Source organism: Heterodontus francisci, unplaced genomic scaffold (genome assembly GCF_036365525.1).
Source record: "Heterodontus francisci isolate sHetFra1 unplaced genomic scaffold, sHetFra1.hap1 HAP1_SCAFFOLD_106, whole genome shotgun sequence".
Classification (NCBI taxonomy): Eukaryota; Metazoa; Chordata; class Chondrichthyes; order Heterodontiformes; family Heterodontidae; genus Heterodontus; species Heterodontus francisci.
This window is the reverse complement of record NW_027140940.1, coordinates 4838762-4982940: the sequence shown is the minus strand read 5'-3', so window position 1 is coordinate 4982940 and position 144179 is coordinate 4838762. Positions and strand designations below refer to the sequence as shown.

At 42.7% G+C, this 144179-nt stretch overlaps 1 protein-coding gene across 1 annotated transcript; it reads left to right on the top strand.

Annotated features, from left to right (window-relative positions):
- Positions 1-55438: 55438 nt before the first annotated feature.
- On the top strand, positions 55439-138202 carry LOC137361447 (probable G-protein coupled receptor 139). Its single transcript, XM_068026309.1, has 2 exons — positions 55439-55589; positions 137298-138202. Exons 1-2 carry the CDS (start codon positions 55439-55441, stop codon positions 138200-138202), a joined length of 1056 nt encoding a protein of 351 aa, XP_067882410.1.
- The last annotated feature ends 5977 nt before the right edge of the window (positions 138203-144179 follow it).

The following is a 144179-nucleotide window of genomic DNA, read 5'->3' as shown; positions in this document are numbered from 1 at the left end:
AATCGTAGACTTGAGAATTATCTCTATTTAATTTCTAGGCCCAAAACTTTAGGAAGGATTTGAAAGCAGAGAGGGTATTCAGGGTATCTTCACCAGAATGCTATCAGGATTGACAGAATGTATTGTTTCCGAGAGATTGGGGAGGTTAGCATTATTGCCTTTGGAAAGATTAGATTAAAAGGTGAGTTAATAGAAGTGTTCAAAGTTATACCGGGTTTGGAGTCGATTAGGTGAAAATGTTTTCATTGGCACAAGAGGGCACCTATTCAAGATAATTGGGAATAAAGGTCGAGAAGATTAGTATTTGTTTTTAGTCAGCAATTTGTTGCAATCTGAAGGCACTCCCCTGATTCAATACTAACGTGCAAACGAAATTTACAGATGAAACAAACACAACTATCTGGTGAAAACCGAGGCTGTGGAACGAATCGAGTGCTCTTACAAAGAACGAGAACAGGCACGATGGGACGAATGACCTCCTTCTGTGCTGTATGGTTCCATGATTCTAATGTGTCAGGGAAAGGGATATCTAGGGAGTAAATGGGTTGTGTGACTTCTGGGGAAGTACATTGATCAACAGAATGAACAGTTAATAGGTAATTCAATGGAAGAATAGCTTGCAGACAATCTTTAATATAATCCACGAGGCAATGTGAGCAAGCGTTTGGAATTAAAGCTGCTATTAGTTGGTAAAATACATTGGGAATGATGTTGACCTTGTGCAATTGTGTAAAATAATCAGCAGACGCATTTGCATTTGCATTTCCCATATTTTAAAATTCCATCGAAGACATCGGGAGGGATGCATTTCATAAAATTGCAGAGCCTTTTACACCGCACTAACGGGTCTTTCGGCCCAACTGTTCCATGGTAGTTTTCATGTTCCACACGAGCGCCCTCCCACTTTCCTTCATCTCATCCTATCAGCACATCCTACTTTACCTTATTCTCTCAAGTGCTCATCCAGCTACCCTTTAAATGCATTCATTGGAGAATTGGATAAATGTTTGAACTGAAAAAAATACATGGCTTTGGGGAAAGAATAGAAGAATGGGATTCAGAAGAAAGCTCCACCAAAGCGCCACGATAGACACAATATGAGAATGATCTTTATTGTGCTGTTTCATGGTTGGCAAATAATGGAAGATCACATCTTCATTTTAAAGCTAAGCTAAGTAGATTATATAGGATATGGGACCAAGGCACAGTTATGGCGTTAGTCCATAACCATGACCTCATTGAAAGATGATAATCTTTTACCTATGTTCCTATAAGTCGATTATTCCGTAATTCTATAATATTCTCCTCAACTAGTTCTATGTGGTAGCAAGAACATTGCACTCGTGGCTACACTTCAAAAGTACTTCGTTGTGTGTGAAGCTTTTTCAGAACTCCGGATATCATGAACGGCACACATAAATGAAATATTTTCCCTACGTTCCGCGTAAATGAATTTTACTTTAATTCCACATTGGATTTATTCGTGACTGTATTATATTTAAGGTTTTTGACTCCCCCGCATTTGGCCCCAGTTTGTCGATGTGTACCATATCGAAAGCCTTCATAAATTTGAAGACCTGTATCAGATCGCCACTCAGTCATCTTTTTTTTTTACAGAAAATAGTTCATTCCTGCTCGATACTTTCTCATAGCGATAACTATTCTGTTCTGCTACCATCCCTGTAAATCATTTTTGAACTGTTTGCATTGCATTGATGACCCTTTAGTAATATGTAGATCGGAAAAGAGGATAATGCTCTAAGTCAAGTTCAAACTCGGTTTTGCATCAGTTTAACATAACTTATTTGCTTCTGAATTAAATCTGTGGAAATGTAAAATGGAAGAGATGTAAATCGTGCTCCTTCTTTGGCGGTTCCTCGGGATCATTGGCTTGCTTCTGCATTGATTCATTGGAGTCTGAGGTAACTGATAAGTCCAATGCATAATCTGCAGACTCTGTCACATGTGGGACAGATGGTGCTTGAAAGGTCAGATAGATGACCAGTTTGGAGGTTTCTGCACTTCAACCATGCCTCGACTTCACCTTTGCACATTCCGAATAAATTCCCTCGAGGTGTATGATGCCTTCCGGAATCATCTTTCTCCATCTAGGATGGTCTCGAATCAGGGACTCACTTGTTTCGACAGGGATGTTTCATCTTTTCAGGATACTTTGAGGACATCTCTAAAGCGTTTCCAATATCCTCCTGGGAGTCTCCTGCTGCCACCACTTTCTGAGTAGAGCAGTTAGGTCGGGAGTCTGGTGTCACACACGTGAACTACATGTCTCCTGCCACAGTCTCGTTATTACAGGCTTCACACCATCGCACAAAGTCAACATATACCCCATTAAGGGTCATTGTATCGCTGGACTGTGTTGTAAAAGAAGTTATTATAAATTATCCACCAATTTAACAACCCCGCCCGATCGCCCCTTCCATTGAAGCCAATGGGAGGAATGTAAGGTGGGATGTTGCTTGGAGATCACCATATATACACTATCACAAAATGTCAAGATCTACCCACATTGTAAGAGGCTGAGGAATCCCAGCAGAAGGTAACAAAATGAAGCTGCACATAATCAGCACAGTAGAAAATATCCAAACTGAAGCATTGCTCCTTGCTATTCATAGTTTTATTTAAATAGCGAAGCATTGTTGTGATACTTACAAGGACTGTAGCTGTTATCTGTTCCAGGGCACACCATATGCACCCACAAAGTATAAACTGAAAAAGAGTGACACATCAATTTCCCATGTGAAGCCGATGTACAATTTAATAACTCCGTTAAGCAAATAAGCAGATGTTTATATAAGAATGCTCACAGGCCATGACTAATACTGTCCTTTAGGCCTCAATTTTTCAGTATATCTATCAATGAATTAGATGAAGGCATAGAAAACTAAATACAGAAGTTTGCTGAAGACAGCAATGTAGGTGACAAGTACATTGTGTATGTCGGATCAGAAAGCTGTACAGGAATATTACTAGATTCAGTAAGTTCCAGAAGCTTTGGCAGATTGAAGTCAATATGGACCTGAAAATGGGACAGTGTATTTTCTAAATTATAATACTGTATAGATTGTAGGAGAGCTTATAGATTTAGGCGTTCATGCAAGGAAATCACCAATAAATGAAACTGGTGCGCAATGTCCACAGTGATTTATATGAATGATTTGCACTCGGGATGCTGAAGTACAATTTCAAAATTCTAGACTGAAATCCAGTTTGGGCATTTGGATAATATTGAGGAACACTATGACAAAATACAAAAAAAGGTGAATACATTTGCAGAATGCCCGTCGGAATAAGAGATTACTTTCAACATAGCTAAATGTGAACTGTTATATCTTGGTGTGAGGTCTCTGATGCCGTATACCCATTGGGAAAACAGGATCGGGTAGATAGGGTAGAAGCGTAAAGAGATCTAGGGGCACCGATCCTCAAAACATTAAACGTGGAGATGCAGTTTAACAAAGAAACTAAAATGGAAATATAACAATGGGGTTTATTTCTACATCAATTGAATTTAAAAGAAGAAAGCTTATATTGATCATTTGTGAGACCACACTTAGAATACTGTATAATGTTTTGTCTCCATATTTCAAAAAATGTATTTTACAGCTCTGGCGAAGGTATAAAGCAAGATTAACAATGATGCAACAGCAAAGTGTTTATAACTGTCTGGAAAGACTGAGCAGACTTTGTTTCTTAAACCTAGAAATAATGCGACTGAGGGGTGACCTACTGATGTCCTTAAAATTATGCAGAGTTCCAATAGTGTAAATGTAGTGTAGATGTTTGCACTTGTGGGGAGTCCAAAACAAGCAGTTCTAAATATGAGTTTATCAACAAAAATCCGAGTGACATTGAGAGGAATCTTATTTTACTCAGACATGTGGAAAATCCGGACACATTAAATAGCTCAGATAAAGAACATCGATAAATCCAATCTTCCCATTGCTTTAACGAGGACTTTCCTCGTTTTAAAATACTTGGCTCACTGAAATAACGGTAATTAGAGAAAAATTATAACAAGCCTTCCGTGCAAATGAAATTGGCAAAAACATCCACTGACTCATCTATTCAATACAAAGTAGGAACAAATATCTTTCAAAAATGTTCAGTTAAGGACTTTAGATCGAAACATACCGATAGCCCAATCCACCAATGTGTTCTGTATTCACCTTTCACTGATACGGGACTCAGAAGTAACGATGTCCAGACTATTATAAAACATATTCCCAACACGATCTGAAAAAGCTTAGAAAAGAAGAAATATCGTACTGTGAAAACATGGTAAATATATAAATTCGAACCATATGCATGCATAAATGTGTGACAGAGGGCGAGGAGGTGAGAAAGAGATCAAGAAATTAGATAAATAAAGCTTCCTTAAAAATGATTGAAATCACTAGATTAATACATCTACCCGGAGTCCACCATCAGCATCGATCCCCTCCTGCAGTGTGAACTATATACAGAATGTACTGCAGGAGCTCATCGAGGCTTCTTCGACAGTCTATGTCACACCTGGGTCCTCCGTCATCCAGAAGGACGAGAGCAGTCGATGCATGTTTATTCCATCACATCCTAGTCACCCATCATCCTGACGGGGATATATCATTGTTCTTTGACAGCCGCTGGATCAAAATCCAGGAACCGCGTACCTAACAGCATCTTGGAAGTACTTTCAACATACGGAATGCACCAGTTCAAGGTGATGGTCCCCCACCACCTTTTCAGCGGCAACTAAGAATGGGCAATTATTTCAGGACTTTCCAGAGATTTCCATATCCCGATACAGATTTCAACAACTCATAAAATCTTACGAGCGTATTTCTCGGCTAGTATCTCCCACGAAATCGTGCATTTGACCTTAGTGAAGGGGAATACAATTCACATAACACACTATTAACAGCAACTGCATCAGTGACACAGAGGATTCTGCTCAAATTGTCTATTCCCGCACTTACACCTCACACCATCCTCCTTCATCTCAGCCTATTTTCATGTCCTGTTCTTTTCTCTCCCAGGTGCTGATTCACTTTCGACTTAAATACATAAAATTTGTTGGGAGTAGCAAGTGACATTAATCTTGATCAGTTAATTAATTATGTGCTCATGCATAGTGGCCAGAACTAGTTTTATTCAAGGGGTCGTGAAAGTAAGCAATGACAATTGTGATCTTCTTGAGAAGGAATAAAAAGTTAAATAACAAAAATTGTTTAACCTTACACCCAGTGCTTTCGGTTTTCCCATCTGAATTCCTGGATGGTTCGGTGGTTGTGTCTGGGAGCTTCCCTGATTCTCTGGATCCTCCCTTATCCCAGATTCTGGGCTAATATGGGGCGTGCTGACGCTCGGTTCAATGTTCAGTGAAGTCTCCATGCTGCAAATAAAGACTGGGCAATTAAACCTTAGTGAATGTGAAGGAAGTGACACAGAATTTAATGTGCCAAAATCTCGCTTCATGCTGCCAAACAATGCTCGTTATGATATTGCAGTCTGACAATGACAATTTGTGATATTATCACTCTGTTGTTACCCAATCTATAATCATGCATTTCGAATTAAATTATCTGATCGAAGTTTTAAAGGTGATTTTATTTTTTTCTTTGCATTTAGTTCATTAAGTTATTTTTGTACAACATTGCTTCGTTTTCACCAAACACCTGTTGAAGATTTTAATATTTCAGTTCATAAAAGCCCAAAGAAACGAACCCTTGAGGATAGAATCCTTCCTCAGCCCTGAAATTTACAACAAGAAATCATTTGGACCTCAATCCGACAGAATATTCTTGCTGTGCTCATGTTCTTTCCTAAATAAAAACAAGAAATGCTGGAAACACTCAGCAGGTCTGGCAGCATCTGTGGAAAGAGAAGCAGAGTTAACGTTTCGGGTCAGTGACCCTTCTTCGGGAAGGTGAACAAGGTAAAAGAGACAAACGAAAATCCTGTCGGAGAGAAGAGCAGAACGTCTTCAAGGTAGGCATTCCTGGAAGAGAAGTGGCAGTGAATTAAACACTAAAATAAAAACAAAATACTGCGGATGCTGGAAATCTGAAATAAAAACAAGAAATGATGGAACCACTCAGCAGGCCTGGCAGCATCTTGTTTTTATTTCAGATTTCCAGCATCCGCAGTATTTTGCTTTTATTTTCATGTTCTTTCCTGCCTGGTATCCATCTTGAAATCTCAAGTGGTTTGTTTTACTGGAGATTGCACTAGATTTAACAGTATGATAGTTCATAATCCAGCAAGGCATTAATGTATAAGATTGAACTGTTCATTGATCTCAAAATGAATCTAATTCTATCAATTGAAAAAAAGTGTCCTTATTTAGTTGAACGTATACAAGTCTGGACAATTGATTAAATTCTACATGCTGTTTAATGAAAATGTAATAGTCAGTTGTTAGAAGTAAAGTGACGGGGAAAGTTGATAAGAACATAAAAAATAGGAATTGAAGTAGCCCATTTGGCCCCTCTAGTCTGCTGCACCATTCAATAAGATCATGGGAGATCTGATTGTGGCCTTAACACCACTTTCCTGTCCGTGACAAACCCCACCCCCACTAATTACCCTGCACTCCCTTGCAGATCAAAAATATGACTCACTCAACCTTGAATATATTCAATGACCCAACCTCGACAGCTCTCTGTGCTAAAGAATTCCAAACTTCAGCGACAGCTCTGAGAAAAGAAATTCCTCCTCATCTTCATACTAATTGGGACACTCTTATTTTGAACAAAACCCCCTAGTTCAAGTTTTCCCCACGGCGGCAAACATTCTCACAACATCTGCAAGTCAAGCCTCCTCGAACCTTACATGTTTCAATAAGATCACCTCTTATTCTTATAAACTCCAATGAATATAGGCCCAACTTGCTTAACCTTTCCTCATAAGGCAACCCTTTCATTCCAGGAATTAACCTGGTGAATCTTTTCTGAACTGCCTGCAATGCAAATAAATTCCTCCTTAAATAAGAATGTCAAAACTGTATGCAGCACTCCAGGTAAGTAGTCTCGCTCCCTTTAAATAATGTTCTGCTTTTCTGCTCTTCCCACAAAAGTGGACAACCTCATATTTCTTTCCCACATTATTCTCCATCTGCCATTTTTATTGCACATTCAATTAACCTATCTGCATTCCCGTGCAGACTCTTTGTACCTTCTCACATCTTGCTTCCTACCTATCCTTGCATCGTCAGCAAATGTGGCTACAATAAACTCAGTCCCTTCATCCAAGTCATGAATATAGATTGTAAATAATTGAGGCCCAGTACTGATCCCTGAGGCAACCCAATAGTTACAGTGTGCCAACCTGAAAAAGGTCCATTTTTCCTCACTCTTTGTTGCCTGTTAGTAGTCCAGTCCTTTATTCATGCTAATATATTGCCCCTACGCCATGAGCTCTTAACCTTTGCAATAACCTTTCATGCGGTACCTCATCGAATGCCTTTGGAAATCCAAACACACTACATCTACTGGTTTCCCTTTGTCCAGCCAGCTTATTATATCCTCACATAAATCTAATAAATTTGTCTGATACTACATACCTTTTATTGAAACATGTTGATTCTGTTTGATTGTAGTATGAGTTTGCTGATGTCCTGCCACTATTTCCTTACTAATGGATTCGAAGAATTTCCTAATGACGGCATTAGGCTTGTGTTTAGCTGACAGACATCGATTTTGGTACAGGTAGCTTTGTTCTCTTCTCTTTTAAAAATGCAACATTACCTCAAGCATGTATCTTAAATTATTTCTGATCTTACAAATCCATTCATCCAACAATCAGTTGTATAAATAGAATTGAATAAAAGTTCCAGCAAAAGGAAACAGGCAAGTCGGTCCAAGGAACCGCTCCTGCCCTTTAATCTGTCAGCAAGAAAAATCCAAAAATGTGTGTTTTTTGAGTGAAATTACCCCGTTCAAAACTCTGTATGTAACTGCATTATATTACCAATCCTGAGTTGTTCACCCACTGCTCAGAATTTATTAATAATTGTTAGCCTTGAAAAACCTCATCAGTGCACTTGGGCATTTTATGTAATTGTTGGATTATATTTTAAGATGAGTGTCTCTGAAAGTTTCGGACATAAGACATCTGAAACCCATGAAGATACTTTCATATTTATGCAAAAAATTTATTAAATTTCTATACAGTTTCAATGTGGAGCGACGGTGTACAACGGGCAATAAACGCTCCCAACAACCGCCCCCCTTTCCCGCCTCCCCCCCACACCGCCTCCCACCCGCCCCAGACCAACACACAGATTTCCCTTCTATAGACTTCAATGGAAAGAAAATCTAGCAAGACGTTAACGGGAGGAAAATTCCATAACACACATTGTGCACTATCGCTCATTACTCTCATAATCAATAACAAAAGCTATGTCTCTTTGCTTAAGAAAGTAGATGTAGAATATAACATCAGCGTAACTCACCCGTGGTTATCGATCACCGATCATTACAATGCGCTTTGATTTGGACTTCGAGTGTCTTTATGATGCGACACTCTGGTAATACAGCTGGTGAAAAGGAGATAAAGGATTGGCTAGCATTCCGGGGCAGTTTGGGTAATGTTCACAAGTTTTGAGACATGGTTTCATTGGGCTGACTGGTCTGAACTTATGTTATACTTTTCTTGTATTTTAGGTCACCTACATCTCACAAAATGAGTCCATTCCCTTTATATTCTCTAGGATTGTCCAAGACAGTTCAGTTCTGAGCAGAGCAACAGGTATTTTAAACAGACATCACTGCTGTGTAATGAGAGTCTGTAAATTACATTTACTCCTATCAGAGACAAGATGATTTGGGGGTGAAGTAGAACATGTGGTGAAACGCAAAAAAAGAAGAAGCTGGAATCCCATTTCCGGGCTATTCTCGGTCATCCATCATTCTCAATTCGATTGAAGCCAAACAAACTAAATTCTGTGTGAAATACAACGTCGCGATTCTACCTTAGTTTCCATTCCGGCCCAAGCCCAAATTCACCGCCATCACTCTCCGCTCACTCCACCACCTCGTGCATCCGTATGGAATTCCTCTGATAATGATTCTATTGGAATGTTAAACTTTTCAGAGGAAGAAATTGGTCCCCACACTAAAATTGGAATCAGAATGAATGACTTCAGACTGCACGCACTACTGTTCAAGAACTATTTCCATTCTTTTGCATCGCCGCCTCACATTAATCTCAGCCACATGGCAAGCTTCTGTTTAAATTTGCTTCATTTACTACTCAAACATAGAGCGAATGATCTCTCAGTTTACAATACATAAAACACACAAGTAATCAGCAAACAGTTGGGCTGTGTGCTCTCTAGCTGGGATACAATTGTCGGCATTCTCATAATGGCACCATACCATCTTTTGAGTTTTACTGCTTAGTTTATGTGATTTTTTAGTTTGACAAATAAAATTGACTATTAGCAGTCAATAGGTGGTGTGAAGATGACATTGTTACCAAATAAGTGCATGACTGCAAGTTAGAGTAAATGTTCGTTTTCTTGCTTCCTGTTCTCACATTCAGACCGTGCATTTGATGAGGCAAGAATCCATCTTGGTTTATGTGGTGATCCACAATGCTCATCTCAGACAAGAAGACATGCACATTACCTGCGTCAGAGCTCTACTCTGTAGCAGTTTGTCCACATTGTCAGTAGCAACGAAACCACAATCAGTGGTTTCAGCAGCTGCACATGTGGATGTAAGTTTAAATTATAACACAAGGAGTCTGCTCCCTCTGATTCCATTCTTACATGTCCAAATAGAGCCAAAGTATCTCCAGCAGTGGCTACTCTTCCTACTTCTGTACCGTTAGTTTTACAGTCCCACCAAAGACATAAACTTCTCCATCTCCCCTCTCTCATCCACAACTTTTCGTTGTTATTAGTCCGAGATTGCAAACCAGTGTCCACAGGGCTACATATTAGCACTCGAAAATTAGGCCCCCTGAATAGAGAAGTATACAAGGTTATTTAAAGTCATAGAATAATAGAGCCATTTATGGCATAGAAGGAGAGCATACGGCCCATCAAGTCCATGACAGCTCTCGAGCAATCCAATGACACTCCTCTGCTCGATGACTGTAAACTTGCAAGTTTATTTCCTGCAGTGCCCGTCCAATTTTCTTATTAAACCATTGATTATCTCTGCGTTCACCACCCTCGTGTGCAGCGATTTCCAGGATATTACCACTCGCTGTGTGAGAAAAGTTCTGCCTCACATTCCCCCTGTCTCATGCCCAACATTTTTAATTTGTATCCCCAAGTCCCTGTACAATCAGTTAAATCTGTTAATGAGAACAGTTCTTCCTGCTTGACTTACCAAAACCGGCCATAATCTTGTACAGCTCGATAAGATCTCCCCTCAATCTCCTTTGTGCCCGGAGAATGACCCCAGCTTTCCAAATAACTTTGTGACTAAAATTCCTTACCCCTGGAACCATTCAGGGAAAACTTCACTGCACCCTTTCAAGGATGCTCACATCTTTCCTAAAGTGTTGTGACCAAAACTGGATGCCATTCTCCAGTTGGAGGCTAACCAGAGCTTTATAAAGTTTCAGCGTAAATTCTCTGCTTTGTACTCAATGTGTCTGTTTTTGAAGCCCTGCTCCCTATTCCCTTCATAGATCGATGAATCTGCACCCCCAGGTCCCTCTGATCCTTCACACTCTTTAGAAAAGTGCCATTGAGCCAATATTGCCTCAGCTTATACCTTCTGCCAAAATGCATCACCTCATATCATAGGTGGTATTAAGTTACTGCAACGTGTCAGGTGGCAAACATGCCGGGAATGAGATACTGAGCAGAGCAGCCAGCCCAGCGTGCACTGGTCGAATCCGAAGTGGACAGTAGAGAGACCCAGACTGCGCTGGTGAACAGAGTGGAAGGAACCACAGTGGAGAGAACAATACAGGGGTTTGCAAATACCAAAACGGTACCAACGGTTCATAATTGGGACACCAGGATAATTTGTAACTTCTCTGCAAGTTTAGATTCGAAATTGGATTAAAGTGCCAGGGAATAGTGAAACTCAAGAACTATTTGGTTAAAAATAGAGGACATGATAATTTAGAGAATATACGAATATACAAATTAGGAGCAGGAGAAGGCCACTCGACCCTTTGAGCCTACTCCACCATTTAATAAGTTCATATCTGAACTAATGTCTCCACATTTCCACTTACCCCCAATAACCTTCCACCCCCTTGCTTATCAAGAATCTAGCTACTTCTGCCTTAAAATGTTTCAAAGATTGCTACCACTGCCTTTTGAGGAAGAGAATTTCAAAGACTCACGACGCTCTGAGAGAAAGAAATGCTCCTCATTTCTGTCTTAAATAGGCGATACCTTATTTTTCAACAGTGACCCCTAGTTCTAGGTTCTCCCATAAGGAGAAACATCCTTTCCACATTCACCCTGTCAAGAGCCCTCAGGATATAACATGTTTCAATCAAGTCGCCTCTTACTCTTCCAAACTCCAGCAGATACAAGTCTAGCCTGTCCAATCTTTCCTCATAAGACAGCCCACTCATTGCAGGGATTAGTCCAGTAAAACTTCTCTGTACTGCTTCCAACTAATTTACATCCTTCTTTAAATAAGGAGACTAGTACTGTACGCAATACTCCAGATGTGGTCTCACCAATGCCCTGTATAGCTGAAGCATCACTTCCCTACATTTGTATTCAATGCTTCTCCCAATAAACGATAACATTCCATTAGCTTTCCTAGTTCGGTGCTGTACTTGCATACTAACCTTTTGCGATTCATGCACTAGGACACCCAGATCCGTCTGCAGCTCAATAGTGAAGACCGCTGCAAAATATCTGTTCAAGTCATCTGCCATCTCCTTTTTTTTTTACCGTTATTAATTCCCCAGACTCACTTTTTATAGGAACAACGCTCACTTTGTTATCACTTTTCTTTTTAAAAAATCGATAGAAACTACTACTATATAAAATCTATACAAACTGTCTTTATATTCCTAAATGGATTTCTATTGCACTCTAACTTTACCTTCCTTATCAATTGTTTAGTCATTCTTTGCTGTTTTTTATATTCTGTCCAATTTTCTGACCTGCCTCCTATCTTTGTTTAATTATAGGCTTTTTTCTTTAGGCTTGATACTATCTTTAACATTTTTAGTTAACAACGGATGGTGGGTCCTACCCTGAGAATTTTTCTTTCTCGTTCAACTGTATCTATTCTGTGTATAATGGAATATCCCATTAAATGTCTGCCACTGCATCTCTATTGACCTATCCCTTAACCTGATTTGCCATTTCACTTTTGCTAGCCATGCTTTCATACCCTCATAATTGCTCTTATTTAAGTTTAAAATACTAGACTTGGGCCCACACTTCTCTCCCTCAAACTGAATGTAAAATTCAGTCATATTATGATCGCTGCTGCCTAGGGGTGCCTTACTGATGAGGTCATTAATTAATCCTATCTCGTTGCACAATACCAGGTCCAGTATAGCCTGCTCTCTGGTTGGATCCAGAAAGTATTGTACCAAGAAATTATCCCGAAAACATTCTGTGTACTCCTCATCCAGGCTACCTCTGCCCATCTGATTTTTCCAGTCTATATGTAAGTTAAAATCCCCCATAATTATCACTGTCCCTTTCTGACAAGCTGCCATTATTTCTTCATTAATACCCCGTCCTATAGTGTGGTTAATGTGAGGTGGCCTGTACACCACTCCCACAAGTGACTTCTTGCTTTTATGATTTTTCATCTCTAGCCAAGCTGCTTCTATATCCTGGTCTCCTGCACTTAGGTCACCCCTCTCTATTGCACTAATACTGTCATTAATTAACAGAGATACTGCCCCCCTCCACCTTTTCCTAGCGGTATGCCCTTCCTAAATGCCATGTACCCTTCAATATTCAGGTCCCAATGTATGTCGTCCTGCAGCCATATCTCTGTAATGCTATCTTATCATACTTATTTATTTCTATTTGCACTCTCAGTTCATCTGTTTTGTTTCAAATGTTATGTGCATTCAATTGCCTTTAGTTGTGTCTTTTTATTATTTTGTAACCTCTAGTCTTATCTGTTGATTTACTCATAGATTTGTCCGCTCTGTCCCTTCCTGTCACAGTCTGTTTTATCATTTCCCATATTAATACCTTTCTTTCTTGCCTTGTCGCTACTCCTTGATTTACCACATCTTCCCAAATTAGACCCCATGCCCCGCCCCCCAATATCAATTTTAAACCCTCTCTGCTTCCTGAGTTAAGTGGCTCGCTAGAACACCGGCTCCAGCATGGTTCAGATGTAAACCATCCCAAAGGTACAGCCGCCACTTTCCCTCGTACTGGTGCCAGTGCCCCATGAACCGGAACCCACTTCTACCACACCAGTCTTTGTGCCATGCATTAATTTCTCTAATCTTATTGGCCCTATGCTAATTAGCGCATCGCTCAGGTAGTAATCCAGATATTATTACCTTTGAGGTTCTGCTTCTTAATTTGGAGCCTAGTTTCTCATACTGACTATAAAGAACCTCTTTCATTGTCCTGCCGATAACCGACATGGACCGCGATGGCTGGTTCCTCCCCCTCCCACTGTAAGTTCTTCTCCAGCCCTGAGCAGATGCCCCGAACTCTGACACCAGGCAGGCAACACAGCTATCTGGACTCTCGCTCTTTGCTGAAGAGAACACTGTCAATCTCCTTAACTATACTGTCCCCTATAACCACGACAGTCCATTTTTCTCCCTGCACTTGAATGCTTTCCTGTTCCATGGTGCCAATGTCAGGTTGCTCATCCACCCTGCAGCCCCCACTCTCATCCAAACAAGCTGAAAGAACCTCAAACCTGTTCGCCAATCGCAAAGGCTGAGGCTCCTGCACTTCTGCCCTCTGGGTCTCCTTACCTGCCTCAGCTGCAGCCACTCTCCTGTTCCTAACCACTGACGAAATCAGAAGACCCTATCCTAATGGGTGTCACCGTCTCCTGGTACAAAATGTCCAGGTAACTTTCCCCCTCCCTGATGTGTCGCAGTGTCTGCAGCTCGGACTCCAGTTCAATGAGTCTGAGCCGAAACTCTTCGAGCCGCTAACACTTACTGCAGACATGTTTTTTAACCCGGATCATACTGGTATCCAGGAGCTCCCACATGCTGCAGCCCTGACACATCACCTGTCCTGCCATCTTTAATGTGTTTTAATTAACTACTTAATTATTATATTTTATTATTTATTTTATTTTCCTTTTATTAATGTATTTTATAAAGCTTACCACTAGTTCCTTTATTATTTTAAACGTTAGAATTAATCACTTGCCAGATGCTCAACAAACAGGTAACTTCTTCCCTGTTCTCTCAATTGATTGTGACATCACTCTGATGCCTCTCTCCCGCTCTGTCTCCGGTCGCCGAGTCTGGACTTTTGGTGCACCTTTTAAACCTCCCTTCGGCGGTGCTCCTCTCTCTCTCTCTCCCACTCTGTCTGTCTCCGGTCTCCTGTAAATGGCTATTTTCAAATAGAGAGCAGCGAAATTTAAAAGAACACAGGGGTTCTTTATTTAGAAATAGAGAATGGAGGAACCTTGGGGGCACACAGTAGTCTTATGATCAGAAATGTAAAGCAGAGGAATTTAAGCAAATTAAATCCACCCTATGAGAAGAAACGGGGACCAACTGAATGCCATAAACGTATTTAGAAATAGCAAACAGGGCAAGACAGTGATTGTGAAGTTGTAAACCGAGGAATGCAAGGGAACACAACTGTTTAATTGGTAATGGGAGGCACAGAATCACAACCATATGGGATTGAATTTGCATTAATTTGATTTGCTTTATAATTTAAATGTCGATATTGAATTATGTGTTTGATTAAGCATCATCTTTATAGGATTGAAGCTGGGTGAAGCTGCATCGCTGATCATGTAATTGAAATCTCTGCCGTCTGCCTGACTCATCCTTTAAATAATCATGATCGCCTGAATCAGCTTAAGTGAGAATATGTCTTTGACCCAGAAATTCCCGGAACTCATCACCACTTCCCCAGCAGCTGGATGCCAGCAGGTTTAGCAGAGCCAGGGCTGAAAGATCATTGACTTGAAATGTTAACTTTGTTTCTCACTCCATAGATGCTGCCAGACCTTTTGAGTATTTCCAGCATGTTCTGTCTTTATATTAAATAATTTGTCATCAGCATCATATAGCTGTCTCCATCTGTTGCATTGTGCAGATCTCCAGAACCATATTAAGCAATTCATGTGATAGCTTTGTCCATGGCTTGGACCTGTTCCTCGTGCATGTTCGTCATGGATATTGCACGCTTCATGTGTAACACATTGCTTCTGCAAACTCAATGGTATCCCTAGGTTAAGCAACAGAAGACATCGATATACGTACTTTTTCCACTTTCTGACCATTTGTCAATTATCGCGGTGTCTGTGGGCATTTGATTAGAATCACCTTGGTAATGTCCCGAGGTCTCGGGCAGTGGCCAAGCTGTCAAATATATTGTTTTCTATTATTGTTCAATATAAACGAGATGCAATTTTTGTGAAGAGAATGCTATCAGTTAACTATCCGAACTATATTTTCCTGACTCTGAATTGATGCCAAGCTAGCAGTTGAATTTTTTGGGTGCGTCATGCTCAGGTGATTTAAAGTGAGAATGTTAAGAATAGCATAGATGCTTCTGTCAATTGAGGTATTTTGAATGAAAGGCCATAGATAGAGGAGGGGCCCCTACCAGTAATGTCAATGTAGAACTAGCAGCAGTAAAGTCAGAGTAGGTTCAGCAGCAGTAATGTTAAGATGCATTCGCCACCAGTTAAGTTAGTGTACAGTCACAGCCATTAAAGTTTTAATTGATTCACCATTGGTAATGATATTGCTGAGTCAGCACAATTAATATTTGTGTAGGATCACCAGCAGTATTACAAATGTAACGTCACCACCCGGTAATGTCTGAGTTGGTTCACTACAGGTAATGTTACAGTAAGATCAACACCACTAACATCAGTGCAGGCAGACAGAATCACAGATTGGTTCCAGCGCATAAGGACATTCAGCCATCGTGTCAGAACTGGCTCTCTGGAAGAGAAACTCCGTCAGTCCCATTCCCCTGCCTTCTCCCCATAACCCTGCACATTCTTCCTTTTCATAAAGCTGTCTAGCTCCCTTCGGAATGCTTCAGTTGAACCTGCCTCCACCATTTTGTCGGGAAGCGCATTCCAGAACTTGAACCATTCACTGCATGAAAAAAAGTTTTTCCCCTTGTCATTTTTGCTTCTCTTACCAAATGCTTTAAATCTGTGCCCTCTCGTTCTCGATCCTTTGACGAGTGGGAATGATTTCTCTCTATCTACTCTATCCAGACCCCTCATGATTTTGATTACCTCTATCAAACACATCTCAGCCTTCTCTTCTTCAAGGAAAACACTCCTAATTTCTCCAATCAATACTCATAACTGAAATTCCTCATCACGTGAACGATTCTCGTGAATCACTTCTGTACTCTCTCCAATGCCCTCGCGTCCTTCCTCAAGTGCAGCACCCAGAATTGGACACACTACTCCAGCTGAGGCCAAACAAGTTCAACATAACTTCCTTGCCCTTATACACTATGCCCCTATTAATAAAGCCTCTGTGCTTTATTAACTGCTCTCTCAAACTGTCCTGCCAACTTTAATGACATATGCACATATACACCCAGATCCCTCTGCTCCTGCACCCGCTTTAGAATTGTTTTCTTTATTGTATACTGTCTCTCCATGTTCTTCCTACCAATATGAATCACTTCACATTTCCCTGCATTGAACTTCATCAGCCACCCGTCTGTCCATTCAACCACTTATCTATGTTCCTTTTGAAGCTCTACACTATCCTCCTCACAGTTCACAATGCTTCCATGTTTCGTTTCATCTGCAAACTTTGAAATTGGGCCCTGTAAACCAAGGTCTAGGTCATTAAAATATATCAGGAAAAGCAAGCGTCCCAACACTGATCCCTGGGGAGCTCCACCACAAACCTTCCTTCAGCTCGAAAAACATCCATGAACCACCACTCTTTGTTTCCTGCCACTCAGCCAATTTCGTATCCATGTTGTTACAGTCCCTTTTATTCCATGAGCTACAAGTTTGCTCTCAAATCTGGCATTGTATCAAATGTCTTTGAAATATCTGCGCAGTGAGCGAGTGAGCTTCTCTATGGCTCATACACGCTCATACAGCAGTTTCCTGCACATTCAGAGTTGCTAGGTAGTCAAAGGTAACATTCCGGTGTTTGGGCCAGGCTCGGATCAGGTCGGGCGAAGAAAAAAGTGGAGGAACTTGGGCCGAATCAGGCTTGGATCCCATGTGGTTCTGTCGGGTTCGGGTCGGGTTTTTTCCCCCTGACCTGAGCAGGCCCTTATGGCACCAGCGCTGAGTCTAAGGAAAGCAGAGAAATTCTGGCCAGTGCCTCTGCGATTTCCACTCTCAATACCCTCAGTATCCTTGAATGCATGTCATCTGGCCCTGGTGTTTTATCCACTTTAAGTACAGGCAGCCGATCAAATACTTTTTCTTTGCCAATTTTAAACTCCTCTATTGTCTGAATTACCTCTTCTTTCAACATTGCTTGGGTTGCATCTTCTTCCTTGCTAAAGTCAGATGCAATGTATTCATTTTATACCTTGGCTATGCCATCTGCCTCCATGTGTAAATCCCCTTTCTGGTCGCTAATCCGGCCCACTCCTCCTTTTACCACCCTTTTACTATTTATATGTCTCCAGATATGTTGGATAAGAATCACCATCAGTAAAGTTAGAGAAGTGATACCACCACTATTATTATAGTAAGGTATCCATTATTGTTTTTACTGGTGCATCACCAGTAGTATATTCAGCGCAATTTCCCCTAGTTGTATTAGCGTAATTAAGCTTCAGTGAAATTAGGCTAAGACCGCCAGTGTTGCGTTGCCATCCGTAATTTTACAGCACCATTAACACCAGCAATGTTTATAATGTTACTGCATTGTCACCAGAGACAATGTTAAAATAGGATTGACGGTAATGTTAGGGTGGTGTCATCTGCAGTTATTTCAGAAAAGTGTTATCAGTAGTAATGATGCAGCATGGACACCACAATTGAAATTATATTTTGGTCAACAGCATTGATGTCAATGCAGGGATAAACCAATGATGTTAGAGTAGGCTCTTGATCAGTATCGTTAGAGTAAGATCATCCCTAGTAATGCTACTGTCGGATGACAAGCAATAATTTGATGCATGTTCACCTTCAGTAATATTAGAGTAGGGTGATCACCTACACTGTCAGAGTAGGGTCACCACCAGCAATGCGAGTGTAATGTCAGCATTAGTAATGTTAGGATAGGATCAATAGCAGTAAAGTTATAGTGGATCATTACCAGCAATGTTAGAGTCATTTCATCATCCATGATTTTTAAAGGTGTCGTTATCAGCAATACTATAGCACAGTCATCACCAGTAACTTTAGTTTATCATCATCACCAGGCATTATCACAATACAAAGCACAGTTTATTATTTAATGGTTAAGTGAGGGTTTCACCAAATTAATATGTGACCCAAAGAGCCTAACATGCTGTCTAGGAGGAATGTTCCCTTCAAGGAGCAGAAGACGTGCATAAAGCATATTCTCTCAGGAATTACTCAACACTCGTTAATTTAATCAACATAATTTCATGGAAGCTTCCCATTGGCATCCTGCGCGCATTGTCATTGTAAACCTAGTCTTGTTTGTTAAGTGACTGTAGGTATGATAACATCAATTATGGTATGACCTGCTTTTCTCATGGGGCGCCAGTTATACTATTAAAGGGGAAGCATTTACTGTTAGAATTAGAATTAGAATATTACAGCGCAGTACAGGCCCTTCGGCCCTCGATGTTGCGCCGATCATCTGACCTACACTATTCCATTTACATCCATATGTCTATCCAATGACCACTTAAATGCCCTTAAAGTTGGCGAGTCTACTACTGTTGCAGGCAGGGCGTTCCACGCCCCTACTACTCTCTGCGTAAAGAAACTACCTCTGACATCTGTCCTATATCTTTCACCCCTCAACTTAAAGCTATGTCCCCTCGTGTTTGCCATCCTCATCCGAGGAAAAAGACTCTCACTATCCACCCTATCTAACCCTCTGATTATCTTGTATGTCTCTATTAAGTCACCTCTCCTCCTCCTTCTCTCTAACGAAAACAACCCCAAGTCCCTCAGCCTTTCCTCGTAAGACCTTCCTTCCATACCAGGCAACATCCTAGTAAATCTCCTCTGCACCCTTTCCAAAGCTTCGACATCCTTCCTATAATGCGGTGACCAGAACTGCACGCAATACTCCAGGTGCGGCCTCACCAGAGTTTTGTACAGCTGCATCATGACCCCGTGGCTCTGAAACTCGATCCCCCTACTAATAAAGGCTAACACACCATATGCCTTCTTAACAGCCCTATTAACCTGGGTAGCAACTTTCAGGGATTTATGTACCTGGATACCAAGATCTCTCTGCTCATCTACACTACCAAGAATCTTCCCATTAGCCCAGTACTCTGCATTGCTGTTACTCCTTCCAAAGTGAATCACCTCACACTTCTCCGCATGAAACTCCATTTGCCATCTCTCAGCCCAGCTCTGCAGCCTATCTATGTCCCTCTGTACCCTACAACACCCTTCGACACTATCCACAACTCCACCGACCTTCGTGTCATCCGCAAATTTACTAACCCACCCTTCTACACCCTCATCCAGGTCGTTTATAAAAATGACAAACAGCAGTGGCCCCAAAACAGAACCTTGCGGTACACCACTAGTAACTAAACTCCAGGATGAACATTTGCCATCAACCACCACCCTCTGTCTTCTTTCAGCTAGCCAATTTCTGATCCAAAGCTCTAAATCACCTTCAACCCCATACTTCCGTATTTTCTGCAATAGCCTACCGTGGGGAACCTTATCAAACGCCTTACTGAAATCCATATACACCACATCCACGGCTTTACCCTCATCCACCTGTTTGGTCACCTTCTCGAAAAACTCAATACGGTTTGTGAGGCACGACCTACCTTTCACAAAACCGTGCTGACTATCGCAAATGAACTTATTCTTTTCAAGATGATTATAAATCCTGTCTCTTATAACCTTTTCCAACATTTTACCCACAACCGAAGTAAGGCTCACAGGTCTATAATTACCAGGGCTGTCTCTACTCCCCTTCTTGAACAAGGGGACAACATTTGCTATCCTCCAGTCCTCCGGCACTACTCCTGTCGACAATGACGACTTAAAGATCAACAACAACGGCTCTGCAATCTCCTCCCTGGCTTCCCAGAGAATCCTAGGATAAATCCCATCTGGCCCAGGGGACTTATCTATTTTCACTCTTTCCAAAATTGCTAACACCTCCTCCTTGTGAATCTCAATCCCATCTAGCCTAGTAGGCTGTATCTCAGTAATCTCCTCGGCAACATTTTCTTTCTCTACTGTAAATACTGACGAAAAATATTCATTTAACGCTTCCCCTATCTCCTCTGATTCCGCACACAACTTCCCACTACTATCCTTGATTGGCCCTGTTCTAACTCTTATCATTCGTTTATTCCTGATATACCTATAGAAAGCCTTAGGGTTTTCTTTGATCCTATCCGCCAATGACTTCTCGTGTCCTCTCCTTGCTCTTCTTAGCCCTCCCTTTAGATCCTTCCTGGCTAGCTTGTAACTCTCAAGCGCCCTAACTGAGCCTTCACGTCTCATCCTAACATAAGCCGCCCTCTTCCTCTTGACAAGCGCTTCAACTTCTTGAGTAAACCACGGCTCCCTTCTCAGGCATGCTCCAGTTGAAGCATTAAAGCTGGACAAAATTCACACATTCTTCATAAAAATGGTACGTCCAACAATTCTACAGACAAAATAGATTAGCTACCCCATTCTCGCAATCTTTGGTGTTCCTGGTAAGTCAACATACCATTTTGCTTTGTACCTGGTTACTATCTGACAGGTAATGATAAATATAAAAAGATTCTGAGAGTATCCTCATTGCAGAAACGTTTATCCACTGAGAGAGAGGCTAGAATTCTTCATTGGGGCGGCACAGTGGCACAATGGTTTGCACCGCAGCCTCACAGCTCCAGCGACCCGAGTTCAGTTCTGGGTACTGCCTCTGTGGAGTTTGCAAGCTCTTCCTGTGACTGCGTGGGTTTCCACTGGGTGTTCCAATTTCCTCCCACCGCCAAAGACTTGCAGATTGAAAGATAAATTGGCCATTGTAAATTGCCCATAGTGTAAGTAGGAGAATGGTAGGAAGTGTGGGATTAATGTAGGATTAGTATAAATGGGTGGTTGATGGTCAGCACAGACTCGGTGGGCCGAAGGGCCTGTTTCAGTGCTGTATGACTGTAAGATGTACGTCTGCACGGTCAGTGCATCGGGGCTCTGGTTGGTAGGTTGTGGGCAGCGGCTGTGCAACTTTCATCCCTCGACCACTGCAACAGTAAATAGATCACTAACGAATGTGTTGTTTTGTGCCTCATGAATACTGTTGCTCTCTGCTCACTTTTACTTGATAGTTGCTCAGACTGCAGCTACCTTCAACGAACAGGGTACTTTGGAAGATATGTTGAGAAATAATTGACGCTCAGAAGCTGTTACCCTGCCTTTGACTGCAAAGAGCCTCTGCGTTTCTACACCACCCTATTCTGATACAGAGCCACGGGGAAATTATAAACAAGTAACATTGGTTATCAACTTAATTTGACTGTGTTAATCGCAGATGAATATTTTATTTCAATTTATATCTTTGAGTGTTTGTAATGAAATTGTGTTTAATACATCACAATGTATGACTGAAAATATACTGGAAGGAAGGATGATTCTCAATGTCCCTATCCTGAGTGTATTTTTTATTTTAAACAGAAACGTTTTCATCATTTAGCTGTATTATAAAAGAAAAAACGCCCTGCCTCACCCTAATTGGCAACATATTCGTACATTGCTCACAAAATGCTGCGAGATTTATCTGTGTGTCCCTGTACTTACCTCTTCTCTCTCTTTCCTACATGACAACAGGGAGACTTCATTTCAAAAATTGACGTTTGGTTGTTGTAACAGGCTCCACATAAATGCAAGAGTTTTTTCTCCTTTCATTCTTTTTTTCTTACAGCAAACATAATGAGCATTGTGATTCTCTCCAGAGGAAGTTGCAGTCTGTTCAAATGTATCTCTGTCTACATGGCGGCCATGGCAAGAGCAGATCTGCTGGTCATGATCTTCAATACAGTAACTTACCACATTTTACATTGTTATTTTCCACAATAATTCCTGTCCTACACTGCCGTTTGTAAGTCAATTGTCTACATGAATTGTACCACTGTGGATATGCCAGTGTGGTTTACAGTGTCATTTACATTTGACCGATTTGTTGCTATATGTTGTCAGAACTTTAACACAAAGTATTGCACAGTGAGAACATCTACCATGGTTATTACAATTGTCTCTGCCCTGATCTACTTAGAGAATATCCCCTTTTGGTTTGCCGTTGAACATAAGCGAATAATTAATAATGTTCCGAAGAAGGGTCACTGACCTGAAATGTTAACTCTGCTTTTCTTTCCACAGATGCTGCCAGACCTGCTGAGTGATTCCAGCATTTCTTGTCTTTGTTTCAGATTTCCAGCATCTGCAGTATTTTGCTTTAAATTAATAATGTTCACTGGGGTTGCCTTGCCAGTGTGGAATTCTTTCATTCTCCTGCTGGCACAGCGCATTTCTGATTACAAAGTATTTTCGTTCCATAGATTCCCTTTGCTTTAATATTACTGTTTAATTGTTTGACAATAAAATGTATTTTAGGAGACAGTGGTGCCCGCAGAGATCTCTGGGGACACAACAGTGGAATCGGAGCGACCCAGAAGTGGAGAATCGAAAGAAATCCATCATTTTACTGTTCACTGTATCAAGCAGTTTTATACTGTTGTGGCTGACAGCGGCCGTGAGCTTTTTAACTAACAGACTAGCAAACACCGTGCATTACAAAGGCGATCATGGAAAACCTGCCTATATCGGCACTGAAAGCGGGTATCTGCTTATGCATTTCAGCTCCTGTACAAACACGTGTATTTATGTAGCTACACAAATTAAATTCAGGGAAGCGTTAAAGAAGCTGGTGAAATTACCTTGCACATTTATACTGCATTGGATACAAAAAAGAATAATCAAACAAATACCTTCCTGTGTTAACTAGAGCTCCATGACAGCCCGTGTTTTCCTTTAGAAAAGACGCTTTCTTGTTAGGACCATTGTTGTTACTAAAATGAACACACATCAAAAATATCTATTGCACTTTTTGCCATGTGTTTGTGGACTGACATTAATTGTTTCCTGTTCAAGATTGAAAGAGAACGATTCTGCCTGAGCTTCAGCAGTGGAGTGAAACATGTGAATGCCTGCGTTAAGTGCCTTACTTCGCAGCTACTGGAATGAGATATGTCTGCTTAATTAATAATAAAGGTTAGTTTATTGTAGAAGCAATGTGTCACAATCGTAGTTATTTGTAATTGATTTTAAAATCTTGGTGTGAATGCTGCAGGCACTTTTCATCTGAACAAATTCCACCCCATTGTCTCCTACACCAAAGGAACTGGGCCCTGCCTCCTCATCTGATCCTGATGATGGAGGCAGGAATTTGCCTCCTCAATGTGACATTATATATTTTTATTTACAAATATTTGCTTAATATCTCAACTGGGCATCAAAATATTGGAATGTGATAACAGGAGAAAAGATTATCGGATCTACCCAGCCCTCAGAGGCATTTACCCTCCATCGAGTAAATAGTTCCAAAAACTAAATGACTCAATGTATCTTCAAGCTGTTTAATATATCATTTCTACCTAATCTTGAATACTGAAGTAAGTGTTACATCTGTTAATGCAACTACCTCCGAACTCTCCAGGTAAAGAGGTGTCTCCAGTTATCAGTTCTAACTCTCTTACATCTACTTTTTAATCCAGGGCCATTATTTCCAACTAATAGAAGCATCCTGTTTTTCTCATTCCTTTCCGGGTTCTGCTTAGCTTAAATCACCCAGGTAGGGCAAGCTAAAATGTATTAAACTGGTATCGATGCACAATCTATTAAAGCTCAGGAAAGTGTACTATAAATCGATACTTATAGTTGTCTGTTGGAAACGGTTGTGCACTAGCTGGTATTGAGCATTAAGAAAAATCTATTTGATAACTTGGTCAGCACGTGAACAGCGGGACATGCAGGCGAGATTCTAATCAAACACCTCCAGATCATCCCACTCCACCTGCCCCCGGCCCCAACCATTGATAGATAGCTAGAAAGAGCTGGGATGGTTTGCGTGTTTGTATAATCTGGGGACATTGCTGTGTTTGCGGTAGGAATATGTTATCCAGGAACAGAATTGCATGTCATCAGCCATTAGGAAAATGGCCTGAGGAAAACTGGGATACCTGATAAAGGAAAATAAGTCAAATTCTCCTAAAATGAAGCCGATTTTAACTTTTATATAATTGTTCAATACAGAATGAAGTGGATTATCACTTAGAGGAATTGAAAAAATGGATAAACTATTTACAATCAGTATTTGTAATTTTTTAGAGCCGAACATACTGTAATGGAACTGTCACACGTTTGAATCCCCAAACAACAATCATTCCGCGTGAATGTAGTTTGTATCTTTCAATTATATGTTTAAATACCATTGCATGTACTACAGGATCAATACATCTATGCAACCTCACTTCAATGCTCAGGAACCCTATGGAAAGCGTTACATTAACATTAGTATTAGCACTTGACATATGAATGGGCTTTATTGGATGATTGTGATCAAATTTCCTCTGTATTAGTCACTTTTTTTAAAGTTCCACTTCTTCCTTAGGTTTAAAATGCCAAACTCCATGCGGTTTCATTTCCCGATAAATCCCAGGCTCGGCAAATGCAACTGGCATCTAGATATTATGAACTGAGGGAAATGTTTGCATTGGCACATTCTTGGTTAACTGAATTCAGACGAACAACAGTATTTAAGTCAAGAATCAGGCAACAGATAGAGGTTTCAATTCCATCAGTCAGAAATGCATCCACACTCAGCCTCAAGCTGCTAAAATTCCTCCAACTTATAGCAAACTTTCAAGCTCTCAGTATCACAGAATCTCCCCACCAGTAATGGCTCAGCATCTATAATCCTCAATTCTTTTAAAAAGGTGTCTGGACATGCAGCTGAAGTGCTGTAACCTGCAAAGCTACGGATCAGGTGCTGGAATGTGCAACTAGATTGATTGGCTAGTTGTTTTCGGCCGGCATGGACAGGATGGGCTGAATGGCCATCTTCTGGGCTGTATTTTTCTATGGTTCTATTGCCATCTGCTGGTATCCCGGTCTCACCGCACTCAGTTAATCCACCCTCTCAACATCTCCATCTGTTGTTGTCCCTGTCTCACTGCACTCAGTTGCTCCCACTTCACCATCTCCATCTGCTGGTGTCCCTGTCACACTGCACTCAGTTACTCCCCCCTCACACCAACTCCATCTGCTGGTGCCCCTGTCTCACTGCACCCAGTTACTCCACTCTCTCACCATCACCATCTGCTGATGTCTCTGATGCACAGTGAATCCGAAAGCAAAACCGCTCCACGCTGCGGAGACACTCTGGGCACTTCAGTGAAGCATTATGCCCGATGTTAAGGGTTAACAGCGAAACCAAAAATCTGTCCTGTGTAAGAAAAAAAGGTGGAGACATACAGAACATAAAAATATTGCTGTTTCAGACATTGGAATATGTTTAACTTGAACTGAGAAGGTGTACAGATGCCCACACCATACCACAGTTATCTTTAAAGGAATTTGAGGAAATTAGAATTAGAATTAGAACATTACAGCGCAGTACAGACCCTTCGGCCCTCGATGTTGCGCCGACCTGTGAAACCATCTGACCTACACTATTCTATTTTCATCCATATGTCTATCCAATGACCACTTAAAGGCCCTGAAAGTTGGCGAGTCTACTACTGCTGCAGGCAGGACGTTCCACGCCCTTACTACTCTCTGAGTAAAGAAACTACCTCTCACATCTGTCCTATATCTATCACCCCCCAACTTGAAGCTATGTCCCCTCGTGTTTGCCATCACCATCCGAGGAAAAAGACGCTCACTATCCACCCTATCTAACCCTCTGATTATCTTATATGTCTCTATTAAGTCACCTCTCCTCCTCCTTCTCTCCAACGAAAACAACCTCAAGTCCCTCAGCCTTTCCTCGTAAGACCTTCCCTCCATACCAGGCAACATCCTAGTAAATCTCCTCTGCACCCTTTCCATAGCTTCCACATCCTTCCTATAATGCGGTGACCAGAACTGCACGCAATACTCCAGGTGCGGTCTCACCAGAGTTTTGTACAGCTGCAGCATGACCTCGTGGCTCCGAAACTCGAACCCCCTACTAATAAAAGCTAACACACCATATGCCTTCTTAACAGCCCTATTAACCTGGGCAGCAACTTTCAGGGATTTATGTACCTGGACACCAAGATCTCTCTGTTCATCTACACTACCAAGAATCTTTCCATTAGCCCAGTACTCTGCATTCCTGTTACTCCTTCCAAAGTGAATCACCTCACACTTTTCCGCATTAAACTCCATTTGCCATCTCTCAGCCCAGCTCTGCAGCCTATCTATGTCCCTCTGTACCCTACAACATCCTTCGGCACTATCCACAACTCCACCGACCTTAGTGTCATCTGCAAATTTACTAACCCACCCTTCTACACCCTCTCCCAGGTCATTTATAAAAATGACAAACAGCAGTGGCCCCAAAACAGATCCTTGCGGTACACCACTAGTAACTGAACTCCAGGATGAACATTTGCCATCAACCACCACCCTCTGTCTTCTTTCAGCTAGCCAATTTCTGATCCAAAGCTCGAAATCACCTTCAACCCCATACTTCCGTATTTTCTGCAATAGCCTACCGTGGGGAACTTTATCAAACGCCTTACTGAAATCCATATACACCACATCCACTGCTTTACCCTCATCCACCTGTTTGGTCACCTTCTTGAAAAACTCAATAAGGTTTGTGAGGCACGACCTACCCTTCACAAAACCGTGCTGACTATCTCTAATGAACTTATTCTTTTCAAGATGATTATAAATCCTGTCTCTTATAACCTTTTCCAACATTTTGCCCACAACCGAAGTAAGGCTCACAGGTCTATAATTACCAGGGCTGTCTCTACTCCCCTTCTTGAACAAGGGGACAACATTTGCTATCCTCCAGTCTTCCGGCACTATTCCTGTCGACAATGACGACATAAAGATCAAGGACAAAGGCTCTGCAATCTCCTCCCTAGCTTCCCAGAGAATCCTAGGATAAATCCCATCTGGCCCAGGGGACTTATCTATTTTCACACTTTCCAAAAGTGCTCACACCTCCTCCTTGTGAACCTCAATCCCATCTAGCCTCGTAGCCTGACAAATGACAATGTTCAGGGTGAGTGTGAACTTATTTGCTCGATTATTAATGGAGTGAAAGAAAGAATCTTATTGTGCTCAAAAGAAGTCTTTTGGGTGCAAAAATTATTCTGAACTAATGTAATGATGAACAGAAGCCTGTTAGTAATTTGCTGAACCTGCAGGAAACTGAGACCAAAATGAAACAATGGAGTATAATTATGGTAGAGCATTTAAAATTAATTACTAATGCGTTCTACTCGAACATTATACTGAGTGAACTGGGGAGTAGTTCTGTTTACGAATCTAATTGGTGATATGACTGGATCGGAATAAAAATATATTCAATGAATGTATATGTAAAACTGCTGAAAAACAGTTTGCAATTTTTGAAACACATTGTAACCCTAGATTGATTAGGGACAGGAAAAGCCCCTTTATCCCCAATACGTGTGTCCTTGTTACAGAACGGAGCCCACCTACCCTTCCTCTCAATGCATTTACCAAAACATGCATTCACTTCCCTCCAAATCCCAGTTAATACGACAGCCTCAGTGTCCTGCCTTGTAACGGAACCACGCTTTAACATCCTTTGGGTGAAAACAATAGCCTGATTTCCCTTCTTGCTCCTGACTTTCAATTTTCTTGGTAATTTATTGTTTCGCTTATGGTGAGCATATTTCGTGTACTAATGTTGTGAATGCCTGATTTGTTAATCGATGAGATGGTCTTCACAGGACTCTCCAGAAAAAAGATTGCATTTAAGACTGGAGATTTAGAAACATACGAACATACAAAAAAAGGAGCAAAAGTAGGCCATTCGGCCCCTCTAGCCCGTTTCACCATTCAACAGGATGTTGGCTAATCTATTTGTGTCGCGAATTCCAAACTCCCATCTACCACCACCACTACCAGCGCCCCCCGCCCCATAACCTTTGATTCCCTTGTTTACCAAAAATCTATCTACCTCCGCTTTAAAAATTTTCAATTACCCCGCCTCCACCACTTTCTGAGGCAGAGAATTCCAAAGTTGCACAACCCTCTGAAAGAAAATAAAATCTCCTCATCTCTGTCGTAAAAGGTCGACGCCTAATTTTAAAATAGTGTCCCCTAGTTCTGGACTCACCCACAAGAGGAAACATCCTTTCCACATCCACCTTGTGAAGCCTGCTCAGGATCTTAGAAACTGCCATCAAGTCTCCCCTCACTCTTCTAATCGCCACTGAAAACAAGCCCAATCCGTCCAACAGTTTTTTCTTATTAATTCATGGGATGTGGGCATCGCTGGCTCGGCCAGCATTTATTGCCCATCCCTAGTTGCCCTTGAGAAGGTGGTGAGTTGACTTCTTGACCGCTGCAGTCCATGTGAGGTAGTTACATCGACAGTGCTGTTCGGAAGGGAGTTCCAGGATTTTGACCCAGCGACAGTGAAGGAACGCTGATGTAGTTCCAAGTCAGGATGGTGTGTGGCTTGGAGCGGAACTTGCAGCTGGTGGTGTTCCCATGAATTTGCTGCCCTTGTCCTTCCAGTTGGTAGAGGTCGCAGGTTTGGAAGGTGCTGTCGAAGAAGGCTTGGTGCATTGCTGCAGGGCATCTTGTAGATGGTACACACTGCTGCCACTGTGCGTCAGTGGTGGAGGGAGTGAATGTTTGTGGATAGGGTGCCAATCAAGCGGGCTGCTTTGTCCTGGATGGTGTCGAGTTTCTTGAGTGTTGTTGGAGCTGCACCCATCCAGGAAAGTGGAGGGTATTTCATCACACTCCTGACTTGTGCTTTGTAGATGATGGACTGGCCTTGGGGAGTCAGGAGGTGAGTTACTTGCCTCAGGATTCCTAGCCGCTGACCTGTTCCTGTAGCCACGGTATTTATATGACTGCTCCAGTTCAGTTTCTGGTCAATGGTAGCCCCTAGGATGTTGATAGTGGGGGATTCAGCAATGGTAATGCCGTTGAATGTCAAGGGGAGATGGTTAGATTCTCTCATGTTGAAGATGGTCATTTCCTGACACTTGTGTGGCGCGAATGTTACTTGCCACTTATCAGCCCAAGCCTGGACATCGTCCAGGTCGTGTTGCATTTCTACATGGACTCCTTCAGTATCTGAGGAGTCTCAAAATGTTCTGAATATTGTGCAATCATCAGCGAACATCCCCACTTCTGACCTTATGACTGGAGGAAAGCCATTGATAAAGCAGCTGAAGATGGTTGGGCCAAGGACACTACCATGAGGAATTTCTGCAATGATGTCTTGGAGCTCAGATGATTGACCTCAAACAGCCACAACCATCTCCCTTTGCGTTAGGTATGACTCAAACCATCATAGCTTTTTCCCGCTGATTCCCATTGACTTCAGTTTTGTTAGGGATCCTTGATGCCATACTCGGTGAAATGCTGCTTTGATGTCAAGGGCAGTCACTCTCGCCTCACCTCCTGAGTTCAACTATTTTATCCATGTTTGAACCAAGACTGTAATGAGATCAGGAGCTAAGTGGCCTTGGTGGAACCCAGACTGATCGTCATTGAGCAGGTTATTACTAAGCAAATTCTGCTTGATGGCACTGTTGATGACACCTTCTCCCACTTTACTGATGATTGAGAGTAGACTGATGGGGCGGTAATTGGCTGAATAGGACTTGTCCAGCTTTTTGCGTGCAGGACATACCAAGGCAAGTATCCACATTGGTGGGTAGATGCCAGTGTTGTAGCTGTACTGGAACAGCTTGGCTAGGGGCACGGCAAGTCCTGGAGATCCGGTCTTCAGCACTATTGTCGGAATATTGTCAGGGCCCATAGCCTCATAAGACAACGCACTTATTCCAAGGATCAATCTAGTAAACCTCCTTTGAACCGTCTCCAACGCATTTACATCACTCCTTTAAAAAGTGACCAAAACTGAACACAGTATTCGAGATGTTGTCACACTAATGCCCTGTAAAACTGAAGCATAAACATAATTTCTTTTATTTTCAATTCCCCTCGTAATAAAGAATAGCATTCCATTAATTTTCTTTCTTACTGATGCACCTGCAAACTAACCATTTTGTGATTCATGCACTGGAACACCCCGATCCCTCGGTACCCCAGAATTCTGCAGTAGTTCTCCATTTAAGTAATATTCTGCTTTATTATTCTTCCTTCCAAAGTGAACAACTTCACATTTTCCCACATTATACTGAATCTGCCAGATCTTTGCCCATTCACTCAACCTATCTACACCTGTCTGCAACCTCCTTATGTTCTCTTCACAACACACAATTCTACATATATTTGTGTCATCTGCAAATGTATCTATCATGCCATCACTCCCCTCATCTAACAGAAAGAGAGAGAGTGTGTAATGGAAAGAGAGAGAGAGAGAGAAGGAGGGAAAGGGAAAGAGAGACGAAAAGAGAGGATAGAAGAGAGAGAGATAGAGACAGATACAGACAGAGAGAGAGAGAGTGGGCAGCAGAGAGCGAGGGAGAGGAATAACTTCTCCATGTCTACCCTGTCCCATCAATCACTCTCAGAGAAGATGCCGAGTGACAGAAACACACACTCTTCCGCTCTATGCATAAAGTAGAAAGAACTCACCCTCTACATATAAAATGGAGGGAGCTCCTCTTCTACGTATAAAATGGAGGAAATTGTCCCTCTAAGTATAAAATGGAGAGAGCTACACGACTGTGCAGAAAATAGTGGGACACCCTCTCTATGTATAAAATCGAGGGAGTTCCCCCTCTACATATAAACTGGAGGGAGATCCCCCTCTATGTATAAAATGGTGAGAGTTCCCCCTCAGTCTCAAAGACTCTCTCACACACTTGGTCTATCTTATTTTTTTCACAGCATTGGTCTTGCACTTTCTGTCTCTCACATTCCTCATCACACATTCTCATTCGCATGCTCAGTCTCTCACATGCTGTTTTGCACCATCTGACTTACACCCTTTATCTTTCATCCCCATTGCTCTGACTAGTGTTCTCTATCTTGTACCCTCTTCCACTCACCCTTTATCTTGTACCCTTTGCCTTTCACCCTGTGCCTCTCACATGCCATGTCATGCACCCACTTCCGCATCTTCTGTCTCTCACATTCTGCCTCGAAAACTGTTTTACAGCTTTTTCCTCGCCAGCAATAGTACTAATGTTACAGCACAAACAATCCAGAGGCGCAGACTACTGCTCCAGAGACATGAGTTCAACTTCCACCACGTCAGCAGGGGGACTTTAAATTCAATTAACTGATAAATCTGGAATAGAATGCCAGCCTCATTATTAATATTCATTAAAATACTGAATTTTTATGAATTTATGTTCATAAATACCGTTGAGTGGAGGAAATCTAGCATCATTATGCTGTCTGGCCGAAATGAAACTCCAGACCCACAGCAATGCTGCTGGCACTTAACTTCCCTCTAAACAGGCCTAATAAGCCATTCTGTTCAAGGGCAACTAGGGATAGTAATAAATTCTGGCATTGGCACCGATGCTCACATTCCAAGAGCGGGTCTCGCACCCTATGTCCATTTCCCTCGGTCTTGCATCCACAAGTGCTTTATCTCCCACAGCATCTCTGTATTTCTATCATTTGCTGCCACTATCCCTCACATGTTATGCTGATTTCCCCACTTGTCAGCTCTCTCTCCCTCACCTGCCATTTTACCTCTTCCTCGCACGGTATCTCGTGCTCTCTCCATCACACACTGTTTCTCTCCCTCTCCATCAATCCCTCTCTCACTCTCTCCCATCACATGTAATGTCTCTCACTCTCCGACATGCAACCTCTTCTCCTTAAACAGTCGCTTGGGATTGAGGATGGATTGCTTCGACTCTGGTTTGGTGGTTTGAGATGGTTGTTAAGTCTAATGCGTTATCTGCAGACTCTGCCACAAGAAGGGTAGGTGGTGCCTCACCGGTCAGGAAGATGATTAAATTAAGGTTCGTGCATTCCTTTCAGCAACTTGACATCATCTCTGCATGTTCCTGATGTGTTCCTTCAATGTGTCCGATGCCATCCTGCATGAGTTTTCTCCATCTATGATAGTCACGAGCCAGGGACCCCCATGATTTACGAGGGATGTTTGATCTATTCAGAGATGCTTTGAGAACATCTCTAAAGTGTCACCGCTGTCCTTCCAGGAGGTTCATGTCGCGACCATGTTCTGAGTAGAACAGCTGCTTTAGAAGTCTGGCGTCAGGCATGTGATTGACATGTCCCAACCAGCGGAGCTGGTCTTGCATGATTAGAACACAGATCCTGGGCAGGCTGGCTCGGAGAGGACACTTTTTGGGACCACATTTCTTGCCACCGTATTTAGAGAATCTTGCTGCTCTCTTACGTGCAATGTTTCTCGCTCACACACTGCCGTTCTCGCATATACTCTGTACCCTGATATGCTGTCTCTCTTCATTTATCTCCTCACACATTTTTCTCCACACACTGTGCCACACTCAATCTGTTTTTCTCCATCATGTATGCTCTGTCTATCTCATGCACAGTCTCTCTTTTAGCACTGTCTCCCTCTCATAGAAATGGCTCCCGTTTTCAGTCTGTCTCTCCCTCTCTCTCTCAAGTGAAAAACTGTGTTACTTATATACTATATCCTTTGCACCCTCTTTCGCCCTTTGTCTCTCAAACACATTATCACTGACTCTCACTCATTCCCAAAGACAAATGTTTTCTCCCCAGCACTATCTCTCTCACAACTGGCACTCTCCCCATCGCACATCTGCTCACTAATACATTCCCTCTCACACGTGAAGACAATCTGCCACCTCACACATGCCCCTCGCTCACTGTACCTCACACAATCACGCACACACTCCTTTTCATACTGTCTCTCTGTCACACATAGTTGCTCTCACACTTTCTCTCTAGCTCTCACGCACACATTCGCTCATGCACATGATCTGTCTCTCACGAACACACAAGATCTTACATAAGCTGGCTATATTGCCCTCACTATGTTACACACTCAAGTGCACACTCAAGTTGCTCATTCATTCTCATTTCTCTCCCTCACAAAACTGTCCCACTCACACACACCGCTTATCATTGTGCCTCTGTCTGTCTCACAACTTTTCACTCTCACACGCATTGTCTCTGTCAGATTCAATATTTCACTAACACACTTTCACTCGCAAACACTCTCACACACTCTCAATCACATATACTGTCTTACACTGTTTCTCAGACACTATCTCTGTCTCTCCCACACACTAATATACACACTGACGCACACCCTACAACTTTCAGGCACATCGTCTCTCCATCCATCAATCCCTCTCCCTCACTTTGCATCTCACACTGTCTCTCACTCTCTCTAACGCACACTCCCTCTTCACATATACATACAGTCTCCCATACACTCATTACCTCTCTCACTATTTATCTGCCTTAATCGCTGCCTCTCGCTTTCCTTCCTATATGTTCAATTGCTATATCTCACCGGCACACTGTAACTATGAAACAACTACTCTTTCAACTTCGCTCTTTAAAAACCTTGTTTTGACGCTTTCTCTCTCTCTCTCTCTCTCGTGCGCTGTGTGTCTCTCTCTTGTCCTCAATCTCTCAAACTCCCACTTTGCTCTTGCACCATGCCTCACTATCTCACAGCCTGCTTCTGTCTTGCACAGTCTGTCTCACTCACACACGATGTCTCCCTCTCGCACACTCTGCCTGACTCTGGTACTTTTCCTTGCACTCATGCATTTTGCTTCGTCCTCACAGACCTGCTTCCATCGCGCACATGCCTTGCTCTCACACGCTTTGCCTCGATCTCTAACTTCGATTTGCTTTCACACACCCTGTCTCACTCTCTCCCCGCATCCTTCCTCATGAACGCATACTCTACCTTCGTCCAACACAACCCGCCTCTCTGTCCACACTCAGACTCGTTTGCCCATTCTCTGTCTCGCTTTCGCACACCATGCTTCACTCTTCATTATCATGCTCCATCACAGACACTCTGAATGGCTGTAACACTCTACTTCACTCTTGTACAGCCTGCCTCACACACGTACTTTGCCTTAAAGCACACACTGCAATCTCCCTCACCCTTTATCTCGATTCCAAAACTTCCTACCTTGCTCTCAGAAACGCTGTATGATTCTTCACATTTTAAAAATTGTTTTACGGGATGTGGGCATCTCTGGCAATGCCAGCATTTGTTGCCCACATCTAATTGTCCTTGGCAATGTAGAACACAGGAGGTGGAAGGGTTACTTAATTGAGGTATAGAAGGTTAAGAGGGGCCTAGAGAGAGTAGACAGGAAGGACCTGTTTCCCCTAGTGGAGAGGTCAATTACCAGGGGGCGCAGATTCAAGGTGATGGGTAGAAGGATTATGGAGGACATGATGAAAGTCTTTTTCAATCAGAGGGTGTTGGGTGTCTGGAATTCACTCCAGGAACGGTGGTGGAGGCAGTAACCCTCAATTCTTTTAAAAGGCACCTGGACATGCACCTGGAGTGTTGAAACCTGCAAGTGTTGGAAGGCGGGATTAGATTGCGTGGCTAGAAGTCTGGATTGCTAATTCAGTGACATTACCACTACACTACAATCAGAGTTTCAGTACGTCTACCACTAGATTACAAGGATGTCTGAAGCACCACTACAGAGGATTGACTATGGCAACACGAGCACCAAGTGGACGCCCTCTCTCAAGAAGGCAGCATCTGTTCTCCCACACCTGTAACACTGCCAATGCATTTGCTGTTGATTGTCATCCAGCCTGCCCAGCCTGCTGCTGCCCATGCCTAAATGATGCAAATCTAAGATGATCGAGATCATTCAACAAAGCCATCTTCAGTCTCCCCAAGTAAAACTCAGTCGCATTTCACCAGGCATGCTGCAGTCTTAGGGGTAACCCTGCATAGGAACAATTGGAAAAACAAAGGCATACAGAAGACAGGCACTAATGCAATGCATAATGGTGATTAGCTGACCTTTATATAGTACATGGAATGATTTGCTTAATGAATTTGAAGTGTAATGATTATTTTGTGCTGTGGTCAGTAAGCAAAGGAGGGTAAGGTGAGGGAATGTAGGTCAATTGGGAATTGGGTTTGTTGTAACTGGTACTAAATTCTGATGAATTTTTTGCGGGAAATCAGGGATGATTGCAGCGATGATAGCTACTGGCTACCCGCACTACGGAGCTGGAGCAGTGGCTGGATTCACTGTGGAGCATCTGAGATGCTCAGAAAGTCGTGGATAGCACGTTTAGCGAGGTGATAACACAGCAGGTAATGGCTGTAAAGGCATAAAGGGGATGGGTGACCACCAGGCGGAGTAGTAGCCGCAGGCAGGTAGTGCAGGAGTCCCCTGTGGCCATCCCCCTCTCAAGCAGATCCACTGCTTTGGTTACTGTTGTGGCGGGGTGGGGGGGGGGCGCTCCCAAGGGAAAGCAGCAACAACCAAGTTCGTGGCAGCAAGGATGGCTCTGCTGCACAACAGGGGAGGAAAAGAAGTGGAAGAGCTATAGTGATGGAGGATTCTACCGTATGCGGTACTGATGGACGTTTCTGTGGCCACAAACATGACTCCAGGATGGTATGTTGCCTTCCTGGTGCTAGGGTTAAGCATGTCACGGAGCAGCTGCAGGACATTCTGAAGGGGGAGGGTGAACAGTCAGAGGTCGTAGTGCACATTGGTACCAACGACATAGATAAAAAGAGGGATGATGTCCTACATCAAGAATTTAGGGTGCTAGGTAGCAGATGAAAAAGCAGGACCTCAAAGGTTGTAATCTCTGTATTACTCCCTGTGCCACGTGTTAGTGAGTATAGGAATAGGAGGATAGAGAAGATGAATGCGTGGCTGAAGAAATGGTGCAAGAGGGAGGGCTTTAGTTTCCTGGATCACTGGGTCCATTTCTGGCAAATGTGAGACCTGTATAAGTTGGACGGGTTGCACCTGAACCAGAACGGGACCAACATCCTTGCTGGGAGGTTTGGTAGTGCTGTTGGGCGGGGCGTGGTTAAACTAATTTGGCATGGGAATGGGATACAGAGTGGAGGTACAGTAAGGGGTGATGCACATTCAGATATAGAAGAGAAATTGAGTCAGTCTGGAACGTAGAGCAATTATAGACCTGTTAAAGCACAAGTGAATAATACAAGGCTCGATTGCATCTATTTTAATGCAAGGAGTCGTACTAGTAAAACAGATGAATTGAGGGCGTTGATTAGCACATGGGATTATGATATTGTTGCTATCACAGAGACATGGTTGAGGGAGGGGCAGGGCTGGCAGCTCAATATTCCAGGGTATAGAATCTTCATACGTGAAAGAGGAGGGGATAAAAGAGGAGGTGGCATTGTACTGTTAATCAAAGAGTCAATTATTGCAGAAAGCAGGGATGATATCTTAGAAGGCTCTTCAAATGAGGCCATATGGGTAGAAATTAAAAAACAAAAAGGGGGCAATCACTTGGCTGGGAGTGAACTATAGGCCTCCAAAAAGTAAGGGAGAGATAGGGCAGCAGATATATAGGCAAATCTCAGAGAAATGCAAAAATAATAGGGTAATAATAGTAGGGGATTTCGACTTACCTAATATCAACTGGGATAGTCTCAGTGTAAAAGTCTTAAAGGGGGCAGAATACTTAAAATGAATACAGGAGAGCTTTTTGAGCCAGTATGTAGAAAGTCCGACATGATAAGGGACAGAACTGGACCTGATCCTAGGGAATGAAGCTGGACAAGTGGTAGAAGTGTCAGTTGGGAAGCATTTCGGGGATAGTGACCATAACTCAGTAAGATTTAAGATAGTTATGAAAAACGGCAAAGAGGGACCAGAAGTAAAGGCACTGAATTGGTTGAAGGCCGATTTTGATATGATTAGACAGGATCTAGCCAACGTGGACTGGGAGCAGCTACTTGTAGGAAAGTCTACAGCAGACCAGTAGGAGTCATTCAAAGAGGAAATAGTGAGGGTCCAGAACCAACATGTACCCGTTAAGGTGAAGGGTAGGACCAACAAGTCCAGGGAACCCTGGATGTCAAGGGATATAGAGGATTGAATCAGGAAAAAAGGAGGCTTATGGCAGATACGGAGTGCTGAAAACAGCAGAGGCACTAGAGGAGTATAGAAAGTGTAGGGAGGGGGGTACTAACAAAAGTAATTAGGAGAGCAAAGAGGGGACATGAAAAAACACTGGCAGACAAGATAAAGGAAAATCCTAAGTCATTTTATAAGTATATTGAGAACAAGATGATAACCAGGGAAAGAGTGGGGTCCATTAGGGACTAAAGTGTCAACCTGTGTGTGGAGCTGGAGGACATAGGTGAGGTTTTAAATGATTGCTTTGCATCTGTGTTCACTATGGAGAAGAACGATGTAGGTGTAAAGATCAGGGAGGGGGATTGTGATATACTTGAACATATTAGCATTGAAAGGGAGGAAGTATTAGCTGTTTTAGCGGACTTAAAAGTGGATAAATCCCCAGGCCCAGATGAGATATATCCCAGGCTGTTGTGTAAGGCAAGGGAGGAGATAGCAGGGGCTCTAACATAAATTTTCGAATCCTCTCTGGCCACAGTAGAGAAACGAGAGGACTGGAGGATAGCGAAAGTGGTACCCTGATTCAAGAAGGTTAGTAGGAATAAACCAGGTATTTACAAGCTGTGGAGTCTAACATCAGTGGTTGGGAAAATATTGGGAAAGATTCTGAGGAATAGGATTAATCTCCACTTGGAGAGGCAGGGATTAATCAGGGATAGTCAGCATGACTTTGTCAGGGGGAGATCGTGTCTAAATAACTTGATTGAATTTGTCGAGGTGGTGACTAGATGTGTAGTTGCAGGTAAAGCAGTTGATGTAGTCTACATAGACTTCAGTAAGGCTTTTGATAGGGAGATTGGATAAAACGGTAAGAGCCCATAGGACCCAGGGCAATTTGGCAAATTGGATCCAAAATTGGCTTAGTGGCAGGAGGCAGAAGGTGATGTTTTTGGGAGTACTAACAAGGCAAGGGAATATACAATAGATGTAGGACCCAAGGACGTACAAAGGAGGGTCACAGGGAACTTGGTGTACTTGTCCATAGATCACAGAAGGCAACAGCACAGGTAAATAAAGTAGTTAGGAAGTCATATGGGATATCTGCCTTCTTCAGCCGAGACATAGAATATAAGAGCAGGGAGGTTATGATGAAGCTGCAAATAACACTTGTTAGGCCACATCTGGAGTACTATGTATAGTCCTGGGCACCACACTACAGGAAGGATGTGATTGCATTGGAGCGGGTGCAGAGGAGATTCACCAGGATGTTGCCTGGGCTGGAGCATTTCAGCTATGAAGAGAGACTGAAAAGTCTAGGGTTGTTTTCCTTAGAACGGAGAAGCCTGAGGGAGGACATGATTGAGGTATACAAAATTATAAGGGGTATTGATAGGTATCAAGCCTGTGCCCTCAGCACCTTGCTCTATGGCAGCGAGGCCTGGACAGCGTATGTCAGCCAACAGCGACGTCTCAATTCGTTCCATCTTCGCTGCCTCCGGAGAATACTTGGCATCAGGTGGCAGGACCGTATCTCCAACACAGAAGTCCTCGAGGCGGCCAACATCCCCAGCTTATACACACTACTGAGTCAGCGGCGCTTGAGATGGCTTGGCCATGTGAGCTGCATGGAAGATGGCAGGATCCCCAAAGACACATTGTACAGCGAGCTCGCCACTGGTATCAGACCCATCAGCCATCCATGTCTCCGCTTCAAAGACGTCTGCAAACGTGACATGAAGTCCTGTGACATTGATCACAAGTCGTGGCCAGCATTCGCCAGAGCTGGCGGGCAGTCCTAAAGGCGGGGCTAAAGTGTGGCGAGTCGAAGAGACTTAGCAGTTGGCAGGAAAAAAGACAAAAGTGCAAGGGGAGAGCCAACTGTGTAACAGCCCCCGACAATCCAATTTTTCTGCAGCACCTGTGGAAGAGCCTGTCACTCTGGAATTGGCCTTTATAGCCACTCCAGGCACTGCTCCACAAACCACTGACCACCTATAGGCGCTTACCCATTGTCTCCCGAGACAAGGAGGCCAAAGAAGAGATTGATAGGTTAAATCGTGTGCAGCTGCAGACATGAGCCCAGGATGGTATGCCACCTTCCTGGTGCCAGGGTTAAGGATGCCACTGATTGACTGCAGGACATTCTGAGGGGTGCTGGTGAAAAGTCATGGTTGGTGGTTCATGCCATCATTAATGGCATCGGAAGCAAGAGGAATGAGATACTAAAGGCAGAGTTCAGAGAGCTAGGAAACAGATTGAAAAGCAGGAACTCAAAGGTAGTTATCTCTGAATTAATCCTTGTGTCACGTGCCGTTGAGTATACCAATAAGAAGATGGAGCTGACAAATACTTAGCTGCATAGAAGGATCAGGAAGGACAGCTATAGATTTCTGAGGCATTGGGTCCGCTTCTCGCAGAGATGGAGCCTGTAAAAGTGGGAGGATTGAAAATCGACTGGGCTAGAATCAGTATCCTCGCAGGGGGCGTGATAAGTGCTTTTGTGAAGGGTTTAAAATCGCTACGCATGGAAATGGGAACATAAGAGTAGTTTCGGAAGGGAGAGAAGAAAAGTTGGTGAATTAAAGCAGACAATTAGCAATTGTGCTTTGAAAGGAGGGGAAACAAAGCTCAACAAGAAATCTACTGGATAAGGCAGATGAGCTGAGAGCACAGATCGACAAGTGGGAGTATGATATTATAGTTATCACTGAGACATGGCTGAAAGAAAGGCACGAATAACAGCTCAACATTGCTGGATTTTCAGATGAGATAGTGTTGGATGGGATAAAAAGAAGGCGGTCACAATATGAATACAATGATCAGTTGTAGGTGTGAGGAGGTATGATATTGTAGGAGGATCATCAAATGAGGCCATAGGGGCTGAACTGAAGTGCTAAAAAGGGCAATCACACGACTGGGAGTGTACTATAGGTCCGCAAACATTCAGAGGGAGATAGCACAGCAAATATATAGACACGTCTCTGAGAAGTACAAAAGAATAGGACAGTACTAATGAGGTATTTCGACTACCCTAAAATTAACTGGGATGGAATTCGTCTGAAAGGCACAGAGGGAGCAGAATTCTTAAAATGCACTCAGTGTTTGTTTTTGCTTAGTGCAGAACAAGCCCATCAAGACGCGTGATGGTTCTGGATAAATTTAGCAATGAAGCTGGGCAGGTGGAATGTGTATCAACTGCCGAGCACTTTTGTGGAAGTGATCATAATTCTGCTAATTTTAACGTAGTTATGGAAAAGGACAAAGAAAGACCAGGAATACAAGTTCAATCACTTGGACAAAAGCCAATGTCATTAATCTGAGATATGCATTAGCTCAGGTGGACTGGAAATTGCCACTTCCAGGGAAATTCGCGCCGAATCAGTGGGAGCTATCAAAGGAAGAGTTGGTTAATGGAAAGCATGTTCCCTCAAAAAAAAGTATGAGACTAATTGTCATGCAGGCTCCCACCTGCCAAGAATGAGGCACACATTATTTTGCCACATGAACATTAAAACTTAAAATTGTTGCTGGGAAGAAAAGAGGGCCTATCATAAGGAATAGCCAGGCTTCTCGCCGGAAAGACTTTTTTTGCATACTAGCAGATAGTGTTGGAACAAAGGAATAAGTTCCTGCTTGCCCAATACACAGAAGAAGTTGTGAGACCCTTTTAGTCACATGACTAACTGGCTGTTGGAGCTTTTTTGAATTTTAACTTGCCACAGAGTTTTAAAACTCAGAAAGGTATTTGCTCCTGGACTGAGAGCATGTCTCTCCTGTCTGCTACCATCTCTTTCTCAAGGAACTAAAGACTCATTGAAGACACACGAACACCAAGAGAGAATAGTCTCCTACAGTGAACAAGGTTTAAGAAGAATACTGCACCCCAACGAAAAACAGGAATTACCCACAAGCAAGAACTAACTACAAAAGGACTACAGTGAGCTCGAAGCACAGTAACAAGAAACTCTTCTGATATTGCCTCAAACCTCTCCACTTTATTTTTTCTCTGCTCTCTTCTGTTTCTATTTGCATGTGTGTATCGAAAATTCATGCTCACATGGGGTGCAGCATGTATCCCAGTCATTAACCGAATCACAGTTTAAGTTTAAATTTTAATAATTTTCACTTTTCTTCTTTAAACCTAAGAAAGCCTCTTTATGCTCAGTTCTTTGCCTTATAATTGCAAAGTGGTGAACAAGAGTTCACCAAAGGGGGAGATCCAAACAGCGTGCGTTACAAATTTAAATTCTCTTACAATAAGATCAGGTGAAGGCTGAAAGAGACCCTCAGCCACCTTTCTCACCTGGTCATAAGAATAATACATCCAAAACTGCGTGGATGTCAAATGGTCTAAGGGAGACGATAAAAGGGAAGCTTATGACAGATACTGAGTGCTAAATACTGAAGAAAATCTAGAGGAGTATAAAATAGGGAAAGGTGAAATTAAAAGGGAAATTGGGAAAACAAAGAGAGGGTATGGAAAATATTCGCAAGTAAATTCAAAGAGCACCCAAACGTTTATATGCATTTCATGTTCAACCAGTGGATGATCCATCTCAGCCTCTTTCTGAGATCCCTACCATCAGAGATGCTAGCTTTCAGTCAATTCAATTCAATTCACTCCATGTGATATCACAAAATTGCTGAAGGCATTCAATACAGAAACTGCTACTGGCCGTGATGACATCACGGTTGCAATACAAAGATGTGCTCCGGAACTAACAGTGCCCCGAGCCAAGCACAAGTCTAGAATGTGATGGAATACTCCCCACATGCATCGATGAGTGTAGCTCCAACAACTGTCAAGAATTTTGACAGAATCCAGGATACAACACCACACCCTCACCTTAAACATTCACTTCCTCCAACACCAGTACACTGTGGCAGCAGTGTGCAGTTATGGTGATCTGCCCAAGGAAGGTCCTCTGCACAATTTGCCACACCTCACGGTCCTGTGCGTTCCTCTTCAGTTGTTCATGTGTGCTTTAAAGTACACACAAGTCCTTTTCCCCAAAGTTCCTACTACTGTAAGCAGCTGTTCTTCCTCGATGTTCGAGTGCATTTGCCATCACCACAGAAGATTCTGTCATGGATCGTAACCCTGAGCACGTGATTTTCTCCTGGGACTGGGGGGCTAACCGAAGAGCAGAGACGATCACCCCACTGCCCTCTCAAATGACCTTGCTACCCCAGTGTGTGCCATTTACAAAATGTACTGCATCAACTTGCCAAGTCTCCTTCGACAGCACCTTCCAAATAAATAACGTCTACCACCTTGAAGGACAAGGGCATCGGACGCATGGAAACACCAAGAATTGCAAGTTCCCGACCAAGGCAGACAGCAAACTGACTTGGAACTATATCACCTTTCCTTCACCGTCGCTGGGTCAATAACTTGGAACTTCCTTCCAACTCGAACTGTGGGTGCACCTAAACCACAAGGACTGCAGCTGTTCAAGAGATTGTGAGGTGATGCATTTTGGGAGAACTAACAAGGCAAGGGAATATACAATGGATGGTAGGACCCTAGGATGTACAGAGAGTCAGAGGGATCTTGATGTATTTGTCCATAAATCACTGATAGATCACAGGTAGATAAGGTGGTTAGGAAGGCATATGGGATACTAGTCTTTATTAGCTGAAGCAAAGAATATAAGAGCAGGGAGGTTATGATGGAGCTGTATAAAACGCTAGTTAAGCCACAGCTGGAGTACTGTGCACAGTTCTGGGCACCCCACTATAGAAAGGATGTGATTGCACTGGAGAAGATGCACAGGAGATTCACCAGGATGTTGCCGGGGCTGGAGCATTGCAGCTATGAAGATAGACTAGATAGGCTAGGGTTGTTTTCCTTAGAGCAGAGAAGGTTGAGGGGAGATATGATTGAGGTATACAAAATTATGAGGGGCATTGATATGTTAGATAGGAAGAAACCTTTTCCATTAGCAGATGGGTCAATAACCAGCGGGCATAGATTTAAGGTAAGGTTCAGGAAATTCAGAGGGGAGTTGAGGAAAAAAAAATTCACCCAAAGGGTAGTTGAAATATGGAACGCACTGCTGGAAGAGGTGGTAGAGTCAGGAACCCTCACAACATTTAAGAAGTATTTAGATGAGCACTTGAAACGCCATAGCATCCAAGGCTACGGGCCAAGTGCTAGAAAATGGGATTAGAATGGGTAGGTGCTTGATGGCCGGCACAGGCACGATGAGCCGAAGGGCCTGTTTCTGTGCTGTACAACTCTATGACTCTATGACCTTCAACTTCGGAAAGACAATTCGGGATCTGTAATTTATTCTGTCCTGTCCAGCGACTTTCACATCCCAGCAATGCATTAAAAAGAAAGAGCAGGAGGATAATTAAATAATAAGTTCGGCCTATTAGGACTATAAAGTAAGCATATGTGTGAAGGCGATGAACGTTGCTTGGCTCCCAATGAATATTTTGTGTCTGTTTTCACAAAAATAGAGGCACATTACATATATTGCAATCAGGGCGGAGGCGTGTGAAATAGTAGATGAAATTAACATAATGAGAGAAGAAGTATTTAAGGTTTTAACATCTTTGAAAATGGATAAATCCCCAGGGCCGAAAGTAACATGTAATAAGCTTTCAAAGGAAGCAAGAGAAGAAATAGCAGAGGCTCTGACGATCATTTTCCAATCCTTTCTGGCTGCAGGTGTGTGGTGTCTGAGGACTGGAGGATAGCTAACGTTGAACCACTATTTAAATGCAGAGAAAGGGTGGACAAAGTAATTAAAGCCAAACCTCTGTGCTGGTTAAATTATTTGAAAATTCCTGAAGGACATGGACAAATCTTCATTTGATAAAAAGAAAGGTACTGATCAGTCAAAGAGAGTCAGCAATGATTTGTTAACTTTGTGTCTGACAAAAATTATCGATTTTTTTGAGGAACAAACATGGGAGGGTCTCTGAGGGTCGCGCATTTGATGTCGTCTATATGGATTTTTGCAAGAGTTTTGTTCATGTCCCACACGGATAACTGGTCGGGAAAGTAAAAGCCCATGACATCCAAGACAAAGTGGCAAGTTGTATGCAAAATTGCTCAGAGGCAGGAAACAAAGGTCCATGGTTGTCTGTGACTTGAACGCTGTTTACAGTGGGGTGCTCATACAGTCATAGAGAGATACAGCACTGAAACAGGCCCTTCGGCCCACCGAGTCTGTGCCGACCAACAACCACCCATTTATACTAATCCTACATTAATCTCATATTCCCTACCACATCCCCACCATTCTCCTCCAACCTACCTTCACTAGGGACAATTTACAACAGCCAATTTCTGCAGGTCTCAATACTATGCCCCTTGCTTTGTGTGGTATGTATCAATAATTTGGAATAGCAGGTATGATAAAGAAGTCTTCTGACGAAACATAAATTAGCCCTGTGGATGACAATGAAGAGAAAATCTGTAGACTGAACGAAGACATAAGTGGACTAGTCAGATCAGCAGAACGCTGGTAAATGGAGGTCAATCCGGAGATGTGTAAGATAAGGCATCTGAGGAAGACTAACAAGGCAAGGGAATGCATAATAACTGGTAGGTATTGAGAAGTGTAAAGGAACAGAAGGACCTTAGAGTCCGTATACATAGATTCCTGAAGGTGGCTGCACAAGCAGAGAAGGTGGTCAAGAGGAAATACAGGATACATGTCTTTATTTAACGAGGCATAACATATAAGAGCTTGGAGGTTATTCTGGAACTGTATAATTGAATAGTTAAGCCACAGCAGGAGTACTGCATCAAATTCTCTTCACCACATTATAGGAAAGATGTGATTGCACTAGAGAAGGTACTGAGGAGGTCTATGAGTATGCTGCTTGGGTAGAAGAATGTCAATAAAGTGGAAAGATCGCATTCAAAGAATCACAGAATTATTACAGCACAGAAGGAGGCCATTGAATCCATCATGTTTGCACCAGCCTTCAAATAAGTAATTCACCTAGTGCCATTCCCCTGCCTTCGCCCCAGAACCCTGCACATTCTTCCTTTTTAGATAACAGTCTAATTCTCTTTTGGATGTTTCGACTGAGCATGCCATACCAAACTCTCAGGCCGTGCACTCCAGACCTGAATGACACACTGTGTAAGAAAAGTTTGTTCTCATGCTCTTTTTCTTATTTGGCCAATTAATTTAAATCTGTGCCTTCTCGTTCATGATCCTCTCACAAGTAGGAACGGTTTCTCCCTATCTGCTCTGTCCAGACCCATCACGCTTTTGCAGAACTCGATCAAGTCATCTCTCAGCCTGCTCTTCTCTCAACAAAACAGTCCCAACGGGCGGCGTAGTGGTTAGCACTGCAGCCTCACAGCTGCAGCGACCCAGGTTTAATCCTGGATACTGTCTGTGCAGAGTTTGCAAGCTCTCCCTGTGACCATGTGGGTTTTCGTTGGGTGCTCTGGTTTCCTCCCACAGCCAACGGCTTGCAGGTTAATAAGTAAATTGGCCGTTATAAATTGTCCCTAGTGTAGGTAGGGGAGTTGAGAGAAGATGGGGTAGGAATATGGGATTAATGTCGAATTAGTAAAAATGGGTGGTTGATGGTCGGTGCTGTATCACTAAATGAGTAAAAAAGCTTCTCCAGTCTATTTTCAAAAGTGAAATTCATCATACCTCAAACCAATCTCGTGTATCAGGAAGAGAAAAGTGTCAATGTCTGCAAGGTCGAGATACAGTGGATTGGAAGGCCCTACGCAGTTACTTGCAGCGTCCATAACTAGAGGATTTTTTTCATCTGGAGGGTGGTTGGAATCTGTAACTTACATCTTGCCAATCAGAAAATGACTCATTTATGCCTACTCTCTGTTTCCTGTTAGATAGCCAATCTTCGATTACAAGACTTTGTTAAGGCAAATAGGATTTGTACATTCAAGGGAATCTAGACAAGTACTTAATTATGCTATTCTAAGGTTCAACATGTTCTTAGGCCCCCTCCTCTCCGTGGCTTCCAACTGCCACAGGCCCTCCAACTGACACAGTCCCTCCCACTGGCACAGATCCTGTAGGTGATACAGATCCTCCAACTAAGGCTTCCTCTAAATTCTCTCCTATTGCAGCACATTTCATTGACTAGACAAGTTGAAAAATGAATCCTTCGTTACAGGCATACTTGGAGGCGGGACATCCTGCATCAGAAGGCGCACATCACAATATCAGGCAATTAATTGCCTGAGCCACGCAAAATTGCGACATGGCATGCAGGGCCGTCGGGCCAGCGCCTCCTCATTAAATCCTGACCCCACAGTTTAACCACTCTCTTGATAAATACATTTCTCCTATATACTTTATTGGATTTGTTATTGTCTATCGCATATTCATGGTCCCTTGATTTGGAGTTCCCCACAGGGGAATAATTGTTCCACGTGAACGCACATCATCAAACCCTCAGTATCAATATCTTTAATATCATTCTGAAGGGGGAGGGTGAACAGTTAGAAGTCGTGGTACACGTTGGTACTAACAACATAGGTAGAAAGAGTGATGAGGTCCTGCATCTAGAATTTAGGGAGCTCGGGAGCAGATTAAAAAGCAGGATCACAAAGGTTGTAATCTCTGGAATACTCCGCTGCCACGTGTGAGTGAATACAGGAATAGGAGGATAGAGCAGATGAATGCGTGTCTGAGGAGATGGTGCAGGAAAGAGGGCATTAGTTTCCTGGATCACTGGGTCTGTTTCTGGCGAAGGTTGGACCTGTCCAAGTTGGACGGGTTGTAATTGAACCGGAACAAGACCAACATCCGTGCTGGGAGGTTTGCTAGTGGTGTTGGGGGTGGGGGGGGGGGGGTGGTGGGTGCGGTGTGCAGAGGGCAGTTTAAGTAATTTGGCAGTGGGTGGGATACAGAGTAGAGGTACATTAGGGAGTGATGCATCGTCAAATATAGAAGAGAAAGTGAGTCAGTCTGGAAGGCAGAGCAAATATAGACCTGTTAAGGCACAAGTGAAAAATGCAAGGCTGGAATACATCTATTTTAATTCAAGGCGTTTTACTAGTAAGGCAGATGAATTGAGGGCGTTGATTAGCACATGGCATTATAATAGTATTGCTATCACAGATACATGGTTGGGGGAAGGGCAGCACTGGCAGCTCAATATCCAGGTTATAGAATCTTCAGACAAGACTGGGGAGGGGGTAAAAGAGGAGGTGGCATTGCACTGCTGATCAAGGAGTCAATTACTGCAGTAAGGAGGGATGATATCTTAGAAGGTTCTTCAAATGAAGCTTTATGGGTAGAACGTAAAAACAGAAAGGGGACAATCACTTGGCAGGGAGAGTACTGCAGGCCTCCAAACAGTCAGGGAGATATCGAGGAGCAGATTATGTGGACAAATCTCTGAGAAGTGTAAAAATAATAGGGTAATAATAGTAGGGAATTTCAGATTCCCCCATACCAACTGCAAAAGGCTTAAAGAGAGTGGAATTCTTAAAATGCATGCAGGATAACTTTTTGAGCCAGTACGTAGAAAGTCCTACAAGGGAAGGGACGGCGCTGCATCTAATCCTAGGTAATGAAGCCGGACAAGTGGTAGAAGTTTTGGGGGTGTGGGGGTCATTTCGAGGATAATGACCATATCTCTGTATGATTTAAGGTCGCTATGGAAAAGGACAAAGAGGGACTGGAAACAAAGGTACTGAATTGGTGGAAGGCCGATTATAAGATGATAAAACAGGATCTGGCCAAAGTGGAATGGGAGCAGCTACTTGTAGGAAAGTTTACATCAGACCATTGGGAGTTTGGCAAAGAGGAAATAGTGAGAGTTCAGAGCCAACATGCACCCGTTAAGGTGAATGGTGGGACCAACAAGTTTAGGGAACCCTGGATGTCAAGAGATAGAAAGGATCGGATCAAGAAAAAAAAGAGGCTTATGGCATATACAGAGGGCTGAAAACAACGGAGGCACAAGAGGATTATAGAAAGTGTTTGGGTACTTAAAAAAGTAATTAGGAGAGCGAAGAGGGGACATGAAAAAGCACCGGTAGGCAAGATAAAGGAAAATCTTAAGGCATTTTATAAATATATTAGGGGCAAGAGGATAACCAGGGAAAACTTAGGGCCCATTAGGGACCAAAGTGGCAAACTGTGTGTGGAGCTGGAAGACTTGGTGAGGTTTCAAATGATTACTTTTTGCCTGTGTTCACTAGGGAGAATGATGGTGTAGGTGTAGAGATCATGGAGGAGGATTGTGATATACGTGAATACATTAGCATTGAAAGGGAGGAAGTATTAGCTGTTTTAGCGGGTTTAAAAGTGGATAAATCCCCAGGCCCAGATGAGATGTATCCAAGGCTGTTATTGTGAGACAGGGGAGGAGATAACTGTGGCTCTGACTCAAATGTTCGAATCCTCTCTGGCCGCGGGAGAGGTACCAGAGGACTGGAGGACAGCAAATGTGGCACCATTATTCAAGAAGTGTAGCAGGGATAAACCAGATAATTACAGGCTAGTGAGTCTAACATCAGTGATTGGGAAACTATAGGAAAAAATTCTGAGGGACAGGATTGATCTCCACTTGGAGAGGCAGGGATTAATCAGGAATAGTCAGCATGGCTTTGTCAGGGGGGGGGGGATCGTGTCTAACTAATTTGATTGAATTGTTGAAGGCGGTGACTTTATGTGTCGATGAGGGTAAAGCAGTAGATGTAGTCTACATGAACTTCAGTAAGGCTTTTGTTAAGTTTCCGCATTGGAGTTTCGTTAAGAAGGTAAGAGCCCATTGGATCCATGGCAATTTTGAAAATTGGATCCAAAATTGTCTTGGTGGCAGAAGGCATAGGGTGATAGTCGAGGGTTATTTTTGTGAGTGGAAGCCTGTGACCAGTGATGTATCACAGGGATCTATGCTGGAACCCTTGCTGTTTGTAAAGCACATTAATGATGTAGACGTCAACATCGGAGGCATGATCAGTAAGATCGCAGATGGCATGAAAATTGGTGGTATTGTAAATAGTGAGGAGGAAAGCCCTAGGTTGCAGGACGATATAGATGGACTGGTGAAATGGGCGGAGCAGTGGCAAATGGAATTTAATTCTGAAAAGTTTGAGGTGATGCATTTTGGGAGGACTAACAATGCAAGGGAATATGCAATGAATGGTAGGACCCTAGGAAGTACAGAGCGTCGGGGGAATTTGGTGTACTTGTCCATGGATCACTGAAGGCAGCAACACAGGAAGATAAGGTGGTTAGGAAGGCATATGGGATATTTGCCTTTATTAGCTGAGTCATAGACTATAAGAGCAGGGAGGTTATGATGGAGCTGTTTAAAACGCTGTTTAGGCCACAGCTGGAGTACTGTGTACAGTTTTGGTCGCCACACTATAGGAATGATGTGATTGCACTGGAGAGGACGCAGAGGAGATTCACTAGGATGTTTCCTAGGCTGGAGCATTTCAATGAAGAGAGACTAGATAGGCTAGGGTTGTTTTCCTTAGAGCAGAGAAGGCTGAGGGGGGACATGATTGAGGTGTACAAGATTATGAGGGGCATTGATATGATAGATAGGAAGAAACATTTTCCCTTAGCAGTGGGGTCAATAACCAGGGGGCATAGATTTAAAGTAAGGGGCAGGAGGTTTAGAGGGGATTTGAGGAAAAATTGTTTCACTCAGTAGGTGGTTGAAATCTGGAACGCACTGCCTGACGAGGTGGTAGAGGCAGGAACCCTCACAGCATCTAAGAAGTATTTAGATGAGCACTTGAAACGACACAACGACACGGGCCAAGTGCTGGAAAATGGGTTAGAGTAGTTAGGGGTTTGATGGCCGGTACAGACACGATGGGTCAAAGGGCCTGTTTCTGTTCTGTATAACTCTATGACTCTATCGGACCACCCCTACACCTTCTATGATCTAACGAAACGAGCTCCCGCCTGCTCTGCCTTTCCTGATAGCTTGAACCTCTAAGTTATGCTATCATCTTGTAAACTGTTTGCACATTTTCTGGAGCCTCACATTCAGTTTAAATAATGTGGAGATCAGCATTGGACACAGTACTCTTAGTGTTGTCTAACAATTGTTCTGCAGAGTGTGGGGTCTGCTAAGACACCTACTATGTTCCTGATTTTCAATTATAACCACTACGAGTCTGAACTATCAAAGTGAACTGTTTAATACAATGCAGCATGGCACCAGGATTTTAACTCCATTGGGTACAGCGTCTTATTCCGAGGCAGCCTCATACGTGTTGGCCTTGTTATATTGCTCGTTTCACCACCAGATAACCTAATCTTCATGTCGAGATTTCCAAAAGGACCCTCTTATGCAACATTTGTTTAGTTAATTGCTTCTTCCTTCTGAATACCTCTCACTGGGTTGCATTTCAACAGTACCTGCAAAATCTGCGCCCTACAGCATCCAGAAGGGCAAGGGCAGCATATGCATGGGAACATCGTCATGTCCAAGTTCCCGCACTTGGGCATTTGATACTTTTCCTCGACACCGGATCAAAATCAAAATGTAAATCTCCACCGAGCAACACAGTGGTAATCCTTTTTGCACACGGACTGTAGCACTTCAAGTTGAATGCCCACTACAAGCTTCTCAATTGCAACTAAAGATGTTCAATAAGATTAGAGATACAGCACTGAAACAGGCCCTTCGGCCCACCGAGTCTGTGCCGAACATCAACCACCCATTTATACTAATCCTACGCTAATCCCATATTCCTACCAAACATCCCCACCTGTCCCTATATTTCCCTGCCACCTACCTATACTAGTGACAATTTATAATGGCCAATTTACCTATCAACCTGCAAGTCTTTTTTTGGCTTGTGGGAGGAAACCGGAGCACCCAGAGAAAACCCACGCAGACACAGGGAGAACTTGCAAACTCCACACAGGCAGTACCCGGAATCGAACCCGGGTCCCTGGAGCTGTGAGGGTGCGGTGCCAATAAATGCTGGACTTGACAGTGCCACACGTATCGCAGCGTTTGCGATGCATAACAGTGCATAATTTAACAGAGATATGCACTCTTTGCATCAAGTTATGTCTAAACTGAATTAGCAGGAAAGTGAATTTCACACCAGCAATCCCCTTCTTTACCTGATATGCCAAAGTGAAAATTCAGCATTAAATCTGGGGTTTGGAAATAAATCCTCTGCTGATTTTTTTTTTTTGCAACTTTGTTTGATTCAGTTAGTAAAAGCCTCAGTCCTCCTCTTGTGGAATTATCACTCGTCAGTAAAAGCATTAACAATTGTCATTAAGTTGCCAGCATTTCACGGCATAACAAAACCAACAGAACAATTTCTAATTGACTGTTTCATTTATTTAACCTCGGATCCGCTAACAATGCCAATGCTATCACTTGATCAAATGGACTTTGGTTAAATTAGAAGAAGAGACAGTCACCATTACCTGTACTCTGAACAGAGAGAATCGGTGCCTGATCTACTTCCACAAAGATAATCAATGTTGGGACTCTCGCCAAATCGTTGCAAAGGACAACATTGGGACATTCACGGTAACCAGTACAAATCAAAGACAGCGGCATGAATGCCAATATAGAACTTCTATGCCTGTGAAGGCATCTGTAGCAGGAGAGTTGACGCAGAGCAGTAGCTGTTAATATGTCGATTAAACATTCTTGGTATAGTCAGAAAAGCATCCTTTTTTCAATGTAGCAATGCTTGATTATCACGGATTGAGTCTCTGGGCATAGCTCTTTTCTGTAACGGTTGAATCTGAACAGACAGACTGACGTTTGACTGCCAGGGTCAGTATTAATCATGGAATCATAACATGATACAGCACAGCAGCAGACCATTCGGCCCATCATGCCTCTGTCGGTTGTTTGAAAGACTGAGTTTTTAATATCTGCCGATGTAAATGCATTCAGTATCTTCCCTTACGACTCACCCCATAACATCTCAACCGATTATATCTGAACTTTTTCACCGTTTTTGGTCTGAACAAAGAGCGTTGTAATCACGGCTTGCAACTGAACCCTGAGAAATCAAATGCCATGCCTGTTCCCGGCAGCAAGTTTTCCTGTTACATCTATTTGCAAAATCATGTGGAACTAGATTCAACCTTGAACAAAATCTGGCTTCACATTAAATCAAAATAAACACTGTTTAAAATGGAGAATTCTCTTTTTCTCTATAAAACTGTAAATACAGACACATTTGTTGGATTGATGTGTGTGATCCTCTCCTAGTCAGAATCCAATATGAGCATCAATGAGCAGGTTATTTGCGAGTATATGCTGCTTGACAGCTTTGTCGATGACTGCTTTCATCATTTTTCCTGATGATGAATAGGCTGATGATCTGGCAGTAGAGAGAATCTTCCCGGGCAATTTTCTAACTCACCCGGTGGACGCCAGTTTTGTAGCTGTACTGGAATAGCTTGACTAGGTGCACAGAAGTTCTGGAGTGCTAGTAATCAGTACTACAGCCGGGATGGTAACAGAGCCTAAAGCCTCTGCAGCATCCGGGGCCCTCAAGAGGGTAATAAATCGAACTGACGAAAGAATGGCAGCAGTGATGATGGAGACGTCAGGATGAAGTGACATCTACTCGGCAATTCTGGCTGAACATGGTTACAAATGCTCCAACCTTGTTTGTTGCATGGATGTGCTGGGTTCTGCCATCAGTGAGGATGGAATGGTCCGTAGCAGGCCTGCAGATCTTTGATATTATCCCTTGGTTGTAGAATCACTTAGCTCTTTCTATACAATGTGTCATGGTCCTGTCGGGTTTTTTTTGGAAATATACGGTTTGCCTTTAAGGCTTGCAAGGGATCTGTATTGCTTTATGAACCAGCAACCCTCAGGAGTTATAGAAAGCTGTATTTTCGGCTGCCATTGGAAACAGCCATTTGGAGACTGCGATTCATAGGGGTTAGAATTGAAATCAGGTGCCAACCAAGCAGAGATAATTGACGTAATAGCCGAACATCTGCATTCTCGTTACCATAGATACAGCCACTGGGAGTGAGTAACAAGTGATGCATTTGTTGCAATTCAATTCTGAACTGGCTTTTAGTTGAAGACAGTTTGTTCGAACAAAACACACAGACAGAGGACACAGACAGCTATGGTGTTCAGCATACATAAAAACGAGCTTTCAACCATTTAAATCGAAGAATAGGATTTTTCTCTGTTTATTATTATCTCTCAAAATTCTAAAAAAAATGTCAAGCCAAACTAGAGATCTCTGGCAATTTAAATTCAAGACAGGGAAGTTAGACTGTGACAATCTTTTATCCCTCTGTTGAAAGTGTTTGCAAGTCGTTAATTGTTGAAATTCGCTGGAGAAGGAAAGCAACATTATGTGAGGACTTCAAGCAAAATTCTGTGAGGACTTCAAGCAACATTCTCTGAGGACCTCAAGCAACATTGGACTGTAAATATGCAAGGACTCTTTTTTATTCTATTTTAAATGTTGTTTATATCTTCATAGCGTTTCAGAATTTAGTTCTTCTAATCAAAGCGTTAATTTGTTGCTTTAAGGACACCTGGTTTGGTCAGCCTCATTCGGGGGTCAATAGATGGTACAATTTGGCAGGGTCTTTCTTTCATTTGGAAAGTTTTAAATGATCTGTTAGACGATCTGTGGAGTGACAGGATTGAATTATCAGTGCGTTTCTCCCACCACAATCAGCATTGTATATTTTGATTGGGGGCTTTGACTGGAGCGGTCAGTCATAACATATTTATTGGGGGCACGTCCCGAAATTTGAATAAAATTTAATTGGGTGCTCATTCGAGATTTGTATCACATATTTATTGGGTTTCTCGTCTGGGATTTGAATCATATTAATTAGGGTCTCGCTCAAGATTTGAATTACATATTAATTGGGTTTCTGGATTTGAATCATATCTTAATTGAGGGCTCGCTCACAGTTGCACCATATTTAATTTGGTGGCTCGCATCAGGGTTCAGAATCAGACTAATTTGGAGGGCTCACGTTTGGAATCATAGCAATTACTCGACTCTGGGATAGCATATTTAAATCGGGGTCCTGCGTTTTGCATCAGATTAATTGTTACCGAGTCTGGGATCTTATCAGTTAGAAACTTGATTGTTGGGATCTAAATCCGACACTAATTACAAAGAAATTAAAAGAACCAGGTATCCCGTATAATAAGGCACAATCTATACCATTGTTATGGCATCAGTGGTTGTAGCAGAGGTTTTGGGAAAGTAGAATATTTCCCTGAGTGATCTGATAATTTTAACGAAGAACAAATTAAAAGAATTGGCAGCGCAACTGGGGCTAGAATTGAAATCAGGTACAAAAAAAACAGAGATTGGCATCATAGCCAAAAATCTGGAATTGGTAGAAGGAGATCATGATAGTAGTACAGAGGAAGGGCAACACGAGGAACAAGAAAGCGAATACGAAAGACATGATGGTAGTAGATCCGAAAGTGATGAAGTGGAATTGGCTTGGACTCAGTTAGAAAAGGAGAAAAAAACTGGAACTTCAGCAGGAAAAAAGAAAAAGCAATCGCAATAAGAAAACTTGAATTGGAGGAAAGGGAGAAAGAGAGAGCATTTCGAAGAGAAAGTGAGAGAGAAGAGAGGGAATTTAGGTTAAAAGGGATGGAACTAAGACAAAGGGGTAAACTCAAATCCAGGGAAAATTCGGGTCAGGAAGAATCTGAATTTAGACCAGGACCCAGCGAGAAGTTTTTTTTAAATTTATGCAGGCACTTCCAAAGTTCGAGGAAAGGGATGTAGAGGCATTTTTTGTAACTTTTGAAAAAAAAATAGCCAAACAGATAAAATGGCCAAAGAAAGCTGGATATTACTCATGCAGGGCAGGCTGGCAGGCAGAGCTCATGAAGTTTATGTCACGCTTTCTGAACAGGATTCAGCAGGTTATGAGATGGCAAAAAAAGGTGATTCTCTCTGCGTATGAGTTAGTCCCTGAAGCTTACCGTCAGACATTTAGGAACTTACGGAGATTGACTGGGTGGACATATTTAGAATTTGAGAGGGTGAAGCAAATGAATTTTGACCGTTGGATACGGGCATTAAAGATAGAAACCACATATGAGATCCTTCGAGAATTGATTATCTCAGAAGAGTGTAAGAACTCCATTCCTTCAGTCGTGAAAACTCATATAGATAAGCTAAAAGAGCTAAACCTTTTTGAAAGTTAGGCAAGTAGAGATGCTGATGCTTTTGCGCCTTTCAATAAGCCAATCTATTTTGTCCATCACCCCCATAAAACTGATAAAGAGAGGAAGTGGGTGAGCGAAAGGAACTCAAGTAGCCGGGGGCAAGAAGGAACAGCTGGGAATGCCCCAGCAGCACCTCCTCAGGTCAGAAAGGAAGGTATTGATGGTGGAAGTGAGATTCGCAAGCCAAAGTGTTACCATTGCAACAAAAGGGGTATCTTCTTTCAGAGTGCTGGAGGTTGTGAGGTAAACTCATAGGACCTGTTGGGGTATGCAAAGTTAATGCAGAGGAAAAGACTCTGACTGAGAGTACAGTAGACCAGGCTATCGCTTTAACGACAGCTATGAATGTGAAATCTGACACTAACTAAGAGGAGTGTAGAGGCTAAGAATGAACTACCTGAGAGTTATATGGATTTTTGTCAAAGGGGAGAGTAACTCCGTATCCTGTAAGTGAGGCAAGGAAACCTATGATCACAATCAGGGATACAGGAGCGACCCAAACACGCTTGCTGGGGTAAGATATGATGTTTCCACCAGAGAGTGCCGTAAACAGTATCGTTTTATTTCATGGAATTGGCGGGGCGTGTATACACGTAACCGTGTATTAAGTATGCCTAAAGAGTGACTTAATAACTGGTGTTGTCACAGTCGGTGTTGTCCACTGTTTGCCAGTCAAGGGAATTGAGCTACTCCTAGGAAATGATTGGGTGGGATCAAACATGCCAGTTTATCCTTTGGCTGCAGAAATGGAGCACTTACAGGAGCAAGTCCCTACAATATTTCCTGCATGTGTAGTTATCCGAGCAATGGCTAAACAGGACCCATTGTTGGAGGCAAAAGGGGCGCCACAAATAGATAATCAGGCATCTGAAACCTTATTTGGTGATTTTGATAATCCAAATAAGATGTTTAACAGATCGTCTATCATGCCAGCACAGCAAGCTGATCCAGAGATCTACCAAATAGCACAGACGGCTCTGTCAGAAGCTGAGGTAAAACGAGTTCCAGAAGGCTATTATATGGAAAATGGGGTTTTGATGAGGAAATTGAGACCGCCTCATAGACCTGCCGACGTAGACTGGATAGTTGTTGAACAGATAGTGGTGCCACCTAAATATCAACAAGGATTATTAAGGTGAGCACACGACATTCCCTTTTGAGGACATAGGGGAGTTCGGAAGACCAAAACACATATAAGCAAACATTATTACTGGACAGGTCTTACAAAGGATGTGACACACTTTTGTAGGGCATGCCACACCTGTCAAACGGCGGGAAACCAATGCCAACCATAAAACCCGGGGATGAAGTATTAGCGTTGTTATCATCAAAGGGATAACCAGTGAAAGCACGCTTCAGTGGCCCATATAGAGTGAACAAAAGAGAGGGCAAGGTAGATTACTTGATTGACACCCCTGATCACTGGATGAAGAACCGGTTGTGTCACATTAATTTGCTCAAACCTTATTACCATAGGGAGGAGGATAAGCCAGTACAGGCATGTCAGGTAATCGGGACTGCGGAGAAGGTAAAGGATAGTGAGGATGAGGCCGACGTAGGCTGAGGAAATTCTCAGATTGAACCTCCAACTATCCAATCAGCGAATGCAGAATGTCTAGGAAAATTAAACAATAGGCTTTTAAAATTAGAGACAAAACAGCGTGAAGTTCTAACCAGGGTTTTCACAATGCTTCAAAAGTTTGTAGGGAGAAGCCAGGATGTACAACCTTAGCCACAGACGATGTTGGTACAGGGGGAGCCATTCCTATAAAATGACATCCTTGTCACGTAAGTCCAGGTAGACAGGCCAAAGTGGAAGCAGAGGTACAATGCATGCTGAAGGGTAGCTTAGATGAACTTAGTCAGGACAGCTGGAATTCGCAGATGTTCTTGATGACTAAACCTGGTGGGACGGCTCATAATTGCATATCTCTCGAAAAGTCACTGTGGTAATGAAGGCAGATTCCTACCCAAATTCTCATTTAAATGACTGTATGGACAGGGTAGGTAACACAATATGTCTTAAAGAGACAGATGTGTTGGATGGAGACTTTCAAATTCCTTTGACACCCCTGGGTAAGACAAAAATCCACTTCTGTAACAGCCGACAAGGTTTTCCAGTGTCAAGTGATGCCACATAGGTTAAGGGGTACTCGAGGAACTTCTCAGAGAATAGTGAACCCGGAAGTGGTCAGTGCTCCTAGCTGTTCAGCTCACCTGGCTGAGGTGATGGCCAATAGGGATACTTGGAAGGAAAACACGAAACAGTTGGAAGACTATGCTTGTAAATTTGAAATGGGTTAATTGGAACAACTTTTTGTAAAGTTAAAGCCGAGATGTTCTGGTGGAACTTGCTGCTGTAGTCTAAACTTGTTTTTTAGAAATGTGTATCTCTGTAAATGCATGAAAACAATTTTCGTGCTTATTAAATTTGTATTTCTTTACCCATTGTAATGACACGCATTTCAGAAATGGCGTTTCATTCCGCGAGGGGCAGAGGTGTCATGGTCCCGATGTTTTTTTTTTCTGGATATGCGATTTGCCTTTAAAGCTTGCTTTTAGAACCAGCAAGTCTCAGGAATTATAGAAATCTGCATTTTCAGTTGCCGTTGGAAACAGCCATTTGGAAATGGCGATTTAAAGGGTGCATTCTCGTTACCATAGATGCAGCCACTGGGAGTGAGCGGCAAGCAATATATTTGTTGCTATTTAAATTGAACTGGCTTTTAGTTGAAGACAGTTTGTTCTAACAGAACACACAGACAGAGGACACAGACCGCTGTGGTGTTCAGTAGACCTGAAAAAGAGCTCTCAACCATTTAAACTGAAGAATAGGATTTTTGTCGGTTTATTATTATCTCTCAAAATTCTAAAACAAAACGTCAAGCCAAAAAAGAGATCTCTGGTAATTTAAATCTACGAAAGGGAAGTTAGACTGTGACAATCATTTATCCCTTAAAAGCTCTAAAGTCAGATTGATTCTGTTGAAAGTGTTTGCAAGTCGTTAATTGTTGAAGTTCACTGGAGAAGGAAAGCAACATTCTGTGAGGACTGCAAGCAACATTGTACTGGAAATTTGCAAAGACTCTTTTTTTTCTATTTCAAATGTTGTTTATATCTTCATACTGTTTAAGAATTTAGTTCTTATAATTAAAGAGTTAATTTGTTAATTTAAAAACAACTGGTTCGGTTAAGTAAAAACAAGAAATGCTCGAAATGCTCAGCAGGTCTGTCAACATCTGTGGAGACAGAATCAGAGTTAACTTTTCAGGTCAGTGACCCTTCTTCAGAATTGACAAATATTAGAAAAGTAAAAGATTTTAAGCAAGTAAAGCAGGGGTGGGGCAAGAGATAACAAAAGGGAAGGTGTTGATAGGACAAGGTCACAGAGAATAGCTGACCAGAGGGTCATAGAACAAAGGCAAAAGGTATGTTAATGTTGTTCTGAAAAACAAAGCATTAGTACGGAAAGGATGTGACCAGATTGTAAAGCGCAAAGCACTCCAATCAAAAACATTCTTTTGAAAACAAAATAGAAACATTGGGTAGGCACAGTACAACCAAACTAAACACACAAAAAAAACTAAAATAAAATAACAAAATAAAAACGACCTAAAATAAAATAATAAAATAGTGGGGTGGAAAGTGTGGACAAGGGGAACCCTGTCGCGGTTCTGGGAGGGAGGGGAAGGGGTGCGGGTAGAGATGTGGGTAATGGGCTGTACATGGTTGAAGGCCCTGACAACCTCAGTGGTGGAGGGGGTGGGGGTGAAATCCTAGGTTGAAAAAAAATGGAAGACATATCAGAAGCACTTTCATGGAAGGTAGCATCATCAGAGCAGATGCGTTGGGATGGAGAAACGGGGAGTATGGAATGGAGTCCTTACAGGAGACAGGGTGTGAAGAAGTTTATTCTAGGTAGCTGTGGGAGTCAGTGGGCCTATAATGAATATTAGCAGGCAGCCTATCGCCAGAGATAGAGACAGAGAAGTCGAGGAAGGGAAGGGAAGTGTCGGATATGGACCATGTGAAGGTGAGAGAAGGGTGGAAATTAGAAGTAAAGTTCATAAAGTATTCCAGTTCCGGGCGGGAGCAGGAAACGGTACCGATGCAGTCATCAATGTACTAGAAAAAGAGTTTGGGGAGGGTGCCTGAGTAGGACTGGAACAAGAAATCTTCAACATATCCCACAAAAATACAGGCATAACTAGGACCCATGTGGGTACGCACAGCAAAACCTTTTACTTGAAGGAAGTGAATAGGGTTGAAGGAGAAGTTGTTCAATGTGAGAACAAGTTCAGCCAGGCAGATGAAGGTAGTGCTGGAGGGACTGGCTGGGCTTCTGTTCAAGGAAGAAGTGGAGAGCCCTCAAACCGTCCTGGTGGGGGATGGAGGTGTGGAGAGACTGGACGTCCATAGTGAAGAAGAGGCAGTTAGGGCCAGGAAACTGGAAATTGTCAAAATGACGTAGGGCGTCAGAACAGTCACGGGTGTAGGTGGGAAGAGACTGGCCCAGGGGAGAAAATATAGAGTCAAGAAAGGAAGTAATATGTTTACTGGGTCAGGAACAGGCTGAAATAATGGGTCTGCCGGAACAGTCATGATTGTGGATTTTGGGAAGGAGGTAGAAGCGGGCTGTCTGGGGTTTCGGGACTATGAGGTTGGAAGCTTTAGAGGAAAGATTTCCAGAGGAGATGAGATCAATGAGAGTCCTGTAGACAGTAGCTTGTTGTTCTGTGGTGGGGTCAATGTCCAGGGCGAAGTAGGAAGAAGCGTCTGAGAGTTGGTGCTGAGCCTCAGCAAGGTAGATGCAGGTACGCAACACAACAGCAGCACCCTTATCTGCAAGTTTGATGACAATGTCGAGGTTAGATCTGAGAGAACGGAATATGGCAAGTTCACAGGTGAGCAGGTTAGAGTAAGTGAGAGGGTCAGAGAAATTAAGATGACCGATGCCTCGCCGACACTTTTCAATGAAAAGATGAAGACCATATAAGAGGCCAGAGGGAGGGGTCCAGGTAGAGGGGGTATGCTGGAGGCATTTGACTGGGTCAGCTTGTCGGGGGAGGACTCCTGGTCAAAGAAGTGAGCCAGGAGGCGATGGAAGAAGTGCTCAACATCATGCTGAGCATGAAATTCTTTGAGGTGGGGGAGTGAGGGGATATAACTGAGTCCTTTTCTGTGTACAGAACGTTCAGCGTCAGAGAGGCGAAGGTCAGAGGGAATAGTGAATACACGGCAAGGGGTAAGATCATATGGGGTGATGTCAGAGAGAAATGAAGGGCAAGAAGGATCTGGAGGGGCATTAGTCACCATCAGCTGCTGGAGCTTGTGTTCCTTAAGACTGAAAGGAAGACAAAACGTTTTTTGTTAATGCATTGAACAAGACGAAGGATGAAATGAAACAGAGGAGTGGAACAGCTTTGAGATAAGGTGAGGTGGTGCTTCTGGAGAGGGAGGTCCAGTGTATACATGTGGTGGCACATGAGACTGACTGTGGATCTCAGGATGCGGCGAGAATAGCAGTCAGAGGAATATTGTATTTCGTGGGGATATCTATAATTTTGGGTACTTTGGTTAGCCTCATTCGGGGCTTAATAGACGGCACAATTGGCTGGGTCTTTCTTTAATTTGAAAAGTTTTCAATGAAATGTTAGGCGATCTGTGGAGTGACAGGATTGAATTATCAGTGCGCTTCTGTCATCACAATCAGAATCGTATATTTTGATTGCGGGTTTAACTGGAGCAGTCTGTCGTAACACATGCTACCGACAGGTTATGTGTTTATATCTGTTAGTGCAGAAATGGTATTGTAAGATTAAATTGATGGTTCTAATAGACAGAGGCACAGTATTAATTTGAGGTGTTTTTCAAATTGAACCTGCTGTATTAACATGAATGGTTGTATTAGTATGAAGGGCTGTATTATTTTGAGGGGCAGGATTAGTTTTAACTGCTCTATCAGTTTGAGAAGCTGCGCTATTTTCAAGGGGCTGTATATGATTGAGGATCCATGATATTTTGATCTGCGGTGTTATTTTATGGTTCTGTATTAGTTTGTACAGCTTTGCTTATTTTCAAGTCTATTAATTTGTGGTCTGTATTAACTGGAGGTGCTGTATTCTTTGAGGTGCTTTGTTAGTTTAAGGTGATTTATAATGTTGAGGTGCTGTATTAATTTGAGATGCTCGATTAGTTTTATGCTACTGATGTTTTATTACCGCCTGATGAAATATTGGGAAGACTGAATTCAATGTTTTCCTTCCCAACTCCAAAGTCCATTCCCTGCATACTGACACCATCACTCTCGCTGGCAACCATTTGAGTCCATCTGATTGCTTGCAACTTTGATGTCATATTTGACTCCGTGTTGAGCTTTTGACCACACGTTTATCACTCAGACAGCCTATTGGATGCTCAAGCTCGCTTTGATGCCTTTCTGACCTCCAGACTAGATTATTTAAATGCACTCCTAGCTGGTTTTGCACATTCTATCCTTCAGCGTCTTGAGATCACCCAAATCTCTTCTTCCACTCTCCTTACTCAGACGAAGTCCTGTTGCCTTAACTGGCCGATGATCATTGAACTCCATTGGCTCCAGGTCAAAGAATGTGTTCGATTCTAAATGTATCATCCTTGTTTTCAAATCTTTCCATGGTATTGCCTCTCCCCATTTCTGTAATCTCCTCCAGCCTCACAAACATCTGAGATGCCTGTGCTCAATTACATCTGACGTCTTGAACAATCCCAAATTTAATTGGTGGTGTTTTTGTGCACGCATTTTCAGTTGACTCGGCTTTAAACTCTGGAATTCACTCCCTACACCTCTGCGCCTCTCTATCTCCCTTTACTCATTGAAGACAACACTTAAAACAAAACTATTGGACCCAGCATTTGTTCATCTTAACTAGTACCTCCTTATGTGGCTCAGTGTCAGTTATTATTTTGTAATGCTCCTTTGGAACTTCTTGGGACGTTTCATTACGTTTAAGGCGTTATGCAAATATAATTTGTTGTTTTGATGATGTGCTCTAGTAGACTGACGTGTTATTTTAGTCTGACAACTGTATTAATGTGAGTAGCGCTGTTAGTTTATATAGGGGCCTAAGAAATAGGAGCAGGAGAAGATGATACAGCGTTCAAACCTTCTCCATCATTGAATATTATCTTCTGCCTCAACGCCACTTTACTGCCCTTTCCTCATATCCCTTTTTTCCTGTGAGACCAACAATCTCTCTATCTCAGTCATAACTATACTCAACGAAACATATAGATACATATGGAGTAGACGATACTGAAGATTCACAACCCTCTGAGTGCCTCCGTGTTCCAGATTCCCCAAGCCAGGAGAAACAACGTCTCCATATCTACAATACCAAGCCCCTTCAGAATTTGTATGTTTCAATGAGATCACTTCACAGTTTCTAAACTGCAAAGAGCATCAGCACAATTTACTGAGGCACTCATCATATTACAAACGTTGCATCCCAGGAACCATCACTGGACTGCCTCCAAGGTAAGTATATACTGACTTAGATATTAAGACCAAAATGGAGCACAGTACTCCAGGTGTGGTCTCAACAAAGCCTTATATAATTGCATCAAAGCTTCCTTACACTTTTACCCCAATGCCATTGCAATAAAGGCCAATATGCCAGTTGCTTTCCTAAGTGCTTGCTGTACCTGCATGGTAACTTTCGGTATTCCTTGTACGAGTCCAGCGAAGATTCTCTGAACAATAACATTTAGAAATGGTCATTCATATAAAACAAAAAATCTTCCATTGAGTTCTTACCACCAAAATGAATAAGCTCACACGCCACCACATTATTTTTCCTCTGTCACCTTGTCGGCCATTCACTTAAACTGCCTATATCTTTTTGCAGCCTCTTTGCCTCTTCCTCACAGATTGCATTCCTATGTAAATTGGTAGCCTCAACAAACTTAGGCAATCACTCTCAGTCTCTTCGTGTAAGTCATTAGTATAGATTGCACTCTCGGTTTGAGGTGCTTTATTAGTTTAATCTGCTGTATCAGCATAAGCTGTTGTATTAGTGTGAGCTATTAAATGATATGAGGTCCTGTATCAGATTGAGATGCTATATCCGTATGAGATGTTGCATTAGTTTGAAGTGCTGCATTAGATTGCGTCACTATATGAATTTGAAATGCTGTAGTACTAATGGCGTTTCATTATTTCGAGGATTATTAATTTGATATGCCATATTAACTTAAGGTACTGCATTAGTTCAGATGCTGTAATAGTTTGCCTTTCTTCGTCAGATTGAGTGTCTACGTTGTTTTGAACGGTCTACGTTTGTTTAAGGGGTTGCATTAGCTTGCGGGGCTATTATAGTTGAGAGCTGTATTATTTTAGTGACTGCATTATGTTGATGCGCTGTGATTTTTTTTGGTTTTAGTAGCTCTGGGGCTTAAATCATTTGTGGTGCTGTGATAGTTTAAGATACCATATTAGATTGAGGGCTGTGCTCGATAGAAATACTGTCTTAGTTTGAAAGGCAGAAGTAGTTTGAAGTTCTGGAATAGTTTGTTGTGTTAGTTTGAGCTAAATTAATTCTGATGAAAGGGCATCGACCTGAAACGTTAACAACTTTTTCTCTCTCCAGAGATGCTGCCTGATCTGCCGAGTATTTCCAACACGTTTTTTTTTGCAGATTTCCAACATATGCAGTATTATACTTTTGTGTTGGTTTGAGGTGTTGCATTAATATGAATTGCTGTGGAAATGTTACGATGTTTCACTAGTTTGAGGTGTGGTCTTAGTTTGAGGAGCTACATTATTCTGAATGTCTGTAATGGTTTTTGATGCTGCATTTCTTTGAGCCGTTGTGTGATTTTGAGGGTCTATGTTTATTTGAAGTGCTGTGTTAGTTCGAGGTATGTATTCGTGTGAAGTGTTTTGTCAGGTTGAGCTGTTGTATTAGTTTGAAATGTTATATTAGATTAAAATGCTGTATTATATTGATGTGCTGTGTTATCTTGAGAGCTGTATTAATTCAACTGGCTGTATTAGCTTTAGTTGCTGTGAAAGTTTCTGGGTTTTATTTGTTTGAGGGGTGATACCTGCTTCTGCAATTATGATCGTTTGAAATGCTTTATTATATTGAGAACCTGTATTAGATAAAGGTGCATTATGGATTTGACGGACAGTATTAGTTTGAAGCGTTGTAATACTTTGAGGTGCTGTGTTAGACTGAGGTGCTGTAATAGTTTAAATGCTATATTATTTTTAGGTTCTGTATTGGTTTTAGGTTCTGTATTATTTTTACCTGCTCTGTTCGCTTGAGGATCTATTTTTGGCTGTTTTCTTTGAATGGGTTGTATTGCTTTGAGGGGTTTGTTGTATTGGGAGACTTTGTTGGTTTGAGCTGTTGTATTAGTTTTAAGGCAGCACTGTACGTGAGTCTTTCTTCGTTGAGGCGCTGTATTAGCAACGCAACATTCTTAATTTGAGAGCTGGATTTGATTAAGTAGCTGTGTTAACTTGAGGGACTGTATTAGTTTGTTGTGATATATTTTTAGGGATGTTCGTTGTTTGATGGGTTTCATTAGATGTATCTGCTGTATTATTTTGAGGTGATGTATTGTCTGGAGCTGACACATTATTTGAAGATGATGCATTAGTTTGTGATGCTATATTATTTTGAGTGACTGCATTATTTTGAGGAGCAGCATTAGTTTGAGGTTGTGTAGCTGTTTGAGCTGCTGTTTCAGTTCGAGGAGCTTTATGAATTTGATGTGCTGTATTAGTTTAAGTTTCCATATTAGTTTGATGTTCTGTGTTAATTTTGAATGCTGTATTAGGTGATGCACCGTATTGGTTTGAAGTGCTGCATTAATTGGAGGAAATGTGCTTGTTTGAGGGGCTGCAATCGTTTAGTTGCCTGTATTCGTTCGAAGGATTTATTGGTTCGTGGCCGGGATTAATTCGATATGGTATAATTTATTTGTGTTATTAGTTTGAGGCGCTGTGATAGTTTGAATGACTGTATTACTTTGAGATACTGCATTATTTTTAGGGGCTGCATTGAGTTGAGAGGCTGTATTAATCTAATTTGCCTCATTGGTTTGATCTGCTAAATTAGTTTGAGTGGCTGTTTATGTTTGAGGATTGTCTTAGTTTGGTGTTTAGGAATAGTTTGAGGGGACTTATTAGTGAAGGGTTGTTTCGGTTTAAGAGACTGTATTTTGTTTAGGGCATTTTTAGCTTGAGGTGATGTATTAGTTTGAACTGTTGTACTCATTGATCGGCCGTGTTATTTTGAAGCATCATGTTGTTTTGAACTATTATTTCAGTTGGAGGCTTTGGATTATTTTAATGTACTGCATTTTGGAGTGACGTTGCATTGGCTTGTGATGATGTATTACTTTGTGGTGAATTGTTATCTTTTGGGCATATATTAGTTCGTGGAGATCTATTAGTTTGAATTGAAAGTCAGCGATAGTGTGAGGTGATCAATTAGTTTGAAACAAATTCCCCACTTCAATTGTTCAACTGAATGACCACAGTTATATAGGTCTGCCACATACCAGAGTACAGGAATGCAGCCCTAAGATGGTGCTTAACATTTGAAATCTCATTTCTGAATAAACATTGCAGAATGGAGAACATCACTGAAATAACACGCGATGTTGAGATGTTCGAGGGAACAAACCTACTGTTGGGGGAAAAGGGATTTCAATTTATATTTGTTAATTAATGTGACGACACTTGTTCTGTCTTGGTATTTGACAATTCAATCTCAGCACAAAAGTATTCACTCCCAACAGGAGCTTAACTATCCTATTCAATCACACACCTTGAGGATTGGACAGACAAGTTGGGACACTCGGCATACCTCAGCAAAATCGACCTTTTCAAAGGGTACTGGCAAGTCTTCTTGACCCCCTAAGCGAGAGAACTCTCAGCCTTTGTCACCCCGGATAGCCTATATTAGTGTAGTTTGCTCTACGAAACGCCCCAGCAACGTTTCAGAGTTTGACAAACCAGGTACTGGCTGGACTTAGCAATTGTGCTATGTACCTGGACGATCTGATTATTTACAGTAACACCAGAGAAGAGCATTTAAACCACCTGTAGGTTGTGCTGCAGGGCCTGAAAAGGCAAACCTTGTGCTGAACTTGGAAAAAAGCGAGTTCACTAAGGCCAGAGTGACTGGAAAGATCGTGTAGTGGGATAGGGAACTGTGTTCCACCGCAAAGCCAAAGTAGGTGCTCCAGCCAACTTCCCTACTCCTATGAAACAGTGGGAAATCAGGCGATTCCCTGGGATGTGTGGGTTTTACAGAACGTTTGTCCCAAAATTTAACACCCTAGCCAAAGCTAGCACACTAACAGAAGCCCTGAAAAAAATAAACAAAGACAAAGGTGTGATGGACAGAGGTGTCCCACAAGGCCTTTGCAAAATTGAAAGCCATGCTGGTGAATCTGCCCATATTAGCAGTTCTAGACTTCAGCAAAACCTTTAGAGTGTCATTGATGCCAACGATTTAGGAGTGGGAGTAGTCTCACTCCAGGTAGACGACTCTGGGGAACCTTGCACGGGGCTGGAATCTTCGGTCAGTCACTCCATTGAAGTCGATTCCTCCGTACACTTCAGTGGTTGATTAGTCCACTCCAGCTGCAGCCCGAATGTTGGATGCTGTGCCACTTTAATTCCAATTCCTGGCTCCATTTCAGCTTCTCCAGGTTTCCATTCAGACTTTCTGAAAACAAAGCTCGAACAGCCATGTGCCCTTATCAAATTCTTCTGACAGACACTTCGAAATCGTTCAGGATGTTTGCATATCCTTCGATGGAGTCTCTCATGTGCCAAGAATTAAACTACTCTGTCCATCAATTAAACTCCATCTTCTGCCTCCACACCATAGTGGACCACCAAATGTGCAAGGTTATCCATTGTCCTGGCTTGTAGTTCAAGGGTCATCGAATATCGTTTAAATTGACTTATGTTTGAACAATAAGAAAACAATTGTTTAGCAGTACAGAACTTGAGTATTGCTGAAAATGGACAACATGTCTCTATTTTAAGCAAAACAAATGTTATTTTAAAGAAGTTAGAAACAGTAGTTTAGAGAAAACAATAGCAGTGCATGACCTGACCTGACCAGCACAACAAAAGGAAGAAGTGTGAACGCAAGTTCATATTTAATAATAAACAATTTATCACATAACTGATTAATGACTTGACTCATGGCACACTTGCACTTAGTTTTAAATCAATGCCTACAAAATGCCCTGTAACAATTCACTTCAGGTTTAATACAGTTTTTTAAAGTCAAACGCAAAGCACAAACCAAGCAGAAGTAACATGCAAAACTATAAAGAAAGTACAAAAAGTAGTGGCTGCAGGCTTCACGCTTGCAGATCTGGGTGTTGAAAATCACGAGAGGGCTAGACAGAGTAGATAGGGAGAAAATGTCCCCATTGGCTGAAGGGACCAGAACTAGATGATGCTGATTTTAAGCTAATAGACAAAAGAAAGAAAAGCGACATGAGGAATATCTTTTTTTCACACAGCAAGCGGTTAGGGTCAGGAAGGCACTGCCTGAGACAATAATGGAGGCAGATTCAATCGTGACTTTAGAAAGGGAATTGGGTAATTCGTTCATGGGATGTTTCTGGCGCTGGCAAGGTCAGTCGTTGTTACCCATCCCGAATTGCGTTTGAACTGAGTGGTTTCCTGGGCCAATTCAGAGGGCAGTTAAGAGTCAAACACGTTGCGGTGGGGCTGGAGTCACGTGTTGGCTAGACTAGGTAAGGAGGGCAGCTTGTCTTCCCTAAAGGACAATAGAGAACGAGATGGGTTTTTACAACAATCGGTGATAGTTTCATGGCACCATTAGTTAGACTTTTTTCCAATTCCAGATTTTCTTATTGATTAATTGAATTAAAATTCTCCCAGCTGAAGTGGTGGAATTTGAACCTGTGTCCCAAGGAAATTAGCCTGGGCCTCTGGATTACTTGCAGTTAGCTGTGGATGATAGGTGGTGGGGGTTGGGGGTGGGGAACATCCATTCTGCTTGGCGCTGAATGGATTAATTCGTCCAGACATATCTGACAATTCAGAAACTTAAAATTTCATAATACCACACATATATACATTTTCATTTAGCAAGCTAATAGTTGCGGTGAGCGAAGCTGCTAGCAGAAAGGGTTAACTTCTCTGCTAGTTTTAAAAGGGGGAGTTGCTAAGATCTCAGATGGGTATGATAACATCATTCAAATCTGTCTTTTTAGGCAGGGCAACTCTGATCCTTTTGTATGTAAAAAAAAGAGAGAAAAGGGGAATTTTCAGATAAAGTTGTTCTCTTTATTGTAAAAACAAACTGCTGTAATTTGTATTTTAAAGGGAGCGGACGGGGAGGATGTAGGACTGAGGCTTGCAGGCACTTGTTTTTGAACTTTATGGTTTTGCATTTTGTTTCTGCCTTTACTTTGCTTTGCTTTTGACTTAGAAAAACCTCTATTAAACCTGTAGTGAATTTTAAAGGTTATTTTGTAGCCATTGATTTAAAACTAAGCGTGAGTGTGTTCTCAGTCAAGTACTTAATCAATTCTGTATTCAATGGTGTATTGTTAATTGTGAACTTATGTTCTCACAAGAACATCTTCCTTTTGTTGTCATATTGGTCAGGCCAGGCCAGGCACAGCTGTTATAAAAGCAAAATACTGCGGATGCTGGAAGTCTAAAATAAAAACAAGAAATGCTGGAAATACTCAGACCCGAAGAGTTCCAAAGAAGGGTCACTGACCCGAAACGTTAACTCTGCTTCTCTTTCCACAGATGCTGCCAGACCTGCTGAGCATTTCCAAGCATTTCATGTTTTTATTTCAGGCACAGTTGTTGTTTTGTTTAAGCTGCTGTTTCTAGCGGCACAGTGGCGCAATGGTTAGCACCGCAGCCTCACAGCTCCAGCGACCCAGGTTCAGTTCTGGGTATTGTCTGTGTGGAGTTTGCAAGTTCTCCCTGTGTCTGCGTGGGTTTTCTCCGGGTGCTCCGGTTTCCTCCCACAGCCAAAAGACTTTGCAGGTTGGTAGGTAAATTGGCCATTATAAATTGCCCCTAATATAGGTAGGTGGTAGCGAAATATAAAGACAGGTGGGGATGTGGTAGGAATATGGGATTACTGCAGGATTAGGATAAATGGGTGGTTGATGGTCTGCACAGACTCGGTGGGCCGAAAGGCCTGTTTCAGTGCTGTATCTCTAAACTAAACTAACTTCTTAAAAATAATAGTTGCTTTCTTATTGTTAAACAGAAGTCAGTTTAAATGATATTCAATGACACTTGAACTACTATCTCGGACAATGGATAACCATGCACATGGCGTGCTCTGCTATGGGGTGGAGGCAGAAAATGGAGTTTAATTGATGAACAGTATAATCTAATTGATGGCAGGTGAGAGACATAATCAAAGGATGTGCAAACAGCCTGAACGGCATCGCAGTGCCTGTGAGAAGAATTTGAAAAGGCCTCATGTCTGTTGGACATTTGTTTTGTCTGAATGTAAACCTCGAGATGCTGGAATGGAGTGACAAATTGGACTTAAAAGGACACAACATCCAGCGTTCAGGGCTGCAGCTGGAGTGGACTAATCAACAACTGAAGACAGCGGAGGAAGGGACGTCGGTGGAGTGATTGACCGAAGAGTCCATCCCAGTGCAAGGTTCTCCAGAGACTTGGTGATGTATATACCAAGAGGGAATGGTACCACTTTAGGGAGCTGCCGTGAACCGACTAATGCAGTGTTATAGCAGTCTACTATAAGGTTATTTTGTCTTTCTATTCGCTTTTCATTCTTTTTTTAGAAAGTAAAGTTATCTTTCTTCTTTTTCATCATTAATAATTAGTTAATAATTACTCAATACAATTCCTGCTATCACACATTATTTGGTGTAGAATCACTCATTCCTGTTATATCTAGAGTATGACTCCAAACGTAAGTGAGACTCAGTAGGGGACTCTCACGCCCTACAATCAAACCTCCTCGTAGTCTTTTCTTCTGCAAGGGGAACAGTCCCAGCTTCACCAGCCTATCCATGTAACTGAAGTTCCTCATCTCGAGAATGTTTTCTACACCCTCTCTGAGGTCTTCACATCATTCCAAAAGTATGGTGCCCAGAACAGGTCACAATACTGCAGTTGAGGCTGGTTTATATATTTATAAAGCTCAGGATCCCAAATGCTCTATATGCTTACTCAATCTGCGCTGACACCTTAAATGATTTGCACACATATAGCCCCAGGTCCATCTGCTTCTGAACCCATTTAATTTGTGCCCTTTAATTTATATTGCCTCTCCTCACACATCCTACCAAAGTGAATCCCTTCACGCTTTCCTGTATTAAATTTCATCTGCCATGTGTAAGCCTATTGTGTCAGCTTGGTTAAGTCCTCTGAAACTTCATCTTTAGCGTGAAGCTTGGGTTAGTGATAGAATCCCAGTTAAGTATAGGGGTTTGGATTTATGTTTACAGATTTTGAATGAGGGAATAAACTTAGGAACAAAAACAAGAAATGCTGGATTCACTCAGCAGGTCTGGCAGCATCTGTGGAAAGAGAAGCAGAGTTAACGTTTCAGTCAGTGACCCTAGTTCCGAAGAAGGGTCACTGACCCGAAACATTAACTCTGCTTCTCTTTCCACAGATGCTGCCAGACCTGCTGAGTGAATCCAGCATTTCTTGTTTTTGTTTCAGATTTCCAGCATCCGCAGTATTTTGCTTTTATTTTAGTGAATAAACTTAGGAGTTGTACTTCAGGGTGCCGGTTGTGGTTTGAGGTTGGAGTAATGGTGTCAAGATTAAACTAGTGTTATGGTTAGGGTTTCAGCGAAGTTTAGGATTAGAGTTACTGCTATTGTTAGGTTTACTTTTAGTTTTAGGTTTGGGGCTACATTTAAGGGATTCGACTCGGGTTAGGTTTGCAGTTATGGTTAGTTTATGCCTAGGTTTAGGCTCATCCAGCTGTTGGTCACCTCTTGCTCACTGGTGAAAACAAAATACTACAATCTCGGACTTAAAACAATGGGACGTGCCTCTGGGCTGCTCTCAGTTGAACAGTTCATTCATTAATTGAATAATTGATGTAATTGGATATTTTCCCATGTTCTTGATCTGCTCTCTGAACTTGGACTGAGTCACCCCATAAATAAATGCATTTGTGCAGCAACTTAAAGTCAGCAACATAAATCCGACTTCTCAAAATATAGTTTCAGACTCGCTGTAATCCCTGAAATCTGTGATGATATAATATAAAAATTCTATAACATACACCAGCCACAGAAGTATGAAGTTGCCGGATACAGCAAAGAGTAAAATCACAGACTTCCTTCTGCTCTCCATCTCTGAGTCTCTGCAATTCTCTCCTTTGCTCTGACCCCGCAGTCCCTTACGAACTCGACTGGCCACTAGAATGTGCCTGACTGTCAGAGCGTTGAGCAACAGAATTAAAGCAAATGGGAGCAATGGTGTTAAAATCTTATCAAACCAATTAAATCCCACCCATCCAGGCTCAGTATAATAGCTTGGAATTAGATAACACATCCATGCTACATTGTCAATTATTTCTACAGTTTCATATGCAAAGTAGAAGGGGATGTTTTTCAAACAGAGCAGAATGCAGACTGCTGCTATAACCACAGCTGCAGTTTTCTCAGTGCAATATTTTGTTTTCAGCTTCAGGCAACAAATGGCCACAAATCGATCAAAGGTGAAAGTGACAGTGAACCAGACTGAATAGTCTGTGGCTGCAGTAATCAGGACAGGAAGAAAATTACATACAGAGGTGATGCCCAGGAAAGATCCAGGGAAATAATAATAAATTATCACATACATTATGACCTGAGAGATAATTGACAGTAGATCCACCGTTGCCATGGCCAACAGGTAGCGAGTGGTGCAGGTGGAGAGGCCGCACTTTCCCCGGGACAGGATCACAATCACCAATAAATTAGCTGTAATAAGAAAAGGGAGGAGGGAATGGAAATTACTTATCAAACATTCTCTGTGTCTGACCCAGAAGCTTAAGGCAGGATTTTAGCATCAAAAACACGTGTTTTTAAAATTCCTTTTCATGGGATGTGGGTGTGACTCGCTAGGCCAGCATTTATTGTCCATCCGTAATTGCCCTTGTGAAGGTGGCGGTGAGTCATTGATATTTAATTTTAAAATCTCAACACCGACCTCAAACTACCTTCGACCTGCCCACTTCCGGGTTTGTTGGATTTGCGACAGGGACGGGCAGTCAACCATTCCCAGGAGCTGTATTGGCAATTTAATGATTTGAATGAGATTGAATGTCTCTGATTTAATCTGTTTTACAAGTTTAACTCTGGCTGGCCAAGTTTCCCCATTCGAACCGATGCCACATGCAAGAGCACCTGGGATAGACATTTGAAATAATCATTTTCTCCATGATCTGACTTCTCATCGGGACATAGGAGCATAAGAGCAGGAGTAGGCCATTCAACCTATCAAGCATATCCCGCCATTCAATATTTTCATGGCTGATCATCCACTTCAATGCCTTATACCCGCACTATGCTCATATCAAGACATCTGTCAATCTCTGCTTTAAACACACTCAATGACTGAGCTTCCACAACCCTCTGGGGTAGAGAATTACAAACATTCACAACCTAGTCAGTTGGAATTGGAGCCCCCACCCCTAGATCTGACTGCACACCCAAATGTTGGATATCATCACCCCAGGGATTGGAACCAAAGCCAGCATGATCGGACTGCCCCCGCCCCCAAGCACTGGATCCGACTCACCTCCCTGCATCAAACCCTCCCAATTGCTTGAATTTTTCCCACATTTGGAAAGATTGATGACCCACATAGTGTCTTAGATCAGATAACCCCCTGCCCCCATACCCTAATAGGCCCCAGACCACGCGCCAGGATATGACAACCCCTCCCTGGGGTTGGCTATCGACAGCCCAGTGATCATAGATGTTAGAGCAGGGAACCTGTCAAGGATAAAGGGGACAGTCTGTGGGGTTAAAGCTGTGAAACTCCCAGCTATTTCCCTCACCGTTGTTCATATCCAAGCTTAAACATTGGAATATAAGCAAAATTCTGTAAATCTGATAAAAATTAGGAAGATATTGAACACACGCAGCAGGCCAGGCAGCATCTGCGGAGATAAAAACAAGATTTTACCTTTCAAGCTGATAGCTTTTCATCGGAGCTGTAAGATTTCAAAGCAATGACAGAGCCGGTGAAAAGTGGGGTACAGGGAATGAAAGAACAAAGGGTAAGGTCTGTGATCAGGTGCAGGTCACGGGTGATTCAACGACATATCAGATGATGGTGCAAGACAAATGGGATAATTAAAGAACAGAGGATGGGTCCAAAGGAGGGGTAAAGTTTACAGCAGAATAACAAGAGGGGAGCATGGGAAATCTGGAAAAGAAAAGGCACCACCCATCCAGAGAAGTGAGAGACATTAGTGGGTAGAATCCAATTGTATGGACCAGCCTACTAGCTGTGTACCAGTAGAACAATCCCCACTGCAAGAACCAGCCTACACCCCTCCACACCATGTGACTGTGCTTTAACCATCCTCCATTGCGAGCACAGACCATCAAAGGAAATGGCAGCTGTAGTTATAATCTGAAGTGTTTATTCGCAGTTTTGAGTACAACAGACAATAAAAAGCCGAGCTGAAAAAAATCTACACTGTTCCTCACTGAGCTTCAGTGGAATAGGAGGTCGAGGACAGTGGGATATAGAATTAAAGTGGCAAGTGACCAGGGTTGCACTTGCAGACTGAATGGAAGAGATCCGCAAAGCAACCACTCAATCTGCATTTGCTACTCTCCCAATGTACAGAAGACTCCATTGTGAGCAGTGAATACTGTCAATAAATTGTAAGAAGTACAAGTAAATCACTGTATCACCAAGGAGGAATGTTTGGGCCTTGGACCGGAGGAAAGGAGGAGGTGAAAGGTCAAGTGTCACATCTCCTGCACTTGCACAGGAAGGGAAGGGGGCTTTGCTGTTAACTGAGGAGGGGACAATGATGTCACAAAGTGATGGACGTGAAGAACAGGATACAAGTAGAATTTATGGTAGGTGATAGACTTAGCTGGATGTGGGAGAAGTGTGGGAGGATGCTGCTTTGAATGTGATGGTTGGTGAGATGGAAGGTGAGGACAAGAGGGAAAATAATTGTGGTGCTGGAAGGGAGGGGAAGGAGTGAAGACAGTCATCAGCGTAATGGGATAGACATCGTCGAGTGCCCTGTTAACCACAGTGGAGGGGAATCTTCAGCTGAAGAATAATGAAGACATTTCAGAAGCATTGGTGTGGAAGGTAACATTGGAACAGATGGAACAGAGGTGGAGAAACTGTGAGAATGGAGCAGAGACTTTCCAAGAAGTGGGGTGGAAGGAAGTTTAATCATGGTAGCTGTGAGAGTTGGTGGGTTGTAGCAGATATTGGTGGACAGCCACTTCCCTGAAATGGTGTTCGAGACGTTGAGGGAGGGAAGGGAATGGTTAGAGATAGACCATGTGAATACAAGGAGGAGGTGGAAATGAGAAGAAAAGTTAATGACATTTTCCAGTTTAACGCAAAAGAATGAACGACATCGGCACAGTCATCAAATTATCAGAAGAAAATGTGGATGAGGAATAGGATTAATCAAAGAATGGTCCACGTATTGAACACGAAAGCAGCATAGCTAGGATCATATAGCTCCCTTAGCGACACCACTTGATTGTGGAATATCCCAATGTTTAAACTTGAGGTCCACACACAAATACTTTACACAGGGATCAGGATCTGGAACCTATGAAGGGTTCATTCCCATACCAGAACAAGAGGGAAGATCGGGGGAATGGCTTGTGAATGAAAGAAAATGAATTGATTACAAATGGGGCCCTTGGAATGTACCAGCAGACGATGGTGAAGGAAAATTGTTCGGGAAATGGCCAGGGGTCGGCAATATGTCTGTACACTGACACCAGTGACCGTGGTAATACATTCTGTTGTCCATACTGGTAATTTCATGGAAACGAAATTTTCTCTTGGCTTCTTCTTCCAGACCAGTCCGACTTAAAAAAAAATCACGGCCCTCAGTTTCACAGCTGACAGATGCTTAGAGGAGAAACAGCATGTTTGAACCTCAGCCAAGTTCATGATTTCTGGCGGGTTCCAATTTCTTTTTTTAAAGTCTGCGGAAAACAACGGAGTATCTGAAGTTTGGAAGCACTGTCTCTGTTCGAAGCACCTGTCAGCTGTGAAACTGATGGCAGCGAATTTTTTTATGATGAAGGATCAACCACATAACACTCAGCTCAGAGGTCCTGCCTTCAGCAACTGTCAGAGTGGTGTGGGGGGGTAGGGGGGGGGGGGCTGGTGGCAGACATAGATAGAGGGACAGAAACGGAGAGAGAAGGGACAGACAGAGAGAGGGCAAAGAGAGAGGGCAAAGAGAGAGGGGGTAGAAAGAGACTTATAGAGTGGTCAGAGAGGGAGAGAGGGAGCAGGCAGAGAACGAGCATTGAATAGAGAGAGAGGGAGGCAAGGAGAGAGAGTATGGGATAGAAAACGAGATAGAGGGACCAAGGGGACAGAGAGAGAGGGGCACAGAGCGAGGGGATGTGAGGGAGAGAGGGAAGCAGTGAGAGAGGAGACACAGAGAGGTGGAGGGGACATGCGGGGTATAAGAAACAGGGGAGGGGGGACGACAGAGAGGAGTGGACACTGTAGATACGGGGGACCACAGAGAGGAGAGAACGCAGAGAGGGGGATCAGAGAGATAGGCGTAAACAGACAGGGAGGGGAACAGAGAGAGAGACAGAGAGAGAGTCAGGCACAGGGAGAGAGAAAGAGGAGGGAAAGCGATCATGATCACTCCTGACAGATAGACATCTGTCCGGATACTCTGCATCACTGCAACAAGTGTGAGGGCAAACAGTGACTACTTCTGCAAGCAAAAGCTTCTTCATAAAACTGCACATGTGTTGTTGTTTGATTAACAGTAAGATACACGTTAATGCCTTTATCTTCACAAAATTATATCATCCGCCCCCTATATAAGACAAAAATTGGAATGCAACCCCCAGGCGAAAAGGTTGGATACCCCTGCTTCAAACCTTTAACATTTTGTTTGTAAAAAAAACTAGCAGCTAGGTTATTTTCTCACTCACGTTTAAAGGCTTGTGTTTTATAAACTCACTGTAAAATGGTAAAATTCACTTCGGGCATGTCTCGATTTCTGTGCCTGGGCCACAAGCTGAATGACATGTTGAATGTTGCTGGATTTTTACTTCTAAATGAATGTCACAATTCCGCTGCTATTCATCTGGAATCACATTGTTCCAGAACTTGTATTGAGCAGAAAACAGACAAGAAAATCCAAGGAATCTCCAGAAGTCAACACTGTAAGTTCCTCATGAGTACAGTGTAATGGGACTAAGCGATACTGGCACAAAAGGAGCTGCTGATCCATATACAGTAGTTAGTAAATACAATATAACGGATAGTGTTAACAAACCTTTATCGAGGATGAACTGTCTATGATTCTGAACGAATTATATATGTTGCATTTGAAGTTTTAAAATCTGTCTAGGAAGGCATAATACAAATTTATTATGTTTCTGTGATCATGTTGGAACCATTCATGAACTGATTATTTTTGCTGTCAGTTGGAATAAAGGACACGTTTTGCATGTATGCCAAATTTCAGTAACTGCATTGTGCACCATTTACGATTCCATTTTGAGGGCAGGTATCCTGAGTTGCCAATGTCATTTGAAAGTTTTCTGTATAAGATAATTGCATTACGTTAAAAGTGCTCCATTGGTAACAGGTAATAGGTTTGGTTTTTGCATAAATTGTTAGTCTGGAGCACAAACTTACTGATACTGACTAAACATTTTGTAACCGAATAATACATGAAAAAATAACAGCTCAATTTTTGTAGAACAGCTTTATGTTAATAATTGTTTTGTCAAAGCTGAATAGGATTTGACAGTGATTGATTGAGATATAGTGATAAGTGAATTTAAAAGAATCGCTTTTTCTGAGGAACTGAAGGGCGCGCTTCAATTGTAATTGTATTTATCAAATTTTGGACTAGCTTTGATGAGCAAATGACAATTTGTCTATGGGCGACTGCTATTTCTCTATATTACACTCCAGGACCTGGTTTAACAGACTGTCAAGATGAATAAACTAGCCTTGGCTACCTATCGTTAATCTTGCTGCCCCTTCCTGTCCCAGTCTGCTTTTCTGTTTTACATGACTCATATGAAGTACTATCTGATTCACCTGATAAAATTTTCCTGATTTGGAGATCTCTGCCTTTTTTGTTGGCTGTCCTGTCTTCAGACAAGCAGCTGAAGATGTTGTACAAACAGAGACTATCACGGGGTAAAATGTCTTGTGACAACACCAGTTTGAGAAATGGTCTATCTTCCAGTTGCTGAGTTTTCTACTGCCTCACCTCAATGATAATGATAACAATCCTCTCCTTGAGTTTTGTGATTTATTGGATGAATTTGCACTCTTGACACAGTGTGAATCCACAATGGTCATCCAATAAGTTCTGTCTATCACCCCGTGACATGTTGTGGCTAACGATATTCTTTCAACAAAAGAAATTTGCATTGACATAGCATGCTATTTTGCTTGCTTGCTAGCGAATGCAGTTGTGTTACTCTCCATTGATGTTTGTATGCTTAGCGAAGTTATTTATAGGGAAAATGAGTTTTAATTCCGATTGTGTTTTGATGGCATCAGATTAGCTATAAAATTTAAATTCAAATTAATTGCTCCCATGTCCGTGGCTGGGTCAATAATTTTGTCAAATTTTGTGGTGCAACATGTCGGTGCCTATCCATGGAAACGACCTCATGGTGTCTTTCTGGCAGATCCCATCAACAGTGATTTGAGGACAGCTCATGGTAATTGCCTTTTGAGCAAAGAGGGGCAGACTGAAATGTACAGAAATTGAAATCGAATTTTGAATCACAGCTCCGAGCACAGAAGGAAGGAGGTCTCGTCTGTTGTGGGAGTGTCGGGGCAGAATGAACCAGTGGATGAAAATTCAGAGCCTGAAGAAGTGAGCAAAATCTCTGAGGGGAGGAGCCAACCTGTCAAATAATAGTCAATAAATTCAATGAAATACTTTAAGGTACTTAAGGTAGCAGGGGACAGATATTTGATGCCGTAATTAAAGAGAGGATAAACTCTCTGGTTCAGATGGATTACATCCACACATACTAAAAAGAGAAAGGTAGAGAAGCAGAGACACGATAATCTGTTCATTCATAATCATCAGAATTGGGAGTAGAGCAAAAGGACTGACGGACAGATAAAGTGATTCTTGTCTTTAAAACTGAAGTTTGAACAAATCCAAGGAACTATATACCAGATAGCATAACGTCAGTGGTAGGAAAGATAATGTAACCCTTATTCAAAAATGTAACTGAAAAACTGAATGAAGAGTCATAATATATTCCAAAGGGAAAATCATACTTAACCAATCTTAAAGAATACTTTTAATAATATCAGAAAGACATAATACAGTTGATGAAATATACATTGATTTTCGAAAAGTCTTCGAAAGGGAAGCACGCAGCAATTGGACTTCGGGGACAAGCAATAGAATGGACAGCAAGTTGGCTGCAGTAACAGAAAACAGGGAGTAGGGATTAAAAGTATTCACTCATATTGGTGGGAAGTGAGAAATCGTGATACACTCGGTTCAGTTCTGGGAACACCGTCGTTCACCATTTAAATAAAAGATTCGGACTCGGGAAGCAGAAGCAATATTTCAAAATTTACAAGGAAAGCCAAATTGAGAGAACAGTTAGTATAGAGGAAGAATGCAGCAACAAAACTGAAGATATTGTTAATGATAATTTATACACTTGCACAATGTAATTTAAATGGTAAATTATTTTCAATATATCTAAGCGTGAGCTGCTGAATTTTGGTGAAAGATATATCTTCCCAAATATTCCTTCGAAAGTAAGTCTGTGAATGAGGAAGAGGGGAAAGGGGTTCAGAGGGCAGATTCACAAATCATTGAAAGCAGCAACATAGGTTAATAGGGCAATACATGTGAAAATAAAACACTGGAATTCATTTCTAGAGGAATGGAAACGAAAAAGCAAAGATGTTTTATTAAACTAATGTAGTACCTCGGTTATGCAACACTTAGCATATCATGCACAATTCTGGTCCCCATTTTACCAAAAAAGAGAAAGTGGAGGCGGTGCAATTATTCTAACCAGGATGATACCAGAACTGAGAGAAGTTTAGTATTTATTTCAGCATTAAGAGTTCACTAATGTTATTATTTACTCTCCTCAGTCTGATCTCTGCATTATGAACACCCGAAAATAGGTTCCTCAATTATAGATGTCGCTTTTCACAGGCATGCGTCTCAATGGGCTCAGATTGGTGTCAAGATTCAGAATCATAGATGGGAACTAGTCCATCCAAATGTAATCAGTTACAGAAGTGGATGATTCAAATAACAGAGCCCAATATTTAATCGGTGTATCTGCAAGATAATAAAATTCAGCATCATGAGCAACAGATTCTCAGGACTGTGTTTCAGGAAGGGGATTAATCAACATTAAACTAAAGTGCTTACAGTAGTTATACTCAGAATATGTCATTATTTGGAGGATTTCAATACTGTAAGTGCTGTCCTGATGATTTTTTTAGCTGTCAGTAAATGTTTTATCTCTGTTTCTGTTGGAGGAGCTCAATAGGAAACAGAGAAATATCAATGCAATTGAGTTTATACACTTCTTACCGAACATCAACAAATATCTTCCACTTTTCAACTAATTGCATTCGTAGAACACGGAGACAGCTCAATGGAGTGGAGACATCAGTTACCTGAAACAATCATTTCAAAAGAGAATGGACTGGGCACCTATACTCAGTGCAATCCAATAGTGACAGATTCTCCCAGTAATACATAGCTCCGGGGTCAGGTGTTTCACTCAGCCCAGTGACCACACTCATTACAGTTCTACGGTGACGGATGCTCCAGTAATGCATGGTCACTGGGGTCAGATGTTTCCCTCCAATTAGTGAAGCACACTGATTTTGACTTTACAGTAACTGATACTCCCACGAATGTCTTCAATAAGAGAGTTGATTTTGCCGGGGACTATACAACATCACTGCATTCCACCAAATGCAACAACGTGATAATTCAGAGAGTCTGTCAGTTACAAACTGAAGTTTATTATCAGTTGAGACAATAGAATGAAACCATAGAGAAATTCAAGATATTTGACTTAAAATGATGTCACTGATCGGTTGTCTTGACAGTAGTGCCTACGAGACCAGCATATAACATTATCAGTCACAGAGTAAAACCATACAGCAGCTCACATACAGTTTTAAACAATTTCTGTAATTATAGTCACTTACCAGGTACACCAACGACGGCAAGAAATATGTAATATATTTTTTTGATACTGTCAATTGGCTGATCAATTTTATCTGAGTGATCTGTCAGTTCATGCTGCAGGCAATTTTTGTGAATTAAACTCTGAAGCAATACATTCCCAGACACTGTAATTTATACCCTGTGGAATCTCCACAGGGATCCTGAGGTTGCCATATTGTTCAAATTTCTTTTTCCCTAATTGAACAGATTACAGCATCAAGTCCAGTCCATGTTGTGATAGAATATATTAATTTATGAGTTTGACTGGAAAATTTCAAAGGCTTCACAATTCTGATTAAATTAATTGACTGATTAAAACTCGAAGCTGTTTTCTCCCAACAATGAGGTTGTTCTTTCAAACACCATCAGTTCCATCTTTCGATCTCAAGCTGTTTCATTGATATCCTCACTCGATTGCAGTTTGCCTACTAAAGAGCAGATTGCGGCCATCATCCGTCTGTGCCTTGAGCTGCACGTGCTCATTGTGAAGCACTGAAAATTAAGATTGGAGGCAGCGAAAATCCAGGAATCCTTCACCGTCTCATTGGCAAGAGTTTTCAGATGTTCCCTGGAAGTGCAGAGTGGGGAGTAGACACCAGAAATGGACAGGCAAACCAGAGAGAGAAATACACTATCTCACACCATATCTGAACAATCAGAATAAATTCAGCAACAGGAGCCTATTGAGCTCCGCCAGCCTGTTACACAGACACAGGAGGCGGCCATTTAGCCCTTCAAGTATCCCAGAGAGGAACAGGAGGAGGCTACTAAACCCCTCGAACCTGTTACACAGGAACAATAGGAGGCCAATCCAGCTCCTCGAGTCTGTTAGGGGAACAGGAGGAGGCCTTTCAGTCCACTCGAACCTTTAATGCAGAAACAGGTGGAGGCCATTCTACCCCCTTTAGCCTGTTAAACGGAAACTGGAGGTGGCATTCAGTCCCTCGACCCCGTTAAACAATAACAGGAGGTGGCCATTCAGCTGCTCGTGCCTGTTAGACATAAACAGGAGAAGCACTATTCAGACACACAAGCCTGTTACAGAAGACAGGGAGGAGGTCATTCAGCCCACTCGATCCTATTACATAGGAAAAGAGGAGACCATTCAGCCCCTCCAGCTTGTTACTAAAGAATACAGCAGGCTATTCATCCCCTCGAGCCTGTTACACAGGTTCAACAGACAAACACTTAACCCCTGGAGCCTGCTCCATCTTTTGATGGAAGCTGCCGGGGGAAAGGAAGAAATTGCGGGATAGATGAGTGTTCTAATGCGACAGAGGGTCTCTCGGCAGGAAGGAGTGGCCATGGATTTTTTTGCCTCCTTCTGCGAGGGCAAACCCGACTTTGGTATAATACATCAGTACTGACCCTCTGACAGTGTAGTGTTCCCTCAGTACTACATCTTTAACAGTGCAGCACTCCCTCAATACTGACACTCTTACAGTGCAGCATTCCCTCAGTACTGACCCTCCAATAGTGCAACACACCCTCAGTACTGACCCACATACAGTGCATTACTCCCTAAGTTCTGCCCTCTGCCGATGCAGCTCTCCCTCTGCGTTGAACCTCCGACAGTGTAATTCTCTCTGAGTGATGACCCTCCAACTGTGAAGCACTCCTTCAGTACAGACGCTCCTTCAATGCATCACTCCCATGGTACTAACCCTCTGACAATGTGAGAATCCCTCAGTACTAATTATAATGGTAAACCTAAAACTGGGGAGATTTGTACACAATACATTGAATGTGGCAGGCCAGGTAGAGAGTGCTGCTTAAAATGCATACTGGATCCTAAGATTGATAAATAGAGCAACACCTTGCAAAAACATGAAAATTATACTAAACATTAATAAAACACTGATTATGTACTGCTGGATTATTGTATCCAATTTAGGAAGGATGTCAAATTCATGGAGAGGGTGCGAGATGAGATTGGCCAGAATGATTCCAAGGATGAGAACATTCAGTTAATATAGAGAGACTGGATACTCTGGGACTGTTCTCCTTAGTAGAGATGGTTAAGAGGAGATTTAATGGAGGCTTACAAAATCATGAGGGGTCTTGACAGAGTAAATAAGGATAAACTGCTTCCAGTGAAAGGATGGTCAGTAACCAAAGGACACAGATTTAGGATAATTGGCAAAAGAACCAGAGGGGGAGATGAGGAAAATTCTTTTATGGCGAATTGTTGTGATCAGGAATGTATCGCTTCAACGAGTGGTGGAAATAGATTCAGTAGTAACTTTCAAAAGAGGAATTGGATAAACTTGAACGTGAAAAATCGACAGTGCTATGGCGGGAAATCATTGGAAGTGTGAGAGGAACTGAATAGCTCTTTCAAAGAACCAGCACAGGCTCACAGGGCTAAATAAGGTATGATTCAGCTTTTGGGTATATTAATAAGCGTGAGAGAGAACTCTGGGTTCAAAGTGACACACCCAAGGCAGGGACTAGTGGAGGACTCAATTTTGAGTGACACACTAGTTGTATATGGTGAGATCAGGCAGAGGTGAAGATTAAAGTGGAGGGTTCCCAGTGCAACCGCCTTCGGAATCACTGAACCCGCACAGCCACTGAACAAACCATGCAATATCTCACTCCACGCACCCTCTCAAAGTTCTGCAGTACACATAATTAGTAATACTTCATCGCATTGATGGTCACGGTTGCACCAGACAGATTACTATCCCAAGTAAGCATTGTAACCGTTCAGTTTCGAAAGTGGTATCTGTACAAGACGGACGGATTGCACCTGAACAGGAACGGGACCAACATCTGTGCAGGGAAGTTTGCTGGTGCTGCTGGTGGTGGGGTGGGGTCGGGGTGGGGTGGGGGGTGGGGTGCGGTGGGTTAAACTAATTTGACAGGGGAATGGGATACAGAGTGGAGGCACAGTAGGGAGTGAATCACAGTCAAACATACAGGAAAAACCAGATCATTCTGGAAGGCAGAGAAAATATAGACTTGTGAAGGCACAAGCGAATAATGCAAGGCTGGATTGCATCTAGTTTAACGTAACGAGTCTTACAGGTAAGGCAGATGAATTGAGGGTGTTGATTAACAAATGAGAACATGACATTATTGTTATCACAGGACATAGTTGAAGGAAGTGCAACTCTGGAAGCTCAAGTTCCAGGGAATAGAATCTTCTGGCATGAGTGGGGAGGGCGGGGTGGGGGGGGGGGGGGGTGGTGGTGGGGTGGTAAAAGGGGATGTGGCATTACACGATTGATCAAGGAGTCGATTACTGCAGTAAAGAGGGATGATATCTCTGAAGGTTCCTCAAATGAGGCCAAATGGGTAGAACTTAAAAGACAAAAATCACTTTTCTGGGAGTGTACAACAGGCCTTCAAACAATCAGGGAGACATAGAGGAGCTGATATGTAGGCAAATCTCAGAGAGGTGCAAAAATAATAGGGAAATAATAGTACGACAGTTCAACTTCCCAATATCAACTGGGATCGTCTTAGTGCAAAAGACTTAAAGGGGGCAGAATTCTTAAAGTGCATTCAGGAGAGCTTTTTGAGCCAGCACGTAGTAAGTCCAACAAAAGAAGGGGCGGTACTGGACCAAATCTTAGGAAATGAAGCTGGACAAGTGGTAGAGGTGCCAGTGGGAGGACGGAATTTTGGGGAATTCAATTTAATTAATAAATTTGGAATTAAAAGCTAGTCTAATTAAGGCCATGAAAACATTGTCGATTGTTGTAAAAACCCATCTGATTCACCAATGTCCTTCAGGGAAGGAAATCTGCTGTCCTGGTCTGGTCTACATGTGACTCCAGACCGACAGCCACGTGCTTAACCTTTACTTGCCCTCTAAACTTGCCGAACAAGCCACTCAGTTGTACCTAACCGCTCCGAATCCAATAAAAAGGAAGGAAACTGGATGGATTACCCGGCATCGATTTAGTCACTGGAAATGACAACAGCAAACCCAGCTCTGTCTACCCTGCAAAGTCCTACTTACTAACATCTCGGGGCTTGTGCCAAAGTTGGGAGAACTGTCGCACAAACCGGTCAAGCAACAGCCAGACATAGACACACTCAAGGGATCATACTTTACAGACAATGTCCCAGATAATGCAATCACTATCCCTGGGTATGTCCTGTCCCACCGGCAGGACAGACCCAGCAGAGGTGGTGGCACAGTGGTAAACAGTAGGGAGGGAGTTGCCCTGGGAGTCCTCAACATCGACTCCGGACCCCATGAAGTCTCATGGCATCAGGTCAAATATGGGCAAGGTAACCTCCTGCTGATTACCACCTACCGTCCACCCTCAGCTGATGAGTCAGTACTCCTCCATAATGAGCACCATTTAGAGGAAGCACTGAGTGTGGCAGGGGCGCAAAATGTATTCTGGGTGGGGAACTTCAATGTCCATCATCAAGAGTAGCTCGGTAGCACCACTACTGACCGAGCTGGCCGAGTACTAAAGGACATAGCTTCTAGACTGGGTCTGTGGGAGGTGGTGGGGGAACCAACACGGGGGAAAAAACATACTTGACCTTGTCCTCACCAATCTGCCTGCTGCAGATGTCCATGACAGTATTGTTAGGAGTGACCACCTCACAGTCCTTGTGGAGACAACGTCCTGCCTTTACATTGAGGATACCGTCCATCGTGTTGTGTGGCACTGTCACCGTGCTAAATGGGATTGATTTCTAATAGATCTAGCAATGCAAAACTGAGCATCCATGAAGTGCTGTGGGCCATCAGCAGCAGCAGAATTGTACTCAACCACAATCTGTAACCTCATGGCCCGGTATATCCCCCACTCTACCATTACCATCGAACCAGGAGACTGGTTCAATGAAGAGTGCAGGAGGGCATGCCAGGAGCAGCACCAGGCATAGCTCAAAATGAGGTGTCAACCTGGTGAAGCTACAATCCAGGACGACTTGCATGCCAAACTGCATAAGCAGCAGGCAATAGACAGAGCTAAGCGATCACATAACCAACGGATCAGATCTAAGCTCTGCAGTCCTGCCACAGCCAGTCGTGAATGGTGGTGGTCAATTAAACAACTAACTGGAGGAGGTGGCTCCACAAATATCCCCATCCTCAATGATGGGGGAGCACAGCACATCAGTGCGAAAGATAAGGCAGAAGCATTTGCAACAATTGTCAACCAGAAGTGCCAAGTTGATGATCCATCTCAGCCCCCTCCTTAAGTCCCCAGCCTTACAGATGCCAGACATCAGCCAAATCGATTCACTCTGCGTGATATCAAGAAACAATTGAAGGCACTGGATACTGCAAAGGCTATGGGTTCTGACAATATTCCGGCAATAGCACTGAAGACCTGTGCTCTGGAACTTGCTGCACCCTAGCCAAGCTGTTCCAGTATAGCTACAACACTGGCATCTACCCTGTAATGTGGAAAATTGCCCAGGTATGTCCTGTACCAAAAGCAGGACAAGTCCAAACCGGCCAATTACCGCCCCATTAGTCTACTGTCAATCAGCAGTAAAGTGATGGAAGTTGTCATCAACACTGCCATCAAAAAGCACTTGCTTAGCAATAACCTGCTCAGTGATACTCAGTTTGGTTCCGCCAGGGCCACTCAGCTCCTGACCTCATTACCGCCTTGGTTCAAACTTGGATAAAAAAGCTGAACTCAAGAGGTGAGGTGATAGTGACTGCCCTTGATATCAAGGCAGCATTTGACAGAGTATGGCATCAAGGAGCCCCAGCAAAATTGAGGTCAATGGGAATCAGGGGAAAACTCTGCTGGTTGGAGTCATAGCTAGTGCAAAGGAAGATGGCTGTGGTTGCTGGAGGTCAATCGTCTGAGCTCCAGGACATCACTGCAGGAGTTCCTCAGAGTAGTTTCCTAGGCGCAACCATCTTCAGCTTCTTCATCAATGACCTTTTTCAATCATGAGGTCAGAACTGCGGATGTTTGCTAATGATTGCAGAATGTTCAGCATCATTCATGACTCCTCAAATACTGGCGCAGTCCGTGTAGAAATGCAGCAAGACCTGGACAATATCCAGGCTTGGGTTGATAAGCGGCAAGTTAAATTCGTGCCACACAAGTGCCAAGCAATGACCATCTCCAACAACAGAGAATCTAACCGTCTCCCCATGGCATTCAATGGCATTGTCATCGCTGAATCCCCCGCCATCCGCATCCTAGGGGCTACCATTGACCAGAAACTGAATTGGAGTAGCCATATAAATACCGTGGCTACGAGCAGGTCAGAGACTAGGAATCCTGTGGCGAGTAACTCACCTCCTGGCTCCCCAAAGCCTCTCCACCATCGACAAGGCACAATTGAGCAGTGTGATGGAATACTCTCCGCTTGCCTGGATGGGTCCAGCTCCAACATCACTCAAGAAGCTCGACAGCATCCAGAACAAAGCCTGCTTTATTCGCACACCATCCACAAACAATCACTCCCCTCACCACAGACGCACAGTGGCAGCATTGTGTAACGTCTGCAAGATGCACTGCAGCAAGACACCAAGGCTCCTTGGGCAGCACCTTCCAAACCCGCGACCTCTTTTACCTCGAAGGGCAAGAGCAGCAGATGCATGGGAACATCACCATCTGCAAGTTTCCCTCCAAGTCAGACACGATCCTGACTTGGAACTATATCGCCGTTCCTTCACTGTCGCTGGGTTAATATCCTGGAAATCCCTTCACAACAGCACTGTGGGTGTACCTACCCCACATGGACTGCAACGGTTCTAGAAGGCAGCTCACCACCACCTTCTCAAGGGCAATGAGGGACGGGCAATAAATGCTGGCATAGCGAGTGACGCCCACATCCCATGAATGAATTAAAAAAGGGATAGTGACCATAATGCTGTAAGATTTAAGGTAATTATTGAGAAGGACAAAGATGGAGGGGAAATAAAGGTACTGAATTGGGGGAGGCCGATCTCAATATGAGAAAACAGGATCGGGCCAAAGTCGACTTGGACCAGCTACTTGTAGGGAAATGTACATCAAACCAGTGGGAATCATTCAAAAAGAAATTAGTGAGAAATCAGAGTCTATATGTTCCTGTAAAGTTGGAGGGTAGAACCAACAAATCCAGGGAATGCTGGATGTCAAGGAGATTCGAGGATTGGATATGGAAAAAAAAGGAGCCTTATGACAGATTGTGAGAGTGAAAAGCTGTAGATTTCCTAGAGGAGTATAGCAAGTGTGTGTGTGTGTGGGGGGGGGGGGGCGGGTGTGATGGGGGGGGGGAGAGTGGCGGGGGAGCGGTGGGGAGGTGCTTAAAAAAGAAATTAGGGGAGCGAAGAGGCGCCATGATAAAACACTGGTGGACAAGATAAAGAAAAATCTCAAGGCATTTTATGGGTATATTTAAGGCAAGCGGATAACCAGGGAAAGAGTAGGGCCCATTAGGGGCCAAAGTGACAACCTGTGTGTGGAGCCAGAGGACGTAGGTGAGGTTTTAAATGATTACTTTACATCTGTATTCACTTTGGTGAAGTACGATGAAGGTATAGAGATCAGGGAGGGGGATTGTGATATACTTGAACCAATTAGCGTTGCAAGGGAGGAGGTATTAGCGGTTTTAGCGGGCTTAAAAGTGTATAAATCCCCAGGCCCAGATGAAATTTATCCCAGGCTGCTTTGTCAGGCAAGGGAGGAAATTACAGGGGCTCTGACACAAAGTTTCAAATCCTCTCTGGCAACAGGCGAGGTGCCAGACGTCTGGAGGACAGTGAATATGTACTATTGTTCAAGAAGGGTAGTAGGTATAAACCAGGTAATAACAGAGCAGAGAGTCCAACATCAGTGGTAGGGAAACGATTGGAAAAAATTCTGAGGGACAGGACTAATCTCCATTTGGAGAGGCTGGAATTAATCAAGAATGGTCAGCAAGGTTTTGTCAGGGGGATATCAGTCTAACAAATTTGATTGAATTTTTCAAGGAGGTGACTAGTGTGCAGATGAGGGTAAAGTGGTTGAAGTAGTCTAGATGGACTTCAGTAAGGCTTTTGCTAAAGTCCCGCATGGAGATTGGTTATGAAAGTATGAGTCTATGGGATCCAGGGCAATTTGGCAAATTGGATACAAAATTGGCTTCGTGGCAGGAGGCAGAGGGTGATAGTCGAGGGCTTTTTTTTGATTGGAAGCCTGTGAGCAGTGGTGTGCGCAAGGAAAAGCGCTGGGACCCTTACTGTTTGTAGTGTACATTAATGCTTTAGACGTGAATATAGGAGGTATGAGTAACAAGTTCACAGATGACACCAAAATTTGTGGCGTCATAAATAGTGAGGAGGAAAGCCTTAGATTACAGGACAATATGGATGGTCTGGTAAGATGGGTGGGGCAGTGGCAAATGGAATTTAATCCTGAGAAGTGTGAGGTAATACATTTTGATAGGACTAACAATTCAAGGGAATATACAATGGATGGTGGGACCCTCGGAAGAACAGTGAGTCAGAGGGACCTTGGTGCACTTATCCATATATCACTAAATGCAGCAGAGGTAGCTAAGGTCGTTATGAAGGCATATGGGATACTTGCCTTTATTAGCTGAGGCTTAGAATATAAGAGAGGAGAGGTTATGATGGAGCTGTATAAAATTCTTGTTTGGCCAGAGCTGTAATATTGTGTACAGTTCTGGTCGCCAAACTGTCAGAAGGATTTGATTACAGTGGAGACGGTGCAGAGGATATTCACCAGGATGTTGCCTGGTTTGGAGTATTTCAGCTTTGAAGAGAGACTTGATAGGCTGGCATGGTTTTCCTTAGAGCAGGGAAGGCAGAGTGGGGACCTGATCGAGTCATATACAAAATTATGATCGACATAGATATGATAGATAGGAAGAAACTTTTTTTCCCTTAGCGGAGGTGTTATTGACAAAATTTAAGGTAAAGGACAGGAAGTTTAGAGGAGATTTGATGAAAGCAGTTTTCACACAAAGGGTGGCTGGAATCTGGAACACACTAACTGAAGGGGTGGCAGAGGCAGGAACTCTCACAACATTTAAGATGTCTTTCGATGAACATTTGAAACATCATAGCCCACAAGGCGACGGGCGAAGTGCTGGAAAATCGGATTAAAATAGATAGGTGCTTGATGCCCGGCACGATGGGCCAAAGGTTTCCGTGCTGTATAACTCGAAGACTCTAATTTCACCTGGAGCGGGAAATAAAGAGAGAGAGTCACAATAAGACTGTTCCCCCCCTTTTTTGATGGAGACAGCGTAGAGGGAGCTGAACTCTGCATGTAACCGTTTATTTTAATTTCTGTCCCTGCCCCAGAAGTGCTTGATGTGACAGTCTGGAGGGAGCTTTATTCTGTTGTTATGGAAGTGAATCTATTTTTAAAATTTTTTTGAGGATTCCTATGTTAGAATTGTGGACATTGGTTTATTTGGGAAAACTGAAAATACTCCATTGATCTTTTTTTAAACAAGGGTCATTTGTTTGAAAACAAACCTTTTTTACTGGATATTTCATGCCTTACGTTCAATAAACAACAGAAACCTCAGTGATTTTGGGAGAGAGGTTTACCAAGAAGTGACGTGCCAAGATTTAAAGTGGTCAGGAGGTTCTGTCTTGCTGTTTGGGATTTTTCTTCTGAGATATTGTTTCATTCAATGGCGGTGTGGACAGTGCTTGAAGGCAGTTGGAAATCTGCCTGCTGAACAGATAAGAAGCCAGTTCATCTTTCTCTACCTGTCCGAAAAATCTGTGGATCCAGTGTTGAAAAATTGATGCCCCTGATGCCACAGTTCTCCTGGAAAGACTATGAGACTTCTTCGAGAACTCTCCAGAATGAACTGCTCCAGACAGGATCCTCGTGAACAGTCTCTGTATATCCAGACACCAGACCAAAAGGAATAACTAACTTCCTTACATATTCTTTCTTTGTTTCATCAAGAATTAGCAGATATTTGGCCAAAGAATATTTCTTGTACAAGAGACCTGCACAGAAAATGTCTTTATTTGTCAGTTCGTTGGTGTGCCTGTGTGTGTGAGGGGTTCAGGTAAAGAAAAAAGAACTTTCACATTTCAATCTGTGTGTGAATGCTTTGCTTCATGACTGGATAAGCCTTGCTTTACAATAAACTGATAATTTTGTTGTTTATTAAAGAAACCTGGTTGGTGTATTTTATTCAGCGATAGAGAGTAGTGTAAATGATTGACCATATCAGGATCTGGGTAAAGATCTACATTTATCTTTTAACCTGTGGAGAAGTGGAACTAGAAAAGGCAGTGCACTCTTCCCACCCTGGTTATAACATATAATTGGGGCTGTGTGCGTTACAACCCAAAGCCGACGACATTCAATTGTATGTGGGATAACAATAGTTGAATAGAGGAAATGTTAAAAACCACCTTTCTTGTGCATTAAGGTAAAGTTTACACAAACACGATGCATTTGTCAGTTGCCTCGACCTTGCTGGGGAAGGAACATTTATCCCTGTGTTGTCTGACATATTTAACCAAGGATAGTTGAAAGGAATTGATAGAAATGTTGCTGTTAGAGTTAAAATCAGGGTCTAAGAAAGCAGACATGATTGAGGTAACGGCTCAACATTTGAAATTGGAAGAAGGAAAAGGCAATCCTGATGGTAGTTTAGTTGAACTTGCTAAAATTCTGTTGCAGATTTTTTCTTTTATTCATCTGGAGGACGTGGGCGTCGCTGGCTAGGCCAGAATTTATTGCCCATCCCTAATTGCCCTTGAGAAGGTGGTGGTGAGCTGCCTTCTTGAACCGCAACAGACCTTCGGGTGTACTGTTCGGAAGAGAGTTCCAGGATTTTGCCTCAGCAACAGTGAAGGAACGGCGATATAGTTGCAAGTCAGGATCATGTGTGGCTTGGATGGAAGCTCGCAACTGGTGGTTTTACCATGCATCTGCTGCCCTTGTCCTTCTCGGGGTGGTAGAAGTTGCGGATTTGTGAGGTGCTGCTAAATGAGTCTCGCTGAGTTCCACAGTGCATCTTTTAGATGGTACACACTCCTGCAAATGTGTGTCTGTAGTGGAGCGAGTGACTGGCGAAGGTGGTGGATGTGGTGACAACCAAGTGGACTGCTTTATCCTGGATGGTGTCGACCTTCTGGAGTGTAGTTGGAGCTGCATCCATCCAGAAAAGTGGAGAGTATTCTATCACACTCATGACTTGTGCCTTGTAGATGATTGACGGGCATTGGGGAGACAGGAGGTGAGTTACTCGCCGAATAATTCCCAGCCACTGACCTGCTCTTGTAGCCATAGCATTTATGTGCCTGGTCCCGTTCTGTTTCTGGTCAAAAGTGACCCCCAGGATGTTGAGAGTGGGGGTTTGGCGATAGTAATGCCATTGAACATCAAGGGGAGAGGGTTAGATACACTTTTGTTTGAGATGGTCATTGCGTGGCACTTGTCTGGCATGAATGTAACTTTCAACGTATCAGCCGAAGCCTAGATGTTGCCAAGGTCTCGCTGCATATGGACACGGGCTGCTTCAATATCTGAGGAGTGGTGAATGGTGCTGAACATTGTGCAATCATTAGTGAACATCCTCACTTCTGACCTTATGACTGAAGGAAGGTTATTGATGAAGCAGCTGAAGATAGTTGGGCCGAGGACACGACCCTGAGCAACTCCTTCAGTGATATACTGGAACGGAAATGATTGGCTTCCAACAACCACAACCATCTTCATTTGTGCTGGGTATGGCTCCAACCAGCTGAGAGTTTTCTCCCTGATTCCCATTGACTCCAGTTTTGCTCGGGCTCCGTGATGCCATTTTCGATAAAATGTTGCCTTGATGTCAAGGATAGTAACTCTCACCTCAGTCCCACATGTTGGTGAGCAGGACTTTGCTGGCAGGGTCGACTTTGCCGTTGTCATTGCTGAGTTTGCCATTGTCATTTCCAGTGATGAAGTCGATGATGGGTGGTCCATCCAGTTTCATTCCTAATTGTCTTCATAGCAGTTAGATACAACTGAATGTCTTTCTAGGCCATTTCGGAGGGCTGTTAAAAGTCATCAACATTGCTGTGGATCTGGAGACACATGTAGGCTTTACCAGGTGAGGGCAGCAGATTTCCTTCCCTGAAGGACATTAGTGAACGAGACTGGTTTTTACAGCAATTGGCAGTGGTTTCATGGCTAGTTTTTTAATTCCAGATTTATTATTTGAATTCAGATACCACCATCTGCCGCGGTGGAATTCGAACCCATTCCCTCAGAGTTATAACTTGGGTATCTGGATTATTAATCCAGTGACAACAGCAGGACGCGATCGCCACCCCTTGTTGTTGACCATTCAGTGAAAGGACGCTGGTATGTTGTTTAAAAACAGCCTTACTGGAAGTCATGTGCTTTGAGCAATAACCAGCAGAAAACTTGTTGACCTGGGAAGATATTTTACAGAGAAGTGACAGATCAAGATTTATAGGGGTCGGGGGCTTGGCTCTTCAGATTTTCTTTTTTATTTGTTTCGCTTTGGATCATGTGTTGGCGCGTGAACTGTTCTGAAGACACTTGTAGAAAAGCTGCCAAGAGAGCTGCCGCTATCAGTTCACCTCTTCCATCTCTTTGAGAGCTTTCTGAAAATTAAGGGGAAGAAATAGAGAAACAGATGCTGCATTTCTCCCGGAAAGCCTGCCAAACTGGTCGTCAATGTTGCCTGAAAGGAACTGCTTTAGAAAGAACCCAGTGACAGCAGTATCTGCATAATGAGGACGCCAGACCTAAAAGGGACAACTGACATCGTTGCATATTTTCTCTTTTTCTCTTCATGAATTAGCAAGTATTTGGCCAAAATATTATTTTCTGTAACAGACCTCTTCAGGCAGAATCTTTGTATGTTTTAAGTGTGTGTGTGAGTTTGTATTTGGGGAGTTTAAAAAGGGAATTTTCATATTTCAATCTGTGTGTTTATGCTTTGCTTCATAACTGGTTAAGTCTTCTTTTATAATAAACTGATAATTTTGTTGTTTATGAATTAAACCTAATTGGTGTATTTTATTCTGGGATAAAGAGTAGAGTATATGATTGACCACTACGGTACGCTATGACCTGTGGACCAATGGAACTAGAAAAGGCAGTGCACTCCTCCTGTCTCGATCCTAACAGCACAGAGGTACAGGGTCAACCACTCGGGCATACAGAATCAGACACATAGAGATAGAGTTATGCACAGAAATACACGGTTAAATGCAGTTAGATAGAGGGTAAGGGGCACTCGAATACAAAGTAATGCACACTGGAATACAGAGGCAGATACACCAACACACATAGTCAGACACACAGGGATACAGTGTCAGACCTACCTGGTTACAAATCCAGGGCTACCGCGTCCGGCCCATGGTATTAAATAGACTGGCTGGGCTGCTGATGCAGACACACAAGAATAAATAGTCAGAAATACTGAGAGACAGTGTCATTGACAGATACACAATCAGATGTACCACGATACAAAGACAAACACATAGCGATAGAGTCACATAGACAGGTACAACAGGAGTCAGGCACAAAGAGAGAGAGAGAGATTCAGGCTCACTGGGACACAGAGTCAAACACACTGAGATACAGTCAGGTGCACAGGGTTCAGAGTCAGCTGCGCTGGATGCAGAGTCACAAATATCAGTACATGGAGTCAGAAACTCAGAGACAGAGTCAGACTCCTGGGATAAATCTTCAGACGTACTAGGCTAAAGAGTCAGACACATAGCGATACAGAGTCGGACAGATTGGGATCCAGATTCAGATAAACGGGATACAGACTCAGGTACACATGATACACAGTCAGCATGACATATTTAGTATCCTGACACAAAGCTTTACAGAGGCAATCACTCACAGATACAGAGACTGACATTGGCATGGAAGAGATACTAATAGATACAGAGACATACATATAGGTACAAAGTCATACACATGGGGTAAATATTCAGTAAAATTATATACAATGTCAGATACCTCAGAATGCAGAATCTGACACACAGGGATGCAGAGTCATGCAAACAGGAATACAAGTGTAAGGCGGGTAAGGATACACAGTCAGACACACAGGGACAGGGTTAAGCACACATGGATGGGGAACCAGAGACAAAGAATACAGTTAGACACATTAGTTATAAAGTCACACCCAGTTCAACGCACTGCATGAAAACTGATACATGAGCCAGAACCTGACGAAGTGACAATCACTTAAACCACCACGCATCCACTAACGAAACATCCAGAAACTGAGAAAGTGATGAGCTCTAACTCAGCACTAGCTAAATTTCTGAGCCTGAATAAAATGGCCAGGTATCCATTACCTAGCCTTACAACAGTAACCAGATCTATTTCCACAAACTGACCATGTGTGACCATTCAATAATCCAGCAGAAATAAACAGTCCAATCAACTGAACAAGCCACCGATATCTAACCCAAAATACTTAAACTGATGCATCATAAAGAGACTGACCAAGTGGCAATCACCTAACCCAATAGGCATAAATTAATTCATCACCCAGGAAGAGACCAAGTAACGATCACCGAACAAAGAACAGGTGAACTAACAAAACATTTAGGAACTGATCAAGTGACCATCAACTAACTAAACACTTATCAACTAGCCAAGTCACCAGAAACTCAGAGAGTGGGAAACAGAGAAAGTGGAGTGAGCAGGAGGCCAGGCAAGCTGAGTTTGAAAACAAAGTGAACAGTGACATCACAGGAAAGCTGCAAGGAGATTGGTTGGTGAGTAACTCTGTTAGGGAGTATCTGTAAATCGTTGGGTTAGTACACTGCAGTTAGAGTGTGTGTATAAATAGCTGGGTTATAGGGTCTCAACAACTAACAGGATAAGAAAGAGTATAAATTAAGTATTAATAATAGGGAACAAGCGAGTAGCTGGTGAGTGTTTTTATTGAATAAGGTATACTTTAACTAGTGAACTTTATTGATATTTAGTAGGATTTATCAGTACAAGTAAGGTTTTATTAATAATTCTGAAGTGTTGTAGAGTTGATACGTTTTTTTAACAGTAGCAAACTGTCAACTAATACATAAGGAATGGCAGGGTACTTCATCTTGGGAAATACACCTCCTATGCTATGTTGGAGCTCAAGGTTGCTTCCCGTATCCTGGAGAACCATTTATGGAGGAAGTGTTGTCAATTGCAGCAGCTTGAGCTCTGGGTTTTGGAACTTGAGCGGCAGCTGGCGACACTGTGGTGCATTCGTGAGAAAGAGAACTACGTGAATAGCATGTTTGTAGATGTGGCTACCCCACAATTTAAGAATATGGAGGGAGAGAGGGAATGGGCGACCACCAGGCAGCCAAAAAGAATCAGGCAGGTCATGCCGTGAGTGCTTCTCACTCTCCAACAGGTATTCACTCCTGAATGCTGAGGACAGTCATGCTTTACCTGAGGAGAGCAACCAGAGCCAATTACATGGCATCACGGGTGGCTCAGCTGCACAGTGCGGTACAGAGAACACTGGAAGATCCATAGTGATCGGTGATTATTAGTCTGGAGAACAGACAGGCATTTCCGCGGCTGCAGACATGGATCCAGGATGGTGTGTTTCCTCCCTGGTGCCAGGGTCAAGCATGTCACTGAGCGACTGCAGAGCATCCTGAACGGGGAGGGTGAACCACCAGAGGTTGTGGTCCACATCAGAACCAACGACATACGTAGAAAGATGGATGTGATCATGCATCATAATTTAGGGAGCTAGGTAGGAAGTTAGCAAGTAAGACCCCAAAAGTAGTCATCTCCAGATTACTCCCAGTGCCACGTGTAAGTGAGTATAGAAATAGAAGGATAAGGCAGATGAATGCGTGGTTGGAAAGATGGTGCAAGAAGGAGGGTTTTAGATTCCTGGGACATTGCGACGAGCTTTGGCAGACAGGGGATCTAAAAAATCTGGAGGGGTTGCACCTGAACAGAGTCGGTACTGAGTTCCTTGTGGGACATTTTGCTGGTGCTATGGGAGGAGGGGGGTGGTGATGGTGGCGGGGGGGGGGAGGGTAGATTTAAATTAGTTTGGCAGGGGGATGGTGAGCTGAGGGAAGACTCAGTTGGGAAAAAATCAGAAATTAAAATGGAAGGCAGAAAATTAATGGATGAATCTGGAAGACAGAGGAAACAAAGGTTAGAAAATTTAAAGAAAGTGTTTGGGAGTGCTCAAGGGTATCTATTTCAATGCAAGAAGTATAGCAAATAAAGCAGATGAGCTGAAGGCACAGATAGACACGTGACAGTATGATCTCATAGCTATTACAGTAACAGAGTGGCAGCTCAATGTTCCTGGTTACAGGGTTTTCAGACGTGGTAGAGAGGGAAATACGAAAGGAAGGGGAGTGGCAATTTTGGTCAAGGAAACTATTATAGATGTGGGGAGGGCTGATATGTTGGGAGGTTCATCAAATGAGGCCGTATGGATCGAACTAAGGAACAAAATGATTTGGACGTAAATGTAGTGGGCATGATCAAGAGATTTGCAGATGACACAAAGATTGACCGTGTGGTAGATTCCCAGTAGGATAGCTGCAGGAAGATATTGATGGTCTGATCAGCTGGGCAGAAAAGTGTCAAATGGAACTTAACTTAGAAAAGTGTGAGGTGATGCATTTGGGAAGGTCAAACAAGGCAAATGAATACACGATTAATGGGTAAATACTGAGAAGGGTAGAGGAATGAGGGACCTTGGAGTGAATGTATACAGATCCCTAAAAGTAGCAGGATAGGTCGATAAGGTGGTTAAGAAGGCACATAGAATCACTTCCTTAATTAGCCGAGGTGTAGAATATAAGAGCAGGGAGGTTATGCTGGAACTGTGTAACTTATTATTTCGGCCACAACTTACGTACCGTGTGCAGTTTTGGTGACCACTTTGCAGAAAGGAGGTAATTTCACTAGAGAGCGTACAGAGGAGATTTAAGAGGATGTTGCCAGGACTGGAAAAATGCAACTTTGAGGAAAGATTGGATAGGCTGGCATTGTTCTGCTTGGAACAGAGAAGGCTGAGGGGAGGTTTGATTGAAATGAATAAAATTTTGAGGCTGAATAGAGTGGAGGTGAAGGGTCTATTCACCTCAACAGAAAGGTCAGTGATGAGAGGGCATAGTAAAGTGATAGGTAGAAAAATTAGAGGGGAGATCAGGAAAAAACTTTTCACCCAGAGAGTGCTGGGGATCTGTACCTCACTGTCTGAAAGGGTAGTTGAGGAACAAACCCTCAACTCATTCAAAAGAAGTCTGGATATGCACCTGAAGTGCCATAACCTGAAGAGCTCCGGACCAAATACTGGAAGGTGGGATTAGAATAGGTGAATTTTTTTTCGGCTGGCACAGACTCGATGGGCCAACTGGCCTCTTTTTGTGCCTTAATCTTTCTAAAACTGACCAAATGATCATCGCCTAACCCAGTACAGGGAAAGCAACCCAGCTTCCTGAAACTGAGCAGGACATATTACTTTATCCAAGGATATGGAAAGCAACCCAGCTCCTGCAAACTGAGTAGGAGATATTAATGGAACCCAGAACACGGAAAGCAACTCAGACCTTGGTACTGGCCTGGTGATTTTCACTTAGCCCAGCACATGGAACTGACAGCGCACCTGGAAATGAGCAAGTGACCATCATCTCACAGAACACGTAAACAGACCCATAATCCAGAAACTGACCATGTGCCCACCATATAATCCAGCACACATTAATGGAGCCAGCACACATAAATTTCCTCTGTAACAATTAACTAAATCGAAAACCTTAAAGCGACTGTTTGCCTGAAAAAAGCTGACATGGCACAGTCTGAGTCAAAATCTTCAAATGTTCCATGAATACATGACTGATGTTGGAGCTTCATGCAATATACTGGTCCGAATAAAGAGATCACATGGAATCAATAGCAAAAGAACAAAGCATGATATTCTTGGCACGGACATCGCTAAATAGGCACCTGTACGGGAAGGAACTCAGAACAAAAGGGTTGATTCCTCAGCAGACTGGAACACAGCTGCTGTGGGATATATATTTAAACATTTAACGAGTGAACAGTAATATTATTCAAAACCCTGTTTGATGAGATAAGGTAGAAATCATCCCCAGTCGAAGTAACTATTTTATCTGGCCCTATTTCGTCTGAGAAATATGATTCTGGTTCGTCTTCGTGAAGCAGATTGTAGGTTTACTGGACGCCTGGTTTGCACACAAAGGAAATTTGCACTGATACACTGAGAATTTATTATCCTATGAGGACCAGTCAGTTACACAAAGCAGCATGTGTTTCTCATAACCAAAGAAGAACAGGGCATGTTTAAATAGATATATTAAACAGAGGAACTGAGGACATTCCAATAATGCAATCCTGGTCACTTCAGTCAACAAACTGCCTGGTTTGCAGGAAATTCCTGAGCGCAAAGTACTGGATTTTGGATAAGGTATCTGACAAATTAAAGCCAATGGAGGGCTCGGGGGAGCTGGTGGTGAGGTACTGCTAGATATTTTCACTGTATGTATGGAAAGTGACTTCGTGGTGTCAGATAATGTCGCTGAACAACAGCATGTAGATGCAAAACAGGGGTAGGCTAATAATAGATTCTTGGGGAAAACCAAATGTAATGGTGTGGAATCTAGAAGAAAAGCCATTGTGGGTGATTCTTCAGCTTTAACCTCAGTCTTTACTGAGCGATTTCTGGTGGAGCTGTGTAAACTCTGTGTCACATACACATGGAATAAGGAAATATATTCACATCTGTGCACCTGTGTTTCAAAGTAGTACCGAAATGCTTATTGATGAAAATCGCAAAGCAGCACACTGGGACTGTACATAAAACACCTCTGGAGATGTCTCCATTCCACGTTTTGAGGGAGTGGCTTTAAAGCACCATTACGAAAATTCCCATCTGAGCAAGAGGACCATTCATCAAATAAAGAATAATTTATCTATCAAATAATAAAGGATTGTCCAAATTCATCTTCAAAGAAAACTCTCTGCAAAGGATAAGGGGCTATGGATTCCTCTGGAGCAATGGGTATTCAAATGATAAAGAATCGTCTATAAATATTCTTCAGCTTAATCTGCATACAAAACAAAATAAAGCTTTGCGACCGGGGTATGTCTGTCAACCCTGGGCAACATAACACCCCTAAAAATGAAATGAAGAATGGTCATTGACCTGAAACGTTAACTCTGATTTTTTCGCCACAGATACTGCCAGACCTGTTGAGTATTTCCAGCATTCATGTTTTTATTTTATCCCTAAAAATGATTATTGTTTTTAAAATGATCAATTATCTTTCTTTCTTTGCAAACAGTCCGTATTTTAATCCTGACCCGTAAGGATGTTTATTTGTTGAAATTTATTATTTCTTTTTGACCCTCAGAAAGATGCCAGCCACTGAGAGGCAATGGGACCAACCATGGCACCATTGTTATGAAGGTGGATCCACAAGGATTCAAGAGGGAACCCAAAGTATCTGTCTCCACAAACAGCGTCAGTGGGAGCTTTTGGCAAATGAGCTGCAGCAATCAAATTGTTTTCTTATCAAAGAAAGAAATATGAAAGAAAATATATTATTTTTGTTTTCCAGCAATTTATTCCCTAGCTTCCTGAATTCGGTTGGCCTTGTCTTCAGTTGTGAGTTTTGGAAGGATATTCGATCACGGAAGTCTGTGCAACTGGGCAAGATTTTGGAACGCCCTCAGTAGCAGCAACTGTGCGAGCTCCATAACCAGAAGGGATAGCTTCTGATTCAGAATAAAAGGCCCAAAGTACCTTCTCAAGGGGCAATTATTGCCAGCATTGGCAGTCGCACCCATACCCTGAAAATGAATCTGTACAGTAAACACATACTGGAAACAGATGACAATTTTGTTTCATGGATTTTCAAAGACCATGATGAGTGGGGAATTATCTTGTAATATGTATTCTAGGTCTGTGAGTATGTTTGTGCGGTTTATGTATGGGTTAATGTGCAGTGCATGAACAATTAGATTGTTCTGTTTCCAAAGGGACCAGTAGTGTTGGATTGTTCAGAATCCGAGAGGAGATTCCAATACCCATCGGTCACATCTGGTTCATCTCCAACCTTTTCTCAGCAGCAACCCCCTCCCCACCCCAATCCTGCTTCCCGACCTCCACATTCCCTCTCCATTCCTCTCTCAGGGGAGCTTTTGTTACATAGATTGTGAGACCTTGAGCTTGCTGCTCAACTGGCAGGAGAGGTGGAAGTGAAAGGCAGTGGAGAAAACATTTTCCTCTTTGATTAGATCTGTGGCCCAGACCTGCACGTTTATTTCAAGACTACCTATTTCCACCTATTCTCACCTCCACACAATGGCCCATCTTATCCCCAGCCTCTGCCGATCTGCTGCTGAAATCTCATCCATGCCTTCGTTAACTACAGACTTCATTATTTCAATCCTCTCCTTACTGGCCACCCAGCTTCCATCCTCCATAAACGTTAGCTCATCCTACTCTCTGCAGCCTCATACCCTGACTCGCAGTAAATCTTGTTCATCCATCATGCTGACGTTCACAAACCAACATTGGCTCTCCATGTGTCAGCAACTTAATTCTAAAATTGTCATCCTTGTGTTTGAATCCCTCCATGATCCCACGCCCTCCCTCCATCAGCAACCTCCTCCATGCCTGCAAATCTCTGTAACCTCCACCATCCCCTTCAACATTCCCTCTCTCTGTCACCTTATTCAGTCCCTACAATCCTACCTATCTCTGTAACCAACTCCTGCCCTTACAACCCTCCCTAACTCTGTAACTTCCTCCAGCCTCTACAAACCTCCCGATCTCTGTAACCTCTTCCAACCCTACAGTCCTGTGATCTCTCTGTATTCATCCAATTCCAGCCTCTTGCACACGAGCACCACCCACGCCCCCACCCCCAAGATCTAATTACAACATTCCACCATTGGCCTTCAGATGTCTGGATTCTAAGATTTGGAATCCCCCCGCTTTCCCGCCGCCCCCTCTCCCCAAACAAAAAGTCACTGCCTATCTCTCACTCTCCCCTCCTTCAAGACACTACTGAAAACCTACATCTTTGGTTTTGGTCACCTGTTCTAATAATCGCTCCTGTGAGGAACCTTGTGACTTTTTACCACTTGTGAACAAATTGTTATTGTTGTTGTTGATCGCCAGGCTTTGACAGCTTTTGGGATGTGACGTTTATCGGGGTCCTGTCTGCGCTCTCAAATGGACATAGACAATCCCATGGCCAATGTTGGAAAAAGAGCAAAAGGGAGCTCTTCCCATTATCCTGGCCAGTATTGATCACTTAACCACAATCACCTTAACAAAACAGAATATCTGGTCATTATCTAATTGCTGATTCTGGTATCCTACTGATCACATATCAGCTGCCACATTTAATACCTTACACCAGTGATGACACTTCAAACAGACATTTCATTGGCTGTAAAGTTTAAAGTCTGTGCACAGTTTTTTCTCCATATTATAAAAATGATACAGAGGCATTGGAGAAATTACAAGAAAGATTCATAAGGATGACACAAGAACATCATGAAAGGCTGAACAAAATGGGGTTCCTTTTTCCAATAAAATGAGAAGATTGTGGGATGACCTGATAGATGTCTTTAAGATTCTGAAAGGATTTGATAGGGTAGATGTACAGAAGCATTTCTCCACTTGTCGGGGTGACCAGAGTAATAAAATATTTAGCAATTGCCCAATCTGGAATTCATGAGAAACTTCTTTACCTAGCGAGTGGTGAGACTGTGGAACTCGCTAACACAGGGAGTGGTTGAGGTGAATAGTGTAAATCTATTTTAGGTAAAGCTGGCTAAATGAATGACAGAGAAAGGAACAGATGGATATACAGATAGGGTGAGAGGAAGAGGAGGTGGGAAGAGGCTGGTGTGGAGCATAAACACCATCATGTACTTGTTGAGCTGAATGACCTGTTTCTGTGTTGCAAATTCCATGTATTTCCATGTGACACGCTTTGGGACGTCCAGAAGTCGTGAAAGGCGCTGCACTTGAAAGGAAAGTTCATTCAAGTGCCTCCAAAAAGGGATAGGATTGAACTGTGCCTTCAGCTGCCTGGGCCCTAATTCTGGAATTCCCTCCCAAAACCTCTCTCTCTCTCTCTCTCTCTCTGTCTCTCTCTTTAGGCTCCACCTTAAAACATACTTCTTTGAGCCAGCTTTTGGTCAAATGCCCTATCCACATATCTCTCAATTCCCCTAGTGCACAAAAATCTATAAATATTACTCTTGAGTGCGCTCAGTGATAGAATATCCACAGCTGTCTGAGAATTCCAAAGATTCACAACCCTCTGAGTCTCAGTTCATGTATGATCATCGTCTGGTCGTCTCCATCAGCCCAAGGGTGCCTTGTAAAAATGTATACAGCACCATGGTAGTCTGGGACACCAAGGAAGCATCCCTGGTTTCACCCAACTGATCCTGGCCAGTATCTCATGAGTAGGATCAGTGTTCAGCTTGAGGGCCGTGTTCTGTTCAGAACAGGGCTCGCATTCGTTTCCATTCAAGTTAGGTAGATATGTGGCATTTAGGTTTTGGTTTAGGATTAGGGTTAAGGTAGCTGTCAGGGTTAGGAGTGGTGTTTGAGTTACGTTTCTGGTTACAGTTTGTTTTAATTTCAGGGTCAGAGTAAGGGTTAAAGTTACAGTTAGGTTTGGGGTTTGTGTTAGAGTTGGCTTTATGTAGTTTTAGGGTTAGATTTACAGTTAGCATTAGTTTTAGGGTTAGGCTGACGGTCAGGATTAGGTTTAGTATAAGGGTTAATTCTGGCTACTTAGGGAAGGGTCACAGGTAAGTTTAAGGTAACAGTCAGCATTCGGACTAGGAAAGATTTAGGGTTAGAGTTTGGGTTAGCGTTAGTATTAGGATTACAGTTGGGTTTAGGATTAGGGTTAGTAATGATTCGGGTTAGTTTTAATCTTACAGTTGATTTTAGGATTTTATTTATTATTAGGGTTAACAGTTTAATGTTGGGATTCCAGTCAGGATTAGGGTTACAGTCACTTTTTTAAGTTAGGTTTGGGGTTAGGGCTGAGATTTGGGTTTGGATTAGGGTTGATGTTGACTTTATGGTTGACTTATGTGTACTGTTCAGGGTAGCCTTAGGATTAGTGTTAATTTAATGTTTCAGTTAGGATTAGAGATATAGTTAAGTTTACGTTAGATTTACATGTGAGTGTTACATTTCTGTTTATGGCTCGGGTTATAATTCAGAATTTGTGTCAAGATAAGTTTATGGATAGTTAGTGTTAGGGTTAGATTAAGTTTAGGAATGTATTGGGTATAGGTTTAGTGTTACAGTTCGTTTAGGATTGCAAAAGATGTACTGAGAGAGAGAGAGAGAGCTAGCAGCAACAACATTTGATATTTATGTCGTGCCTGTATCATAATAATACATCTCATTAAATTTCACAGGAGCAATAGGCTGCAAAATGTGGCATGAGGCCACAGAGCGTGATATTTGAACACGTGGATAAAGGCTTGGTGAAAGCGTTGGTATGATGGGGTAAATTGAAGAAGGAGAGAGCGTGACAGGGATGGCGAGGTGTAGAGGTTTAGGGAGGAACCACCAGGGCATCTGCCCAGGCAGCGGAAGACATGATGTTGAAGTCGGGGATATGCATGAGGCCAGCATTATAGGAGCCCAGAAATCTTGGAGCGTTGTAAAGGTTCAAGAAAGGTACAAAAATAAGGATGATTCCAGGGCTGGAGCAGACTGCAGAAAAAGGGAGGAGCGAGCCCGTGGAAGGATTTGAAAACAGGATGAAAATGTTAAATGCAAGACGTTGCTTGCCTGGGCTACAGTACAGCTCAGTAAACACAGGGGGTTATGGGTGAACGGGAGGTGGTGCAAATCAGGACATGGGTCGCAGGATTTAGGGTAGTGTCAAGTTTATGGAAGGTAGAATGTGGGAGGCCAGCCAGAAGTGCGTAGGAATAGTCTAGAGATAAAAACAGATGTATGATTGAGGTTTCAGCAGCAAATAAGCTGAGGCAGAAGAGGAGTCGGACGATGTTACAGAGGTCGAAATAGACACTCTTAGAGTCGATGCAAAAATGTGGACGAAAGCACATCTTGGGGTCAAATATGACACCAAGGTTGAGGACCATCTTCTTTGGACTCAGACAGTTGCCAGGGAGACTGATTGTATTTGTATCTAGGGAACAGAGCTCGTGGCAGGGATCAAAGGCAATAGCTTCAGTATTCCAAAAATTTAAATAGAGGAATTTACTGCTCATCCACTACTGGGTGTCGGATAAGCTTTTTGACCATTTAGAGGCAGTGGAAGAACTGAAAGAAATGCTGGTGAGACAGAGTTAGCTGCCATCAACATACATGTGAAAAGTAACACTGGGCTTTCCGATGATATCGCCAAGGGGCAGGGTGTAGTTGGGAAACAGGAGGACGCGAGGAAAAATCCTTAGGGAAGATCAGATGTAACGATGTGGGAGCGGGAAGAGAAGCCATTGATGGTGATTCTCTGGCTACGATTAGATAGATTAAAATGGACCAAGGTGAGAGCTGCCCCCCCTAAGCTGGACGACAGTGGAGAAGTTTTGAAGAGGATGTAGTGGTCAACTGTATCAAAGGCTGCTGGCAGATCGAGAAGGACAAGGAGGGATAATTTACCTTTGTCACATGCACGTAGGTTTCATTTGCGACTTTGATAAGAGCTGTTTTAGTACTGTGGCAGGGGAGGAAACCTGATTGGATGGATTCAAACATGGAGTTCTGAGAAAGATTGGCACAAACTTTGCAGGGACAACACGGTCAAGAATTTTGAAAAGGAAAGGGAGGTTGGAGATTGGGCAGTAATTTGCAAGGGCGGAGGGGCCAAGGGTAGGATTGTTTGAGGAGAGGGGTGATGACGACAGACATGAAGGAGAGATGGGCAGAACCTGAGGAAAGGGAACTGTTAACAATATTAACTAACATGGAAGCCAAGAAGGGACTCAGCCACGCCCATCCGAGAAGCTACCAAGCTGAGGAACTGGGGCTGAAGATATTGTGCCATGTCCGGCTCCACTCCCTCACCTAAGGTTTCTACACTTAGCTACATATAGCTCCTAGACTAGGCTTGGTCACACCAACCACCACCACCAGCCCCTGCCCCGCATAAAGACCACTGCCTGACTCGGGGAGAGAGAGCAGGAGAAAGACAGCAACGACAAGGTGGGTGGATGGAAGTGAGAGGAACAGAATAACGTGTTTAAAAAAGTAAAAGAAAATAACACGATATGTTTCCCAGCATCTGTAGAAATTTGATCTTGTACGAATACGTTTATTTCTTTCTGAGAAAAGGTGAAGAGCTGAGACTCAAGGATGTGGAGGTGGAGGAGCGACTCTGGCTCCTTTTTCCATCCTGCACTGTAGGGGATTTTCTGACTCTTCACCTGCTACTTGTCAATCGGTCCTCCAAAGGTCACCTCTTGTCCATCGCCTCGCTGCTCTTTGGCATGTGTTACTTGATTGCGTCATGCCCAGCAATGTATTTCCTTCCAGTCAGCTGTCAATCACCTCTTGCCATCCACCAAGCTGCTCTTTGGCGAGTGTGACCACCGCCCACACCCTTCACGGCACCTATGTTTTTGTTCATTCAGCTGTCGGTTACATCTTGCTCACCGGCCCATTGCTCTTTGACATATGTGATCACCAATAGTACTCACCTGCCAGTGTATTTCTTGTCTTCCAGTTGTCAATCACCTCGTACCCATTAGGGTTAAATATTACATTCATGTAATTGAAGCACCGGGAACCACCTCTGGGCTACTGCCAATTGTTTTGTTTATTCGTTAATTGAATAATTGATTTGACCAAATATTCCACTGCACTCTTGAGCTGCCTTGGGATCCTTGGGAACTGTTCTAATATCAAAATCGTATGACATACACGAACCACAGAAGTATGAAGCTGCAAGATATGGTGAAGAGTAAAATCACAGAATAACTTCTGCTCTCCATCACTGGGTCGGTGCATTTCCCTCCTTTGCTCTGACCCCTCAGTCTCTTATGAACTCGACTGGCCACTAAAATATGTTTCACTGTCTGAGAGTTTGGCAATAGTATTAAAGCGAATGGGAGCAATGAGGTTAAAACCTTTTCAAACCAGTCAACTCCCATCCATCTGGAATCAAAAGAATACCTTGGAATTGGATAACAACCCCATGGAACATTGTCAATTATCTCTCCAGGTTCACATGCAAAGTAAAATGGGACTTTTTTTTAAATAGAGCAGAATGCAGGTTGTTACTAGAACCACAGCCAGAGTTTTCTCAGAGCAATATTTTGTTGTTAGCTTCTGGGAACAAATGGCCACAAATAGATCAAAGGAGAAAGTGACAGTGAACCAGAGAGAACAATCTGTGGCTGCACGAGTCAGGACTGTGATAACACTACACACAGGCCTGATGTTCAAGAAATATCCTCGAAATAATAAAAACTGATCTGCCATAGTATGACCTAAGTGGTAATGACCAGTAGATCCGTAGTTGCCATTTCCACCAGGTAGAGAGTGGTGCAGGGGGAGAGGCCACACTTCCTCCAGCATCAGATCACAGTTTCCAGTAAATTAACTTAAGACAGAGAAAGGAAAAGAGATGGAAAATTCTGATCAAACATTCTCCATGTCCAACCCAGACAGTAGGGACAGGGTTTTAGCACAAAAAACAGGTGGATTTGTGGGTGAGTAAGAGGTTAAAATTAAAATTTTCAACCCTCAACCAACAATGCTCCCACTTCTAGATTCAGTGGAGTTGGGACAGGAGGCAGGCAGACTATCGCACCCAGGAGGCGGGTTGGCAAGTTAAATATTTTAATGAGACTAGAAGTCTCTGATTTAATCTGTTTCACCTGTTTAACTCTGGCCGACTGGGTTTCCCTGTTATAACCCACAGAACATACAAAGGTCATGCTTGCAGGCTGAATGGAGGTGCTTAGCAAAGTAATCACCAAATCGGTGTTTGGTCCTCTCCCACACAGAATAGACTTCAATTACAGTTACTAAATTGTAAGAAGTACATGTCAATTTCTGTGTCAACAGGAAGGAGAGTTTGAGGCACTCAACACTGAGAAGGAAGGAGGTGAAAGAGTTATCTCTGGCGCCTGCATAGGAAGGTGCTGGGGGAAGGTAGTGTTGGAGGTGAGGACCAGGGTGACACGAGGTGTGGGTGATGGGAGGGGAGGAGTTATTTGGTGGTGGCCTTAGCTGGAAACGTTGGAGGATGCCGCTTTGCATGTGAAGGCTGTTCAGGTGGAATGTGAGGACATGGGGAACCTTTTTGTGGTTCAGGAAGGAATGGGAAGAGGTGAAGGTGGCAATGTGGGAAATGAGATGGACGTGGTCGAGGGCCCTGTTAACCATAGTGGAGGAGAATCCTCGGCTGAGGAATAATGAAGTCACTGATGTGAAAGGTAGCAACGTTGGAACAGATAGAACAAAGGTTGAAAATCAGTGAGAATGGCACAGAATCTTTCCCAAAATGGGGAGGGAGGAAGCATTATCAACGTAGCAGTGGGAGACAGTGGAATTCTAGTAGATATTGGTGGACAGCCAGTCCCCTGCACTGGCCGTAGAGAAGTCGAGGAAGGGGAGGGAAGTGTCAGAGACGCACCATGTGAAGGCAAGGGAGGGGTAGGATTGAGAAGCAATGTTGATTACATTTTCGTGTTCAAGGCAAAAGAAGGAAATGCCACCAGAACAATCATCAAAGTATCAGAAAAAATATGTGAACGCGGAGACCAGAGTTGGATTGAAACAAGAAATGGTCCATATATCCTAAAAAAGATGCTGCATAACTGGGACCCAAATGGGCTCCCATAGCGACATCATTTCGGTGTGAAATATCTCATTGTTTGCACTCGAGGTTATCACACCTATACTTTGGAACAAGGTCCTTGCACAGGGGTCAGGATTAGAAACTTGCGAGGGTTTACATTCCAGATCAGAGGAAAAGAGGAGAGCCAATGAGAATGGCGAGAGAATCAAACAAAAGAAATCCATTTCAAATGCGACCCTCAGAAAGTACCAGCTGGAGAGGATGGAGGGAAATTGGCTGGGAAACAGCCTCATGGTGTCTGACAGGCTAAATCCCATCAACTGTGAGTTTAAGAATAGCTCGGGTTTACTAAAATTTGGATCAGGCAGGGGCAGACTGACGTAGACAGAAATATAAATGGAATTCTGGATCGTAGCTCCGAGCTCAGAAGGAAGGAATTCTCATGTGCTCTAGAATAGTCGGGACAGAATGACCCAGTGGATGTGGATTGAGACACTGAAGAAAGGTAATAAATCTCTGAGAGGAGGAACGAAACTGTCGAGTAATAATGAATACATTCAACAAAACAGCTTCAAGACATTTAAGATAGAAAGGGGGAAGAGAATATTTGATGAAGTAATGAACGAGAACGTAAACTCTGATTTGGATGAATTGCATCCATACATACAAACAAGCGATAAGGAAGAGAGAGCACTGGCACAGTTATTTGTTCATTAATTATCAGAATAGGGAATAGTGTCAGAAACTTATGGATGGCTAATTTGATTCATTTATTTAAAACAGAAGATACAACGACTCCAAGGAACAATAGGCCAGTTAGGATAATTTCAGTGGTAGGAAAGGTAATGCAATCCTTATTCAGAGATGCAACACAAAAACATCCGGGAACACAGCATACAATAAAGAGTCGTCAGCACATGTTCCAAAAGGAAGCTCATACTTGACCAACTTTGTAGAATACTTTGAATAATACCAGAAATAGTAGTTCAGAATAATAGAGTAGATGTAATAGACATTGGTTTTCTGAAAGCCTTCGATAGAGTGCCACACAGCAGACTCATGACTAATCTCAGAGCAAGTGGAGTTCAGGGACAAGCAGCAGAATAGACATCAAGCTGGCTACAGAAACAGAAAACACGGAGTAGGGTTGAAAGGTATTTCTTCAGTTTGGCAGAAGGTGGAAAGTGGTGTTCCACAAGGATGAGCGCTGTGAATTCTTCGTTCACCATTAACATAAACAACATGGTACCGGAAAAGAAGCACAATTTCAGAATTTCCAGACAAATCCACATTGAGAGTACAGTTAATACAGACGAAGAATACAACAAAATGCCTGAAGACATTATTGATAATTAATAAACTGGCACACTGGGCATTCAAATGACAATATATTTCAGTATATATAGGTGTGATTGCCTGAATTTTGGTAAGAAGAATAAGCTTCCCAAGTACTCCTTGGAAATTAAATTTCTGAATAGGGCCAAGAGGAAGAGGGATTCAGGGGCACTTATTCACAAATCATTTCAAGTGGAAACACAGGTTAACGGGGCCACAAATACAAACAAAGCGCCGGAGTTCATTTCTATAGAAATGGAATGGATAAAGCAGCAAACTTTTTTTAAAATCTTGGTTACACAACACTGAATGTACTGTGTATAGTTCTGTTCTCCACATTACAAAAAGAATGTTGATGCACTGGAGAAGGTGCAATTATTTTAACCAGGCTAACGCCAGAACTGAGAGAACAGTGATATTTATTTTACCACTAACAGTGTACTGATATTATTATCTTGCCCATGTCTCATTTTGTATAATTAAAAACTGAAATGCATGTTTCTCAGTTATAGGTGTCTCTCCTCACAGTAACACATCTCGTTGAGCGAAGGGCAGAAATTGGTACAGGTTGCATATGTAAAGATTCTGAATCATAGATATGAACAAAATCTTAATCAGTTACAGAAGTGGACGATTCAATAAACACTGCCCAATGTTCATCCTTTGTAATATACAAAGGGTAAAGTTCACCAGTAGTGGCCCAGAATCTCAGCTCAAAAAAACTGAATTGTTTTTCGTTCATGTAAGTCATGATAGAGAGGATTGAAATGCTGTAACAATGCAGTCCTTCTGTTTAACCATCAGTATGTAGAAAATATCGCTTTCTACTGGAGCAGTTAAATAGGAAACAGAGCAATATCAGTACACTTCAATACATTTCAATTTATACACTTATTACCAAACATCAGAAAATATATTTCACTTTGCAATCAAGTCGATTCTTGAATAACAGAGCCAACTCCATGGAATGGAGAGATCAGTCCCTTGAAATAATGATTTCAAAACGGAACTGGTTTGGACAATTACACTCAGCACAATTCTACATTGACAAATACTCCCAGTAATACATGGAGAATAGGATCATGTGTTCCACTCCGGTTAGTGATCCACTCTCAGCACAATTCTACAGTGACAGATACTCACAGAAATACATGGTCACTGGGGTCAGCTGTTCCACTCTTGTTGTGGCTCACACTTTTGATTTTACTCTAACCGAAACTCCCAGTAATACCTTTACTCAGAGAGTTGCTGTCACTAAGGTCTTATTCAATATTACATGAAATTCCACAAATTGCAATTGCTTGATAAATCTGAGAGCCTGCCTGTTCGAAATGAAGGTTCATTATCAGTTGGGGGAATAGAACAAAAGCACGGAGATAATTCTGAATATTTGGCATAAGGAAATTATATTACTGATCGTGTGCCTGTATATTGGTGACTACTAGATCACCATGTATCATTATCAGTTGCAGAGTAAAACCAGAGACCAGCTCACACACAGATTTACACAACTTCAATGGTTATAGTGACTTACCAGGAACACCAATGAAGGCAAGGGTTGTATAATATATTTTCGTGATCCTGTAAAATGTTTCTTGCATTTTTTGTGTGAAGTGATCTGTCTCTTCCGGCTGCAGGCAATCTTTCTCTATTAAACTCTGAAGCCATACATTTCCAGAGCCTACAATTTATAGCGTGTGGGATCTTCCCAGGGATATTGAGATTGCCACAATGTTCAAACTTTTTTTTTATTTGAGCAAACAGATTACGACATCAGATTTAGCCCATGTGATAGAATATATTTATTTCTGAGTTTGAATTGGAAAAATCCATGGATTGGGCAATTCTTATCACATGAATTCATTAATGAAACTTGGAAGCTGTATTCTTTCAACAATGAAGTTGTTCTCTCAAACACCATCAGTTACATCTCTAGATTCCATGTTGTTTCATTGATGTCCTTAACTAAATTATGACCATTCAGTAATTAAAATCGAAATGTGAGAGGGTTTCTCTCAGGGTTGCTCCACTGCACTCTCTAATGTGGCTGTCCTCTTTAACTGTGGAAATTCAGTAAGTATACTCCAAATATTGGAGTGTCTCTCTCAGGGCTGCTCTACTGCCCTCTTAGATGTGGCTGCAATCTCTAACCGTGGACATGTAGTTAAGTGATTAAAGTGTGTTCTTTAGGACAGTGCAATGCAGAATTAATCTAATACAGCATCAGTAACTAAATCAACAGCACAATCTGCTGCAGCATCTCAGCATCTGAGGGGAAGGAAACTGCAGGGGATGGGCACAATAGAAATGTGGAGCTCATTCAAGGAGCAGCTACTGCGTGTCCTTGATAAGTATGTACCTGTCAGGCAGGGAGGAAGTTGTCGAGCGAGGGAGCCGTGGTTTACTCAAGAAATTGAAGCGCTTGTCAAGAGGAAGAAGAAGACTTATGTTAGGATGAGACGTGAAGGCTCAGTTAGGGTGCTTGAGAGTTACAAGCTAGCCAGGAAAGATCTAAAGGGAGAGATAAGAAGAGCGAGGAGAGGACACGAGTAGTCATTGGCGGATAGGATCAAGGAAAACCCTAAGGCTTTCTATAGGTATATCAGGAATAAAAGAATGACTAGAGTTAGATTAGGGCCAATCAAGGATATAGTGGGAAGTTGTGTGTAGAATCAGAGGAGATAGGGGAAGCGTGAAATGAATATTTTTCGTCAGTATTTACAGTAGAGAAAGAAAATGTTGTCGAGGAGAATACTGAGATACAGCCTACTAGGCTAGATGGGATTGAGGTTCACAAGGAGGAGGTGTTAGCAATTTTGGAAAGTGTGAAAATAAATAAGTCCCCTGGGCCAGATGGGATTTATCCTAGGATTCTCTGGGAAGCCAAGGAGGAGATTGCAGAGCCTTTGTCCTTGATCTTTATGTCGTCATTGTCGACAGGAATAGTGCCGGAAGACTGGAGGATAGCAAATGTTGTCCCCTTGTTCAAGAAGGGGAATAGAGACAGCCCTGGTGATTATAGGCCTGTGAGCCTTACTTCGGTTGTGGGTAAAATGTTGGAAAAGGTTATAAGAGATAGGATTTATAATCATCTTGAAAAGAATAAGTTCATTAGCGATAGTCAGCACGGTTTTGTGAAGGGTAGGTCGTGCCTCACAAACCTTATTGAGTTTTTTGAGAAGGTGACCAAACAGGTGGATGAGGGTAAAGCAGTGGATGTGGTGTATATGGATTTCAGTAAGGCGTTTGATAAGGTTCCCCACGGTAGGCTATTGCAGAAAATACGGAAGTATGGGGTTGAAGGTGATTTAGAGCTTTGGATCAGAAATTGGCTGGCTGAAAGAAGACAGAGGGTGGTGGTTGATGGCAAATGTTCATCCTGGAGTTTAGTTACTAGTGATGTACCGCAAGGATCTGTTTTGGGGCCACTGCTGTTTGTCATTTTTATAAAAGACCTGGATGGGGGTGCAGAAGGGTGGGTTAGTAAATTTGCGGATGGCACGAAGGTCGGTGGAGTTGTGGATAGTTCCGAAGGATGTTGTAGGTTACAGAGGGACATAGATAGGCTGCAGAGCTGGGCTGAGAGATGGCAAATGGAGTTTAATGAGGAATAGTGTGAGGTGATTCACTTTGGAAGGAGTAACAGGAATGCAGAGTACTGGGCTAATGGGAAGATTCTTGGTAGTGTAGATGAACAGAGAGATCTTGGTGTCCAGGTACATAAATCCCTGAACGTTGCCACCCATGTTAATAGGGCTGTTAAGAAGGCATATGGTGTGTTAGCTTTTATTAGTAGGGGGATCGAGTTTAGGAGCCACGAGGTCATGCTGCAGCTGTACAGAACTCTGGTGCGGCTGCACCTGGATTATTGCGTGCAGTTCTGGTCACCGCATTTTAGGAAGGATGTGGAAGCTTTGGAAAGGGTGCAGAGGAGATTTACTAGATGTTGCCTGGTGGAGGGAAGGTCTTACGAGGAAAGGCTGAGGGACTTGAGGTTGTTTTCGTTGGAGAGAAGGAGGAGGAGAGGTGACTTAATAGAGACATATAAGATAATCAGTGGGTTAGATAGGGTGGATAGTGAGAGTCTTTTTCCCCAGATGGTGATGACAAACACGAGGGGACATAGCTTTAAGTTGAGGGGTGATAGATATAGGACAGATGTTCGAGGTAGTTTCTTTACTCAGAGAGTAGTAGGGGCATGGAACGCCCTGCCTGCAACAGTAGTGGACTCGCCAACTTTAAGGGCATTTAAGTGGTCATTGGATAGACATATGGATGAAAATGGATTAGTGTAGGTCAGATGGTTTAACAGGTCGGTGCAACATCGAGGGCCGAAGGGCCTGTACTGCGCTGTAATGTTCTATGTTCTATGTTCTAAACTTTAACCCCAAAAGAACACGTCAAGTAATGCACCCCTTCACCCAATACAGACCCTCCAACCAATACAGTCCCTCCAACCAGCACAGACCCTACCACAGATAAAAACCATCCAACAAACGCAGTCCCTCTAACCAATTCATACTCTTCAACCAAAGTAGACCCTGCAACCGATGCAGCTCCTTTGACTGATACAGTTCCTCTAACCAATACAGCCCTTCCATCTCATGCAGCTCTGCCAACACAGACCCTACAACTGATAAAACTCCTTCAAGCAATGCATCCCCATTCTCTGATCCAGGCCCTCCAACTGATACAGAGCTTTCAACCAATGTCGTCCCTCAAATGATACAATCCATCCAACCAGTACAGCCCCTCTAACAGATAGAGACCTTCCAACCATTATAACCTCCCAATAAAAGCAGCCTCTCCATTAGATACAGCCACTCTAACCGATGCAGACCTTCCGACTGAAGCATCTCAAACTAAAACAACAACTAAAAATAATAGATCCCTCAAACTACAACAAAACTCAAACTAATACGTCACCTCAAAATAAATTACAGTCAAAATAATAAATTAACACAATGTGATGCTGCACCTCAAGCTAAAACAGAAGGCACATCAAGTACAGCATAGAATAATAATGTCATTGAAATTCACAGCACGGAAAAAGGCCATTCGGCCCACCTTGTCTGTGTCGATAAAGGAAAACGTTATTTAGCCTAATCCCAAATACCAGCCCTTGGTCTATAGCCCTGTATCATACAAAACCTCAGATGCATATCCACGTGTGAACAATATCGACCTTTGATCTTAACCAACAGATACCATGTTCTTGCAGCCTTGCAAGTTCTGCAGGCTGTGTGAACAAACTAAAGATGCCTCTGTAGTACAGGCTGCCAAGAGAGTGAGGGAGTGAAGAACAACATGGTAGTGATAGGGAGCAGTGTAATTATCTAGTAATAACTACTGTTCTTTGCAGCAAGTACCGGCAGTTCCAAAAGTTGTGCTGCCTGCCTGATACCAGTGTTCAACACACCTCTTCATGGCTGGAGAAGAAATTGAAATGGGAGGAAGAGGATACAGTTATTGTGACCCTCCTCGGAACAGGCAATACAGATGGTACCTGGAATAAGCTTCTGCTGAGAGAGTTTGAGCAGCTAGGGCTGAAATTAAAACATAGAACGTCATAGGTAACATTCTCTGGATTATTACCTGAGATATGGCATAGGTTAAAGATGATTAGAGAACTAAGATTAGAGAAGGAGCAGTGTGGGAGACAATGTTTTCAATTCAAGGGGCATTGGCTACAGTACTAGGGAAAGAGGAAGCTGTTCATTGGCAGGAGTTCAATTTAATTGTGCCGGGAGCAGCATTCAGGCAAAACACATAACTAGGTCTCCAAATAGACTTTTGCACTACAAAATGGGCAGCGTTCAAATATGAAGACATTTATAAATCTAAAGGGGACAACCAAGGCCACAGAGCAGTAGGTCAATATGACGAATGTCCAACAAGAAAAGCCACCTACGTCCACCTCCATAAGATCTCCAGCCTCCACCCCTGCCACAGCCCATCAGGCACTGAAACCCTCAGTAACACATTGGACAGCTCTAGACTTTCCATTCTCTCCTTCAATCTGTCAGCTCTTCATTCCTGTGACAGTGGTTAGCAGCTTTAATTTTAGGTAGGAAAAAGCTACAAATACATTTTTACTGTCAGTTGTTTCTTGTCTGCTAATCTGCTCCGCTTGCAAATTGCTCTGTCTGTCGAAGGAAGAAATCAAGATTTTGTAACTGCAATCATCGACCGACGTTGTTACTACTAGAGGGAACATCACAAAGTTTGTGTTACTAACAGTTATCAAGCCTAATATAACATTTAACTGCAAGATTATTCCCCGTTATGATAGTTAGAATTTCTAACTAAACAATTACTTGTAGATGTGCTCCCCATGTACTTGATATCAAGGACAATTTTTTAAAATTTGAACTTAATCGCTAATATATTCGTTATATTCAACTGATCACTTAACTGTAACACTATTCAGCTGTGTATTGGTTATCAAGCTTAACGTAGCAATTAACTGTAATGTTAGCCCCTATTCTATTAGGTATCATTTCCAGTTGAACAACAACTGCTCGTTTTGTACACATACTCTCAATATTTAGACCAATTTAAGAATTAACCATCACTTCCTACCATGTGTATTGATTATCAAGCAGAACATCGCAATTGACAGTACCTTTTAACCCACGTCACTCTTTATCTTCTTTCTTTAATTATTCATGGGAGGTTGGTGTTCCTGGCTATGCAGCTCAATACTAGACATCCAAGAGGCATGGTGGGTCATCATCAGCAGCAGAATTTATTTCTATTCGTTCATGGGCGTCACTGATTGGGCCAGGATTTATTGTCCATCCCTAATTTCTCTTGGGAATGTGATGGTGAGCCACTTTCTTGAACTTCTGCAGTCCGTGTGGGGTCATAGACCCACAGTGCTGTCAGCATTGGTGTTCCAGCATTTTGACTCAGTGACAGTGAAAGTACTGTGATATAGTTCCAAGCCAGGATGGTGGGTGCCTTGGAGGGGAAATTGCATGTGGTTCCCATGCATTTGCTGCCCTTGTTCTCCAGGTGATACAGATCGTGAGTTTGGAAGATGCTTCAAGTCGACATTGCTGCAGTGCATCTTGTAGCTGGTACACACTGCTGCCACTGCGAGCCAGTGGTGGAGGGAGTGAACGTTTGTGAATGGGGTGACAAACAAGCGGGCTGCTTTGTCCTGGATGGTGTGAAGCTTCTTGAGTGTTGTTGGAGCTGCACCTATTCAGGCAAATGGAGAGTATGCCATCGCACTCCTGACTTGTGCCTTGGAGATGTTGAACAGGATCTGGGTAGTCAAGAGGTGAGTTACTCACCACAAGACCCCTAGCCTCTGACCTGCTCTTGTAGCCATGGTATTTAGGTGGCTATGGTAGTTCATTTCCTGCTCAATGACAATCCCTGGGATGTTGATAGTGGGCGATTCAGCAATCGTAATGCCATTGGATGTCAAAGGGAGATGGTAAGCTTCGCTATTGTTGGAGATGGTCATTGCCTGACACTGTGTGGTGCAAATTATACTTGCCACATATCAGTCCAAGACTGGAAATTGTTCAGGTCTTGCTGTTATTTGTACACGGACCACTTCAGTATCTGAGGAATCACGAATGGTGCTGAATGTTGTGCACTCATCAGCGAACATCCCACTTCTGACCTTATGATTGAAGGAAGGTCATTGATGAAGCAGCTGAAGATGGTTGGGCCTAGGACACTACCCTGAAGAACTCCTGCAGTGATGTCTTGGTGCTGAGATGATTGACCTCCAGCAACCACAAACATCTTCTTTTGTGCTAGGTACGATTCCAACCCACGAAGAGTTTACACCTGATTCCCATTGACTCCAGTTTGGCTAGGGCTCCTTGATGCCATGCCTGGTCAAATGCTGCCTTTGATGTCAAGGGCAGTCACTCTCACATCACCTCTTGAGTTCAGCTCTTTTGTCCATGTGTGAACCAAGGCTGTAATGAGGTCAGGAGCTGAATGGCTCTGGCGGAACCTAAACTGAGCATCACTGAATAGGTTATTGAGAAGCAAGTGCCGCTTGATAGTACTATCAATGACACCTTGCATCACTTTACTGATGATGGAGAGTAGACTCATGGGATGGTAAATGGCCAGGTTGGATTTACTCTGCTCTTTGTGTACAGAAGATACCTGGGCAATATTCCACATTGCTGGATCAATGCCAGTGGTGTAGCTGTTTTGGAACAGCTTGGCTAGGAGCGCAGCAGGTTAAGGAGCACTGGTCCTCAGCACTATTGCTGGAATGTTGTCAGGGCCCATAACCTTTGCAATATCCACTGCCTTTCGTCGTTCCTTGATATCACATGTAATGAATCGTATTGGCTGAAGACAGGCATCTGTGATGCTGGGGACGGCAAGAAGAGGCCGAGATGGATCATCTATTCGGCATTTCTGACTGAAGATTGTTGGAAATGCTTCAGCTTTATCTTTTGCACTGATGTGCTCGGCTCCCCCATCTCTGTGGATGAGGATATTTGTAGAGCCACCTTCTCCTGTTAGTTGTTTAATTGTCCACCACCATCCACGACTGGATTTGGCAGGACTGCAGGGTTTGGAGCTGATCTGTTGGTTTGTGGGATCGCCTAGCTCTGTCTATCGCATGCTGCATATGCAGTTCCGCATGCAAGTAGTCCTGTGTTGTAGCTTCACCAGGTTGACACCTCATTGTGAGGTATGCATGGTGCTGCTCCTGGCATGCCCCCCTGCACTCTTCATTGATGGTAATGGTAGAGAGGGAGATATGCTGGTCCATGAGGTTACAGATTGTGGTTGAGTACAATTCTGGCGCACAGCAGCTCATGGATGCCCAGTTTTGCATTGATAGATCTGTTCGAACTCTATCCCATTTAGCAGGGTGGTAGTGCCACATGACACGATGGAAGGTACCCTCAATGTGAAGATGGGACAGCGTCTCCTCAACGACTGTGCGGTGGTCAATCCTGTCATGGACCGATGCCTCTGAGACATCTAGATTAGTGTGGATGAGGTCAAGTGTGTTTTCCCTCTTGTTGGTTCCCTCAACACCTGCCACATACCCAGTCTAGCAGCTATATCATTTAGGATTCAGCCAGCTCTGTCGGTCGTGGTGCTACCGAGCCACTCTTGGTGTTGGACATTGAAGTCCTCCACCCATAGTACATTCTGCGTCCTTGTCACCCTCAGTGCATCCTCCTTCTGGTGTTCAGCATGCAGGAGTGCTGATTGATCAACGGGGAGGGGGTGATGGTGGGGGGGGGGTGGGTGGTGGGAGGAGGACAGCTGCAGGTAGTAATCAGCAGGAGGTTTCCTGTCCCATGTTTGACCTGATGGGGTGAGGTGTGCTAAAGGGAATACTGTGTCTTGGAGGGATAGAAGGGCTGAAGAGAATACTGTGGATAGTTGGGATAAATGGACTGACAGGAACTCTGTTGATAGGAATGTTGGATAGACTGAAGAGAATATTTTGAATAGATGAGTTAGATGTATTGAAGGGAATACTGCGGGTAGGTGGGCTCCATAGGCTTAAAGGATAACTGTAAAGAGGTGGGCTAGATGGGATGAAAGGAAATCCATGGCTATCTGGGCTTGATGGGACTAAGGGAATGTTGTGGAATGGTTAGGCTAAAGGATAACTGTAGAGGGGTGCACTTAGTGGGATGAAGGGATTGCCATGGGTATCTGGGCCTGATGGGACGAAGGAAAGACTATGGATAGTTTGGTCAGATGGGCTGAAAGGAATACTGTAAATTGCGGGGCTAGGTCAAGGAAACACTGTGAATAGGTGGGCTTGATAGGATGAATAGTACATTATGGATAGGTGACCTAAATAGACTGAAGGGAACACAGTAAACAATTGGGATAGAAGTGCTGACTGGAAGACAGTGGATTGGTAGGCTAGACGAACTGAAGGAAATATTGTGGGTAGATGGATCAGATGGGTTGATGGGGACATTGTGAATAGGTGACCCAGATGCTCCCGAGGTAATACTGTGCATATATGGAATGGATGGGCTGGATGTAAACTTAATGGGCTGAAGGGAATACTGTGGCTAGATGGCCTAGATCCACTGGAGAGAATATTGTGGTTACGTGGCGTTGATGGGCTTGATGGATTGCAGTGACTAGGGCTGAAGCGAATACTGTGGATAAGTGGGTTAGATTATTTGAATGTTGACCTAGGTGGTCTGAAGGACTTCTCCTGCCTCAAACCACTATGTCTTTATGTCAACTCTGTTCCCAGTATAGAGGATGCAATTCCAGGAATTTGACCACTTATGATGAAGGAACCACGCTATGTATCCATGACAGGATACTGTGTAACTTGAAGAGAAATGCTCAAATTAATTTGGAAAGCAAGCCCGCACAGTAAAATATTCACACATCTGCATGCAGTGTATCTGAATCAGAATATTGATGGAAAAGCGTGCATGTTCATTTAATAATATAACGATGACAATATCTGCTGTGCTATCAGCAGAGCTCTATTTGTTTTATCATTTCTGAATAAATGTCAAAACAATGGTATGGCCATTTGTTTTGTAATAGTCCTTAAAATAGATTCTACTTCACAATAAGCTTCGGAATAAAAGTGTTTAGTTGACTGTTTGTTCATACCATTGTCACGAATATAATGTATAATGCAACCAGGCTAATTGCCTCACTAGAGATTTCACTCCAATATAAATATCATGTAGTGATATTTGTCAGGCAGAATCATTGAATCCCCACCAACAGACTTTTCTGAAGAAAATGAATTATCCAGTGATCTTTCATATCGATCGTATTTACTATCCTATTCTTGCAGCTGTTGGTGTTACTGGTAAGACTTTGGATCCAGTACTCTATGTGCAACCCAATGTCTAAGTACTACTACTCTCTCTCCTAGCCGTGCACTGTAGCTAACTCGTCTTGCTCGCTGTGCTATATAGTCAAATGGTCAGTGTTCAATCAATTAACAGTATTTCTGTTGTTTGCTGAAGGGGGTTTAGTAATTAAAATTCTGAAGTTTCTTTAGTCTCCAATATAAGTTATTGTTTCTGGATTCTTCCCCTTTATTGAATGTTGTGCAATTTCAGTTCCAGAGCAAATACGGGAGTCAGAAAATATATATTTATTAATGGCTTTATGCCTTTTTCTATAAATATAATGGGAAGTGAATTATATGTTTAATATAGGACAGTGCACTTTCGATTTTTATCTCGACTGATTGCGATGAATTAATATTTAATTTGAATTCATGGCAACGTGCGATTGAGTGACTTTCTCCCATTTATTGTGGTTTGACTGATTATGTTCTGAGAACACTGAAAAGTAAGATAGTGCAACATTGTATTGTGTCATCCTACATTGCAGCACCGAGGAACTTAATTTCATTCTTAACTTTGAGATGAGAACAAGCACCTTAGCATTTCCAGTAGTGTTAGTATAATTACTGAAATGATGGGATGTGTGTTATAATATTTTCCATGAAAGTTATGCTCCATGATTTCTGCCACTGTGGACTGTGTAATTCTAGTAGCTGAGGTGCAGAAATTCGTCTTGAATGGTGACGCAAATGGAGCTATTTTGGATCAACCACCCGTTATGCACAGCGCCTGATATTCAGTTCCATTGCAATCAATGTAATTAAATGTTAGGCGTTGTGTATATCAGCGGTTGATCAGATACCACCCCTGCCCCAACTTTTTTTCATCACTGTCCAAGATGAATTTCTACCCCTCAGTATTTGGCATAGCAAAAAAAAAAAAAATCGGTTTCTGTTGAAATAGAGAAAAGGCAAGAGACAATTCAGCGAATATATTTATCTAACTACCTATAATATAAATTGTAATTCAATTGAAAGAAAAATAAAATTTACATCAAGGATCAATATAGTGGATACACCCACTCAAAATGTTGGCTAATGGAGACAAGGAAACTTAAGGCAAGACGTGAATAAGTTGTTTGTAGTCTGATACTCCAGGATGTAGCTAACGACTGAGATGGAATCTTCCTGTCCTTTACATGTGGCTGTATTTTGCATTTAATGCTTCAATTGCAAATCATCAGTTTGCACCATGAAATAAATAATTCCAAGTAAATCCTGCAACAATGATTTCTTACTCCAGCACCTTCGTCCCTATTAATAGAAACCTGCACTTCTTTACCCTCACTTTGGGTAGACCTCTGAAATAGTGTTTGACACTACAACTCGCCTGAGATTCTCAGTACTAGTAAATATTTCTTCCAATTATTACCCGAATTTAATTCCTAACGTAACCCTTTAGTATTGTAATCAAATGCTGAACAGTTTTAATGCTGATCTAATGACGATTAAAAAGATTACCTGGCTTCAAAAACAACTTGCTGGATTCATTTGCTCATTAAATAAGAACATAAATTAATTAAGAATTTGATTAACGTGTATGTATTCGTTATTGGGATGTATGTATCCCTGGAAGGATCAAGATTTATTTCTCATTCCTAGTTCCACTTGTAAAGATGGTGGTGGGTCTTCTTAAACTACTGAAAGCCCAACGATGAAGGTGATCCCACCGTGCTGCTTCTCATTGATTGTCTCAACTGAATGACTTGTTTGGTCACTTTAGAGGTTAACAGTAAACCAGACTGTGTAAGGATGGCAGGCTTCCTTCCATAAAATACATTAGTGAACCAGTTGGAATTACATGACAATCTAACAGCATCATGGTCACTTTTCGTGATAGCAGTTATGTTGCTGATTTCATTGAATCATAAAACACGGAAGGAGGCCATTTGGTCCATCTTTCGTGTGCCTGTGACAGACCTATCAATTAGTTCCACTCTCCTGCAATGCTTTCACTTTGTAAGCAGAGATTCAAATCAGTTTTGAAATTTTCAATTGAATATGATTCCTCAACTCTTTAGGCAATGTATTTCAGATCACAACTCTCCAAGGAAAAAAAAGACCCTCGTCTCCTCGTTTGTTTTGCCAATTATCTAAAACTCTTCATTTTAGTTACTACTGACTTTGCGACGGTCAAGTGCTGAGGTTTGGGTGGTTCCCACTGTTCAAACTCCACCTGACTGCAACAACTGTGTTTTTTTTTAATTAGAGTTTAGCCTCTTGGTGTTTTACTTGTCTAATAAACGGACAGCGTCAAGTTTCCTTGCAGGTTTAAAACAGAAAATAAATTATTTATTGATCAATATGTCTTATCCCGGAATTGTTGCAACTGCATCCACAGATGCATTTACATGCTCACAAAAACACACACACAAACAGAGGCACATGCAGTATCCATTGATGCATTTGTTTGTACACACATACACACAAACACACACACACAAAAGATAGATACAGAGGAAAAGGTGTTAAGCGATTATAATCGGGGGTAGGTTTTGGGGAGGGTCACAGTAACCTTGTTGAATTTTTTTGGAAATCAATGTCTCATTGATTGCAAGCCTGAGGTGATTGCCGATGTCTCTCTTGGTTGAAAGTTAAGTCAGTGGATCACTTCTAGCTCACTGATTTATAGTATGGATGTAGGATTCTACAGCAGGGTGCGTCCCTTCTGTTTTGGTGGTGACAAGCTTCTTCGATGCGCCTTTTTTGGGTGTCCCTTTCCAGACATCTATTTAAGGTTTCATCTTGCCAGCTGGTAGGAGACATTTTGTTTTGCACCATGGCGATCGCACAATAGACCAGGACGTGACCACTTAGCATCTTCTTTCATTCAGAAGAAGAACCCATTCAATACTGAAATATTTTATGATGGATGAGGGATGGGTGGAATGTATTCATCTTAACTTTCAAGATTGCCTTTGTCCCTGTCAGATAGTTTGAATATGCAAAGTCATATTCTCTTTGGTGGCTATTTTGGAGCATTATTCACTTTTTAAAAGAAAGGTCCATTTTTTAAAACAGAAAGTAAGTTTTTATAACTCTTCAGATTTTGTCCATAATTTTTGCATCATCGAACCTCTTGTCCCCGTAGCATTGTCTTGCCACTGGAAGCAGTTTCTCTTTATCCGTTCTATCAAAATTCGACATAATTTTTAACATCTCTTATTTGTCTCCCTTTAACATTCTCAGCCGCAAGGAGAACAAGCCCAGATTCTCCTGCCTTGTCACATAACTGGAGTCTTTCATTCCTAGTACCATTCCAATTCATCTCCTCTGTACACTGTCCTTGGAGGTGTTGAGATATCTGCTGAAGCGTATTTCCCAGAATTGTACACAGTACACAAGCTGATGTCTAACCGGTGATTTACAAAGTCTTCACATAATGTACTTATTTTTGTTCTCAATCCCTCGACTTAGGAATACCAAATATCCTTTATGCATTTATGATAGTTTTCTCAACTTGAGTTGTCACCTTCAATGACTTGTTTACGTCCGCCCCCAGGAGGCTACGTCCCTGTATCTGCTTTACAATCATATAATTTAATTTATACTGCTTCTCATATTTTTTCCTTCCAAGATGGATCATTTCACAGTTCTCTGCATTTACATTCACCGACCATTTTTCTACACACTTCAGCAGTCTGCATTTGTCCTTCGAAAGGTTTTTTACTATCTTCTTAACTGTTTACTGAATTTCCAAGATTTTTGTCATTTGTAATCTTTGAAATTATGCCATGTATACCCATCAGAACAGTGCTCTGAAAAGCGAGCCCTGGGAGACATCACTGTTTACTTTCCTCCATTCTGAGAAACAATAATTCACGATTATTCTCTGTTTAATGCATGATCAACAATTTCTATTCAAGCCAGCATTGTTCCTTTAATCCTTTGATCTTCAGATTTACTAACCAGCATTACTGTTAAACTGACTTCAAATGTTAATTTAAACTCAGGCTAGTCCAGTAGTACAATTACTGCAATACTGTACTTGTTATACATTATCACCAATTCTGTGATCCCTAAAAGCAGCACTGTTCAGACGCATCTGCTCTTTTCCAAGCGCTTATCTGTCCCCTCTTCCAATTAGGAACATAGGAGCAGGAGTAGGCCATTCAGCCCATTAACTCTGTTCTGCCATTTAATTGTATCATGGCTCATCATCTACCTGAACGCCAGTTTCACACGCTATCCCCATATCCCGAGGTTACATTAGTGTCCAGAAATCTATCAATTCCTGTCTTGGACATGCGCAATGGTTGAGCTTCCACAGTCCTCTCGGTAAAGAATTACAAAGATTCACCACCCTCTGAGTAAAGAAGTGCATCCTCATCTTAGTCTTACATGGCGTACCTCTTATTCTGAGACTATGTCCACTGGTTCTTGACCCACCAGCCCGGGAAATATCCTGTCTACATCCACCTTGTCACTCCCTGCACGAATTTTGTAAGTTTCAATGAGATCGCCTCTCATTCTTCAAAACTAGCCAATACAGGTCCAGTTTCCTCAATCTTTCCTCATAAGACAATTCGACCATCCCAGGAATTGGTCGGGTGAACCTTCGTTGCACTCTCTCTGTGTCAAGTATATCCTTCCTTAGATAAGGAGACCAAAACTGTACACAATACCTCCACGTGCGGTCACACCAATGTTCTATACAATTGCAGCAAGACATTTTTACTCCTGTACTAAAATCGCCTTCCGATGGAAACCAACATATCATTTGCCTTCCTACTTGTTCGCTGTACCTGCATGCTAGTTTTTAGTGACTCATGAACAAAGACACGCAGGTTCCTTTGGACATCAACATTTCTTAATCTCTCACCATTTAAGAAATGTTCTGATTTTTCGTTTTGTTCTACCAAAGTGATTAACTTCACACTTATTCACATTATATTCCATCTGCCATGTTCTTTTCCACTCACGTAGCTTACCCAAGTCCCCTTGAAGCCTCCTTGCATCCTTCCTGCAACTTACATTCCCACCTGGTTTTGTTTCATTAGTAAATTTGGAAATTTTACATTTGGTTCCACGTCCACATTGTGAACAGCTGCAGCCTCAGCACTGATCCTTACGGTACCCCACTAGTAACAGCCTGCTTTGCTGAGACTGACCCATTTATTACTACTCTCTGTTTTCTGTCTGTTTACCAATTCTCAATCCATGCCAGTGCATTACGCCCAATTATGTGTGTTCTAATTTTGTTTACTAACCTCCTGTCTGGTACCTTATCAAAAGCCTTCTGAAAATCCAAATGCTCCACATCTACTGGATACCCCTTATTTATGTTACAAGTAACATCCTCAAAAATCTCCAGCAGGTTTGTAAAAGATGATCTCCCTTTCATAAATCCATGTTTTCTCTTCTCAATCATATTATTATTTTCTCATTGTCTAATTATCACATGCTTCACAATAGATTCGAACATTTTCTGTACTGCTGATGTCAAACTGACAGGTCTGTAGTTTTCAATTTTCTCTCTCCTTCTCTTCTTAAACAGCGGGGTTACATATGCTACTTTCCAGTCTGCAGGAACCTTTCCACAATCCATAGAAACTGGAAAGATAATTACCAATGCATCCATTATTTCTACAGTCACCTTCTTCAACGCTCTGGGATGTAGCACATTTGGTCCAGGGTATTTATCAACCTTCAATCCAGTTAATTTTTCGAGTACGACCTCTTTATTGATACTAATTTGTTTCAGTCTCTCATTTTCACAAGTCCCTTGGTTCCCTAGCATTTCTGGGAAAGTTTACATATCTTCCTCCATGATGACAGACACACAACAATTATTTAGTTTCTCCACGATTTCCCTATTTTCCATTATAAATCCTCCTGTCTCCGCCCATAATGGACCCAGACTTGTCCTTGCTTATATTTTCCTTTTAAGAACATAAGAAAAAATCGTCCCCTCAAGCCTGCCCTGCCATTCAACAAGATCATGGCTGATCTGCCCCAGGCCTCAACTCCTCTTTCATACCAGGAGGGCTGTCCCGGAGGGCTGTCCCTCAGACTAGTCAAGAAACAGCCCGACAGAGGCATAGTCATGGAATCATAGCCAGCAGACAATGTCTCAGACACTGCCATAATCATTCCTGGGTATGTCCTGTCCCACTAGCAGGACAGAGTCAACAGAGGTGGTGGCACAGTGGTATACAGTTAGGAGGGATAGTGAATGTCTGGAATTCTCTATCCCAGAGAGTTGTGGAGGATGGATCACTAAAAGTAATTAAAAAGGAGATAGGTATATTTTTGAAATTTCAGCAGGTTGAGGGCTATGAGGACCTGGTTTAGTTTAGTGATACAGCACTGAAACAGGCCCTTCGGCCCACCGAGTCTGTGCCAACCATCAACCACCCATTTATACTAATCCTACACTAATCCCATGTTCCTACCACATCCCCACCTGTCCCTATATTTCCCTACCACCCACCTATACTCGGGGCAATTTATAATGGCCAATTAACCTATCAACCTGCAAGTCTTTGGCATGTGGGAGGAAACCGGAGCACCCGGAGGAAACCCACGCAGACACAGGGAGAACTTGCAAACTCCACACAGGCAGTACCTGGAATTGAACCCGGGTCACTGGAACTGTGAGGCTGCGGTGCTAACCACTGCACCACTGTGCCGCCCTAATATATTACCCCTAATTCTGTGAGCTCCTATCTAGTGCAATAATCTTTTATGTGACACCTTATCGAATGCCTTCTAGAAATCTAAATACATTGCATCTACTGGTTCCCTGTTATCAACTCTGCTTGTTATACCCTCAAAGAATTGTAGCAAATTTGCCAAACATGAGTTCCCTTTCACAAAAACATATTGACACTGTTTGATTGCATTCAGCTTTTCTAAATGTCCTGCTCTTTCTTCCTTAATAATGGACTCTACCATTTTCCCAACGACGAATGTTAGGCTGACTGGCCTATAGTTTCCTGCTTTTTGTTTTCCTACCTTCTTGAACAGGGGCGTCACATTAGTGGTTTTCCAATCCGCTGGGACCCTCCCAGAATCGAGTGAGTTCTGGAATATTTTGGATAATGCCTCCACTATCTCTGCAGCCACTTCCCTTAAAGAAGATTTTACAGTCAACCTTTATGTTTCTCGCAAGCTTGCATTCATATTCTCTTTTCCCTTTCATTATCAGTTTGCTGGGCATCATTTGATGGACTATAAATTGCTCCCAATCCTCGGGTTTACCAATTTTTCTGGCAACCTTATACACCATTTCCTTTGGTCTAATGCAATATTTAACTTACTTTGTGAGCCATTTTTTATTCATCGTTCCTGTTGGTGTTTTGTGTCTTAGAGGAATGTGTATTACATTGTTGTCGACAATGTAATTCTTCTTTAAATACCAGCCAGTGCCTGTCTACTGTCAAATATCTTTGTGCATTTTCCGAATCCACCATAGTCAATTTTCCCCTCATACCTACATTGTTTCCTTTGTTTAGATTTAAGACCCGAGTTTCAGAATGAACTTGCAAACTTAATGTAAAATTCTGTCATGTTATGGTCACTATTTCCCGGAGGCTCCTTAAGAGCAAGGTTATTAATTAGCTCTTCCTCATTCCATATAACTAAATCTAAAATAGTCCAAAACCTAGTTTTGTGTTCAGCATACTGCTCCAGAAACCCATCTCGTACACACTCCAGGAATTCATCTTCCACAGCAATAGTGCTGGATAGGTTTACCCAGTCTATATGTAAATTGCAGGTGCTCATTATTACTGTTTATCCATGTTACAAGCACCTCTAATTATCTGATATATACTGTGCCCAACATTACCACGACTGTTTGGTGGTCGATAAACAACTACCACCATTGTTTGCTGCTCCTTGCTGTTTTTAGTTCTGCCTAAACTGGTTCTATATAGAACATAGAACATAGAACAGTACAGCTCAGTACAGGCCCTTCGGCCCACGATGTTGTGCCAAACATTTAACCTACTCTAAGATCAGACTAACTACCTACCCTTAATTCTACTATCATCCATGTACCTATCCAAGAGTCGCGTAAATGCCCCTAATGTATCTGCTTCGACTACCACCGCTGGCAGCACATTCCAAGCACCCACCACTCTCTGTGTAAAGAACCCACATCTGACATTTTCCCCGAAACCTTCCTTCAATCACCTTAAAATTATGCCCCCTGGTGATAGCCTTTCCACCCTGGGAAAAAGTCTCTGACTATCCACTCTATCTCTGCCTCTCATCATCTTGTACCCCTCTATCAAGTCACCTCTCATTCTTCTTCACTCCAATGAGAAAAGCCCTAGCTCCCTCAATCTTTCTTCGTAGGACATGCCCTCCAGTCCATGCAGCAACCAGGTAAATCTCCTCTGCACCCTCTCTAAAGCTTCCACATTCTTCCTATAATGAGGCGACCAGAACTGAACACAATATTCCAAGTGTGGTCGGACCAGGGCCTTATAGAGCTGCAGCATAACCTCGCGGCTCTTAAACTCAATCCCCCTGTTAATGAACGCCAACACACCATACGCCTTCTTAACAACCCTATCAACTTGGGTGGCAGCTTTGAGCGACCTATGGACATGGACCCCAAGATCCCTCTGTTCCTCCACACTACCAAGAAACCTGTCTTTAAGCCTGTATTCTGCATTCAAATTCGACCTTCCAAAATGAATCACTTCACACTTTTCCAGGTTGAACTCCATCTGCCACTTCTCAGCCCAGCTCTGCATCCTGCCAATGTCCTGGTGCAACCTACAACAACCTTCCACACCATCCACAACTCCAGCAATCTTTGTGTCATCGGCAAACTTGCTAACCCAGCCTTCCACTTCCTCATCCAAGTCATTTATAAAAATCACAAAGAGCAGAGGTCCCAGAACAGATCCTTGTGGAACACCACTGGTCACGGAGCTCCATGCTGAATACTTTCCATTTACTACCACCCTCTGACTTCTATGGGCCAGCCAATTTTGTATCCAGACAGCCAACTTTCCCTGAATCCCATGCCTCCTTACTTTCTGAATGAGCCTACCATGGGGAACCTTATCAAACGCCTTGCTAAAATCCATATACACCACATCCACTGCTCTTCCTTCATCAATGTGTTTTGTCACATCTTCAAAGAATTCAATAAGGCTTGTGAGGCATGACCTGCCCCTCACAAAGCCATGCTGACTGTCTCTAATCAAACAATGCTTTTCCAAACAATCATGAATCCTGTCTCTCAGAATCCTCTCCAATAACTTGCCAACTACTGTCGTAAGATTGACTGGTCTATAATTCCCAGGGTTATCCCTATTCCCTTTCTTGAACAAGGGAACAACTTTTGCCATTCTCCAATCATCCAGTACTACTCCAGTGGACAGTGAAGACGCAAAGATCACCGCCAAAGGCGTAGCAATCTCTTCCCTCGCTTCCCGTAATATCCTTGGGTATATCCCGTCTGGCCCAGGGGACTTATCTGTCCTCATATCATTCAAAATTTCCAGCACATCCTCCCTCTTAACCTCAACCTGTTCTAGCATATCAGCCTGTTCCTCGCTGTCCTCACAAACGGCCAGGTCCCTCTCACAAGTGAACACTGAAGGGTAGGGTCTCTCCTACCTCCTCCGACTCCAGACACAAGTTCCCTCCACTATCCCTGATCAGCCCTACCCTCACTCTGGCCATCCTCTTGTTCCTCACATAAGTGTAGAACGCCTTGGGAATTTCCCTAATCCTACCCGCCAAGACTTTTTCATGTCCCCTTCTAGCTCTCCTAAGTCCATTCTTCAGTTCCTTGATCCTTCAATCTAGGACCTTCTCTCACTATTGTATCGATCTCGTCCCTTATTACGAGCATGCCCCACCTTATTTTCCTATTTGCCTATCCTTCCTAATTGACGAATATCCTTGAATATTCAGTTCCCAGTCTTGGTCACCCTGTAACCATGGCTCTGTAATGGCAATTAAATCATACACGTTTGCCTCTATTTGTGCCTTCAAATCATGTACCTTGTTGTGAATGTTAGAGTGCCCTTACCTTTGACTGTTTAACATTATTCCGCATTCTGATCCTATTGATGGTTGCCTTTACTTCATCTGCCTTCTAATTTTGCTTGCTGTTTTCTACTTACCAGTTTTTCGTTCCTCCAATCTCATCTCCCTCTTAATTTCCCATCCCCTTGTCCATCTAGTTCAAACCCTCCACAATAGCGCTCGCAAATCTCCCTGCGAGCATGTTAGTTCCAGTGCTTCTATGATGCAATCCATACATCTTGGGTTCAAGTGCCACCTGTCCAAAACCCATTCCGATGCCTCAGAAATCTGATGCCCTCCCTCCTACACCAAGTCCCTAGCCACGTGTTGAAATGCTGAATCCTCCTGTTCCTCTGCTCAGCAGAACGTGACACTGGGAGTAATCCTGAGATTGCTGCTTTTCAGGTACTACTTTTAAGCTCTTTACTATCTCCCAAAAATCTGTTTTCTGGACCTCATTCCTCTTCCTAGCTATGTCATTGGTACCAATGTGGGACACGACCTCTGCCTCTTCACCCTCCCCCAGAAGCATATCCTTCAGCCACTCTGTGACATCCTTGACCCTGGCACTACAGAGGCAACAAACCATCCTGGAGTCGCATATACAGCCACAGAACCACCTGTTTGTTCTCCTCACTAACAAATCCCCCTATCAATGTCGGTCTACCAATTGTCTCCAGTAACCTGTGCCCATGCCTCGCTGTCATTAGCAGATGTGAGAAAGAGTGGGATCCAGAGACCATGACCAATGACACAGAAGCCAAACCCCAAAACTCGATATTCCTCCCCTCCCCATTCAAAGCACTTGATTATGTTCATTCTTGTGCCAAGATGCTGGTTGTCCATTCGTTCACTCCACCTAGCTTGAATCATGCCTTCACCTTCCATGGTTTCTATTACATCTTTGCTCTTCTTATAATTAATTCCCCGTTATAATCTTCCCTTCATTAAACTTAAAAAAACTGTTGACTATTCAATTAAACACAATTCCCATATGGATTTTGATTTTTTTTCGTTCCTCATTATTCCTTCATTATAATTTAAGATTTTAAAAAAATGTTTTGCCCCGATTGTGTCGCTCGATTCTGGCCACAATATTTCATTCAATTATAGTCAGTCACTGGAGGCAGTAGCGGAACAAAGCCAATACGGAGCTTCAGGTATCTCAGCTGTATGGACGGATGGAAAAGTCATTGGTTATCTACTTTGGAGAAGAGAAGATAAGGGAATGATTAGTCATGTGTTCATCTTGTTTAAATAAATAGTTAAACTGAACCCTGGTAATATAGTGTTACAACCGAGGTGGGAGGAGTGCGTTGTCTTTTCTAATTGCACTTCTCCACAGGACAAAACATATATTTAAATGTTTAGCCAGTTACCAATACAGCAAACATAGGTTCTATTATTATTTAAGAATAAAATTCACCAACTCGTCTTGTGGGATAAACAACCAAATATTTTTTAAACAAAAACAAGACTTATTTAACAAAGATGAAAAGCTTTCACACACAGTTTGAAATATGACAGAATATATACATACATATTTATAGAGGGGACTGTATATATATATATATATATACAGTCCCCTCTAAATATACACACACACGGGTTAAAAGAAAAAAAAAGCCGATGCTTTGACCAAAGTACTTGTTAATTCTTGAAAGAAAGAAGATTTGGAATGATATTGTTCTCCCTTTATGCTTTGGCCCCAAATACATGTAGACGGCTGTTACTGGCAACCTTCTGGAGCAGTTCTTTTCAGGCAATGTTGAGGATCAGTCTGGCAGGCTTTCCAGGAGAAATGTGGCATCGGGGGATTCTGGCAGGTTTTCCAACAGCCGTTTGTCTATTTCTTAAACTTGATTCTCCGGGCTTCTCAGAGAGATGAACTGATGGTGGCTGCTCACTTTGCAGGCTTATTTCCAACTGCTTTGTAACACTGTCCACACGCCAATTGACAGGGACAATATCTCAGGAGCGAAAAACAACTCCTGACCCTCTTAAATCTTGCCTTGTCACTTCTCTGCAAACATTTCCCTCACGTCACCAAGCTTTCTGTTGTTTATTTATCTTAAGATATATGACTTCTAGTCAAGGTTGTTTTCATAACAGCATCTCAAATGTCCCCTCAGTGAACTTAAAAAAAGATTCCAGCAACTGTGAAATCTTCAGCCTTCTACAGAAATGAATCCATTTCCATAATTTAACTATAAACCCTCAAAAAAATTCAACAAAAATGTAAGTACTTTAAAACAATAGCAACAAATGAAAATACTGTGGATGTTGGAAATCTAATTTTTTTAAAGATCTTTTTTCAATTCATTTCATGGGATGTTGGTTTCGCTGGCAAGGCATTTGTTGTTAAGCTCTAGTTTCCTTTCAAAAAGGGGTAACGAACTATTTTCTTAAACTGCTGCCGTCCATCTGATGTTGGTACACCCACTGTGCTGTGATGGAGGGACTTCAAGGATACTGATTCAACTACAGTGAAGAAACAGCGATGTATTTCCAAGTTAGGATGGTGTCCGAATTTGTGGGGAACTTGGGGACGGTGGTGTTCCCACGCATCTTCTGCCTTCCTCCCACCAGGTTGAAGAGTTCTCGAGTTTGGAACGTACTGTTGAAGAAATAGTGCTGAGTTGCTGCAGTGCATCTTGCATATGGTACACACTGCTACCACTGTGCGTCGGTGGTGGAGGGAGTGAATGTTTAAGGTGGTGGATGGGGTGGCAATCAAGCGGCTGCTTTGTCACGATGGTGTCGAGATTCCTGAGTATTGTTGGAGCCGCACTCATCCAGGCAAGTCGACAGTATTCCATCGCACTCCTGACTTGTGCCTCATAGACGGTGGAAAAGCTTTGTGGAGCCAGGAGGTGCATGACTTGCGCCAGAATTCACAGCTTCTGACCTGCTTTTGTCCCCACAGTATTTATGTGACTGTTCCTGTTCAGTTTCTGGTCAATTGTAATCCAAGGATGTTTATAATGGGGGATTCCACGATGGTAATGTCGTTTAATGTCAAGGGGAGGTGGTTGGATTCTGTCGTTTTGGAAATCATCATTACCTGGCATTTGTGTGGTGCAAATGTTACATGCCACTTTTCAGTCCAAACCTAAATGTTGTCCATATCTTGCTGCAAATGGACAGGGACTGCTTGACTAGCTGAGAAGTTGAAAATGGTACTGGACATGGTACAATCACCCAGGAACACCAGCTTTATGATGAGGGAAGGTCATTGATGAAGCAGCTAAAGTCTGTTTGGCAAGGAAGCCAACATGAGGAACACATGCAGCGATGGCCTGGGGCTGAGGTGATTGTCCTTCAACAACCACAGCCATCTTCCTTTGCACTTACGTATGACACCAACCAGTGGAGAGTTGTCCCACTGTTCGTCATTGACTTCAATTTGCATAGGGCTACTTGATGCCACAATTGGCCAAATGTTGTCTTGATATCAATGGCAATGATTCTCACGCCACAGCTTGAGTTCAGTTCTTTTGTCCATGTTTGAACCAAGGCTGCAATGAGGTCCGGCGTCAAGGGGCCCTGGTAGAGCCCAAACTGAGCATTAGAGACCAGGTTGTTGCTGCTTAAGCGGGGCTTGATAACACTGTCGATGACAACTTCCAACAGTTTGTTAATGATCGAGAGCAGCCTGATGGACAGCAATAGGCTAGACTGTATTTGTCCTGCTTTTTTGTGGACAGGACACATCTGGACAACTTCTGCATTGTCAAGTATATGCCAGTGTTGTAGCTGTACTGGAACAGCTTGGCTGGAGGTGTGGTTAGTTCTGGAGCATAGGTCTTCAATACGGCATCTGGGATATTGTCAGGGCCCCAAACTTTGCAGAAAACAGTGCCTTCAGCAATTTCTGGATATTATATGGACAGAATGGCATTGGTTGAAGACTAGCATCTGTGATGCTGGGGACCTCAGAAGGAGGCAGAAATTAATAATCCACTTGATTCACGATTTTATTTTGCAATGGTGTGCTGGGCCCCTCCATCTTTAAGAATGGCGACATCAGTGGAGCCTCCTCCTTTGGTTAGTTGTTTAATTGTCCCCTAACATTTACAATGTGGCAAGAATGCAGATCTTTGATCTAATACGTTTTTTTGTGGAATCGCTTAGCTCTGTCTATTGCTTGCAGCTCCCGTTGTTTGGCATTGAAGTAGTCCCGTGTTGTAGCTTAACCAGATTGACACCTCGTTTTTAAGTGTGCTTGTTTCTGCTCCTGGCGTGTTTTATTGTACTCTTTATTAAACCAGAGTTAATCCCTTGGCGTTATGGTAATACTAGAGTGAGGGACATGCCGGGTCATCAGATTACAGATTGTAGTTGAATATAATTCTGCTGCTGCTGATGGGCCGCAGAGCCCCGTGGATGCCCAGTGTAGAGCTACCAGGTCTGTTCTGAATCTATCAATTTAGCACGGTGGTAGTGCCACACAGGAAAATGGAGCATATACTCAGTGTGAAGATGGGATTACTTTTTCACAAGAATTGTGTGGTGGTCACCCCTACCAATAATGGTATGAATAGATGCTTCGGCAACAGATAGATTGATAAGGATAAGATCTACTTGGTGTTTCACTCGCCACCTGCCTCAGTCCAAGTCTGGCAGATATGACTTTCTGGATTCATCCAGCTCGGTCAGCAGTAGTGTTATCAAGTCATTCTTGGTGATGGGCATTGTGGTCCCCACCCAGAGTACATTCTGTGCTTCTTTCAATTGGTGTTCAACATGGAGGAATACTGAGTCAGCATCAGGAGGTTTCCTTGCCAATGTTCGACCTGATGCCATGAGACTTCATGGGGTCTGCAGTCGATGTCGAGGACTCCAAAGGCAACTCCCGTCCGACTGTATGACTCTGTACCACCACCTCCGGTGATTCTGTCCTTCCATTGCTACAGGACATAGCTAGGACTGCTGATGGTGGCATCAGGGACCTTAGATGTAAGGTGTGTTACGGTGACTATGACTATGCCAGGCTTTTGCGTTTGTCAGTGGGACAGCTCTCCCAATTTTGGCACAAGCCCCCAGCTGTTGGTAAGGGGAAACTTTGCATGGTCGTCAGGGCTGCGTTTGCCATTGTCATTTCCAGTGCCTAGGTCGATGCCAGATGTTCTGTCCCAGTTTATTCTTTTTCAATTTTTGTTTTGTACAACTGAATGGCATATTATGCCTGTTCAAAGGGCAGTTAAGAGTCAACCACATTGCTGTCAGTCTGGAGTCTGGAGTCACATGTCAGCCAGATGATGTAAGGATGGCAGATTTCCTTCCTTCAAGGGCATTATTGAATAAAATTGATTTTTACGACAATCGTTGGCAGTTTCATGGTCGCCATACTTTCACTTCCAGATTTTAAAAAATTAACCGAATGCAAATCAGCTGTTGTGGGATTTGAACCCATGTCCCCCAAAATATTAGCCTGGCTCTCTGAACATCACCACTACGCCACCGTCTGCCTTTGTAATGCTGGAAACACTCAACAGGTCAGGCAAAATCTGTTGCGAGAGAAACAGAAATAACGTTTCAGGACGTGGTCCTTTTATTAGGACTAGGAAACAGAAATGCAACATGTTTTAAGCAACTATATAGCCAAAGGAAAGGAAGGACGTGGCAAACAATAAAAAGGATGATGTGCAATAGCCTGGAAAGCAGGAGAGATTAAATGACAAAAGGCACGATGGTGCAAGGCTCAAGCAGCAGCTGTTGTTGACGATTTACATTTACAATCACCTCTTTTACAAATATGTTGTATTTCATTACTTGTCCCATGTCCTTTTGTCTTTCATCATCACGAAAAATCATCGACCTAAATCGTTAACCATTATAAATGGCTTGAAGTAGTCAATTCAGGTAGGTCGACCAGTTCTTGTCTTTGAGGAAATAACTGAACTATTTGGATTTTTGTGTCTACCAGTCAGTTTTAATGTTTGCTTCTGGCTCCAGTCCACAAATTAGCAGCTTTATTGAATTAAGATTCACAAATTACCCGAGTGTGATTTAAAATCACAATCTGAGCTTTGGCGATGGTACCGTTCCATTAAAATCTTTCAAATCATTATCGATTTTGCTATTTTTATCTCCTTACTCTATTTATCGATTCACTAATATACTTTATTACACGCCTTATTTTTTCATGAATTTCATTGTTGAACTAATTGCTATTTGAAAATATTACTAGTCGTTATATTGATCTCGGTGATGCTGCTAAATTAGTTTCAATTGATACAGTTATAATTGAGCACAAATCCTGCAAAAGTGTGCTTTTTCTGTGAATACGGTTCCTAAGATATTCCTATTTTATTTTATTTCTTACAGTTAACTTAATGGCAATTGTGATCCTGACTCGAGGGAATTGCGGCCTCTCAAAATGCATCACTTACTACCTGGTGGCAATGTCAGCAGCAGATCTACTGCTCGTTATCATTAATGTCATACTGAATCGAATTAATAACATTTATTTCCCAGTTAGTTTCTTGTTCATCACTCCTGTATGCGCTCTCAGGGTTGTCTTGCTTGGTTCAATCTTGGACTGTTCTGTTTGGTTCACAGTTGCTTTCACCTTTGATCGGTTTGTAGCCATTTGTTGTCAGAAGTTAAAACTAAGATATTGCACCAAGAGAACTGCAGTTGTTGTTACAGCAACTGTGAGTGTCATCAGCTGTTTAAGGTGCATTCCCTGGTACTTTGTATTTGTTCCTTCAATTATTATTGACAATATATCGTGGTTTTGCATTCAATCACCAGACTATTATACTTCATCCTTATGGACAGTGTATGAATGGATCGACAGTATTCTAACACCGCTGCTTCCAATTGTTCTGATTTTGGTGTTCAATGCTCTGACTGTTAGGAACATTATAACAGCTAGTCGACTCCGGAAAAAGCTCCGAGGTCACAGCAATAGCGAGAAGCATATTGATCCAGAAATGGAAAACCGAAGAAAATCCATCATTTTACTCTTTGCTTTGTCTGCCAATTTTATACTGCTGTGGATTACAAATGTTGTACATTCTTTAAACTGGCATGTTATAAACTATAATTATACGGACAAGAATATTAGCAATCCAGTATATGTCGCCCAACAATTTGGATTTATGCTACAGCTCCTCAGTTCATGCACCAACACCAGCATTTATACACTAACCCAGAAAAAATTCAGAGAGGCTTTAAAGAATGGGATTAAATATCCATTTACTCTACTTTTTAAATTATTTAAATAACAATGTCTAAGAAACCTGCCATAGGAACTACATTTCGGGCGTTACAACTCAGTACCATTTCAGATTCCATTGCATACCCTACATATGTGGGTCTGTTTGGAGTTTGCAAGTTCTCCCTGAGTCTGTGTGGGTTTCCTCCGGGTGCTCCGGTTTCCTCCCACCGCCAAAGACTTGCAGGTGATAGGTAAATTGGCTGTTATAAATTGCCCCTAGTGTAGGTAGGTGGTAGGGCATATGGGATTACTGTAGAGTTCGTATGAATGAGTGGTTGTTGGTCGGCACAGACTCGGTGAGCCGAAGGGCCTGTTTCAGTGCTGTATCTCTAAATAAATAAATAAATATTTAATAAAGTCTATAATTATTGCGACCATAGTAGATTTTCCATTCTCAGCCCCCACAACCTCTCTAGAATCTTGGAACCAATCTCCATCGAACACCTCTCCTCCACTACCCAGCTCAGTGATACTGCCCTCGCCTAGTTCCATTCTTACATAACCAATCAGAGTCAACTCATCTCCGTCTGTCACTTTTCACTCCTACGCTGTGACACCTGGAGTCATGTAAAAATTTATCTTTGAACACCTCTTCTTCCTCCTTACACTTTGCCCTTTGGCGATATCATCCCAAGACACCGGATTCGATTTCAATACGCACCGACATTATCCAGCTCTCCCTCTCCGTCCTTTTTCACCAACACACCAATTGCCTCTGCGTTGTCAGACTGTTTGTTTAAAATCCAGTTCTAGATGAGCCACTATTTCTTCTAGTTAAACACTGAGAAGCACAAAGCCATCAGCCTTGGACCCTGTCACAAACTCTATAACTGTGCCACTGAATCCATCCTTCCTCATGGCTCCTGTCACACGCTGATCCATCCTATTAGCCCCTGCACAGAGTTTGTGAGCTCCTTATTGTCTCCATCACATAGAAAGCCTACATGCACATGTCTTTGTTACTGCCTCAGTCTAATTGCTGCTGAAGCTCTCATCCATGGTTTTCTCACCTGCAGACTCGACTGTTCCAATACTCAGGTGTCAAAACTGTCTGCATCCTTTGACATGGTTAACTACACTATCCTCCTCCAACGCCTCTCCACTGTCGTCCAGCTGGGAGGGAGTGCAGTCTTCTGGTTCCATGCTTATTTATGTAATCGTAGGCAGAAAATAACTTGCATTTGTTTTTCTTCCTCTTCCCACATCATTACTATTGGTGGCCCCCAAGGGTCCATCTTTGGCCGCCTCCTATTTCTCATCTACATGCTGCCCCTCGGCAGTACAGCATTAGTTTTCACATGTATGCTGACGACACTCAGCCCTACCTCACCACCACTTTTCTTGCCACCTCTACAGCTGCTAAGTTATCAGACTGCTTATCTGACATACAGTACTGGATAAGCTGATATTTTCTCCGACTATATATTGGCAAGACTGAAGCTATTGATTTTAGTCCCCGCTCCAAACTCCATTCTCCAGCTACCAACTCCATTGCTGTGCCTGGTAGTAGTCTGAGATTAAGCCAGTCTCTTCGCAATGTTGGTGCCACATTTGAACCTAAGATGATCTTCCAACTTCATATTTGTGCCATCGCCAAGACTGCCTTTGTCCATCTCCATAACATCACCCAACTTTGCCCCTGCCTCAGCTCATCTGCTGCTAAAAGTTTCATTCATAGCTTTGTTACCTGTAGATTTGACTATTGCAATATACTCCTGGCTGATCTCCCACGGTTTACTCCCTGTAAGCTTCATGTCATCCAAACCTCTGCTGCCCATGTCTCAAATTGCACCAGGTCCCATTCCCCTATTATCCCCCTGCTCACTGACCTACATTGGATCCTGGTTAAGCATTGTCTTGGTTTTAAAATTTTGAACCTTGTTTTCAAATTCCTCTATGGTCTCGCCTCTCCCGATCTCTGTAATCTGCTCTAGCCTCACAATCTTCCAACATATCAGCACATCTCTAATTATCGCATCTTAGCATTCCTGGTTTTAATTGCTCCACCACTGGTGGCTGTGCCTTCAGTTGCTTAGACCCAACCTTTGAAATACCCTCTCTACACCTCTCCACATCTCCACTTAGCCTTCCGCCTTTAAGAGACTCCTTAAAGCCTATCCTTTGACCAAACTTTTGGTCATCTGACCTAATATTTCATTTTGTGGCTCAGTGTCATACTTTGTTTTATAATGCTCCTGTAAAGCATCTTAGGACGATGTATTATGCCAAAGGTACAATATAAATATTAAGTTGTTATTGTTTTTGTGACTGTTGTTACTCGCTAGTTGTGCATTTTCCACAACCAAGTCTTGTTCATCAATAGTTCATAGTCTTGCTCATCTCCATTTGCTTCCAGTCCCCGTAATGCCTGCAACACTCATACTCATGGTTATATCTCTATGGGCCTCCAACCATCTCCCATCTCTGGAACTTCCTCCAGTCCTACAAAGCTTCCTCCCCCATAACTCCCTGTTTCTTTTACTCTGACCTCTTGTCTATTTGCAGCTCCCCTCTTTTTTATTCGTTTGTAGGATGTTTACATTACTGGCTAGGGAAGCATTTATTGCCCATCCCTAATTGCCCTTCCGAATGTGGGGATGAGCTGCCTCCTTGTACTGCTGCAGTACTTGGGGTGTGGGTACACAGACAGCGATGCTAGGAAGGGAACTCCAGTATGTTGACCCAGCGACAGTGAAGGAACAACGATATAGTTCCACGTCGGGATGGTGCATAGCATGGAGGGGAATTTGCAGGTGGTAGCATTCCCATGCATCTACTGCTGTTGTACTTCTAGGTGGTAGAGGTCATGGATTTGGAAGGTGCGGTCTAAGGAGGCTTGGCGAGTTGCTGCAATGTATCTTGTATATGGTACACTCTGCTGTCATCATGCGTCAGTGGTGGAGGTAGTGAACGTTGAATGTGGTGGATGGGGTTATGATCAAGCAGGCTTCTTTGTCATGGATGGTGTCGAGCTTCTTGAGTGTTGTTGTTGCTGCACCCATCTAGGAAAGTGAAGATTATTCCATCACACTCCTGACCTGTACCTTGCAGATGGTGGACAGGCTTTGGGGAGTCAAGAGGTGAGATATTTGCCGCAAAATTCCCAACCTCTGGCCTGCTCTTGTAGTCATAGCCTGCAAATGTGTTTTCAATTATGTGGGCCCATATGGAATCCCCACCTTATACTTCTTTTCCTCTCAGCCTATCTTTCCTCCTTCAATACTGCCCTTAAACTCCACCTCTTTAACCCAGCTTTTTGCCACCCTGCTTTTGTTTGGTATGCACTTTTGCTGGATATGCCTCTATGACTTGCAATGAGATGTTTGTGCTTCATTAAAAGTGATATATTAATGCAGCTGGTTTTGGCATTTTTATATTTCCTTCCACACTCTACAAATTTTACTGAACATAATTTTACTCCATCACAGTTGTTTTGTTTCCCTGAGACAATAAATCAATTACCCCATTCCACACACTCTTTGAACTGTTTCTTTTTTGTTTAACGTCTCAACAGCCCTCTGCATTAAAAGAACTCTCCAGTCATTCTATTGCTGAAAAGGTTACATTTATGCTTTTTAGTTATTCAACCATCCACAAATGGAAATAGTTTCCCAATTTACATTACCAAAAATCTTCACAATCTTAAAGATATTTATCAGATCACTTTTAAAATAATTACTTCCAATGATATTATTTACAACAACATTCTCACGGACTTGGAATCAGTACGGCCTATCCAGTTCCTTATATATTTGCCCTCGGGATGCGGGGCATCACTGGCACTCTCGTCTGCCTGATAAAGTGGCGATTGGCCTTTACCTTAACTGATACAGTCTGTGTGGTAAAGGTGCTCCCATATTACTGTTAGGGAGTTAATTACAAGATGTTGACCCAACGACGGTGAAGGTATGGCTGATATATATCCATGTCAGTCAGCTGTGTGATTTGGAAGGGAACATGGGGAACAACTTGAAAGATATTGCTGTTCTTGTTCTTCTTGTTGATAGTATTTTCAGGAGCGGGAAGTGCTGTAGAAGCCACTTTGGTGAGTTGTTACGGTGCTTGCTCTGAATTGTACAAACGCCAGCCATAGTGCACTTGTAATGGAGGAAATAGGGATGGTGTTTATTCAGCCTGATTACAGGGGCACCATCAAGCAAACCACAATATCCTGAATTGCGTGGAACCTCGTGAGTATTGGCGTTGTTACACCCATCCAACTGAAGGATGTGTGTTCCACCAGACTCCTGATTTGAGCATTGTAGGTGTTGGCTGGGCTTTGAGAGTCAGGAGATGAGCCAGTCATTGCCGAGTACCAGGCGAGTGACTTGATATGACATTCATGAAATTCACACTGGGGAGAAATTGTTTGAATGTACAGTGTGAAAGCTTTTTAATCATCCAGTATATTGATGGCCTTGGAATTTGTACCTTTCCAAAGCTGGTTCAACAACCTGCCCTTCAGGGTACCTTCATTTGACTGCTGGACTTCTGCACACGTTTGTGGGAAGTCTCCAGGACGGTTGCTCAATTGTCTCACCGATCTCCCATGCGTTCACAGCTTTTTCCTTTTGAGATCTGGGCCCAGCCAGTTGCGTGGGAGACTCCGTAACGCTTCATTGAGGTGTTCCATTCCTCATTGTCCACCATCTCCTGTCCACAATGATATGTCATTCATCGTTGGTTCTGTCGTGGTACACATTGGTACCAACGACACAGGTAGAAAGAGGGATGAGGTCCTGCAACAGGAATTTAGGGAGCTAAGTAGCAGATTAAAAAGCAGAACCTTTAAGGTTGTAATCTCTAGATTACCCCCGGTGCCACATGCTAGTGAGTTTAAGAATAGGAGGGCAGAACAGATGAATGCGTGACTGAGGAGATGGTGCAGGAGGGAGGGCTTTAGTTTCCTGGATCACTGGGACTGTTTCTGGCAAAGCTGGGACGTGTACAAGTTGGACGGGTTGCTCCTGAACCGTAATGGGACCAACATCCTTGATGTGAGGTTTGCTAGTGCTGTTGGGGTGTATGTGGCGTGGGGCTGGGGGTAGAGGGGAGGAGGGTTAAACTGATTTGGCAGGGGGATGGGATACAGAGTGGAGGTACAGTGGGGGGGTGATGCACAGTCAAATATAAATGAGAAACTGAGTCACTCTGGAAGGCAGAGCAAATATAGACCTGTCAAGGCACAAGTGAAAAATGCAAGGCTGGATTGCATCTATTTTAATGCAAGCATTAAGGCAGATGAATTGAGGGCGAAGATTAGCACATGGGATTATGATAGTATTGCGAACACAGAGACATAGTTGAGGGAAGGGCAGGACTGGCAGCTCACTATTCCAGGGTATAGAATCTACAGGCGAGACAGGGGAGGGGATAAAAGAGGAGGTGGCATTGCACTGTTGATCAAGGTGTCAATTAATGCGGTAAGGAGGGATGATATCTTAGAAGGGTCCTCAAATAAGGCCATATGGGTAGAACTTAAAAACTAAAAGGGGGCAATCAAATGGCTGGGAGCGTTCTACAGGCCTCCAAACAGTCAGGGAGAGATAGAGCAGCAGATATGTAGGCAAATCTGAGAGAGATGTAAAACTAATAGAGTAATAATAGTAGGGGATTTCAACTTCCCCAATATCAACTGGGGTAGTCTTAGTGTAAAAGGCTTAAAGAAGTGGAATTCTTAAAATGCATACAGGAGAGCTTTTTGAGTCAGTACGTAGGAAGTCCTACAAGAGAAGGGGCGGTACTGGACATAATCCTAGGGAATGAAGCTGGACAAGTGGTGGAAGTGTCAATGGGGGAGCATTTCGGAGAAAGTGACCATAACTCTGTAAGATTTAAGGTAGCAATGGAAAAGGACAAAGGTGGACTGAAAATAAAGGTACTAAATTGGGGGAAGGCCGATTTCAATATGATAAAACAGGATCTGGCCAAAGTGGACTGGGAGCAGCTACTTGTAGGAAAGTCTACAGCAGACCAGTGGGAGT

What these genes read in the sequence shown, in the direction of transcription:
- LOC137361447 (XM_068026309.1), top strand. Translation starts at nt 55,439, where the DNA reads ATGAATTTTGACCGTTGGATACGGGCATTAAAGATAGAAACCACATAT. An exon ending in AGAGCTAAACCTTTTTGAAA is followed by an intron (nt 55,590 to 137,297) that starts GTTAGGCAAGTA and finishes TATTTCTTACAG; the next exon opens with TTAACTTAATGGCAATTGTG.